Genomic DNA, 144,179 nt, shown 5'->3' on the forward strand with positions numbered 1-144,179 from the left:
ATAGATGCAGGGGGAAAAGTATATGTGAAATCCCCTTTTACTTAATAGACATTTGTTTTTAATGTGTTCTGTATAAAATCTCTCCTTCAGACCCAGCTCCGAATAGATTCATTCTTTCGGGTAGAACAGCATGAGGCGCATGCTCTAAAGAGTCAGCGACTGCGGAGGGCTGTGACTTGCATGAAGAGAAAGGAAAGAGATAATGAAACTATGGAGATAGAAGAGGCCTCGGCACTTATGGAGAAGGAATATGCTCATGGAGATCAAAAAGGTGCAAAGTCCAATAGAAAATCCCAGAAAGGGAGGAAGAAAAATGGGTCAAAACTTGACAGTGACAACTCTGTGGGTGTGGAAGGGGGATTTCTTGGTGCTGAAGTCAAGGCTTTGTCTCCTGCTAAGAATGAAGGCTTCCTCACTGACTCTGACACTGGCGCAGAAGACGCACACACTTGTACAAATATAAGTAAGGCTAGAAATGTTACAAAACCAGTAAAGACAGACAAGATGCAAACGAGCAGTTCAAGCGATGATGAAGAAAAGGTGCTGGTAAGCGCCAAGCCAGTGTTTCAGGGCAACAAGAAAAAGCCAAGAACGCAGAGAGGGAGAAAGAAATAAAAGTGGGAAACAAACCGCACTTACTAATATAATTATTATGTTGTATATGAATTTGATGTTTCTTTGATTTTTACATCAGCTTGCATAATGAACTGTAATAAGAATATTGGTGTCTGCTCTGTGTTCTTGTTGTATGCTGGATACGCACCTGACTGACCAGCAACAGATTTGGTAAGCTATGCACTCTCTATATGTCTGGCCAGACACCACATCTGGGAAGGCATTTAAGTTTGCCCTCCCAGTTGTGATGTCATTGTCGGCGGTTCCTGGAGCCAGCAATAGGTCAATTTGTTGGTGGCCACCCATACACACAGGTAAATGTGCCAATATATATCGGTATATACCATTCTGCAGGGCCGATCTGACGTTGTTCACGAAATATCGGCTGTACACAGGAGTGATATATCGCTAGTCAACTGTACGCACTCTGTATTGCATAGTGTGTACCCAGCCTTAGTTAGGAATACCCACAAAATATTTAACCACATCATGAATAGAACAGGCCTCCTTCTAACAACCTGTTACAGCCAAGCAGGTTTTTCTCTTACGTCCTAGAGTAGGGGTGGGCAACAGGCGGCCCGCGGACCGATCCTGCCTGGCCCGCTGTGCCCCACCAGAGTGCAATGACAAGAGGCCCGACAGGCCGCTTGTCATTGCACTGCTCTCAGACGCGGCGCCGCTGAGGAAATCCTGGTCACGTCACAGGGTCAACTGACCGGGATTTCCTCTATCATGCGCTGGGCGGGCACTGCTGTGGGGACTCGGAGCAGAAGCGGCCAGTGGGGAGCACTGCGGAGGCCAGTGGGGAGAAGAAACGGCGGCCAGCGGGGAGAAGAAGCGGCGGCCAGCGGGGAGAAGAAGCGGCGGGCAGTGAGGAGAAGCGGCGGCAGCAGCAGCAGCGCGGATCATTAGACAGCGGGGTCGTCTGCCACTGACAAATAGGTAAACCCCCTGTCCTGGATAAAGCTAAAGCTGCCATATAAGTTCAGGGGAGGGGTGTTAAAAACGGTTATATGGGTTTAGGGGAGGGTAAGGACTGCTATATAGGTTTAGGGGAGGGTGGGGAAAGGGGGGTAGGGACTGTCTGCCGTAATGTGTAAAAACGGGGGCCCTGTCTGCCGTAATGTGTAAAAACGGGGGTGCTGTCTGCCGTAATTATAAAAACGGGGGCCCTGTCTGCCGTAATGTGTAAAAACGGGGGCGCTGTCTGCCGTAATTATAAAAACGGGGGCACTGTCTGCCGTAATGTGTAAAAAGGGGATGCTGTCTGCCGCAATGTGTAAAAACGGGGGCGCTGTCTGCCGTAATGTGTAAAAACGGGGGGTGCTGTCTGCCGTAATGTGTAAAAACGGGGGCACTGTCTGCCGTAATGTATAAAAACGGGGACGCTGTCTGCCGTAATGTATAAAAACGGGGGCGCTGTCTGCCGTAATGTTTAAAAAGGGGATGCTGTCTGCCGTAATGTGTAAAAACGGGGGCGCTTGCTGCCGTAATGTGTAAAACCGGGGGTGCTGTCTGCCGTAATGTGTAAAAACGGGGGCACTGTCTGCCGTAATGTATAAAAACGGGGGCGCTGTCTGCCGTAATGTATAAAAACGGGGGCGCTGTCTGCCGTAATTATAAAAATGGGGGTGCTGTCTGTCGTAATCTGTAAAAAGGGGACGCTGTCTGCCGTAATGTGTAAAAAGGGGGACGCTGTCTGCCGTAATGTGTAAAAATGGCACGCTGTCTGCCGTAATGTGTAAAAAGGGATCTCTTTTTGAGTATTTTGTGTGTGGCCCTCGAATATTCGCTGGAAGTGTTAAGCGGCCCCCCAGCTGAAATAATTGCCCACCCCTGTCCTAGAGGATGCTGGGGACTCCGTAAGGACCATGGGGTATAAACGGGCTCTGCAGGAGACATTAGCACTATAAAGAACTTTAGAATGGGTGTGCACTGGCTCCTCCCTCTATGCCCCTCCTCCAGACCTCAGTTAGTTCCTGTGCCCAGAGGAGACAGGGTGCATTACAGGGAGCTCTCCTGAGTTTCTCTGAAAAAATAATTTTGTTAGGTTTTTTTATTTTCAGGGAGCACTGCTGGCAACAGGCTCCCTGCATCGTGGGACTGAGGAGAGAGAAGCAGACCTACTTAAGTGATAGGCCCTGCTTCTTAGGCTACTGGACACCATTAGCTCCAGAGGGAGTCGGAACGCAGGTCTCCCCTCACCGTTCGTCCCAGAGACGCGCCGCCGTCCTCCTCACAGAGCCGGAAGAAAGAAGCCGGGTGAGTATAAGAAGAAAGAAGACTTCAAAGGCGGCAGAAGACTTCAGATCTCCTCTGAGGTAACGCGCAGCGGTAACGCTGCGCGCCATTGCTCCCACACACACAACACACACTGCAGGCACGGATGGGTGCAGGGGGGGCGCCCTGGGCAGCAATATTACACCTCTAGGACTGGCTAGTACATATATAGGCTGCGGAGGCATTATATATATTAAAATCCCCCGCCAGTATTACAGAATTGAGCGGGACCGAAGCCCGCCGCTGGGAGGGGGGGGGGGGGGGGGGCGGAGCTTGATCACAGCACTAACCAGCGCTATTTTCTCCACAGAGCACTGCAGAGAAGCTGGCTCCCCGGACTCTCCCCTGCTAAACACGGTGACACAGGGCAGAAAAGAGGGGGGGGGGGGGGCATTTGTAAGGCGCAGTGAGTGTATTATATACAGATAATTATATATAAAAGCGCTATTTAACTTGGAATTTTGTTTCCAGTGTGAGTTGGCGCTGGGTGTGTGCTGGCATACTCTCTCTCTGTCTCTCCAAAGGGCCTTATTGGGGAACTGTCTCCATATAAATATATCCCTGTGTGTGTGGGGGTGTCGGTACGAGTGTGTCGGCATGTCTGAAGCGGAAGGCTCATCTAAGGAGGAGGTGGAGCAGATGATTGTGGTGTCTCCGTCGGCAACGCCGACACCTGATTGGTTGGACATGTGGAATATTTTAAATGCAAATGTGACTTTATTACATAAAAGGATGGACAAAGAGTCCAGGGAAAAAGCAGGGAATCAGTCCATGGCTTTGGCTGTGTCACAGGGCCCTTCAGGGTCCCAAAAACGTCCTCTATCCCAAATAGCAGACACTGATACCGACACGGATTCTGACTCCAGTGTCGACTACGAGGATGCAAGGTTACACCCAAGGGTGGCCAAAAGTATTCATTATATGATTATTGCAATAAAAGATGTTTTGGATATCACAGATGACCCCTCTGTCCCTGACACGAGGGTGCACATGTTTAAGGAAAAGAAACCTGAGGTAACCTTTCCCCCATCTCATGAGCTAAACGAGTTATTTGAAAAAGCTTGGGAAACTCCAGATAAAAAACTGCAGATTCCCAAGAGGATTCTTATGGCGTATCCTTTTCCTGCACGGGACAGGGTACGGTGGGAATCCTCTCCCAGGGTGGACAAGGCTTTAACGTGCTTGTCCAAGAAGGTGGCTCTACCAGACACGGCAGTCCTCAAGGATCCTGCTGATCGCAGACAGGAAACTACCTTCAAATCTATTTATACGCATACGGGTGCTTTACTCAGGCCGGCAATAGCATCGGCATGGGTATGTAGCGCAGTTGCAGCTTGGACAAGATACCTTGTCGGCTGACATTGATACCCTAGATAGGGATACCATTTTATAGACCTTAGGTCACATTAAAGACGCAGTCTTATACATGAGAGACGTTGGGCTGCTAGGTTCGAGAGCCAACGCCATGGCGATTTCGGCTAGGCGAGCCCTGTGGATCCGCCAATGGACAGGTGATGCCGACTCAAAGAGGCATATGGAGGTTTTACCTTACAAGGGTGAGGTTTTATTTGGGGAAGGTCTTGCGGACCTGGTTTCCACAGCTACCGCGGGTAAATCTACTTTTTTGCCTTTTGTTCCCCCACAGCAAAAGAAAACTCCACAATATCAGATGCAGTCCTTTCGGTCGCATAAGGCCAGAAGAGGTCGGGGCTCATCCTTCCTCGCAAGAGGTAAGGGTAGACTGAAAAGAACACCTGCTACGGCTAGTTCCCAGGAGCAGAAGTCCTCCCCGGCTTCCACTAAATCCACCGCATGACGCTGGGGCTCCACTGAGGGAGTCCGCACCGGTGGGGGCACGTCTTCGACTCTTCAGCCTGGTTCTGTCAGACGTGGATCCTTGGGCGCTGGAAATTGTGTCCCAAGGCTACAAACTGGAATTCGTAGAGGTGCCTCATCGCCGATTTTTCAAGTCGGCCTTGCCAGCTGCTCCCCCAGAGAGGGAAATAGTGTTAGCTGCAATTCAAAAGCTGTGTCAACAGCAAGTAATTATCAAGGTTCCCCTAGTCCAACAGGGGAAAGGGTACTATTCAACCCTGTTCGTGGTCCCGAAACCGGATGTCAGACCCATTTTAAACCTAAAATCCCTAAATCTGTACTTGAAGAAGTTCAAATTCAAGATGGAATCGCTCCGGGCAGTGATCTCCAGCCTGGAGGGGGGGGGATTTTATGGTGTCACTAGACATAAAGGATGCATACCTTCATGTCCCCATATATCCTCCTCATCAGGAGTACCTGAGATTCGCTGTACAGGACTGTCATTACCAGTTTCAGATGTTGCCGTTTGGGCTTTCCACGGCCCCGAGGATTTTCACCAAGGTGATGGCAGAGATGATGGTGCTCCTGCGCAGGCAGGGAGTCACAATTATCCCGTACTTGGACGATCTCCTGATAAAAGCAAGATCGAGAGATCAATTGCTGAAAAGCGTGTCGCTCTCCCTGAGAGTGCTACAATTGATTCCAACAACTCGTCTATCATTCCTAGACATCATTCTGGACACGGAACAGAAGAGGGTTTTTCTCCCAATGGAAAAAGCCCAGGACCTCCAGAACATGGTCAGAGACCCGCTAAAACCAAAAAGAGTGTCTGTTCATCAATGCACTCGAGTTCTGGGAAAAATGGTGGCAGCCTACGAGGCCATCCCCTTCGGCAGGTTCCATGCGAGGACATTTCAGTGGGACCTTCTGGACAAGTGGTCAGGTTCCCATCTACAAATACATCAGAAGATAAGCCTGTCCCCCAGGGCCAGGGTGTCTCTCCTGTGGTGGCTGCAGAGTGCTCACCTTCTAGAGGGTCGCAGGTTCGGCATTCAAGACTGTGTTCTGATAACCATGGACGCGAGCCTCTGAGGATGGGGAGCAGTCACACAAGGAAAACATTTTCAGGGACTATGGTCAAGCCAGGAGGCTTGTCTACACATCAACGTACTGGAATTGAGGGCCATATACGACGGCCTACGACAAGCGGAGAATCTTCTTCGCGACCTACCGGTTCTGATTCAATCAGACAACGTCACAGCCGTGGCTCATGTAAACCGCCAAGGCGGGACAAGGAGCAGAGTGGCAATGGCGGAAGCCACCAGGATTCTTCGCTGGGCGGAAAATCACGTAAGTGCTCTGTCAGCAGTCTTCATTCCGGGAGTGGACAACGGGGAAGCAGACTTCCTCAGCAGACACGATCTCCGTCCAGGAGAGTGGGGACTTCATCAAGAAGTTTTTGCAGAGATAAGTCATTGGGGACTTCCTCAAGTAGACATGATGGCGTCACGCCTCAACAAGAAGCTTCGGAGGTATTGTGCCAGGTCAAGGGACCCTCAGGCAGTAGCGGTGGACGCCCTGGTGACACCATGGGTGTTTCAGTCGGTCTATGTGTTCCCTCCTCTTCCTCTCATCTCAAAAATATTGAGAATCATAAGTCGAAAAAGAGTGCAGACAATACTCATTGTTCCAGATTGGCCTCGAAGGGCCTGGTATTCAGATCTTCAGGAGATGCTCACAGAAGATCCGTGGCCTCTTCCTCTCAGGGAGGACCTGTTGCAGCAGGGGCCCTGCGTGTTCCAAGACTTACTGCGGTCACGTTTGACGGCATGGCGGTTGAACACCGAATCCTAGCTGGGAAAGGTATTCCCGAAGAAGTCATCCCTACGCTGATAAAGGCTAGGAAGGAGGTGACGGCGAAACATTATCACCGTATCTGGAGGAAGTATGTATCTTGGTGTGAAGCCAAGAATGCTCCTACAGAAGATTTCCATCTGGGCCGTTTTCTCCACTTTCTACAGACAGGAGTGGATATGGGCCTGAAGTTAGGCTCCATTGAGGTAAAGATTTCGGCCCTATCTATTTTCTTTCAGAAGGAATTGCCTACTCTCCCAGAAGTCCAGACTTTTGTAAAGGGAGTGCTGCATATCCAGCCTCCTTTTGTGGCACCATGGGACCTTAACGTGGTGTTACGGTTCCTAAACTCTCACTGGTTTGAACCGCTTCAGACTGTTGAATTAAAATTTCTCACTTGGAAGGTGGTCATGTTGTTGGCCTTGGCATCTGCGAGGCGGGTGTCTGAATTTGGCGGCCTTGTCTCACAAGAGCCCCTATCTGATTTTCCATATGGATAGAGCAGAGTTGAGGACTCGTCCTCAATTTTTGCCCAAGGTGGTTTCATCATTTCATTTGAACCAGCCTATTGTGGTGCCTGTGGCTACGGGTGACTTGGAGGACTCCAAGTCCCTGGATGTAGTCAGGGCCTTAAAAATCTATGTAGCCAGGACGGCTCGGGTTAGGAAAACAGAGGCACTGTTTGTCCTGTATGCAGCCAACAAACTTGGCGCTCCTGCTTCAAAGCAGACTATTGCTCGCTGGATCTGTAACACGATTCAGCAGGCGCATTCTACGGCTGGATTGCCGTTACCAAATTCGGTAAAGGCCCATTCCACTAGGAAGGGGGGCTCTTCTTGGGCAGCTGCCCGAGGCGTCTCGGCTTTACAGCTTTGCCGAGCAGCTACCTGGTCGGGTTCAAACACTTTTGCAAAGTTCTGTAAGTTTGAAACCCTGGCTGATGAGGACCTTGCGTTTTCTCAGTTGGTGCTGCAGAGTCGTCCGCACTCTCCCGCCCGGTCTGGAGCTTTGGTATAAACCCCATGGTCCTTACGGAGTCCCCAGCATCCTCTAGGACGTAAGAGAAAATAAGATTTTAAACCTACCGATAAATCTTTTTCTCCTAGTCCATAGAGGATGCTGGGCGCCCGTCCCAGTGCGGATTAATTTCTGCAAGGCTTGTATATAGTTATTGCTTACATAAGGGTTATGTTACAGTTGAAATCAGTCTTTGCCTGATACTGTTTTGTTCATACTGTTAACTGGTTGCGTATATTCCAGGTTATATGGTGTGGGCTGGTATGAATCTTGCCCTTGGATTAACAAAAATCCTTTCCTCGTACTGTCCGTCTCCTCTGGGCACAGTTCTCTAACTGAGGTCTGGAGGAGGGGCATAGAGGGAGGAGCCAGTGCACACCCATTCTAAAGTTCTTTATAGTGCCCATGTCTCCTGCGGAGCCTGTCTATACCCCATGGTCCTTACGGAGTCCCCAGCATCCTCTACGGACTAGGAGAAAAAGATTTACCGGTAGGTTTAAAATCTTATTTTTTTTTTGTTTTTTAACATTGGGGGAGTATATGTTTCATGAAATTTATTTTTTTATAGTTACTAGTCCATTTTACTTTTGAACAGTTGAGTCAATATGTCCATTCCCCAAGCTTGCAGTGGGGATAGAAGAGTCTCACAATGCTGTACTACTCTTTTAACTGAACTATTCTTCAATGTTAGGATAAAATAAGCATCATCAAACCAAATAACATATAGTATATGAGGAGACAATAGATGAATTCACATAATGTGGATTTATTTGCTCATTCATGTGGTATATAAATACGCTTATAAATATATTTATATTAAACATATGTCATCAGTTGTAACAGCAGCCTTTTGGCTGGTGTGCTAGTACTCCTAATCCTGTTGACTTTAAGTGAAGGATGAGATGTGAGGGAACATACAGTACTTCTCCCTTTTGCCTGGCTCCCAAAACTGTGCAACAACTGCATAGCATTTTGCAATATTCTGGTGGTCACAGGAAGTTGGGTATAAAATGCTGGCGGTCAGCATCCTAATCGTCAGATTTCCGACAGCGGAATCATGACGGTCAGAATGCTGACCAATCCTGGGGAGTAGTCCAAAACTAGCCCTATCCCACTCCTCCCACAGCCCAAGCCTAATCATCCCTTTTTCTCTTACGTCCTAGAGGATGCTGGGGACTCCGTAAGGACCATGGGGATAGACTAGCTCCGCAGGAGACATGGGCACTTTAAGAAATACCTTAGGTATGGGTGTGCACTGGCTCCTCCCTCTATGCCCCTCCTCCAGATCTCAGTTTGATACTGTGCCCAGAGGAGACTGGGTGCATTACATGGAGCTCTCCTGAGTTTCCTGTCAGAAAGTATTTTAGTTAGGTTTTTTATTTTCAGGGAGTCTGCTGGCAACAGACTCCCTGCATCGAGGGACTGAGGAGAGAGAAACAGACCTACTTCTGTGAGTTTCAAGGCTCTGTTTCTTAGGCTACTGGACACCATTAGCTCCAGAGGGATTGGTACGCAGGTCTCACCCTCGCCGTCCGTCCCAGAGCCGCGCCGCCGCCGTCCTCGCAGAGCCGGAAGATAGAAGCCGGGTGAGTGTGAGAAGAAAAGAAGACTTCAGAGGCGGCAGAAGACTTCTTGATCTTCACAGAGGTAACGCACAGCAGTAAAGCTGTGCGCCATTGCTCCCATGCACCTCACACACGACAGTCACTGTAAGGGTGCAGGGCGGGCGCCCTGGGCAGCATATAAACCTCTCCTTTGGCAAAAATACATATATACATGTACAGCTGCTGGGCACTGTACATGTATATAAAGAGCCCCCGCCAGTTTTTTAAGATTTTTGAGCGGGACAGAAGCCCGCCGCCGAGGGGGCGGGGCTTCTCCCTCAGCACTCACCAGCGCCATTTTCTCCACAGCACAGCGCTGAGAGGAAGCTCCCCGGACTCTCCCCTGCTTACTCACGCTGACAGAGGGTTTTCAAGAGGGGGGGGTGGCACATAATTGGCGCATATACATATAAAAGGCGCTACTGGGTAAACATTTTGTGTTTCTTCCTGGGTCACATAGCGCTGGGGTGTGTGCTGGCATACTCTCTCTCTGTCTCTCCAAAGGGCCTGGTGGGGAAACTGGCTTCAGATAAGAGTTTCCCTGTGTGTGTGGTGTGTCGGTACGCGTGTGTCGACATGTCTGAGGTAGAAGGTTTGCCTAGGGAGGAGGGGGAGCGTATGAATGTGAGGTCTCCGTCGGCAGCGCCGACACCTGACTGGATGGATATGTGGAATGTTTTAAGTGCTAATGTAAATTTATTGCACAAAAGATTGGACAAAGCTGAAGCTAGGGAACAGTCAGGGAGTCAACCCATGTCTTTCCCTATGTCGCCGGGACCTTCGGGGTATCAAAAGCGCCCACTATCCCAAATAGGAGACACAGATACCACACGGATTCTGACTCCAGTGTCGACTACGATGATGCAAAGTTACAGCCAAAAGTGGCTAAATGTATTCGTTATATGATTATTGCAATAAAAGAGGTTTTGCATATCACAGAGGAACCCCCTGTCCCTGACACGAGGGTACACATGTATAAGGGAAAGAAACCTGAGGTAACTTTTCCCTCCTCCACATGAGTTGAACGAATTATGTGAAAAAGCTTGGGAATCTCCAGACAAAAAACTGCAGATTCCCAAAAGGATTCTTATGGCGTATCCTTTCCCGCCAATGGACAGTATACGGTGGGAATCCTTCCCTAGGGTAGACAAAGCATTGACACGCTTATCAAAAAAGATAGCGCTGCCATCCCAAGATACGGCTACCCTCAAGGATCCTGCTGACCGCAAGCAGGTGGTTACCTTGAAGTCCATTTACACACATTCTGGTACATTACTCAGACCGGCAATTGTGTCGGCCTGGGTTTGTAGCGCTGTAGCAGCATGGACAGATTCTTTATCACCGGAAATTGAGACCCTAGATAAGGATACCATTTTATTGACCCTAGGGCATATAAAAGATGCTGTCTTGTATATGAGAGATGCTCAGAGACATTAGTGTACTGGGTTCCAGAATAAACGCTATGTCTGTTTCTGCTAGGCGAGTCTTATGGACCCGGCAGTGGACAGGTGATGCCGACTCAAAGAGGCATATGGAGGTTTTGCCTTACAAGGGTGAGGAATTGTTTGGGGAAGGTCTCTCGGACCTCGTCTCCACAGCTACAGCAGGTAAATCGAATTTTTTGCCTTATGTTCCCTCACAGCCTAAGAAAGCGCCACATTATCAAATGCAGTCCTTTCGGTCAAATAAAAGCAAAAGAGTACGTGGATCGTCCTTTCTTGCCAGAGGTAAGGGCAGAGGAAAAAAGCTGCACAACACAGCTAGTTCCCAGGAACAGAAGTCCTCCCCGGCCTCTGCAAAATCTACCGCATGACGCTCCACTGAGGGAGTCCGCCCCAGTGGGGGCACGTCTTCGACTTTTCAGCCACATCTGGGTTCACTCACAGGTGGATCCCTTGGCAATGGAAATTGTTTCTCAGGGATACAAGCTGGAATTCGAAGAGGTGCCTCTTCGCCGGTTTTTCAAATCAGCTCTACCGACTTCTCCCCTAGAAAGGGAGATAGTGTTAAATGCTATTCACAAATTGTGTCTTCAACAAGTGGTGGTCGAGGTTCCCCTGCTTCAAAGAGGGAAGGGATACTACTCAACTCTGTTTGTAGTTCCGAAACCGGACGGTTCGGTCAGACCCATTTTGAATTTAAAATCCCTGAACCTATACTTAAAACGGTTCAAGTTCAAGATGGAATCGCTCAGAGCGGTCATCGCCAGCCTGGAAGGGGGGGATTTTATGGTATCTCTGGACATAAAGGATGCATACCTTCATGTTCCCATTTATCCACCTCACCAGGCGTACCTGAGATTTGCGGTACAGGATTGTCATTACCAATTTCAGACATTGCCGTTGGGCTTTCCACGGCCCCGAGGATTTTCACCAAGGTAATGGCGGAAATGATGGTGCTCTTGCGCAAGCAGGGTGTCACAATTATCCCATACTTGGACGATCTCATAAAAGCGAGATCACGAGAGAAGTTACTGAACAGCGTGTCACTTTCACTGAAGGTGTTACAGCAACACGGCTGGATTCTCAATATCCCGAAGTCGCAGCTGGTTCCTACGACTCGTCTGACCTTCTTGGGCATGATTCTGGACACAGACCAGAAAAGGGTTTTTCTTCCGATAGAAAAACCTCAGGAACTCATGACTCTAGTCAAGAACCTATTGAAGCCAAAACAAGTGTCAGTACATCATTGCACTCAAGTACTGGGAAAGATGGTGGCAACATACGAAGCCATTCCCTTCGGCAGGTTCCATGCAAGGACTTTCCAATGGGACTTATTGGACAAGTGGTCCGGGTCACATCTACAAATTCATCAGCTGATCACCCTGTCCCCCAGAGCCAGGGTATCTATCCTGTGGTGGCTGCAGAGTGCTCACCTTTTAGAAGGCCGCAGGTTCGGCATTCAGGACTGGATCCTGGTGACCATGGACGCGAGCCTCAGAGGGTGGGGAGCAGTCACACGGAAGAAACTTCCAAGGACTTTGGACAAGTCAAGAGACTTGTCTTCACATCAACATCCTGGAACTGAGGGCCATATACAACGCCCTACATCAAGCGGAGAACTTACTTCGCGACCAACCAGTTCTGATCCAGTCAGACAGCATCACCGCAGTGGCTAATGTAAACCGCCAAGGCGGCACAAGGAGCAGAGTGGCAATGGCGAAAGCCACCAGGATTCTTCGCTGGGCGGAAAATCATGTAAGCGCACTGTCAGCAGTGTTCATTCCGGGAGTGGACAACTGGGAAGCAGACTTCCTCAGCAGACACGACCTGCATCCAGGAGAGTGGGGACTTCATCAGGAAGTCTTCGCACAGATTGCAAGTAAGTAGGGACTGCCCCAGATAGACATGATGGCGTCCCGCCTCAACAAAAAGCTACAGAGGTCTTGCGCCAGATCAAAAGACCCTCAGGCGGTAGCAGTAGACGCCCTAGTGACACCGTGGGTGTTCCAGTCGGTCTATGTGTTTCCTCCTCTTCCTCTCATACCCAAGGTGTTGAGAATAATAAGAAAACGAGGAGTGAGAACAATTCTCATTGTTCCAGATTGGCCACGAAGGGCCTGGTATCTGGATCTGATGGAAATGCTCACGGGAGATCCGTGGCCTCTTCCTCTGCGACAGGACCTGTTGCAACAGGGGCCCTGTCTTCCAAGACTTACCGCGGCTGCGTTTGACGGCATGGCGGTTGAACGCCGGATCCTAGCGGAAAAGGGCATTCCGGATGAGGTCATTCCTACTCTGATAAAGGCTAGGAAAGACGTGACAGCGAAACATTATCACCGGATATGGCGAAAATATGTTTCTTGGTGTGAGGCCAGGAATGCTCCTACGGAAGAATTCCATCTGGGCCGTTTCCTTCACTTCCTACAGACTGGAGTGAATTTGGGCCTAAAATTAGGATCGATTAAGGTTCAGATTTCGGCTTTATCCATTTTCTTTCAAAAAGAATTGGCTTCTCTCCCAGAAGTACAGACTTTTGTGAAGGGAGTGCTGCATATTCAGCCTCCTTTTATACCTCCGGTGGCGCCTTGGGACCTTAATGTCTTGTTGAGTTTCCTTCAGTCGCACTGGTTTGAACCACTTCAAACGGTGGAGTTAAAATATCTCACTTGGAAGGTGGTCATGTTATTAGCCTTGGCTTCGGCTAGGCGAGTGTCGGAATTGGCGGCTTTGTCTTATAAAAGCCCCTATCTGGTTTTCCATATGGATAGGGCGGAATTGCGGACCCGTCCTCAGTTCTTGCCTAAGGTGGTGTCATCTTTTCATATGAACCAACCTATTGTGGTGCCTGTGGCTTCGCGAGACTTGGAGGATTCCGAGTCCCTTGATGTAGTCAGGGCTTTGAAAATGTACGTGGCTAGAACGGCTAGAGTCAGAAAAACAGAAGCACTGTTTGTCCTATATGCAGCCAACAATGTTGGCGCCCCTGCTTCAAAGCAGACTATTGCTCGCTGGATCTGTAACACGATTCAGCAGGCGCATTCTACGGCTGGATTGCCGTTACCAAAATCGATCAAGGCCCATTCCACTAGGAAGGTGGGCTCGTCTTGGGCGGCTGCCCGAGGGGTCTCGGCACTACAACTGTGCCGAGCTGCTACTTGGTTGGGTTCAAACACCTTTGCAAAGTTCTATAAGTTTGATACCCTGGCTGAGGAGGACCTCCTGTTTGCTCAATCGGTGCTGCAGAGTCATCTGCACTCTCCCGCCCGTTTGGGAGCTTTGGTATAATCCCCATGGTCCTTACGGAGTCCCCAGCATCCTCTAGGACGTTAGAGAAAATAAGATTTTAAACCTACCGGTAAATCTTTTTCTCGTAGTCCGTAGAGGATGCTGGGCGCCGTCCCAAGTGCGGACTACTTCTGCGAGACTTGTATATAGTTTTGCTTACATAAGGGTTATGTTATAGTTTCATCAGTTTTGGACTGATGCTAAGTTGTTTGTTCATACTGTTAACTGTTTAATTGGATACACAAGTTATACGGTGTGATTGGTGTGGCTGGTATGAATCTTGCCCTTGGATTAACAAAAATCATTTCCTCGTACTGTCCGTCTCCTCTGGGCACAGTTTCTCTAACTGAGGTCTGGAGGAGGGGCATAGAGGGAGGAGCCAGTGCACACCCATACCTAAAGTCTTTCTTAAAGTGTCCATGTCTCCTGCGGAGCCCGTCTATCCCCATGGTCCTTACAGAGTCCCCAGCATCGACTAACAAGGGAGAGAAAGAAGGCTCTTGTGTGGGCGCACTCTTGGTAAGGAAAGGAAAGTTCCTATGCTATAGATGGAATATTAGAGAGTGTTAATTTAGTCAGGAGCAGGTTCCAAACCCGGAAGTGAACAAGCCCTAGTGGGTGAAACGCGTCTTCCACACGGGGGTCCGCATATGGAGTGACTGTTCGGCGCCAGCTACCTGCTCCTGACTAAATGCACTGAGCCTCATCTTTGCTCACCAACTGAAGTACCGTAAGCCAGTGCCGCTCTGTGGACACACAGGCAGCAATCTTTCTCCCAGGCTTTATATTAATAGATATACATTCACTGTCAACTAGAGTTTCTGTATTTTTCCCTCTATATGAGCCCTGCTTTCTGTCCAAGGCTACAACTTCAATCTCCAACAGTTGTCAATACTTCTTTAAAAAAAAAATTAATTTTTTTATGTTATCATTTAACATCTTGCTGTGTGACATTTGCCAAATACCTCTTATCATTTGTACCCTAAAAATACTGAGAAGCCGTCTCTTCCTCTCTCTTCTCTTACTCTGCATTAGTAGTCCACGATTCACTGTTTTTGTTCAAATATAGGATAATTAATCAAACTGATTTGCTTATAAATATTGCCTGAGCATTGTTGTCTTTCTGTGCACAATATACATATGCCTGTGCTCAATATTATCAAGGTTTAATCCTTCCTACAATAAGACTGCATTTTGGGATAATTCTCATCCCTCAAGAGGATCTAAACTCCACTGCAATTCTTATTGGTGGGGATCATCTTATATAACAGACTTCATCAACAGCAATATTTCGCGTACCATATTAACACATTTCCTAACGAGCATCATAATCCCCACTCTGGGGAGATATTAACTAATAATCAATTCTATCGCCTATCTGTCTCGTGGACTCTCATCCTCGATTCACGGAGCACAGAACCACGCAAGTGGGTACTGTTGGACCGTGCCTAACGTGGAAAGCAGATCCACCTTATCCTATCTATTCCTTTATTTCCTTTTTCTCTCTCATTCTTTCTATCCCTTTTTCTTGAATTTTTCTTATATAGGTGCACTCTCATTGGCGGACTGATCCCACTACCCTCTACTATCATACCACTCTGCCAACGCCCGATCTAGTCTGATCTTGGAAGCTAAACAGCGTTGGGCCGGTTTAGTACCAGGGAAGGCGACTACCTGCGAATACCCGGTATTGTAGAGTAGGAATTGCTTCCTTTCAGTGTGTGACGAACACGCCAACAGCAGTATCACCACTATCTCTTTTATATATCTGCCCATGTTAGTCAGTGAATGTTCAGTGCAGGTTAATGCGTTCTTTATTTCACAATCTTGGTATTTATTATATAATTCAGGTGCTAGAGTCTGGCGACCTTGCAACAGTAATATATCCACTTGACACAAGTGATCATAGTTGGAGATAAATACATTTGTGCTCTGACCACTCCTCTGTCTTATCAACACAGTTATCTGTACTGGTCAGGGGAAATGGTGGTATGACAATTTCGTGTCTACAAACCTTTCCAATCACTCTTCAATCGAAGAGACCAGAACATTTTAATATTTCATCATATATATTTTTATATATATATCTTTTTAATTCTTGTTGGATCATTTAAGTGGGTAAATGTGATTATATGCATACTAATAAAAGTTACGTTTTAACACTCTCTAATATTCCATCTATAGCATAGGAACTTTCCTTTCCTTACCAAGAGTGCGCCCACACAAGAGCCTTCTTTCTCTCCCTTGTTAGTCTATGTACTTTCTGGCTCTGGGCGCACCACCATTGAGGACAACAGATAGGAGAAAAGCATAGATATTTTCTCGCTCCCATTATATATGGGTTACCAATAGTCCGTTTTTGTTTTTTTTCTCATATTTATTATAATTTTCTGACCGGTGCCCAATCACCCCTTGCTTTTGTCCAGAGTCCCCAGCATCCTCTACGGACTACGAGAAAAAGATTTACCGGTAGGTTTAAAATCTTATTATTACCTAACACTCGCCTTGGGATCCTGACTTCATCCCATCACAGAATGTTTTTACAAAGACCGTTACTCCACAGCGTACAGGATTATACAGAAGTGCATTCCTCACAAGATGGTCAGAGTATAAACATTATACAGAGCCACATTAACCCTTTATAAGAGGACACCATACAGCAAGGGGTAATTACCTCCTCATATCTCCAAGACTAGTACACAAATTAGGAGTCTGTTTCCCAAAAATAAATAGAACTTCAATTTTCCAGGATCTTGTTGCTCTGGCTAGTGCTTTGTGTATGGGTGTCAGTGTGTCCAGTGTCTGCATTGTTGCTTACGTATAGCAGAGGAGAGCTGTGGAGTACAGTATATACGAACTTACTGCCCAGATGGAGTTTGTGGGGTTTCTGGCTGGAGTGCCAGCTCTCTGTTCTCTGTGGAGATAGGACCCGAGGGGCGGTGGGCCCCCTGGAGCCGGGACAGGAGGTGCGGTGTCTCCGTGGGAATCTGGAAGTGCAGCAGTCCTCTGTAGGGACGGCCATCGGTGTGTTCGCCATCGATGGTGAAACTGTGAGTGGCCATTGATGGTCACCAATGATGCTATGGGAGATCATTCTTGGTTTCACTCATCGATGGTCCCTGTTACTTAAGTGAATGACCCAGGGGTGGGGCTTCATGGGTGTCGGGGGCAGAGCTATGCACCTTGCAAAAAGAAAAAATATATATATAAATATATATATATACCAGGTATGCCAGTCAGCATGCCAGTATGCTTGTAGCTGGCATGCTGACTGGATGTCTTCTTTGTCTGTCTTGAGAAAGACCCTATGGGTCGAAACGTCGACTACTTACCAAAGATTTTGATGTACCAATAAAAGTTTTTTACATTTATCTAGGACTGGTGAATGCCCTCTGCTGGGATTCTTTGATCTCGCATACCTGGTATAGTTGAAGCCTTTTGGGTTATCTTGAGGAGCACCCCTTAAATATGGATATACAGATGTGAGTGCGGACACTTATATATATTTGTTTATGCTGTGCCATCGACGGATGGAAACCACCTGGTTCTCTCCCATCGATGGCAAAAGCATTTGACATCGGCCATAAATCATTGATGATTAGGAATAATTGATGGTCTATGGCCATCCCTAGTCCTCTGTGAGTGCAGCGGGGGCCACCAAATGGAGAGGCAGCCGGAGTCTGTGGACATGGAATAGCCTGCAGTCGAAGTAATCGGTGAGGGGAGGTGAAGGTTGGAGGTGACAGGGCTGTAGCTTGGGCTCTTGGTGGTGAGAAGTTTGGAGGTGTAGTGGCTTCTGTCAGCCTTAGAAGGGAACACCTTTGGGGTAGGTGATCCGGTGTTCTGGTAAGGTGGAGACGGAAGGGGCACTGGTCTGCTCTTCCGGTGGTGCAGCTGTCGAATGTCCGCTCCCTGGCTAACAAGATGTACGAGCTGCTGTTGCTGTTGGAAGGGCAAGTGTGGGCATTTCTGGATCATCTGTTTTGTGCTTTACTGAGACTTGGCTTGGATTGCATATGTCTGATGAATCTGTATACTTTCCAGGCTTTTGTCTTCACAGGGTGGACCACATATTGAAGCTTTTGTGGGGAAGTTACAGGAGGGTTTTTTTTAATATATATATTAATGAAGGCTGGTGTATGGATGTTACAGTTTTACATAAATCGTGCAGTCCTCATTTGGAGACTTTTTGTCATTCATTTTAAACCATTTTTGGGAGTTCGCAGGGCCATTTTAAGAGAGAAGAGGGCTCGCGTGCAGCCTCCATTGCAGGGCCCCTCCTTTCTGCCAGTGAGTAGAGACTGGCATTATGCCAGTCTACTACGCATGCACAGGTCTTTAGGACAATGGTGCCCGTGACTTGCTTCTGGGGACATCTCCAATGCGTATGCACAAATCACTCAGAAATGGCTGGATGGGGTAAGTATAATATATGGGTGCAGGGTGTGCGGTGTGGTTCCTCCTGGACCCAGAGGCCCACGTGCACCGCACACCTTGCCATTATAGAAACACCTATGGGAGTTTGCATCATTTGTCTTGGTTGGGGTGTATATTTCCCCTCAGACTTGTGTTAATGAAGCATTTGTTAAAGCAGATTATTTATCTTATATAATATCCTTTATGAGGTCTAAGAACACTGTATGCTAACTACGTATGAAGTACCGTAAGGGTACGCACGTTGCGTAACAATCGCTTAGCCGTGGTCGAGACGCTCAAGCGTTACGTTCGCTCACGGCCAAGAGATCACTGGCAGGCACGCTATTGGCTGCCGACTACCGTAATGATTCGCTATAGCGATGTGACCGCTCGAGACCACGAGGAGATCACCAGCGGCGCATACGCTCACAATGTAAAACCTTTATATCTAAACCATAAACAGTGTACTATGCAGTAAACCCTTTGTGTAGTGATATGGTGTAAATGCAACACCGTATAACCTTACTAGCTTAAAAGCAGTTTGAGCGTCACCGACGCTCTGAGAATACTTAACTCTATAAGAAATACACAGATACCTGGGCTTAGGGTCCAACGCCTAATATATATATTTTGAATGATATACTTGTAAAAGAATTAATACAAATACAAATCATACACTACAATATAACATAGACTAACTAACCAGGTAACTACACAGTAAATACAATACACTTAAGTTTAAGAGATAAATGAGAGAAAGAGAAGAGAGAGAAAGATATGGCCCATAATAACAAGAGAGAAACAGTATGATTACGGAGAAAAACTTACGCACAAAGGAAACGATCGCATGCGCCTCTGGACATCCAGCTCCCGATTTTCAGCAATGATAACCGTTGAAGAGTGAGAGCTGGATGTGATCGGCCTTTCTATTTATGCCCCACACACAATGCAATTCAATGGTCCCTACAATCTCATTGTTCATTGGACACAGGAATTCCTCCTCGCATTATAACAAAAGGTCATAGGTTGATTCATACAGGTGGGCTGTGACTATTTCCAACAGCTCAGGTGGGAGGGAAACTGGGTTTCCCGCCGCATGGGTAATAAAGTGCAAATAAAGTAAATGTTCATAAACTTCTTATGTCCATAACTATTCGCACGAGCGATTGATCTGCTTCAAACCAACACCGGAATATTTCTAATTAAATATTCTTCCGATGGATACTAAACACCACTGTATTACTCCTGTCTGACCCTTCGTATCAAACAAAGAGGGATTTCTCTGTTCATGAACATTCTATATTAACCAAACTTTCAGAATCTATCAAAGGGACCATGATCTAAAAAATACATTATATAGTGAAAATATGTAATGATTGAGTCGCACGCTACGATCACATAAACTCTACCGTAAATACGCATACCGTGCGCCTGCGGGTGCCCGCGACTGTGAGTATGCGCACGTACGGGAGAGCGTACGCATGCGCAGCACGGACCTGTGTGAGGTGCAAATATGGTAGTGTGCATAGAGATATTTTTCTGACTTTGACAGTCCACCCTTTGGCAGTCAACAATAACTGCCACTTCCTGAAAACATTTCAAAAAGAGAAAAATATATGTTAGGGGTTAATACATTTACATGGTTGGGTAAGGGAGGAGAGGAGAAGGTAGGAAAAGGGTATGACCTAGTGAGATAGCAGAAGCATGTGTGTATGAATCCGTGCTTGGGGGTCATGTATCATCGTGCCGTACGTGTTTTAAATCAAGCTTCGAGGTATTGCGAAGTATACATTTGGATTCCTTCTTATCCCGTGGTACGGGTCTGTGGATGGGCTGTCAAACTTTACCGAGCTCTTTTCGGCTTTGGTTGTAACAAAATGGGGGAGCACATTGTAGTTGATGATACATGAATGGGGAAGATATGTGATTGCTGATATCTGTGCCTGTATTCCCTATCGACTATGTGTGTCATTACCTGAGGGTTGTAGAAATGAAGAAAAGACATAATTACGGTAAATGCGGTGGTATTCTATGTCAGGTAAATGTACATTCGTCGATTGAGGTCTTGTTTGGTGTCTGTTGAATGCAGTCTTCTTTGTGCTTTTGCTCATAAAGTGCGAGCAAAGCTGTCAATGTCCATAGATTTACAAAAGTGTTGGGCTAGCGTAATTTTAAAATTTCTAGGGAAACTGGGGATCCATGGCATAGTTCATCAAAAATCTGTGTATCAGGTTGTCAAAACTTCTTCTTTAATCTCTCTGTTGTCTGTATATCGGCTCATCAAATTCCTCGTCCAAGTGGGTCTTTTTACCTTGGAGGAAACGGAAAAACAGGTGAAAGAAACGGACCGTAGAAATCGCATTTTCATCACATTATTGTTTCTACATTTGGGTCATAAATCAAGTCCATTGGAATTACAGTTTCCTCACTCCTTAAACTCATTACCCTAGTACGATGATTGCACCTCATTAAAGCCTGACCGCATCTAAATATCAAACCAATCGTTATGATAACACCTAAGATACATAGGAGAAACTTCCCAACATCCATTATAACTCCTTAGGCCCATTCTCCTAAACCGGAGAACCAATTTCGCGGGTTCAACCATGACACCCAACCAGTCAGCTCATTACTCACAGCAGCAAGGGTGAGATTGTGTCTTCTGCGAAATTCCCACTTTAGTTGGAGAATATCGTCCATCTTTTGGTCTATGACCTCGACCGGGTCCTCGGTGCTATTCGTAATATATGTGCAACATTTCACGCCGTATTGTGTTGCCAGTGTGACACAATATCCGCCTGTTACTGCTGTGAGGTAATTAAGAACCATTCTATGCTGGACTAGTTCTGTTTTGTAAGCCTGAAGTTCCCTTCCAGTATACCTAAACGTGTCATCATACATTTCAGTGATATTATCTAACAAATTGGCGAGCGCAGAAATGTATTTATAATTCAACACTCCTCTAGCGGTGTGAGTGATATCTAACGCGATTAAGAATTGAATCCCGGTGGATTCACTGATCATGTCAGAGGCCGGGTGCTCTGTTCTTTCTATCAGGTGCCGTTTAACGATGTGCTCGTAATGAGTATGAGTATAAGGAGTTTGGGCAACACGGTGTATGTCTTTCATTTTGTCATGTGATACAGTCATTACTTCAGGCAGTACCTTTCCAATATAACACAATCCTTCAGAGTTTGGGGCAAGCCACTTATACGCCTTTCTCCCGCATATGAAATATGCATCATCGGGGAGAACATATGGGACGGAGTAGGACATAACCATATTACACACCTTCCATGTGAAATCTCCTAACCCTAATTCTTCCATCTGCTTAGTACACGTATCAGGTTGTACGATATGTGCACAGTATCCTGGTGATACCTCTCCAACTCTCGTAATCCTATTTCCTAAGGTATACCTATACCGGAAAGATTTTCCTCTACTGGCTATGTGGCGTATAAGCTCTGTATCTGTAGGCATTCTATCTGCTCTATGTGAAAAGGTCATGGTTTGATTACTCCATGACACTTCCCAATTTCCCGGCTTTCGGGGATTGGAGATGTTAAAACATAATAGGGACCTATCCACATGGTATTGGTGGAGCTTCAAACTAGGAGGGCTGGAGATATTAAACCTCCTGTCCACCGGTCTCCCACCACTTAACTCAAGTACCTCCCCTAACGTTAAAGGAAATGGTACTAGCCCTGATTTGCTATGACCTTGAGGTACTTGAGAGCATACCCAACAATCTGTTTTATTTAACACACTACCCACTAAAGAGTGATAGTCACTCAAGGGATGCCGGTCCATATGGATATTAAAACTGGATTGGCATTTCTTTATGCACCCATCCTCAATGACATTGTTACAGAGCCGACAGATACAGTTTTCTTCAGCTAACAATCCTTCACAATTCCTTCTATGGTCAATGCTATCAGATCGTTTTCTGATACTCGCCTTTACTTGTTGGTTAAGTTGTTCTTGGAAAACTACGCCTCCATCTCTGTCATCAGAACCCATTCCAGAACCTCTCTCGAACTCCATGGTACTCTCGCCGGAACAGACTGCTCTGGTCAACATCATAGTCAACAGGAAAATCCGGATCACAGTCTCTTGAGGCAAGTCCATCTTAGGAGGAGACGAAGAAGAATGAGAAGGGGGGAAAAATAATTTGAGGGAGAGGGGATGGGAAGTTGTAGAAAAACAATAAAAGGGAACAGGGGATCGACAACTGCTTTTGATCTTGTGGTTCTTGATGCTCAGGTGCCGCCTTAGTCCTCCTGGAACAGACACTCTAGTGATACAACCTCTACTGTCTGTTCCTTATCACAGGACTTCTCTGGATCAACGACCTTCTTACAGTGGGACGAATGAACCCAAGTCTCTCTCTCAGCAACCTTCAATGCTGTAGTGCTAGTCAGTAAGACCTGGTATGGTCCTTCCCATCTGTCAATAAGGCAACCTGAGCGTAGAAAATTCCGTATCATTACATAATCCCCAGGTTCAATGTCATGACAATTACTATCTGGTAAATCAGGAATCACTAACTTCAGATTATCATTTTGATTCCTCAACTGTTTACTCATGTTAATCAAGTATTTTACAGTCACTTCATTGTTACACTTCAAATCATCCTGAGGGTTAATCATAACATGCGGTTGTCGACCAAACAAGATTTCAAAGGGAGACAGATTAAGAGGGGACCTGGGAGTGGTTCTGATGCTGTACAGTACAATGGGTAAAGCTTCTGGCCATGTCAATCCTGTCTCTGCCATCACTTTACTCAGTTTATTTTTAATAGTGCTGTTCACTCTTTCCACTTTCGCACTCGCCTGTGGACGGTATGGAGTGTGCAGCTTGCTATCAATTCCCATCAATTTACACATTCCTTGAAAGACATCACCTGTAAAATGGGTACCCCTATCACTTTCGATAATTCTAGGGATACCATATCTACATACAAATTCCTGCACAATTTTCTTAGCAGTAAACATAGCGGTATTTGTGGCCGCCGGAAATGCTTCGACCCAATTTGAGAAAACATCTATACAAACAAGTACATATTTCAAATTTCGACAAGGGGGTAATTGAATAAAGTCAATCTGTATTACCTGGAAAGGGCCGCCGGCAGGTGGGATATGGGATGGTTCTGTTGGTATTGTTTTTCCGATGTTCTTTCTCAGACAGGTAAGGCATGACATTGCTCTTTTACTCGCATGAGATGAAAATCCTGGGGCACACCAATATGCTCTTACCAACTTGCACATCCCTTCCCTGCCCAGATGAGTCGGCCCGTGAGCTGCCTCAGCTAAACATGGAAGATATGCTCTGGGGGCCACCGGTTTACCTTGTCCATCCGTCCAGAGTCCTGAGGACTCCTGGCCATATCCCTTTGCCTTCCAGACTGCCTTTTCCTGTGTGGAACACAAATTTTGCATCTCACACAACTTCTGTGTGTTGATGGTATTAAATACCATCAGTTGTGTGGTGTCTGTCTGTCTGGGGGTACCAGCTGCTAATTTAGCCGCTTCGTCTGCTCGGCTGTTACCAAGTGATATTGGGTCTTGGCTATATGTGTGTGCTTTACATTTGATAACAGCCACTCTGTCGGGTTCCTGTATCGCTGTTAGAAGCCTTTTTATGTGAGCTGCATGCGCTACCGGTGTACCAGCTGCCGTCATGAAATTTCTGAGGCGCCATAGGGCTCCGAAATCATGGACTACCCCGAATGCGTATCTAGAATCGGTGTAGATATTGGCTGATTTGCCCTTAGCCAATTCACATGCTCTGGTTAGGGCGACCAGTTCAGCAACCTGGGCTGAGTGAGGTGGGCCTAGCGGTTCCGCTTCTATGGTGCCTTGGTCATCTACGACTGCGTATCCAGTACACAAGTCTCCCGAGTCTGACTGTCTATGACAACTACCGTCCGTGTAGAACGTAAGTTCTACATCTTCCAGTGGGTTGTCACTGATGTCAGGCCTTGCGGTAAAATTTTGGGTCAAATATTCCATACAATCATGAGTGTCTTCCTTTGTATTAAATCCTCCTTCCCCACCACTCTCATCTTCCACCCTTTGTGCCTGTCCAGGCACACCTGGGAGATATGTTGCAGGATTTAATGCACTGCATCTCCTTATGGTGATGTTTACGGGGGCCATTAGTGCCAATTCCCATCTTGTAAACCGCGCTGATGAGACGTGCCTGGTTTGGGCAGAATTTAACAAGGCTGACACTGCATGTGGTGTATGAATTGTGAGGTTGTGACCTAGCACGACGTCTTCGCTTTTCGTTACTAGCAATGCTATCGCAGCAACGCTTCGCAAGCATGTGGGGAGGGATCGCGCTACCGTGTCTAGCTGAGCGCTGTAATATGCTACTGGCCTGCTGGCATCACCGTGCTTTTGGGTTAGTACGCCTGCCGCGCAACCAGCACTTTCTGTTCCGTATAGTTCAAAGGGTTTCCCATAGTCCGGCATACCTAATGCTGGTGCCTGCGTTAGGCACTGTTTAAGTCTCTCAAATGCTGCCTCAGACTCGTCTGTATGCGAAATCCGATCAGGTTTGTTTGAGGAGACCATCTCCTGCAAAGGTAACGCTAAAATGGAAAACTCTGGGATCCAATTACGGCAATACCCACACATTCCTAAAAATGTTCTGATCTGTTGCTGGGTTTGTGGCAGAGTCATGTCTCTAATTGCTTGAATTCTATCAGCGGTCAGGTGTCTCAGTCCTTGTGTTAAACAGTGTCCCAAATATTTTACCTTAGTTTGGCATAATTGCAACTTGTCTTTGGAAACCTTGTGTCCTGTGTCTGAAAGATGAAACAGGAGCTGTTTCGTATCCTTCAGGGATGCTTCCAATGAATCAGAACACAGTAGTAGATCATCCACGTACTGTATTAATACTGATCCACTCACTGGTTGGAAAGACTGTAAACAATCATGCAAAGCCTGAGAAAATATACTTGGGCTATCTATGAATCCTTGTGGTAATCGAGTCCATGTGTATTGGACTCCTCTGTATGTAAATGCAAACAAATATTGACTGTCAGGGTGCAGAGGTACCGAAAAGAAAGCGGAGCAGAGGTCAATAACAGTGAAAAATTTCGCAGTGGGAGGGATTTGCATTAGGATGACAGCTGGATTTGGCACTACGGGGAACTGACTCTCAACTATTTTGTTAATCCCCCTTAGATCCTGCACTAGCCGGTAACCCCTCCCCCCACTCTTTTTAACAGGGAAGATGGGACTATTGGCAGTGCTGGACGTTCTTACCAGAATGCCCTGTTGTAGCAAGCGCTCTATTACGGGATACACTCCTAACTCCACCTCTGGCTTCAGAGGGTACTGTGGGATTTTTGGAGCTATCCTACCATCTTTTACTTGTACAACTACCGGAGTTACGTTTGCCATTAATCCAGTGTCCTGTCCATCTTTAGTCCAAAGTGACTCTGGTATCTGAGATGTCATTTCTTCTACTTGGGAGGGAGTCCTATTTGTCATAATGGTATGTGACATTAATTTTGACGGGGAGTCTAACATGTCTCGTACTTCCTGAGCGTGATTCTCAGGTATGTCCAAGAATACACCTTCAGGAGTACAATAAATGACGCACCCCATTTTACACAATAAGTCTCTACCCAGGAGATTGGTCGGTGCCGATGCAGCCAGCAAAAAGGAATGCTTGGTATGTAACGGCCCTACTGTAATCTCGGCTGGTTTGCTAACAGGGTAGTGCTGGACTACTCCCGTTACCCCTATGGCTGGAATTGTCTTACCAGTGGTTCTCATGCCCACTGTCGAATTTATCACTGATTTGGCCGCCCCTGTGTCTACAAGAAAGTTTAATGATTTACCAGCTACATTGATTGCAATTTCTGGTTCACTTCCAAGGCTTGCAATCAATTTTACTGGCTGCAGATTACAGGTATGGCCACACCCCTATTGGGTATGGTGACCTCCCTGAATCCCGCTGGCAGCAACTACTTGTGAGGGAGTTAGCTGGGAACTACCAGAGGTTTGCCAATCTCTGTTTGGGGGGTATCTTTTTGTTTCCCCTGCATGTGGCTCATAACTCCGTTTCTGCGGACCCTGCTCCCAATGTCGTGTGTCGTGTCGTTGTCTAGGGGGTTGATGAGATTTTTGTACATTTCTCGATCTACAGTCTCGTGCAAAGTGTCCCTGTTTGTGACAAAAATAACATGTTACCACATTTGACTTACCCACAGGGTTTGGTGATGTTAACACAGGCTGTTTTGTGGTCAGGGCCTGTATACTTACTGCCATTAACTTATCACTTTGTTGTTCCCTGTGTCTGGTGATGTTCCTATCGTGATCAATAGCAGCCTCTCTCAAAGTAGCCACAGACAGACCTCGCCAACATGGTTGTGTGGTCTGTACCCTAGTCTTTAATGATTCTTTTAAACCATCCATCAGTACCGATACTGCTACTTCTCGATGGTTTATGTTTGTTTTAATGTCCTCTATGCCTGTGTATTTTGCCATTTCTGATAATGCTCTGTGAAAATACTCTGCAGCTGTTTCTGACTCCTTCTGTTTAATGGAGAATATTTTGTTCCATTTAACTACGGCTGGGAAATACTCCTTTAACTGTAAGCTTATTCTTTTTACATTGTCTTTGTTGTACACATCTGTAAGAGGTACATCCTGATCTAATCCACAGTCAGCTAAAAATTGAGCTGCGTCAACATTGGAGGGTAAACATGCTCTCAGCAATATCTGCCAGTCTTTGTTGTTGGGCTCTACAGTGTTACCTAGGTCTCTGATGTATTTTTGGCTGGCAACTAAGTCTTTTCTAGGGTCAGGGAATTCAGACACTATGGTCCTTAATTCCATTCTGGAAAATGGGCTATACATGGCAATGTTCCTCACAGGGGTGACTCCTGATGTGTCAGTTTTCCCATTTGGAACAGCTATTACCCTAACAGGATTAACTCTAACAACATCACTCTGTGTGGGTTCTACAGCCTGTGGTGAAATGGCTTCAGCATAGTGTATGGTGCCGTACTTACCTGTAGATACGACCTCACCTATCCCTCCGCTAGGGGCCCTTGTTACTAATCTCGTGGGTGGAGCTGTGCCTACTGTGGTCTCTGCTATGGTGGCTGCTAGAGAGAGCGCTGAAATTGTTGCCGATTCGTCTTCTTGATCACACTCCTGAGGAAAGTTCAAAACAGGGTACAACTTGCACGGGTTAATACTTGCATTGGTTAATTGGTTAACATTATCTTTAACATTTACACAGTTGCTAAGTGTTTGTGTGTTACACCTTAGTGCGTCATTCTCCGCAACCAATTTCTCTCCTGATATGTATGGTGGCGGTGGGGCCGTGGCTATCAGTTTTCTGATTGAGCCAGATCCCGCCGCCTGAGCCAATCCTCTCTGTATGTCACCCTCCTGTTGCCACAACTGCAAATAATCATAATGCTTGATTCGTCTCTTTGCTGATTTAATGAGACATATCCTTCTCCTTAAATTCGTTAACACTTCTGTGCTGAAGCTACCTACTCTTGGGAATTTCTCCCCGTCATGTACCGTCATTCTCTCCCATTCATCACATAAAACCTCCGTGTGTGAACCGTATTTTTCACACATCACGTATCTTGCCGACCCGACTGGTCGGTTCACTGAATCAACCCGAACCGAGGTTGATCGCCCCCTACCTGAACAAGTGGCCCCCATAGTTCGAAGGTGTTGCTTTATTCAGCCAACCCTTACGCAAACCAAAATGTTCAAAATAGGCTGACGGTGGCGGTTTACCGAGTACCCCACTCACTCGCCCACGCCGACCAATACGACCTGATCACACCGATATGGTGCTGGCGTACTCGACCTAGGGCCCCTGCGACCTGAACCTCTATTTACTGGAACCTGTGAGGGTGATCCGAAGAACACTTACTCTTTCCAGTAACTATTGGTTGTTGGATAGTTCCTGAGTGAGCAGCGAACTTCCCTTAAAATAAAAAAAATTACACAAATCACGTTAGAATGTACAAATAGCGTTTATGACCTTCGTACACAAATAGTACCGGTCAGGTTTACTAATGTACACAATTACGTGCGGTACAATCGTTCAGCACATAAGCAACTAATCTTATGTACGGAGCGACCAGTGGAATCGAAAATTGCGGCTGCGAATTCCTTCAGCAAGAGCTTGTATGGCCTATATGGGTGTTGCACCAACCCTTTCTTGGTGTTGTGCCTGTGGACTGTATAGCGGACTTCCTTGTCTGCTGTACCTGAACCTGTTGGTCTGCTATGACCTCCTGGTCTGTTACAGTATGACCTCCTGGTCTGCTACACTCTAATGCTCAAATTGTATGTTTTAACCAGGGATGCCTCCCTAGCCACCATGTACGTCACTTACACGCATGTACCTCACGAGAACTCGACTTTTCTTGTGGTTCAACCTGTAAAATTGTATACAACACACTCACTCACCACATGTACACTTTTGTTTCTATTTCTATTTCTGCGCAGAAATTTCTCTTTAGACCAGATGTGTTACAAATTAGGAGAAGGATCTATTAATTTAAATTTCGAATTTAAAATAAATTTGTGCGATTTATCGCCTGGCATTATTTACCGCGTGGCGCTACTTATCGCGTTGAGAGGAGAGAAAAAAAACTTGTGATTTGAGTTACGTGGGCGTACCCGTACGCTCCGTTGCGTAATATACGCTGCGTGCGTCGGCCTTTGGTTTGCGTGCACAAATCTCAGTCCTTGTTAGAGACACGTGTACGCAAAATAAAGATCCACCGTAACACAATTTATGTTTATCAATGTAGATGATCCTTGATCATCTACCGCACACCACACTGACTTCGCCTTATCTCCCAGGCAAAACTGTGTGTTTGTCTATATTTTAACTATGTTATCTTTACTTTTACACTTTGAAATAGCGGCAAATCTCTCTTAGCACGTTTATCAACTATATAATAGCAAACAGGAGAGTGATATACGAAAATACACGAATGAAAAGAAATGCAGATATGCGTGCGTGTGTACGCAAGACAGAAATAAACAGTTTTAAAAGAGACTAGCGTGTTGTTCTTACCTCCGGTTCCCGGATTCCTTCAGCACCGTTTACTAAGAGAAGCAGACGCTTATCCAAACAGCACTACGAGGAATATGATCTCCCGCCCTTTGCTGCTGGATAATGTCTGCTGTAATTACCTAGTGCAGATATGTGAAGGACAGGACGAGCCCGCAATTGTTAAAGCAGATTATTTATCTTATATAATATCCTTTATGAGGTCTAAGAACACTGTACGCTAACTACGTATGAAGTACCGTAAGGGTACGCACGTTGCGTAACAATCGCTTAGCCGTGGTCGAGACGCTCAAGCGTTACGTTCGCTCACGGCCAAGAGATCACTGGCAGGCACGCTATTGGCTGCCGACTACCGTAATGATTCGCTATAGCGATGCGACCGCTCGAGACCACGAGGAGATCACCAGCGGCGCATACGCTCACAATGTAAAACCTTTATATCTAAACCATAAACAGTGTACTATGCAGTAAACCCTTTGTGTAGTGATATGGTGTAAATGCAACACAGTATAACCTTACTAGCTTAAAAGCAGTTTGAGCGTCACAGACGCTCTGAGAATACTTAACTCTATAAGAAATACACAGATACCTGGGCTTAGGGTCCAACGCCTAATATATATATTTTGAATGATATACTTGTAAAAGAATTAATACAAATACAAATCATACACTACAATATAACATAGACTAACTAACCAGGTAACTACACAGTAAATACAATACACTTAAGTTTAAGAGATAAATGAGAGAAAGAGAAGAGAGAGAAAGATATGGCCCATAATAACAAGAGAGAAACAGTATGATTACGGAGAAAAACTTACGCACAAAGGAAACGATCGCATGCGCCTCTGGACATCCAGCTCCCGATTTTCAGCAATGATAACCGTTGAAGAGTGAGAGCTGGATGTGATCGGCCTTTCTATTTATGCCCCACACACAATGCAATTCAATGGTCCCTACAATCTCATTGTTCATTGGACACAGGAATTCCTCCTCGCATTATAACAAAAGGTCATAGGTTGATTCATACAGGTGGGCTGTGACTATTTCCAACAGCTCAGGTGGGAGGAAAACTGGGTTTCCCGCCGCATGGGTAATAAAGTGCAAATAAAGTAAATGTTCATAAACTTCTTATGTCCATAACTATTCGCACGAGCGATTGATCTGCTTCAAACCAACACCGGAATATTTCTAATTAAATATTCTTCCGATGGATACTAAACACCACTGTATTACTCCTGTCTGACCCTTCGTATCAAACAAAGAGGGATTTCTCTGTTCATGAACATTCTATATTAACCAAACTTTCAGAATCTATCAAAGGGACCATGATCTAAAAAATACATTATATAGTGAAAATATGTAATGATTGAGTCGCACGCTACGATCACATAAACTCTACCGTAAAAATACGCATACCGTGCGCCTGCGGGTGCCCGCGACTGTGAGTATGCGCACGTACGGGAGAGCGTACGCATGCGCAGCACGGACCTGTGTGAGGTGCAAATATGGTAGTGTGCATAGAGATATTTTTCTGACTTTGACACATTACATCATTTGACTGCTTATATAACTGATATGGAGCTAAAACAACAAGACTCCGTGTACATTGCTCTGGATGACTTCAATACAGCGAATCAGGAGTTACCCAAGTACAGACAACATGTAAAGTGCCCAACAAGGGATGTACATAGGTGATCCAGTCTGAAGATCGACAGTTCCTATGTCGACAGTCACTAGGTCGACATGTTTTCAAGGTCGACATGTTCTAGATCGACAGGTCAGAAGGTCGACATGAGTTATAAAAATGTGAACTTTTTCATACTTAACGATCCACGCGGACTACGATTGGGAATGGTAACCTGTGCCGAGCGCAGCGAGGCACCTTGCCCGAAGCATGGCGAGCGAACACGATGCACTAATTAGGCTTCCTGGTCACTGTACAGAGAAAATGACACCAAAAAAACATGAAAAACTCATGTCAACCTTTTGACCTGTCGACCTAGAACATGTCGTCCTAGAAACCCTGTCGACCTTTGAACCCTGTTGATCTAGTGACTGTCTACCTAAATTTTGTCGACCTAGACACTGTCGATCTAATGACCCGCACATACATGTACATTGCATCATTGCTGCGCCACCTTCAACGATGCTTATCGGTCTATTCCTTGTGCAGCTTTGGGTCTTTCAGATAATTGCTTGGTAGATCTGCTCCCGCCCAGCAGTTGAGATCTGTAAGTGAAGTAATAAAGTGCCTACTAGTGTGATAAAAAATAGTGCAAAAACTGAGGTACTCAAGTTTCAACATGACAATCCCCATTTTTTTCACTATTTGTATCACACTAGTTGGCACTTTGTTACTGTCTGGCTTCATTTTGCTTTCTTTATTTCAACGTCAGTTATTTACTGTATTTTAGCAGCCTCTCATTTGACAGAAAGCCTTCTTTAGCTAATATTCACTAATATTTCATTGTTCATCTATCTGTAACTGTGCACCTATTTCTTAATTTTGGAAGAAGTTGAGATCTGTAAAGACCGTGAAGAGATGGACTGTGACAAATGAGGCAAAGTTGGGACTTCAGGCTTGGTTTGATTGTACTGATTGGGCTGTTTTTGAGGCTGCAGCCATTGATTTGGATGATTTTAGTGATAATGTGACATCGTATATTAGCTTTTGTGAGGATTTGTACATGCCATCAAAAACTCTTCATAGGGACTAGACTAGTGTGAGCTAAAGTTTCTGATAACCACTACAGACTCCTGGCAATGCCCCTTAACAATGCACATTAACTATTAATTTGCACATGGCCTTATGGCTTAATGCTTTTTCTTTTTTTCATTATTATTTACAAGTTCAAAGAGTACACATTTGAAAACTTTTAAATATTCACCATTGTTGTACCCTTCATAAACAACACATCCATAAAAGATTAACACTGTTAGATATTTGTGACAGGTTTGCCAGTAGCAAATAGTTTATCCTGATCAGTGCATGTAAAGGCTGAGTTAGCATTGCTTTGTAACACTACCTACAAATAGATCACTTTCAACAACATATCATTTCCACATGATTAATTATTATACAGCGCTAACAAATGAGACAGTAGCTTACAGAGAATGTTCAGTCATTCACACTTGTCCCTGCCTTGGTGGAGCTGTGAAATGATCAACCCCCTCCCCCACACACACAGCAAGTGTATATTTCATCATAAGATAACCTGCCAATGTGTTTTTTGGAGTGTGCTAGGAAACCTGGGCACAACCCACACAAACATAGTAGAAACATATAAAATCCAGAGTGGTGTTCTGATTATAATTGAACTCATGACCCTAGCATTGTGAGACATAAATGCAAGCAAACATCATGTTGTTTATACTTTCACAATGTTTAGCCATTAGCCAATTGAGTTGTAACTGATGTATAGGAACCGACAAATATGCTGAGATAAAATATATGTATATATATATATATTGTCATTTGTTATTTATAATGTTTGTAAACTCCTTGCTCATAATAGCCTCTGACTGGTCCATTCGGTTGGTGGATTTATACCGGGCAGTGGCGTAAGTACCCCCCAGCTGCCCGGAGGCAAGATTAATATTGGTTCTCTCCCCCCCCCCCCCCCCCCCCCCCATATATATAGATAAGTGTGTGTGTGTGTGTGTGTGTGTGTGTGTGTGTGTGTGTGTGTGTGTGTGTGTGTGTGTGTGTGTGTGTGTGTGTGTGTGTGTGTGTGTGTGTGTGTGTGGAGTGTTCTAAAAAAAAAAGTATATATATTTTTACATTTCATTGTCATTCATTTTAAATCACACATTTCTTAGCAGTCACACAGGATTAGAACCCATGACCTGTTACACGGAGGGCAGACATCTTGCTAATCAAGCTTTTTGCTTCTGCATAGCAATTCAAAACCACTGCATCTAGGCAGATCTATGTAGTGTGCAGCCACATACTACACAGATTAGGATTAGAACCCATGACCTGTTACACGGAAGGCAGACACCTTACTAATCAAGCGGTTTGATTATAATAATCTCCACCTTGAGCTCACACCTTTGTTAAGGTGAGGGGAGATTTATACCATCTATTGTACAATAACATATGGATTTGTTTGGTATTGCAATTTTATATGATCGTTTTATATTGTCAAACAAATAAAACATAATTGTTTGACATTGATCTCTTGGGTGATTTTTCTGGGATCCAGTCTCTAGGTCGACAGTAACTAGGTCAACAATGTTTAGGTCGACCCAAACATGGTCGACCTAGACACTGTTGCCCCTATGAACCACACCCAATTTTTCATGAGAGTGTTCTTATCCTAGGGTGCTATACATCAAAGGAAGACTCGTGGTACATCGAACATATGACTGGTCTGTTGATGTGGATCTGTTCACTACTCCACTGTATACTGAATCTACAGTTTTATATATATTAGCGCACTGGGATATCTTTTTATTGATATATACAGAGGTGTAGCTAGGTGCCATGGTGCCCGGAGCAAGGGTATGTTTTGGCGCTCCCCAACCCACCCTACTGAATTGGGGGCTTGGCCAACGTGTGGTGGCATGTTACATTTGAAAAGAAGAAATATTTAAAATCCTAAACTGATGACCGGGCTGGTTCTAGACCTTGTGGAGGTAAGGGTGGAAGTTTCCTTTGGTCGACCCCATGTTTAAAGTAGGGACAGTGCGCATTGAAGGTGCGCACCAAAATATGGGGGCGTGGCTTCCTGGGGAAGGGGTGTGGCCACATAATACCTATTCAGATCACACCACACAGTATTGTCCGTTATTCACATTACACTACTCAGTAATACCCCTTATACACTTTACACCACACAGTAGAGTCCATTATACACGTTACACCAGAGTAGAGCTGCTTATATACATTACACCACAGTAGAGCCACTTACAGATGTTATGCCTCAGTAGAGCCGCTTATACATGTTACTCTGCAGATTCTAATGCAGAGAGAGGTGCTGTAGCAGCTGGGGCAGAGAGTGGTATAGCAGGAGAGAAGCAACCCTGCTACACAACTACAAGCAGACAGTGAGACCTATAAATAGGGTGGGCAGAGCTCTGGCTGTCAGTGTCTCCTGCTGTCGCCTCTGGCCTATCCTGTTCCCTATCTAGCCTCCGAGTCAGTGTCCGTCTCCTCTGCTTCTCCTCCTACTCTGCGGCTTTCTGTACAGTGGCCCGCGGTATAGTGGACGGAGGGAGGTGGTCAGGCGGTTGTGTTCGCGCTGCACTGGAGCCACCCTCGCTACGCCCCTGGATATATATATATATATATATATATATATAAAAGCAACAAGCACATCTGTAAATATGCATAAAGTCGTGCCAAGTGGGAGGCTTGCAATAGTGGGGGAAGGGTTCAGTATAATCAGGCCAGGGACAAACACAGGGAAGATCAGAGTGACAAAGAGGGTGCTTCACTGATCAGCTGATAAATCATTTTTAAGCTAACGGTCCTGTGTTGGAGCAGAGAGGTCTGTGGGTTACTAATTATAAGAAACCATCCCACGCTGTTTATTCACTGCGAATAGGTGAGTAGGGGCCCTAGTGCAGTGCCTTTCCCAGGGTGTTTAATGCTGTTAAGACAGCCCTGCAAGTGGGGTTCTCAAAGCTAATTGAATCTGGCAGTGCATTCAATTAGCAGTGGGGTAAATCCCTCTCCTAATTGAATCTTCCCCCCAAAAGTCCGATGACTATTTTGGTGTGTTGTGTACACCTTTCTCAAGGGCTAATGACAGACTGACCAAGGGCAGAATATATACCTGAATGCCAATAACAAAAATTACACTAGCATGCTTCCCAACCAGCGTATAAGGCTGGCACAATGTGTACCTTTGTGTTATCCACAATCCTACTCATCCGCAAAGACTTTGTTTAAGGTAACAAGCACAGATCTTACACAGATCTTAAGGACCTCATAATTCTCTTTCTACATATAAAGGCGTAACATTGTAGATGCTGTGAATATATATGAAATTATGTAATTATAAGACTGGACTGGCTCACTGCAGCAACCTCTGCCAGATTATAGTGCGCTTACCTGTCCTGGAGGTGTCCGGTGGGGTGTCTGTAACAGCTGCCACCAGGGAGACGGGGAGAGAGAGAGAGATTACAGCCTCACCAATCGGTCTGGGATGGGATAAAAACCAAAATGGTTTGGACCATACAGGGAGTCTGTATTCTCTCCCTCCCCATCTTCCTGGTGACAGCTGTTACAGACACCTTCCCATACAGCAAACCCCACAGACGGGGACGCACACTACAAATTCCAGACTGGCAGAGTTTGTTGCAGAGAGGCAGTCCTGTCTGGCGTACCGAGGTCTGGGCCGTTCCGGATTTTACACAATCCTTGTGATTATTTTTCATACTGCTTTCTTAGACAATATTATGAGCGATTTGGCCTATTTACGAAGGATCGGAACTACAAATCGTTCATAATAGTGCAGATCGCTCAGTGTCTGTGAACGATCGTGATGCGCGGTCCCGCTGGTCGTTGGTCGGAGCTTCTGATCTTCCCTGCTGCAGGAAAGATCTGAAACTATTGTCAATGACAGCATGTTCCTGGATGTAGCCAATACCAGATCTTAAGATACATTATGTGCATTGTACTGTATCGTTTGCCCAGGACTGCCGGGGGAGTTCAAGGGAAATCGTTAACGAAAAATCATCATTTACAGGTCGTCTAGTGTATGGGAACCTTTACACATTATTTCAGGATAGAATGTACGAATCAAAGCTTATGCATAGAAGAAATTCTCTGTTGGAAATATCACAACAACTATTAGTATAAATTCCTTTATGTGCAGATAAAATAGAGCAGAGTAACGTGCAGTAACAGTAATGATCATTTTCCTCTGAACTGGTTACCCTAAGACATCTTCAGCATAGTTTCTCCCTCGGCCTTTTTTAGGAATGCTGTGATAGGACGTTCCCGGTGCAGCTGTCCGCATTCACTAATCCTTTTCCTTGTAGGGAAAACATCACCATGACACTATCAGCATGTAACATTCACTAGGAACTCAGTCCCCCTCTCTCTGGAAGCAACATCTAAGGAAAACATCCAAGTCCAAGTGTTTTCCAACAAGGAATGCAGTGAATATTATCATAGCCTGCTCCAGTGTAAGGTAATGTTCTACATTAGACACAATGTAGCTTTGTTTTGTCCTGCTCCAAGCTCGTTCTGGATTTACACAGCTGTGGATAAAATAAAGCAGTAATATTAATGTATAACTCTATTTGCAAAATCACACAAAAAGATTATATGATAATTGATACTGTACTAACATACTGAAAAAAGCAATCACACAAGCTGTCAGTTTTCAGCATAAACTAAATGATAATTCCAGAATGAAAATCCTTGGATGCATCCTTTGGGTTGATGAAAAAAAACAAAAAAACAGCTTCAGCTACAATAGCATTGTAATTAAGCCTAGAACAGTGATTATAATGAACAGGTAACGTGTACAGTCCTATCAGTTAGGTCTGTATAAATAGTGCTTATTAATATCAATTAGAAGAAGTCAGTGCTTAGTGATGATGTGTTTACTGCCTGCTGTAAATTATGGGGATAGTAAAAGCTGTTATAGGACCAGTAGAAAAGCATTCTGCTTTATATCACTTATGTATCCAGGAATTAATGGTGACTTCCAATAAACATATAATTTACAGCAGGGTATATTTCATCCAAAGCATGCAACCCTAATGGAAGCGTACCGCAGGAAATGACCATGCAATTTCATAGTTATATGGTAGCTTGTAAAATGTTCTGTCATATGTTTTTCTAAGGGCAAACAAAAGGTGAGCAACATGATTGGGCGTACAGGTATAAAAATCACAAACGCTACTCATAATGATTATAAGGCGACCTTGGATAGAGATAATATATGCATCTCATGAACAAATTAACAATTTTATGTAGAATATATAGCACTAAATGGTATTGGAAAGTTAATGTGAAAGGAAGTTGGATTTACTGGTTCAACTTTCAGTAAAGTAGATATACATTTTTGAGCTATTGTAAATCTGACGGTAAACCCTCTGATTAAAGTTTTCACAAAATATACATTTCACATAAATTAAGTATTCTTTCTGTGATGTCATTAAATGTCAACATGGTTGAAAACAAGCCCTAGTGTATAGGTGTTAGTGTTTAGGAACTAACAACACTATGTATTAATTAATTTCTTTATTTGGAAACAAATAAAAAAAAAAGGAGAAAAATGGTTTAAAACATAGGCACATACTCGCATGGAAGCAATGTTTATATATACTCTTTGGTGACTCAGTGTGGCAGCTGGGATTTGCACAGCATGTGAATCATCCAGTGCAAAAGGCAAGGATCAATGCAGGTATTGGATGATTCACATGTTATGTAAATCCTGACAGGGAGAGGCAGTGGATGGCAGGGGGAGGCAGCGGGTTACTGAAGTAGCAGGAGGAAGCAAACTGCCAGCATCGTAGCACCCGGTGCTCCATTATGGTCAGCCTTACCCAGTGTCCCAAATGCTGGTTGGAACCATTTGGAGGACTCTCCCCAGATGCCTTGCACAGTTCTGTGGGAGACGCAAAAACCGTTCCACGGAGGAGGAAACACAGCGCGATTCCCAACCCCAGACCATCCCGCCCAGTGCGGCCGCACCGCCCACATTACCCTCCTTATAGCCCTGCAAACTGGTCCCAGTAGTATGGGTTGAAGTAATTAAAATAGGGCTCATTCCACAGAGGAAGAGCAGATGATGGAGGTACCAGGTGGGCCTGGTCCCACACCAGAACTGCGTGGCTGGCAGGCCGGGGCACTAAGGCCGCAATGTATGATCCTCCGTTATGGGGGAGAAGTATCAGTGCACGTTGTGTGTACTGATCCCGATTCTCACCCATGTGTGACTTCGGTGGTGTGTGGCTCTGTGCTCCTGTCATTATCAGCGCTGCTATCTGTAAGATAATACGCCGATATGAAGGGCAATGTCAAAATCGATAGCTGCAGATGTCAGAACGGTCAGTGCCAGTGACCATTCTGACACCTGCAGCTATCGATTCCGGCAGGTGTTGTTGCCCATACACCACAGCAGGGACAGTGATGTCCCTGGCTGCAGACTCCAGAATTTGCGCATGCCCAGTGGAGCCGGATGGGGGAAGAGACACCGCGCATCAGCACTAGGAAATCTCCCCCTCTCCGTAGCCAAGATGTTAATACATCTCTGTGCTAGTGCTTCCCACTTCATCTCGGTAAAGAGGCATGCCAGGATCATATACCTCCCTCATCAGTTACACACTGTGTGGCTAAGCATATACTTACTGTTGGGTCCTGAGCCCATTCCAGAACAGTGTGGCTGGTTCATCTCAGGATGTAAGATTGCTGGCACTGCAAGCAGGGGCAGCACAGCTCTTTCTATCGGTATCGGATCTCTAGGTCGACCACACTTAGGTCGACCACTATTGGTCGACATGCACTAGGTCAACATGAGTTTTTCACAATTTCTTTAAATTTTTGGAACTTTTTCATACTTTGTGATCCAAGTGGACTATGATTGGGAACGGTAAACTGTGCCGAGTGCAGCGATCCATGCTGGGGGACATGGTGCACTAATTAGGGTTCCCGGTCACTCTGCAAAGAAAACAACACCAAAAATGTTTTTTTTTTTTAAATAATCATGTTGACATTGCTCATGTCAACCTAATGCTTGTGTCGACCTATTTTGGGTGTCGATTTGGTCACTGTCGACCAATAGTGGTCGACCGAGACACTGTCAACCTATGTATGGTCGACTCTATGAACCACACCCCTTTCTATCCACCCTGTTGAGATTTAACATCATCCTCGTGGTAAGAGCAGGATCATTTAACCCTCAACTTTCAGTCCCAGTCACTCAGGAGGCAAAGGAGGAGCCTCCTCTTCCTCCAGCCAGACTACATCCTCTTACGACCCACGGAGTGGTAGAGTGGTGAAGCGGTAGTCAGTCTGACTCATTATGAAAACCTAATATTGAAAAGTGCTGGTATAGAGCAACACAACAATTTATTATTTTGAATAATTTTAAGTTTATTCAAACAATCATAAAATAATATATATAAAATGACAATTCACTGGCCAGCGATAGCTAAATAAAATTACAACATATATCTTTCCATCAATATTTCTGTTTCAATATGTTATTGAATCCTTATAATGTAACAAAAGTTATTTTGTATCAAGCAACTGTTTCAGTATTCAATCATAATCAAATTCCAGACAGCTTATTTATGAATGAGCAGTAGTTAAAATCAATGCAGTTTATAGTACTTGCAGTGGCTCATAAATGTTTATCCTTTGTGTATTTATTAATAGGGTTGATGTTATTTACCCTCTATTTGAAGCTGCTCCAATGTCCTGTAGCTGTAAATGATTATCCTGTGGAGTGGTTTATATCCGGATTCCTAATTGGTATACTGAGGTGCTTTCCTCTGTCTATCCGAGGATGTCCGCCAATCCTCAGTTAGAGATATCCATAATGACCTCCGGTTCCTCAATATGCATCAGGCACCTTTGTGCTTCTAGAGAGGGCTCAGAGGAGCGTTCTCTCTGTCTGTGTCTCCCCACTCGTAGTGGGCTCTGTCACGGTAGCTCACCTCCTTCCTCTCCCCGTGTGGAGGACCTGCTCCGTTGAGCGCTTGATGTACGGCAAAAGGTCCTCACTTGCAGTGTGTGTGGCAGGCACCTGCCACTCTGTGTTGTACAGAATCACGCCTGTAGAGCAAACACTGACCGGCTTCCAAAAGTGCAGTGTGTTGATGACGCGTTTCCCCGCCTACACCATCGGCGGCTTCCTCAGATTGATACCCTATGTGCTCCTTCACTCTATTTATTCTCCCAGAGCTCCAAACACCTGTGTTGCTTAATTAAATACATTCAGCTTTTTCCTGGGTATTTTTAAAAAACACTCATTCACCTTTTGCTTATAATAACCATACATAAAACCACTTAATAAATTAAGTTTAAACCAATTACATTTATATTCCAAAGCTGCAATATTACTAAAAAACCAGCAGCTAATAAGGATAAAAAGTAATTGATATATGTAGAGAATAAATGTTGCCTCTTTTAGCCAACTCTCCTAAGGATCTAATAACATATCATTAATACTGTATATTACATAATCCTATAAGTATCAAGTCATTCCCAATTATTGCAAAAATAAATATTAAGGTGCGCTATCAATATCCGCCGGCAATGGGGTGGTAAGTTCCCCTATAAATTTTAGGCAAAAAGAAGAAATGGATTTTGCCAGCGCTGTCTGATCATGAACTATAAGAAATAAATTAAATTCCGATAGGCTTGTTAAGAATATTAACACATTTAATGTATATGTATATTACAATCACAATATATTCATATAAAATATGCCACAATATGCCTGTTTAAAAAATGGGAATAGTTCCACAGTGCTGGCTAGGATTCACTCATGGGGGACTGATGACACTGACATAGGCCAACATTTATCGCCTATTTAGCAATATGAGGCTTTTACCAGTGATCCAGTTGCAGATAATTTCCACCTTGTTAAGAGCTAGAAAGCTTGTCCTAGATTGTTGAAATAGGACCAGGTGATGTGGATATTGCAATGGAAAAGTCCCGATGTTGCATCAGAGTGACCAATATAGCCAGCAGTAATCGTGGAATCCAAACTCAGGCAGAGAAAAACGCTCAACGTGTTTCACTGGTGTATTAGATCCAGCTTCCTCAGGAGCATGTGGGTAGTGACTGGCATAAGTACCTTTTATACCCTACTGAGTGGCATAACTCATTACACATGACAGATATCATAAAATATAAGCCGTTCGGAAATTGATATTAAAAAGTATATTAAAAGAGTCCCAATTGATCCCAGAAATATCAGATACTGAAATATATTAAAAACGAGTATACCTAACACAAATCTAAATATTCAAACATGATTATTTATCGAAAGGGTTCCGATTACGTGACTATACCGGTCACGTGATCGGATCTCTGCCCAATAGCGTTATGCTCAAATGGTCATCTGGTGTGTCACATGTGACCAGGAAGAGCATCATAACCTGGCAACAGACCAAAAACAATGATGTTTTGGGTCCGGCCATGTGACACACTTAACATCCTTTATGTGTCACATGACTTCTCTGTGCATCACAGGTCTCAATACCCGGAAGTAGGCATATGTATTATTGTGCTTGCAAGCCATTTTTCATTATGTCAACAGCCCAATAGTACTAAGTCAAAAACAGTTACAGTCAAAACAATAGAACAAATTAGTAGTACTAATAGGGGAGGAGATAGGTTTAATAGATTATGTAAGAAGGAGGCGTTTTGGATTTACCGTTTAAATACTGTGGTTCCCCATGATCTGAATGACACAGTAAAATTAAATCCTATATAGAGCGTAAAATCCTGATGCCCACACCGATGTTATGTACACAATTGATTCTTGTGATGTAAGTTGAATAGATACAGTAACCTTTTTTTGTGGTTTTGTGCAATCTATTATTGTCAGTTGTGGTGTAGATCCCCATTTGTTTTAAAATGAAATGTGTCTATGTCCTATTAGAATCTAGTTTGATTTGATCAATCTAGTAGTTTGTTGCCAATAATAATTGGGAATGACTTGGTACTTATAGGATTATGTAATATATTAATGATATGTTATTAGATCCTTAGGAGAGTTGGCTAAAAGAGGCAAAATTTATCCTCTACAGATATCCATTCCTTTTTATCCTTATTAGCTGCTGGTTTGTTTACTAATATTGCAGCTTTGGAATATAAATGTAATTTGTTTAAACTTAATTTATTAAGTGGTTTTATGTATGGTTATTATAAGCAAAAGGTTAATATGAGTGTTTTTAAAATACCCAGGAAAAAGCTGAAAGTATTTAATTAAGCAACACAGGTATTTGGAGCTCTGGGAGAATAAATAGAGTGAAGGAGCACATAGGGTATTGATCTGAAGAAGCTGCCGATGGTGTAGGCGGGGAAACGCGTCATCAACACACTGCACTTTTGGAAGCCGGTCAGTGTTTACTCTATAGGCATGATTCTGTACAACACAGAGCGGCAGGTACCTGCCACACACGCTGCAAGTGGGTACCTTTTGAGGTACATCAAGCGCTCAACAGAGCGGGTCCTCCACACGGGGAGAGAAAGGAGGTGAGCTACTGTGACAGAGCCCACTATGAGTGGGGAGACACGGACAGAGAGAACGCTCCTCCGAGCCCTCTCTAGAAGCACAAAGGTGCCTGATGCATATTGAGAAACCGGAGGTCATTACGGATATCTCTTACTGAGGGTTGGCGGGCATCCTCGGATAGACAGAGGAAAGCACCTCAGTATACCAATTGGGAATCCGGATATAAACCACTCCACAGGATAATCATTTACAGCTACAGGACATTGGAGCAGCTTCAAATAGAGGGTAAATAATATCAACCTATTAATAAATACACAAAGCATAAACATGTATGAGCCTCTGCAAGTACTATAAACTGCATTGATTTTATCTACTGCTCATTCATAAATAAGCTGTCTGGAATTTGATTATGATAGAATACTGAAACAGTTGCTTGATACAAAATAACTTTTGTTACATTATAAGGATTCAGTAACATATTGAAACATAAATATTGATGGGAAGATATATGTTGTAATTTTATTTAACTATCACTGGCCAGTGAATTGTCATTTTATATATATTATTTTATGATTGTTTGAATAAATTTAAAATAATTCAAAATAATACATTGTTGTGTTGCTCTATGCCAGCGCTTTTCAATATTAGGTTTTGTTTTTTTTCTCTTTTTGGGTGGATTATACCCACTGAAAAGCCGCAGGTATATAGCTACTAATAGGCGCTGGGTGTTTCTTTGTTGTTGTTTCTGACTCATTATGAAGCCATCTGCTGTGGGCCCCTTCATAGCATTGGCCCCTGGTGCAATGCATCGGTTGCACTGTCACTAGTTCTGCTCCTGCATCTGGTGCTTTACAAATAGTAATATTCAGAAGAAGAGGGGGATCAAAATAAAACAAATACTGTACATTCTTCAGTATACAGATCTGTAGCTGCACATATTTGTTACCTAAAACATTTTTTTTTTTTTAGTTACTCCAAAATAATTGCTTGCTTCCTGTAATTTAGAGGTTTGTGGAATATAGTCTATATATTTAATAATTTTTTGCTCTGTGTTTTATAATGCTGAAATTCTGTACATGAAGTTAAATTAAAGTTTTGCAGGACAAAGTAAACTTGAAAATAATGTTATTCCTAAAGTTGGTCATACCTGGACAAAACCTTGAGGCATGTGTGAACAAAGAAAGAAAGCAGTGCAGACCTGGACTCCCCAGCGGACAGTCTGTACAATAAAATGTGTTGCTCCACCAGTTGTGAAGCATTCTCCACTGCTCACCACTGCTCCCCAGTGCTCTTATTAATGTATGGGGAGCCACATCATAGGTCTGTCAGTAACAAATCTTCTGTAATGCCTTACAGTCACCACTACATGCTCTGCTTCTAGCCGGATCCATCACCTTCCCCACACATGATGACCTAGGTCCTGTACTGATATCCTCATTTGACATCTTTCTGATCCGATCCCTAAAACCAGCCCTACTTGTTATGTATGATCATTCCAGGTCTTACTAAGATGAATATATCATCTAAATTAGCCTGGGTGTACTCTCTAAACCCCACCAGAAAGTGGTTCACTAAGCGCAGTCTTCTTTGCTTGATCCTAAACTCATGTAACTTAAATAGGGCAATGAATGTGACCGAAATTCAAATAGAGGAGCCCCACCAACTGCCAGTGAGTTCCATTCAGAGATCTTTGGCAGTGTTTGAGGGGGCAATATGAGGCAGAAGATAGGCTTTATCAGAGGCAGATTGGCCATAGGGCTTACAGGGAAGTTTCCCGGTGGGCCGACGCACCCGCGGAGCCTGTTTTGTTTGAGGACATGTGGTCCTATTTATAGACATAATGAATAAGATGCTAAATAATTTGCATATATGAAAATGACTTTGCCACTTAGCCTGTGATTGCAGATGATCTAGTGTATGCTCTGTCTGCCTGCTTGGCTGACATATAAGATTGAGTGAATAGTGATTGGGATACGGTTGGTGTAATAAGCAAGAAAATATCTCTTTCTAAAGAATTATATAGTTTCCTAAATTCTAAAGGTGTATCATATAATGTGCTCATAATATTTGATTTTATTTCCTTTCAACTTCCCCCTTGATGTTAGCCATGCCCATTATCTGGAAAGTCTGGGGGGGGGGGGGGTTGTTGCTGCCATGGCTAGACCTTACACCTCTGGTGCTGCCCATGTGAGGCCACTAGTACAAATTTTTCCAGGGCCGCTTTTTGTTCCCAATCCGCCCCTGGGCTTCATACACTGTGAAATCATTCAAAAAGCACAAGTCTACATAGAAGGTATTGATTTGTCCTTTTTGGGGACAAACAGCAGATGCTACCTATGGACTGTGACATGCCTGCATAAAAAATAACTAGCATTTCCTGTTTCTCCGGTGCAAATGCTTACCCAATCTCTGGTTTCGTGGATTGCCTAATTGCCATATTGTCCTCAGTTTCAGAATGGTGTTACACCAAAGAGGCTCTGCCTTGTTTCCTGCTGAACAGCTCTACAAAGAACTGCAGCACTGCCTCCCAGCATGCTACTTCTACAACACCCTCACATTTGGCATCTGTGAGCAGAGAGCTCTTGGAAACCTTGTTCGGGATACTCATTTGGACAATAGTAAAGGATATTTGAGTCATTCCCAGCAGGGAGATCAGAATGAGTAGCAGACTGGAATCCAATCAACACCAAATGTAAAGGCAAGATAGATGGTAACTACATTGACCCAAGGTCCCTTCACACAGAGAGTCAATGATCTACTCAAGTGTGCAGGAGGTCTAAATCCTTCATTATACTTTCCAAACATTGGTAAATTGTTTCCAAACTCTTCTACAGGGATATAGCAGCCCTTCCTGGAAAATAGGCAAAGTGTAGTTTTCTATCATTATTCATAAAGCCCACGTGATGTAAATGATTTAGTGGAAAGCAATAGTGCTCCCCAGTTTTTCTCCACCATAAATGACCTGTTTGTCATTGGTGCAGATTCTGCTGTGGATATTTGTAGTTTCAATGTTAATGGAATATGTTTTATGTTTTCCGTTTCCCAACAGAAGAGCATCAACTAAGTACTTTACTATCTTCAGGACTATCACAATGGCAGATGAACAAGGTAACATGTATTGCCTTAGCTGGGGCTATGAAAGTAATTATATGGTTTTATTATGTGAATAATGAAGTACTGCGCTATTACACATTCAGTGTGCAGGCGAGTAAGTTATACCTCTGTGCTGAATGGAGAGCAGTATTATGATGAACAATAGTTTTCCGCAGTAATAATAGAATTTTAATTACCTACCGGTAAATCATTTTCTCGTAGTCCGTAGAGGATTCTGGGGTCCACATTAGTACCATGGGGTACAGACGGGTCCACTAGGAGCCACTGGCACTTTAAGAGTTTGAGAGTGTGGGCTGGCTCCTCCCTCTATGCCCCTTCCACCAGACTCAGTCCAGAAACTGTGCTCGAGGAGACGGACAACTTCGAGAGAAGGATTTTACACAGATAGTGGCGAGATTCACACCAGCTCACACATACAAGGCAAACCAAGTTAATCAGCTTGAAAACTCAGCAACGGCTGAACAACATTACTTAACCAAGTAACAAAACAGTACTTAACCAAGAACTAAGCAGTACTGAACTATGTAAACAGTGCAGGATCACTAAGCAATGGGCGGGTGCCCAGCATCCTCTACGGACTACGAGAAAAGGATTTACCGGTAGGTAATTAAAATCCTATTTTCTCTTACGTCCTAGAGGATGCTGGGGTCCACATTAGTACCATGGGGATGTACCAAAGCTCCCAGAATGGGAGAGAGAGCGTGGAGGCTCCTGCAGAGCTAATTGACCAAACTTCAGGTCCTCAGAGGCCAAAGTATCGAACCTGTAAAACTTAGCAAACGTGTACGACCCAGACCAAGTAGCCGCTTGGCAAAGCTGTAAAGCCGAGACACCCCGGGCAGCCGCCCAGGTAGAACCCACCTTACGAGTAGAGTGGGCCTTAACAGACGTAGGACACGGCAATCCTGCCGTAGAATACGCATGCTGGATAGTAAACCTGATCCAATGAGAGATAGTCTGCTTAGAAGCAGGACACCCAAGTTTCTTGGGATCATACAGGACAATCCGAGAGTCCGATTTCCTGTGACGAGCAGTCCTCTTCACATAGAGTTTCAGAACTCTTACAACATCCAAGGACTTTGACGAAACTGAGGAGTCAGTAGCCACTGGCACCACAATAAGTTGGTTGATATGAAATGCCGACACAACCTTCAGAAGGAACTGCTGACGTGTCCGGAGCTCAGCTCTATCTTCATGGGAGACCAAGTAGGGGCTTTTACAAGACAAAGCCCCCAACTCCGACAAACGTCTAGCAGAAGCTAAGGCCAACAAAGTAACAGCCTTCCACTTGAGAAACTTGACCTCAACCTCCGGTAGAGGCTCGAACCAATCCGATTGGAGGAACTGTAACACACGTTAAGATCCCAGGGCACCATAGGTGGCACAAAGGGAGGCTGTATATGCAGTACCCCTTTCAAGAAAGTCTGAATCTCAGGGAGGGAAGCCAGCTGTTTCTGGAAGAAAATGGATAAGGCTGAAATCTGGACCTTCACGGATCCCAACCTCTGGCCCATATCCACAACTGCTTGCAGGAAGAGGAGAAACCGTCCCAGTTGAAACTCCACCGTAGGAAACTTCTTGGATTCACACCAAGAGACATACTTTTTCCAAATGTGATGGTAATGTTTAGACGTTACTCCTTTCCTAGCCTGTATCAGGGTAGGAATAACCTTGTTCGGAATGCCCTCACGAGCTAATATCTGGCGTTCAACTTCCATGCCGTCAAACGTAGCCACGGTAAGTCTTGATAAGCGAATGGCCCCTGTTGCAGAAGGTCCTCCCGAAGAGGAAGAGGCCTTGGATTTTCCAGCAGAAGACCCAGAAGATACGCGTACCAAGCCCTTCTGGGCTAGTCCGGAGCAATGAGGATTGCCTGAACTCTCCTTATGAGTTTTAGAACTCTTGGAGTGAGTGGAAGTGGAGGAAACACATACACCGACTGGAACACCCATGGAGTCACTAGGGCGTCCACCGCCACGGCTTGCGGGTCCCTTGACCTGGAACAATACCTCCGAAGCTTCTTGTTGAGACGGGAGGCCATCATGTCTATTTGAGGTACACCCCAAAGATCTGTTACCTCCATGAACACCTCTGGATAGAGTCCCCACTCTCCTGGATGGAGATTGCGTCTGCTGAGGAAGTCCGCTTCCCAGTTGTCTACTCCCGGAATGAAGATTGCTGACAGCGCCACCGCGTGCTTTTCCGCCCAGAGGATGATTCTTGTGACCTCTGACATTGCAGCTCTGCTCTTCGTTCTGCCCTGTCGGTTTATGTAGGCCACCGTCGTTACATTGTCCGACTGCACTTGAATGGCTCGATCTCACAGAAGATGAGCCGCTTGGAGAAGACTGTTGTAGATAGCTCTTAGTTCCATAATGTTTATTTGAAGACTGAATTTCAGGCTTGACCACCTTCCTTGGAAGGTTTCCCCCTGAGTGACTGCGCCCCAGCCCAGGAGACTTGCATCCATGGTAAGAAGGACCCGGTCCAGAATCCCGAACCTGCGGCCCTCCAGAAGATGAGGCATTTGCAGCCACCAGAGGAGTGAAATCCTGGCTTTCAGCGACAGACGTATCCTCTGGTGCATGCGTAGGTGAGACCACGACCATTTGTCTAGGAGATCCAGTTGGAAGGACCGAGCATGAAACCTTCCATACTGCAGAGCCTCGTAGGCGGCAACCATCTTTCCCAGAAGGCAAATGCACTGATGAACCGATACTCGGGTTGGCTTCAGGACATCCCAGACCATTGTTTGAATCACCAACGCTTTCTCCTCCGGCAGAAACACCCTCTGCACTTCCGTGTCGAGAATCATTCCCAGAAAAGACAATCTCCTTGTCGGCTCCAAATGTGACTTTGGAAGGTTCAGGATTCAACTGTGTTCCCTGAGCAGATGAATTGTGAGAACAATGGACTGCAACAACATCTCCCGGGATGATGCCTTTATCAGCAGATGGTCCAGATATGGGATTATGTTCACCTCCTGTCTGCAGAGGAGAACCATCATCTCGGCCATCACCTTGGTGAACACCCTCTGTTCTGTGGAAAGGCCGAATGGCAGTGCCTCAAATTGATAGTGACTGTCTAACAGTGCAAATCTGAGATAAGCCTGGTGTGGCGGCTAAATCGGAATGTGGAGGTACGCATCCTTGATATCCAGGGATACTAGAAACTCTCCCTCCTCTAGACCTGAAATCACTGCTTCGGGAGACTCCATTTTGAATTTGAACACCCTCAGGTAAGGGTTCAACGATTTAAAGTTCAAAATTGGTCTGAATGAACCATCCGGTTTTGGTACCACAAAAAGGTTTGAATAGTAACCCTTGTTTTGCATAAGAGGTGGAACTGGGACAATGACCTGTGACTTTTCCAATTTTAGGATGGCTTCCCGTAGGATAGCCCTGTCTGTCAGCAAAGCTGGCAAGCCTGATTTGAAGAATCGGTGAGGCGGGAGATTTTGAAACTCCAGTCTGTACACCTGGGACACAATATCATGTACCCAGGGATCCAGGTCGGACGACACCCAGACGTGACTGAAACGTCTGAGTCTCGCACCCACCAGCCCGTCCTCCAGGCTGTGCGGTCCACAGTCATGCTGAGGATTTTGAGGAACCAAAAGCAGGTTTCTGGTCCTGGGAGCCTGCGGGTGCAGGCTTTTTGGATTTTGCACGACCACCTCTAAAGAAAGTGGTAGGAGGCTTGGACTTTTTTGTCTTAGCGGTCTGAAAGGACTGCAACACAGCTGAAGAAAATGGTTTCTTCGTAGAAGGTGTAGCAGACGGAAGAAAAGGTGACTTACCTGTGGTTGCCGTGGAAATCCATGCATCCAACACTTCCCCAAAAAGAGCCTGACCTGTGTAGGGTAGGTTCTCCACACTTCTCCTGGATTCCGCGTCTGCAGACCATTGGCGTAGACAGAGTCCCCTGAGAGCTGAGACCGACATGGAAGATATTCGTACAGTCAGCGTACCCAGGTCCTTCATGGATTCCACCATGAACCCCGCAGAATCCTGTATGTTACGTAGAAACAATTCAGTGTCCCTTCTATCCATTGTATCCAAATCCTCTAGTAATGTGCCTGACCACTTTACTATGGCTTTAGAAATCCATGCACAGGCAATAGTGGGCCTTAACGCCACTCCTGATGTAGTGTATATGGATTTGAGCGTAGTGTCAATCTTACGATCAGCCGGTTCTTTTAACGCGGTAGATCCAGGGACAGGTAAAACCACCTTTTTAAACAGTCTGGAGACCGATGCGTCAACTATGGGTGGGTTTTCCATTTTTTCCTATCCTCCTCAGGGAAGGGAAAAGCAACCAGAACCCTTTTTGGGATCTGGATTTTTTTTCTCCGGATTTTCCCAGGATTTTTCAAATATAGCGTTTAATTTTTTTGATGCAGGGAAGGTTAGCGAGTCTTTCTTATTGTCAGTGATGTAAGCCTCCTCAACCTGCTCAGGTGTGGTGTCATTAATGTTTAACACATCTCTAATGACCTCAATCATGAGCTGACCCCCTTTGCAAGGCATGCCGCCCCCCTCAGCACGTCCCCATCACCGTCTGCTGTATCAGAGTCGGTATCCGAGTCATTTTGCATAATCTGGGAAATTGCACGTTTCTGTGGGAACATACTAGGGGATTTTGCAGGAATAGGAACAGAACCTGACCAAATTGCCTTACAGTTCTTTAACACCTGAGTTTCAGTCTCAGTATGAGCTACCCTGGTAGAGATCTGAGAGATCATCCCCTTAATAGAGGACAACCACTCAGGCTCATTAATTGGGATATAAGACAAGACAATACATTCCTGTGTACATGGAATGGATTCCTCCTGAGAGTAAACATCCTCTGCAGCATATGACACAGAGTCCCTAGACATGGCTATGTGAGACAACAAACACCCACACACACACACACACACACACACACACACACACACACACACACAGGGAAATGTCAGACACAGTTTCCCCCCAAGCATGCCACAGAGAGACACAGAGATTGGAGCCAACCCACACACAGCGCTTTCTGAGGTAGATATAAAACAACTACCTAGCACTTACTGTGTACCTTAATAACTACACAGTATTTACACAGCCCCCCCCCCCCCTTCTACAACACCCTGGTACCGCACAGGATAGCTGGAGTTGCTTGGAGGGACAGCTCTCCCTGTCAGCATCTCTGTATAGGATCTGCAGGCAGGAAAATGGCGCTGAACGCTACTGGGTCTGCCCTGAAGAGAAGCTCCGCCCCCTGAACATGGCGCTGCTTCCCGCTCTTCAATCCTTTGTACTGGCCTGAGGATTTCTGCTGGCAGAGTAACCAAGGTCTGACCAGTGTGGGGTATAGGCGCTGGCTCAGGGCGCCCCTTACAGCACCAAACTATGTACCGCTGAGCCTCCGGAGCACAGTTAATACTGCGCTCCCACCCTGTTGCCGCCATCTTCACACCGGCTCCCTGCTTGCTGAGGGGGCCGGTGTCTCACTCGCCACCGGAATCTTCTGGCTCTGTTAGGGGGTGGCGGCATGCTGCGGGAGTGAGCGGTCGCCTGGGGCGGCTAACGATCATCACCCTCAGGAGCTAATGTCCTGCCAGCAGAGATAGTGGCTCAAAACCCCTCAGGGCGGACACTACTCCCGACCTAAATCCCACGAAGCAGGGAGGCTGTTGCCAGCTGCCTCCCTGTGCCTAACTTAACTCTTAGAAAAATATTAAAACTAAAGAAGCTCTAGGAGCTCCCCTAGCTGTGACCGGCTCCTCCGGGCACATTTTCTAAACTGAGTCTGGTGGGAGGGGCATAGAATGAGGAGCCAGCCCACACTCTCAAACTCTTAAAGTGCAAATTGGTCCTAGTGGACCCGTCTGTACCCCATGGTACTAATGTGGACCCCAACACCCTCTAGGACGTAAGAGAAATTGCAGTAATGTTAAACCATGCAGTAACAAAGCTTGGTGTGGAGATGAAAGCAAATTAGGCACAGGTGCTACCGCATTGCCTGCATGGGAAAAAAGGCATATACAGTATCTGCCTGTATGCTGGTTGTATGTATCTTAAGTTTGCAGTGCTCCCTCTTCCTATCCATGTGCTTGGTTCAGAGGCGGATTGGCCATAGGGCTTACAGGGAAGATTCCCGGTGGACTGACGCACCCGTGGGGCCTGTTTTGTTTGAGGACATGTGGTCCTTTTTATAGACATAATGAATAAGATGCAAAATAATTTGCATATATGAAAATGTCTTTGCCACTTAGCCTGTGATTGCAGATGATCTAGTGTATGCTCTGTCTGCCTGCTTGGCTGACATATAAGATTGAATAGTGATTGGGATACGGTTGGTGTAATAATTCTAAAGAATTATATAGTTTCCTAAATTCTGAAGCTGTATCATATAATGTGCTCATAACATTTAATTTTATTTCTTTTGAACTTCCCCTTGATGCTGGACATCCCCACTATCTGGAAAGTCGGGTGGAGGGTGCTGCTGCCATGGCCCATGGCTAGACCTTACACCTCTGGTGCTGCCTATGTGGGGCCACTAAAAACAAATTTTTCCAGGGCCGCTTTTTGTTCCCAATCCGCCCCTGGCTTGGTTTGATACCTGTCGTTATCAGAGCCAACTTGCCCCAGCCTACACAAATTCAGTATAGCATGCTGTGCCAGGAATATGAACTGGGTTATACCAGGAGCACCAGACTGGATACATGCAGCAACATCTGCCACTTTGGAGCTTGTAGTGTGCATCCCCGTCTGTGGAGTGTCCCGCCCTAGATGGTGTCTGTGACATCTGTCACCAGGGAGATGGGGAGGGAGAGATTACAGTCTCCCCATATGGTCCAGGAATGGAGTAAAAACTGGAACAGTCCGGACCATGCAGAGAGGGTGTAGTCTCTCCCTTCCTGTCTCCCCGGTAACAGCTGTCACAGACATCAGCCGGATAGGACACCTCCTGGATGGTGATGCGCACTACTCAGTGTTCAGGAAAAGGTATTGCCCCACATCTTTTGATTCCCAGTTGAAACCCCAGTGAGCATGCACAGAGAAGACTTGATAAAGTAGCTGTGAGGGGATAGCCTCATCACATGAATCCAATCTACCTAGAGAGCAATCTTAAGGGTGTTACAGTCACTATTGTTCTCTTTTCCCTTAATGACATACATCCAATAATTTACATATAGCTAATAAATACAAGTTAGTAATACAAAACATTTAATTAGCACAATTAGATAGCACAATTAACACCACATGTTATATGTTATATTCAAAGTATTATGGGGGAGATGTATCAAACCTTGGAGAGAGCTAAAGTTTCTGTAATTTTTTAACACAGTCTTTGAAATGACAGTTAAAGCAGATTGGTTGCTTTTGGCAACTACTCCACTTATTTCTCTCCAAGGCTTGATACATCTCCTGCTATGTGTTTGATGCAATAAGTGGACATAGTCCCTCATTCAGCTCGGATCGTAGTTTAGCAAAAATCACGAACGAGCGAATTTTGCTAGACTGCGCATGCACAGCAGCCGCTGTGTGCGTGCGCAACTATACACATTGGGGGTGATTCCGAGTTGTTCGCTCGCTAGCTGCTTTTAGCAGCATTGCACACGCTAAGCCGCCGCCCTCTGGGAGTGTTTCTTAGCTTAGCAGAATAGCGAACGAAAGATTAGCAGAATTGCGAATAGAAATTACTTAGCAGTTTCTGAGTAGCTCGAGACTTACTCACAAATAACGATCAGTTCAGTCAGTTTCGTTCCTGGTTTGACATCACAAACACGCCCAGCGTTCGGCCAGCCACTCCCCCGTTTCTCCAGACACTCACGCGTTTTTTTCCCTGGCACGCCTGTGTTTTTCCGTACACTCCCAGAAAACTGCCAGTTTCCGCCCAGAAACACCCACTTCCTGTCAATCACACTACGATCACTTCAACGATGAAAAATCTTCGTTCGAGCGTGAGTAAATCTACTAAATTTTGAGTTAAAATACTAACCGCATGCGCACTGCGAACCATGCGCATGCGCATTTTTGCCTTAATCGCTCCGTTGCGAAAATCGGCAACGAGCGAACAACTCGGAATGACCCCCATTGTGGTCACATTCTGGAAGGATGCGACCGCATCGAATTGAGAGGGGCGTAGTCCCATAAACAGGGGCAGGTTCGGAGCATTTTCAGTGCAGCCGCGTCACGTCACACTCGGTCGCTCCGATTAAAAAGATGAAAGGTGCCGGTGCAGCTGCGGGAGCATCTGCTATTCCCTGGTCAGAGTTGCAATCGCAATGCTGGGCGGGACTTGGCATGCTGGGCGGCCTTCAGCATGTGATCACAGGCAGTAGCAGATTCTGCTATTTAGCAAAATCTGCTAATGATACTGAATAGGGTCCTTATACGGGTGTAGTATGGTATGCCGGCGCTCGGCCTCCCGGCGACCAGCATACCGGCGCAGGGAGCCCGACCGCCTGCATACCGACAGTGTGGCGAGCGCAAATGAGCCCCGCCACGCTATTTTATTCTCCCCCCATGGGGGTCGTGGACCCCCACGAGGGAAAATAGATGTCGGTATGCCGGGTGTCGGGATCCCGGCGCCGGTATACTGTGCGCCGGGATCCCGACAGCCGGCATACTGAAGACCACCCCCTTATACATGTTAAGTTTCACACTTTCTCCATCCTATTACTCCCACAGAAGTCACAGCATTCGTTTTATTTTGTTCTTGAATCAAGCCCTGACCTTTATCTAGTAGTAAGTGTTCTGTATTTGGAAATGAGCTCACACGTTGGCTACACATGCTGAAGTAGATAGTTTATATTGTTCTTCTTAGAATAATCATACTTGAATATAAAATGGTTTTATTAGTACATATACTGTAAAATACAGTGGTCACCTTGTAAGATACACCTGTTTGTTAATGCAAATATTTTATCAGCCAATCTTGTGGCATCATCTCAGTTCATAAAAAACATAGTCAAGAGGTTCAGTTGTTGTTCAGACCAGGGGGTAAATTTACTAAGATGGGAGTTCTATTTAAGATGGGATGTTGCCCATAGCAACCAATCAGATTCTACTTCTCATTTATCTAGAACCTTCTTGAAGATAATACCTGGAATCTGATTAGTTGCTATGGGCAACATCACATCTTAAATAGAACTCCCATCTTAGTAAATTTACCCCCAGAAAGGAGAACAAATGTGACTTTGACCATGGAATGATTGCTATTGCTGGACAAGGTAGTTTGAGTGGGCGGGATGTACTAAGCGGAAAATGCGGTAAACCCCCTGTTTACCGCATTTTCCTGATGTACCATCCCCCGGCCGGCAGGTCAGCGCCGCGGCGGGGTTCGCCAGCTTTAGCTGGCGATAGTCCATAAAGCCTATGGGCTTCTCTCTGCGGCGCTGTGTGAGGGATCCGATCGGATCCCTCCCAGCATGCCTTGCGGCCACCCCCGTCACCCTGCGCATGCGCAGACTGACTCCTGGGACCGAATCCCGGAAGTCAGGCTGCCGCTGTGCATCGCGGAGGACAGCTCTTATCGGAAGAGAATAAATCTGAGAATAACACTTAATGAAAAATGCACTATAATAAAAGGGGTGAAAAATTTGCAATGATCCAACAAAACTCATATAAATGTTGTCCATTCCTACACAGCAGGGGCGACTTTTATGAATCACTCATTCTAAGACAAGTGCTATATTTAGCAAACAACTGTGATCTATGTTGTTTTTTCCCAGAAGGTCTTAACAAGAATGATGGTATGGTGACAGACATCCTGAATCGCCGTTATGTGCCAGCTTATCTCAAAAGTGTGGCCTGGGAAGGTTTTGACTTTGCTGGACATGATATAAAAATAGTAGAAGCCACAGATCTGTATGGTGCTACGGTTTGGCCTTCGGTGAGTAAACAGCTATACATTAACACTGGATACTCATAGAAGTTGTACATGTGTGTTTGGAATGTGTTGCTTGACACTGAAGAATAGTCTGAGCCACCAACATTTTTCGGTGCCGCCTAATATTAATCTAGGCCATACTTGCCTACATTCAGGCTGGGGAGCAGCCTGGTCACATAGGAGGGACGTGGAGGAGGTGGTACGGGGGCGTGGAGGAGGCGGTATGGGGCATGATGACGTGATCACGTCATCATAGTCCCGCCCCCCACTTTACAATGCCCACATTACCGGCATTGTAAAGCGGTGGGGTGGAGGGGAGGGGCTACGGTGACGGTATTCGCACCATCGACCCACCCCTTCTGTGTGATGGGATGCCGAAGTGAGCAGGGGGGATGCGATAAGCGGTGGGAAGCGGCGGGGAGCAGTGGGGATTGAGCAGCATACGGGAGACTTGCCTACTTCCACGGGGGGCCGGGAGTGCCACCTGATTTTCGGGAGCCTCCCGGGAGAGTAGGCAAGTATGCTCTAGACATGTCTCCCAACTTTCATGAAGAAAAATGCGGGACCACTGCAAAGGGGGCGTGATCTCAGCAAAAGGGGGCATGACTTTGTGGTAATGCCACAATTGAGAGCCACGACCCCATTTTACATCATTGTAGGGGCATGCGCAGCGCTCTGTGAGCTGCTGGCATGCCCCCAGTCCCACTTGTCTTTGTGAATAGATGCTGTGTGCGCATTATCTATTCACCACTGCTCTATAGCAGAGCAGTGAGTGACAGGAGACTCCCAACTGCCCCCCCCCCCCCCCGCCCCACCACCAGCACTTTGGGACACTGTGGCCTGCGGACGAAACAGTGGGACAGTCCAAAAAAAAAGGGAACTGTCCTGCAAGAATCAGGACAGTTGGGAGGTATGCTTTAGGAAAATAAGACCACATTGTCAACTGTTAGAGTAACAAGCAAGATCATTAAGGAACAAGCTGTGGAGTCAGATGCATACCTCCCAACTGTCCCGCATTAATTAGGACAATCCCATTTTCCGTGGACTACACCGCTGTCCCACTTGTGCCCAACAGTGTCCCACGGCTGAAGGGGAGGGGGGGGGGGGGTTGGGCGTAGCAGGAATTGAGGATAATAGAGGCCGTGCACATGCGCACAGCATCTATTCACAGTGCTGGGGGGGAGCCGGGGCGGGGGGAGCCTGGGGTAGCTCAGCATCTCGGAGAGTGCTGTGCATGTCCCCAGAATGACTCGATTGGGGCTTTATTTTGTGAAGTGAGCTCTGAGATTAACTGATGAATCCAATTGGCAACAGGGCTAATCACCCATGCCAGTTTACTCAATTTGTGGGGATTACCACAGAGTTGCTTTTCCTCACAGCTTGAGGAGCTGCGCGGAAAAGTCTGCGATAAAAGAAAGCACTGATCTGTATTTTATGCAGAATCAATGGGTTTACTGCAGAGGTTCTCAAACACGGTCCTCAAGGCACCCCAGCGGTCCAGGTTTTAGGTTTATCCACTGTCAAAGTCGAAAAATATCGTAATACATATGCCTTGTACTAACCCATGCACATGCCCGCTGCGCGTGCACTCGCTCTGCCGTGCGTGCGCATATCCGCAGTTTGCGTAACGGAGCTTTCACAGACATGCGCCTTGGCGCGTGGTATGCGCATTTACGGTAGAGTTTGTGAGCGTGTAGCGTGTTATTAGAACATTACATATTTAACCCATATAGCGTACATTTTAGATATAGTTCCCCTAGACCATGTCAGCGAGTATTATTAGTTTAAACAGTTCCTGGACAGAGAGATTCGCCTTTGCATGATAGGAAGGGTCAGATAAAGGTTGGAAGGTGATGTCTAGTATCCAGCTGTAGGGTATTTTGAGGGTAACATTCCGGTGTTAGTTAGAGAAAGATCGCTTGTTCCTGCATATAGTTATGTACAAAAGTAGATTATGAACTGATAAAGCTAACTATTTATCTTATAACATTCACTATATGTGGGTAAGAGACTCAGTAGACAATTGGCGTATGGGGTACCGTAAGGGTACGCACTTAGCGTAGCAGACGCTTAGCCGTGGTCGAGACGCACATGCGACACGCTCGCTCACAACTTAACGCGTGGTGTCGAGCACGCTATAGGCGGCCGACTACCGTAATGCTACGCTACTAGCGTAGCGTACGCTCGTGACCACGAGGAGAACACGAGCGGCACAGACGCTCACGGGATGACACTCAGTAAACCTTGTATGCAACACAGTGAAAGATTGAGTTTGTACTGTAAACCTTGGTTTTGTAATGTGAGCACACTGCAATGCTAATTAACCTCTATTGTATGAAAGCCTCTTGAGCGATTGAGACACTCTGAATACTCTCAGCAATGTAATAAACACAAAATACCTTGCTAAGGTTCCAACACCTTTACTAACAATATCTAGCTATGTAAAAGTTAAAAACAGTTAACAGTTCATACACTACAGGCTAACATCAATATCTAAGCAGAATAACTACACATAAATATACAATAGCGTCACAATCTTATACAATAATAGAGAGAGAGAATATGGCAAATACAAACAGAGATTTAGAATGGTCACAGAGAATAACTTACACACACTGGGGAAATGATTGCTGCGCAGTCCTGGTACCAGCTCCGAGTTAGTCAAGATGAAAACCGTTTGTGGAGAGAAGAGACTGAGCTGGCCAGGCTGGCTGTCCTTATATACACTGCGTACAGTATACTACAAAGGGACCTACAATCTCATTGTTCATTGGACACAGGAATGTCTCCTCGCATCATAACAAAAGGTCATAGGTTAGTTTGAACAGGTGGGCTGTGACTATATCAAACTGCTCAGGTGGGAGGGAATCTGAGAATTCCCGCCGCATGGATAATGAACCGCAAATATAGTAAATGTCCAGAAACTACTAATAGACATAACTATACGCAGGAGCGATTAATCTTTACCTAACCAGCACCGGACTGTTTCTAATAAAATGTTCTTTAGTTAGGTACCAAACACCACTGCTCAAACCCTGTCTGACCCTTCGTACCATGAAAAGAGGAATTCCTCTGTCCAGCGACCAGTTACATTAAACAAACTTACAGTCATTATTAAGGGGAACATTATCTATAAAACATACTATTTGGTTTTATTATTTAACGATTGAGTCGCCCGCTAGACGCACACAAACTCTACCGTAAATGCACATACCACGCGCTCGAGCGCATGGCCAAGGAGGCGCCATCATGCAGCTGCGAGTATCCGCACGCACGGGAGAGAATGTGCACGTGCAGCAGGCACGCGCATGAGGTGAATATATGGCAACGTGTAGCATGATATTTTTCCGACTTTGACAGAACATTAACTGTATTTACTGTAAATTACATATGCGGCGGGAATCCAGAGGATACCACCCACTAGAGCAGTTGAGGAAAGACATTGCCTACCTTTTCAAATCCACCTATGACCTTTGCTGTAATGTGGAGACTTATCTCTGTGTCCAATGAACAATGAGATTACAGTGACCATTGTATTGTGTATGCATGTTGTGTATAAAAGGACCATTGTTGCCTGGCCGGTCAGAAGACTCTAAACGCTATCTGTATGACCAGCGGAGGACCGAGCTCGGGTTGCGCTTGCGAATATTCTCACGTACGTACATTCTCTGTAGCCATTATTCTGTTTAGATTTACTTGTTAGACTGTAGTGTATAAATTGTATTGTTTTATCTTTTGGAATCAATCCACGGTGGCCTTAGAACCCTGTGGTTTCAACTACAGAAACAGTGTTGTGTTTTCACTTTCCTGCATGGGCTTTAAAGTAGATTTATCTGTATAAGGTGTATAGCATTGATAAGGTGTATGCACTGCGGGTACTTTGTATCGCCAGCGCTACTTAAGGTTTAAAGGTATAACAGTACTTTACTGTTAAGGGTTTAAAGTGTAAGCATATCATTACATTGTATCATTAACAAGGTTTAAAAGGTTATCAATTGTGCGTGCGCTCGCTGTGTGTACTCCGTACACTCAGCACAGCGTGTGTACGTCAAGTACGTACCACGTACGGGACTCTGTACGCAAATAGCGTACGGAGTGCGTAGCACGTGCACGTAATCTAGCGGCCATTAACGGCTCCACGGTAATAGTGTATTTAAAGGTATAGCTTTGCGGTCTAAGATAATATCAACATTATCAATTGGGAGCTCGTCCGGTTCCTTCTCATACCCGCAGCCTAGCAGAGTTTTCGCAGACTTTATCTATCAGCAAAGGGCGGAGTATCCCCTGTAAACCTTCTCTTGGTCAGGGGATATAATAAGTACTGATTAGATAAGCGTCTGCGCTGCATGGTTTGAAGGGATGCTGGAGGGATCCGTAAGGTAAGAACGCAAAAGCTATTTTTCTTTTTAAAATCTGTAAATTTCTGTTTTGGCGCCAAATGCGCACGCAACACACGCATACATCTGTATTTTGTACTTGCATATCTGCTCACACCATTGCCATAATCACTGATTACTAGATTTATTTTGATCTGTACTGGAAAATTTGTTGCTATTTAGTTAACATATAGAGTTAATATTTAAGGGAGTAAGTGTAAGACGCACACGCAGCCTGGCCTAGTTGTAAAGGTTGATATAGTGGAAACTGTGTGTAGCGTTAAGTGAGCGATTATAGTTAAATATCGCTTACATTTATAGAAGTGTGGGATTTGTAGTACTGCGGACGTACGGCCTTTGTACACGTGTCTCGGACAGCGTTCGGGACTGCGTACGCAACGTAAAGGCCTACACACGTGGCGTGTTTACGAAACATGCGTACAGGTACGCCCACTTAATACAAATCACACAATAGCATTGTTTTAGTTTAGGCGATACGGTAGCCACGCGATAATAGCACGAATTTGTTCAGTTTCCAATATTTAGTCTAAAAGAACCTTCTCTTACTGTGTCACCTCTGGGACTAGGCTGTTTTATCTGAATGAAAGTTAATTTTCTGTACAGAAAAACCAAAGTGTATATGAGTGAACGAGCGTGAGTGTGCAAACAATAAAGGTTTTGTGAACCCAGAATTCGGGATCCCGTAGGAGACCACATCAGGTGAGTGGACACTTGGTGGCGTGGGAGTGGCTTTCTCACGTTAACATTGATTAGAGTACAAAGGAGCAATTAGTATAACAGCAGACCAAGAGGTCAGCGAAGTCAGAAATCCGCTGACTAAGTCAAGCGAAGCTCTGAATACCGTGGCCTTAAAGGTCAGCGGTGAGAGCGCAGCCCCGGGGGTTAGCGTAGTACCCATATAGGCCTGTTCTAAAAAGCTCCGGCTGAGGTTTCGCAGCCTGAAAAACGACTCCATTGGTCGTACAGCGGATAAGTAACAGTTACTTATACGCCGTGCGATTGTACCGCGCGTTAGTTTGTGCAATAGTTAGTTCAACTTGATACCCATTACGCCATTTGCGTAAAATCGCGGAATCATAGACGCTAATTGTACACGCAACGTGATTTGTGTAACAGTTTTTTATTTTAAGGGAGTTTCGCTGGTCACTCAGGAAATCTCCAACGACCAATATTTACTGGGAATGGTAAGTCACTCCCACACACTCTCAGTAAATAGAGGTTACATAGGGCCCTAGGTTGGGTACGACCAGTGCTGCGGACAGTGCTCAGGTGTATTGGCCAACGTGGGCGTGAGTGGGTGAAAGCGCTCTGAGAACTTTCACCGTCGCCTTACCACTGAGTAATTTGGTTTTTGTAGGAATTAGCTGAGAAGGCAATACCTGCAAAGAATGGGGGCCAGTTGCTCAAGTAAGGGACGATCAACCAGGGTTCAGGTTGATATTCCGCGGCCCAAAGGGTCGTCGAGGTACATAATGTGTGAGAAATATGGATCACACGCAAAGGTCTTATGCAATGAATGGGAACGTATGACTGCGGAAGATAGGGAACCATTCCCTAAGGTAGGCAACTTTGGTCCTGAGGTGTTGCAAAATTTAAGGAGAAGGATATGTCTAATAAAATCCAGAAAACAAAGGATTAGACATACAGATTGTTTACATTTATGGCAACAGGAGGGTGATATGCAAAGGGGATTAGCTCTAACAGCTGGTTCCAACCCTAGCAGGAAACTGATAGCAACTGCACCACCACCACCGTACATTACAGGAGAGAAAATGGCTACAGAGAATGGCATACTAATATATGATAAGAGTGAACTTAATAAATGTGTTAATGCTAACCCGTGCAAGTTGTATCCCATCTTAAACTTCCCTCAGGACTGCGACCAAGAAGATGAGCCCAGCACGATATCGGCACTCTCTCTAGCAGCCACCATGCAAGACACACAAGTGGGCACGGCCTAACCAGTAAGAGCAGTAGCAAAGGCCCCTAGCGGAGGGACAGGTGAGGTCGTGTCCACAGGTAAGTACGGTACAGTACATTATGCAGAGACAATTGCACCTCACATTGTAGAAGCAACCCAGAATGATGTAATTGAACTAAATCCTGTCAGGGTGATCGCAGTCCCCAATGGGAAGACTGACACTCAGGGAATCACTCCCGTCAGGAACATTGCTATGCATTGTCCCTGGTCCCGGACAGAATTGAGGACAATTATGTCTGAATTTCCCGATCCCAGAAAAGATCTAGCCGCATGTCAGAGGTTTATTAGAGAACAAGGGTACAAACCACTCAACCAAATTGGAGAGGTATCTCAGTGGCTGCATTAAGAGAGTCCGCTATTGAGCATGATCGGAACATCATTAGGCACAGGGAGTCACAGGGGGATAAGCTGATGACAGTAAGTATAAAAGCCCTGACAACAAAGCCACATCAGCCTAAACCCCCCAGACCCCTGATGGTAAGTCATATGTGGTAAAATGTTTTAAATGTCAGAGGGAAGGACATTACGCACGGAACTGTAATTTTAAAGACCCACATAAGGTATATCGACCCCCTAGACCAGAACATGACACACAGTATGACGCACATAATTGGGATCAGGGATCACATAGGGAAAATTTTGGCCCGCACCCGTAGTCTGCAGCCAGTGAAGTTAATTGCTAGCCTTGGAAATGAACCCAAGGTTACAGTTGACGTAGCTGGTAGATCATTCCTTGTAGATGCAGGGGTGGCCAGGTAAACTCTGTGATTTATCTTTAAAGTTTCCTCTTCATCTCTGACGTTCACCGACAGATTTACAGCTCAAACGTCACATGTCTACTCGGTCTTTTCAGAGGTCTACCCAACCACAGTATATCTCACCAGCATCATTGTGCCTGGCCATGCACAGAGGGTGGAGAGTGGAAATACTGGTGAAGGGAGAATGTGCAGAGATACCAATAGACATGATGGTGTGACAGCCTGAAGGTGAACGCAAATCTGACAAATTTTCTTTTATTATTCTCTCTCTCTTTTTTAATTTTCTATGGATGGTTTATTGCACACAACAGTTAAACACATGGTAATGCAAGATTTAAGTTCCCTACAGAAAGGTCGCTGACTCGGAGAGAACATCGTATCACTGGAGTGTCTGTTCCAGGAAGGTTGAGAGGCAGCACTGTTGAGACGGCACCTGAGCACGGAGAACACCCAAGGAGAGGCGGTTGTCGTACCAGTTTTTCTTTTTCCTATTTATTATTTTCTCCATTACCCTCCTTTCCTCCCCCTTCCTTGCTCCTTTTTCTCTCTCCTTAGCAATATGGACTTACCCCAAGAGACTGCATTCCGGGTTTTCCTGTTGACCCTGTTGTTGACCAGAGCAGTCTGTTTTGGTGAGAGTACCAGAGAGGTCGAGAAAGGATCTGGAATGGGTTCTGATGGCAAGGACGGATTTGTAGAATTCCAAGAGCAACACATTCACTGAGCAAAGGCGAGTATCAGAAAACGATCTGGTAGTCAAGAAACTAGGAGACACTGTGAAGGGTTATTGGCTGAGGAAAATAGTATCTGTAGAAACTGTGAAAACATAGTTGAGGACGGGTGCATCCAGAGATGTCAGTCCAGCCTTAATATCAACATGGACCGTCATCCATTGAGTGATTATCACTCATTAGTGGGTAAGGTTTTAAACCAAACAGAATGCTGGGTGTGCTCACAAGTACCTCAAGGTCAGAGCAAGTCAGGACTAGTACCGTATCCCTTAACAATAGATGAGGTACTTGAACTAAGGGGTGGGAGACCGGTGGACAAGAAATTTTTATATTTCTAGGCCCCCTAGTTTGAAGCTCCACCAATATCATGTGGATAGGTCCTTAGTATGTTTCAACATTTCCAATCCCCGAAAGCCGGGAAATTGGGAAGTAACATGGAATAACCAAACCATGGCATTTTCACACAGAGCCGACAGAATGCCCGTAGACACTGAACTTATACGCCAGATAGCCGACGGTGGGAGGTATTTTCGGTATAGGTATACTCTAGGAAGTAGGACCATGCGGGTTGGAGAAGTATCTCCAGGGTACTGTGCGCATATCATACAGCCTGATACGTGTACTGAACAGATGAGAGAGTTAGGGGTAGGATTTTCACCTGGAAGGTTTGCAATATGGTAATGTCATATTCTGTACCATATGTTCTCCCCGATGATGCATATTTCATATGCGGGAGGAAGGCGTATAAGTGGCTTGCCCCAAACTCAGAGGGATTGTGTTACATTGGAAGAGTGTTGCCAGAAGTAATGACCATAACCCATAATAAGATGAAAGACGTTCACCGCAATGCTCAAGCTCCTTACACCCACACTCACTACGAACACATCGTTAAGAGACACCTTATAGATAGGACAGAGCACACAGCCTCTGATTTGATCCACGAATCCACCGGGATTCAATTCCTACTCGCGTTAGATATCACCCGTACTGCCAGAGGAATTATAAATTTTAGGTATATTCATGCGCTAGTGAACCAGATAGATAATATCACCGAGATGTATGATGACACCTTCAGGTATACTGGGAGGGAGTTGCAAGCTTACAAAACGGAACTGATCCAGCACAGGATGGTTCTCAATTACATCACAGCGGTGACAGGCAGGTATTGTGTCACCCTAGCAACTCAGTATGGTGTGAACGTACATTACAAACAGCACTGATGACCCAACCGAGGTCATAGATCAAAAGATGGACGATATCTTGCAATTGAAATGGGAGTTCCGAAGGAGACACAACCTTACCCTTACTGCTGTGAGTAATGAACTGACCGGCTGGGTATCATGGTTGAATCCACGCAATTGGTTCTCAGGTTTAGGAGAATGGGCTCAAAATGTTATCGTGAGTGTAGGAAAGTTTCTCCTTTGTATCCTGGGAGTCGTCGTAATGATTGGTTTGATATTTAGATGTGTTCGATTTTTTTTTTCCCCAATAAATTTTTATTGTTTTATGGTGTAATAACAAGGCAAAGGAGACAGCATTCTTAGTTCAATCAGTAATACAAGGAAACACAATCCATGAGGTGTAGACATTAACAGTTAAGCCTAGACAATATGGCCAGTTGTGAATATACTCCAATGTCCAGGTTAATAACTCTCGTCCGAGGTCAAATCCGGCCTCCCTGGATTAAGGCTGTCTAAACCGAGGAATTTCTTAGCACTAAAACTAATAAGGAAGGGACAGAAAAGAGTACAGGGTGGAAAAAGAGACTCAGAAACAGAGAGGGGGGGCGGGGACAGTGTGGACTATCTCAGATCCAGTCGGGTCAAAAAGCAGAAATACCAACGTGTGACCTCAAGTGACAGTATGGCAACTGAAAGTCGGAAATAGAGACCCTTGTGGGAGACCCGAGTCAAAGTATCACCAACGTGTAAGCTTGTGAGGATTTAAATTCCAGCCAAAGGGACCAAGTAGTCGTGAATCTCCGTTGAGACTCCGGAGTCACCCGCAGTTCCTCCATAGTCATATACCAGTCCACTCTGGCCACCCACTCCCTCACAGTAGGGGGCTCAGTGGACCGCCATCGAACCGGGATAACTGCTTTGGCTGCGCTATTAAGGAACTTTAATAGGGAATGTTTGTAGGTCGACAGGGGCCATGTAACACAGTTGAGAAGCCAGAAGGCAGGCTCAGCAGGAACCCCCGAACCCACTATCCTCCTTGAGTTGGCAATAACTTTATCCCAAAATGGACGAAGTGCGGGGCAGTCCCACCAGATATGCATCGGTGAGCCCGTTGCAGTATTACATCGCCAGCACGTGTCGGGTACATCAGGGAACATTTTAGCCAGGGTTAGGGGACACCTGTACCACCTGGACAAGACTTTGAAGTGCGTTTCGAGGACTGAATAACTTGGGGAACTCACAAAGGTAGCTTGAAAACACTTCTCCCAGTCCTCCTCTGACAGGTCCATCTGTGTGTCACGGCCCCAATCTTTGGCATATTTAGGGAGATCTGGAAATTTATTCACAATCAAAGATCTATAGCATTTTGAGAGGAAGTGTAGAGGGCGGGATGGGTCTAAGCATAAATTCTCAAAAACCGTCAGAGGCCTAGTCAGGTTTGGGCGGATAGCACTCCCCAGGGCAAAATGTTTCAGTTGAAGGTACCTCCAAATCTCCGAAGGTGGGAGATTCCACTTTGATTGCATCAAGGGGAAGGGGATTATCTCCCCACGTTCCAGCAGCTGGCCAGCACGCACCACCCCCACTAGTTTCCAGGGGTCAAATCCCCGGCCTGAGACAGCCGGCGGGAAATCTGGGTTATAGAACAGTGGGGTCAGAGGGGAGTATTTTGAGGAAATATACGTGAGAATCCTAAGTCTATTCCAGCGCGAAAGCGTAGGGCCTAAGGTAGGATGGTCTATACGTGGTATCTTTGAACACCAGGGGAAGTAAGCAATTGGGGTGGGTAGCACAGTTCCCTCAATATGGACCCATTGTTTCGTATCGTGTGGGCGTGTCCATTCTAAGATTCGGTGGAGAATAACAGCTTCATAATACAGTGTGAAGTGCGGTAGTTGAGGACCGCCTTTATGTTTAGGACGAAAAAGAATGGAATGTTGGAAACGAGGTCGCTTGCCCCCCCATACAAAATCCCGGACCAAATTGTGTAGATCTCTGAACCAAGCTTTGGGAATGGAGACCGGGAGCGTCTGGAGGAGATAGAGGACTCGCGGCAAAACGTTCATTTTAATGACACTGAGCCTCCCCAACCAGGATAACCTCCCGTTGCCCCATTCCCGGAACTCGGAGCGAAGTGAGGCAAGCAATTTTTTGAAATTTTCGTCAAAAAGGCGCGATAGATCTTTATGTAGGGTGACCCCCAGGTATTTAAAGCTAGAAGGATACCAATGGAAGGGGAAGGATCGTTTGAGGCCATCAAGAGCTCGGGAGGGCTGTGAAACAGTCACTGCCACTGACTTAGAGAAGTTAATCTTAAAATTTGACAGGGAACTATATCTATCAAGTTCGGACATCAGGTTGGGGACTGAGACCACCGGATTCGACATAATAGCTTACAGGTCATCTGCGAACAGCGCTAGTTTATATTCCCTGCCCCCCACCATGAGTCCCGAGATGTTGGGATTCAGTCTAATGGATCCCGCCAGAGCCTCCATACAAAGAACGAAGATTAGGGGCGAAAGGGGACATCCTTGTCTAGTACCGTTCCTGATCGGAACTGGATGGGATAGGTCTCCATTTATTTTTATCCTCGCAGTTGGGAAATTATATAGTGCTAAAACGCGGCTCAAGCTGACAGGTCCCAGCCCTATGTGTCGCAGGACCCCCTCCATAAAAACCCAATCGACTCGGTCGAATGCCTTCTCGGCATCGGTTGAAAGCACCACTATCGGTTTATGGCTATTCGAGGCTAAATGTATCAAATCAATGATTTTGGTCGTATTATCACGGGCTTCCCTCCCGGGTATAAAACCCACCTGATCCGAATGTACAATATTGGGGAGTAGTAGCTTCAATCTGTTAGCTATAAGTTTAGCGAACAGCTTGATGTCTGTGTTAAGGAGGGATATCGGGCGGTAACTTGCGCATTGGGTCGGGTCTTTCCCTTCCTTTGGTATGACCGTGATGAAAGCCTCTAGTGATTGAAGGGAGAAACCGCGATTATCGGAAACCTCGTTGAACGCCAATAGCATTTTAGGTAAGAGGGAATTTTTAAAAAGCTTATAATAAGAGACAGTATAGCCATCAGGGCCCGGGCTCTTCCCAGAAGGGGTCTCCTTAAGAGCTTGTTCCAATTCTGGGAGAGAAAAGGGGGCGTCTAGCCAAGCGCTATCTTCCTCTGATATTTTAGGAAGTCCCGCGGCACTAAGGTATCTCTCCACCAAGTCTCGAGTAACCGATAGTGATCCAGAGGCTCCAGACTCCTGAAGATTGTACAATTTAGTGTAGTAAGAGTGGAAGGCTCCAGCAATATCTTTTGTAAAGGTGCGGTGGGTCCCTGCCGCATCCTGTATTGACTGGATAAACAGCGTGGCCCTCTGCGCGCGGAGCGCCCTAGCCAGAAGCTTCCCCGGTCTATTACCCCATTGATAAAAGTGGTTCCTGCACAGCCTATAATCCCTCTTAATGTCTGCGAACAGCAGGGTGTTGAGAGCTGCTCTCGTCTCGGTCAGTGCGGTCAGCACCGATGAAGACGGGCTTGTCTTATGCGTTGTCTCCAAGTCCCTCAACCGTTGGAGTAAAGTAGCCTTTTCTCCCAGCCTTTCTTTCTTCAGCATGGAACCTAACTGGATGAGCTTCCCCCGCAAAACACACTTGTGAGCTTCCCACACCGTGACCCGGGAGACATCTGGCGTCTCGTTAGCTAGGAAATAATTCTCTAATGTCTCGAGTAGCTGGGGTTGGAACCTCGTATCCGTTAGAAGTTGTTCATTCAACCGCCAAGTGCATTGTTTCGAGTGTGGATAGGACGTCTCCAGGGTCAGGGAGACGGGAGCATGGTCCGACCAGGTAATTAGACCAATATCAGTTTCCCTGACTAGGTGCAAAAATCTATGGGGCAGGAGAAAATAATCCAACCTAGAGTAGGTGTCGTGGGGTCTGGAATAGAATGTGTAATCCCTGTCCCCGGGATGTTGGAGTCTCCAAGTGTCGGCCAGCTGGTGGTCATGAAGGGATCGACGCACTCTACGGTGCGATGCTAGGGAGGGCCTTGTCGGGTTCCCAGAGATGTCCACCTCCGGCTGGAGGGCCCAATTAAGATCACCTCCAATAACTGGGATACCCACAACTAAGGGGGCAATACGGTTGAGAGCCTTCACTAAGAAGCTAGGTTGTGATTGATTGGGAACATACAGATTAATAAACGTATACAGCTGGTCAAACAGTTTACATTTCACTAGAAGCGTTCTACCCTCCTCCAAAGACTCAAACGTAATGTCACAAAAGGGCAAGCGTTTGGATATCAAAATAGCGACACCCAAAGATTTACCTTTGCTGTTGTTGTTATAAAAGGAGTGTGGGTAATTACGGTCTTTGAGAACTGGGGCCGTTCCCATTTTAAAGTGCGTTTCCTGTAGAAAAGCAACATCAGCCCTAAATGCAAAGAGGTCTCTGAGCACCCTTGAGCGTTTCTCCGGGACATTGAGGCCCTTCACATTAAGAGAAACCAATTTTATAGTTGTCACTTTGGGGTCAACCGCCATCGTCTGGGTACCAAGGAAGGGTGCTGAGTCCGACAAGGAGGGCAGAACCGCTCACTAGACAGAGAACCACACATTGGGGAGAGGGGGAGAAAAGACAAAGAGAATGAAACAGAGGCAAAGAAAACATGAAGAAGGAAGTTCAAAGAACTTAACTCTAACAAAAATCAACCGATGAAATCAGTGACTATAGAATAGAACACACTACCGCCTCTCGGGAGCTCGGATGCGTTAATCGCATCGAAGACCGAGAATATTCGGGCGGTGCAGGGGCGATCTGGGGGTCCGTGTCAGCCCCAGCCCCGACAGGAAAATTGGCATCACAATCAGGGATATATCTAACAGTTCAATCACACAACTATAAAAGGGGGAGGGGGAAACATTTTAGATAAATAGCATTTAACTGAGAACAAATACCTCCAACCTATACAGGTCAGATGGGTGCTCGTCGAGTCGAGTGCGATCCCTATGCCCCGACCACGCCTCCCGAGGGAAAGTGCGCCGAACGGCAAGGAAATCCCCCGAGTCGTCAGTAAACATGTTAAACTAAATAAGGGTCACTTAAAATTGCTGAAGTAAATGTCCCGAACCAAGTAGAGACCCTCATTTCTTCGCTGACTGCGTGAGGGAACGCTGCTCCCTAGGAGGTTTTGGGTTACAGTGGACAAGGTGCCAGTCATTATCAAGGTGAGAGAGTTCCGGTGGAACACCATGATTCAGGGGTTCCTGCCATTCCGGAAGAGAGACCTGTGGCACACCCAAAGCTTGGCAGAAAAGGGGCAAGTCGGAGGGGTCTTTAAAGGAGTACAGTTTCCCATTTTGCGAGACCTGGAGGCCAAAAGGGAAGCCCCATCTATATTTAATGCCCAGCTTCCGGAGCTCCGCAGTAAGTGGGTGTAGAGCTCTTCGCTTTTGAAGGGTTGTCCACGATAAATCTTGGAAGATCTGAATCCTATAAGAAGCAGTCTCTATCACATCCATACGACGGGTCTTGCGGAGGATCTCCTCTTTTTCTGCGTAGTAATGTAAGCGGCAGATGATGTCGCGGGGGCGTTCGGACGGTGCTCCCCTAGGTCTCAGGGCTTGGTGGGCCCTATCGAACTCGATCGTTGAAGCAGGGTCACGTCCCAAGAGTTCGTTGAAAACTGTCGTAAGGAAGTCAATAAGGCGGTCTGGCGAGATGTCCTCCGAGACCCCACGAATCCTCAGGTTATTTCTCCTTCCGCGGTTATCTAAATCTTCTACACGGTCTTGTAGCTGTTGGAGGCTAGTCGCCTGCTTAAGAACTGTGGCCCTAAGGGCGTTGTGTGCTGCTGCCGTGTCTGAAGAGAAGCCTTCCAACGAAGACAGACGGGAACCAATATGTGTTATTTCTGCCTGAACCACGGCAATCTCCGAGCGGACAGTTTCTCTGACCCTGCCTTCCAGATGTTCAAAGTCCTGCTTCGTTGGGAGGGCCTGGAGAAGGTTCAGAATCTGGGAGAGGCTTCCCGGATCCGTCGTGGGGTGCAAGCCTGCCCCATGGGACCCCACTTGAGAAGCCGAGTCCGAAACAGGCGAGAGACGTGGGGTTGGGGGCGAGGATTCATCCATCGTGGGGGCAGAACCCTGGGGAAGGAGAAATTGCCTCATACCGACCGAAGTTGGAGAATCCATTGCGCACGTCGGAGTGAGTTTATGCGACTTCCTTCCTCTCCCTTGCGATCCCTTCTTACCTCTCACCATGGGGCACCTCAGTCGCGTCAGTAAGTCAGCAGAAGTTTCATTGTGTGATTAGAGCAACCTCCCATCAGGGCCAGCGCCGGCACGTCACCCCAGAAACGAAGTGGCTAGCCGGCCATCAATATGGAAGTATTGCAGTAAGGAAACAGTGAGTTTGTGTAGTCATAAGGCTCCGACACTGCAACTCACTCCATAGGCAGTATGTGAAAAATCTAGGCTCCACTGTAACATAGATGTGTCAGTGGGATGGTGCAGGGGGAGCCGAACGTGGAGGTAATACAGAGGGAGAAAGCAGTGTCTGCCGCATCCATCTAGACCCCACTCAGGTGTCAGTGGGGATAGGCTGCATACACAAGAACTGTGAGCCAGCAGGGTCAGGGGGGGATGCTGCAGGAGGTTCTGTGTGTCAGCTCTCTGGATGCTGTCCCTCCTGGAGAATAGTGAGGGCGATGCCAATCCCAAGATGGCCGCCGTCCAGCCCTCAAGCCTGGGACTTCCCGCGGCCCGTGCCGTCGTCCACCGCTGCCAGGCAGGTTAGGCAGCCCGGTGGGAGCGCTGGGGGTGTGGGTGAGGGTGTTCAGGGCCCAGGAGCTTCGGAGGGCCGCCGCGGGCTGTGCTGCAGGGCCCGGACGCCGAGCGGCGCCAACCGCAAGATGGCCGCCGCCCGACACACGCGCCCCGGGCCTTACCTTAAGCAAGCTCCGCACCACTTGGTCTTCGGTCGGGATCCCGGCCCGACAGGCGGAGCGTCCAGCGGCGAGAGGTGGTGTCCTAACAGGGGAGGCGGTCAGCGACACGGCAGCCCCGGGTCCAGCAGGCAGCACCGCCCGGCGGCTCGTCTCCGGAATCGAGGCCCCGGCTCCTGCAGCAGAGGTAGGCCGCAATCCGCAGGGGGCAATGGAGGGCCCCCCCGACTCCGCAGCACCGACCTCCGGGCACAAGGAAGCACAGCTAGCTCGTGAGGGAGGAAATGAGCTGTGGGCCTATATTAGTCAGGGCAGGGCACAGCTTTAAGGGGACACAGGCCGGAGCTCCACCTGATTACGACCTTCCCTGATGCCGGCCAGGCCACGCCCCTCAGATGTGTTCGATTTTTAACGCGGCGCAAGCGCAGTACCAAAGTGATGAGTTTGAGGAGCAGGGGCATTGTTACAACAACTGATTTAATTTATGACCCATCAATCGAGACAATGTTGTGATAAGACGTGATTCCACGGTCCGTTTCTTTCACCCGTTTCTCCTTTGTTTTCCCCTCAAGCAAAAATACATCCATTCGGAAGAAGACTTTGATGGACATTCTGAAGACTTTGATGGACATTCTAAAGACTTTGATGGACACACTAAAGACTTTGATGGACACTCTAAAGACTTTTTAAGACTTTGATTATCACCCACAGCAAGGATACACCCATCCGGACAAGACTTCAACCAACACCCAAGGATGATTGCACAATTGTTATGTGAATGTATTTGTGATACGTGTCTTATCTTCATCTCTACAACCTTCAGGTAGTATCACACATAGTCGACAGGTGATATCCACATATTAGCATTCACATATGTTCCCCCTCCATGTATCATCAACTAAATGTGCACCCCATTTGTTGGAACAAGAAGCCGAAAAGAGCTCGGTAGTGTTTGTTGGCCCACTTACAGACCCTTAATACGGGATAAGAAGGATTTAATGTATACTTCGCAATACCTCGAAGCTTATCTAGAACATATACGGCACGATGATACATGCCCCTCAGACATGGATTTCATACATACATGCTTTTACTATCCCACTAGGCCATACATTTCCCGCCTACTCCTCTCCTCCTACCATCCAATTATTTTATAGATATTGTATTGTATATTTTTCTGTTTAATGTTTAGATAGTGGCAGTTATTGTTGACTGCCAAAGGGTGGACTGTCAAAGTAAAAAATATCGTAATACATATGCCTTGTACTAACCCCATGCACATGCCGCTGCGCGTGCACTCGCTCTGCCGTGCGTGCACATATCCGCACTTTGCGTAATGGAGCTTTCACGGTCATGCGCCTTGGCGCGTGGTATGCGCATTTACGGTAGAGTTTGTGAGCGTGTAGCGTGTTATTAGAACATTACATATTTAACCCATATAGCGTACATTTTAGATATAGTTCCCCTAGACCATGTCAGCGAGTATTATTAGTTTAAACAGTTCCTGGACAGAGAGATTCGCCTTTGCATGATAGGAAGGGTCAGATAAAGGTTGGAAGGTGATGTCTAGTATCCAGCTGTAGGGTTTTATGAGGGTAACATTCCGGTGTTAGTTAGAGAAAGATCGCTTGTTCCTGCGTATAGTTATGTACAAAAGTAGATTATGAACATTAACTGTATTTACTGTAAATTACATATGCGGCGGGAATCCAGAGGATACCACCCACTAGAGCAGTTGAGGAAAGACATCGCCTACCTTTTCAAATCCACCTATGACCTTTGCTGTAATGTGGAGACTTATCTCTGTGTCCAATGAACAATGAGATTACAGTGACCATTGTATGTGTATGCATGTTGTGTATAAAAGGACCATTGTTGCCTGGCCGGTCAGAAGACTCTAAACGCTATCTGTATGACCAGCGAAGGACTGAGCTCGGGTTGCGCTTGCGAATATTCTCACGTACGTACATTCTCTGTAGCCATTATTCTGTTTAGATTTACTTGTTAGCCTGTAGTGTATAAATTGTATTGTTTTATCTTTTGGAATCAATCCACGGTGGCCTTAGAACCCTGTGGTTTCAACTACAGAAACAGTGTTGTGTTTTCACTTTCCTGCATGGGCTTTAAAGTAGATTTATCGGTATAAGGTGTATAGCATTGATAAGGTGTACGCACTGCGGGTACTTTGTATCGCCAGCGCTACTTAAGGTTTAAAGGTATAACATCGTTGCAGTACTTTACTGTTAAGGGTTTAAAGTGTAAGCATATCATTACATTGTATCATTAACAAGATTTAAAAGGTTATCAATTGTGCGTGCGCTCGCTGTGTGTACTCCGTACACTCAGCGCGGCGTGTGTACATCAAGTACGTACCACGTACGGGACTCTGTACGCAAATAGCGTACGGAGTGCGTAGCACGTGCACGTAATCTAGCGGCCATTAACGGCTCCACGGTAATAGTGTATTTAAAGGTATAGCTTTGCGGTCTAAGATAATATCAACATTATCACCATGTTTGTCCACGGTGACTTAATTAGCACCTCGGTGAATTTGATTGAACTATCTTTTCTGAGCCATGGATATACCTAAAACCTGGACTGTTGGGGTGCCTTGAGGACCACATTTGAGAACCTCTAGTTTACTGCTTGGGGGAAGAGACAGATTATTTTATGGCTCTGGGCATGAACCCACAGCTATTCCCTGCAAGGCAAATTCGGCAGCTAATTGGATAACCCAGGACTGTCCTAGAAAGGGACAATGTAATGAAATATATAAGCTCTCAGCTCAAAATAAATCTCCTGCAATAGGGAGTATCCCCCTCAGGCAGGAATGGTTGGTCCCAGTCTCCTCCTCCTCTGTTTTTATACTTATAATAAACTGCAGTCTGTTCAGCCCAGAAGGCCTCCAAATGTGAGGCTGCCATTCAAAAACAGTAATAGAGCATTTGGAGCAGTGACATGTGCTGGGGTGAGGCAGGTAAGGCAGAGCCTTTCCTGTCATACTAACGTATAAAATAGAGTTTTGACTTTATAAAATATATGAAAAATACAAAGAATATATTAGAAATATCTGTTTTGTATTAGTCTAATCATTTTTATAGCCAAAACTCTGGAGTAAAAAGTCTATGGCAGGTGAGGTAGTGCCTATCGTCTGCACATCTCTGATCAAAACTCACCAAATTTCCAGCAGTATATACTGCCACACCTGTGTATAATGCCCACATGAACCCTTGGGCTCATATATTGTGTGTTAATCTGGGTCTGGTACTAGCCAGTGCCTCCCCAGCCATTTACCTCACCACACGTTCCTGATTTGGAGTCTCCATTGGCAAAAAGGGTGAGATAAGAGGTCAATGGGATATATGGCCTTATTTAGAAGTTGATGCTTATCCAGTCACGACTGCATCTTTGTATGCACTGGTACTGTAAAAATATGCTAATGCCACAGCCGCTAGGGTCTGTATAGAGACGCCCACCACCAGCCCCTCTAATCTGCCGCTTCTGTACAGAGACGCAACATCAGTCACACACTGATCGCCTCTATATACACTCGGCGGTCACGGGACCACTGGTTGGGTGTGGGACAACATTCAACCTATAGAGTATGCTGGGACAGTGCTTTGACCTATAATGTCTGATTTGCGATGAACATTTCACACATACATGTACCTACGTCTTTGTACACTGATGTTTGGATTTAATTGAGGTTCTGCTGGGTAGATGAAGAAGACACAAACAAATCGTGAAAGTGACATATAAAATTTTCATGATCTACATATTCCTATCATTTTCTGAACATTGTTTCCATTTCTGGAACGTATGCTAGGTCTGTTTAATAATTGAACAAGGGTTATAAGTAGTGTCCTTCCTAAATAACATAAACCTTCGGAGTTTGGGGAGAGCCACTCATAAACCTTTCTTCCACATATATTAATGAGCTCTTTATCTGCAATGTGTGAATAGCCATTGTCTGATTGTTCCTGATTACCTCCGAACTCCATAACTACTAGACTTTGATTTTTCTCTGGCTTTAACAAACTGATCGGCTAATCCTGGGATCCTATAAGGAAATCACTCCTTTCTCCAGAACCAGTTCCAGTCCCACATTCGACTCCTCATAAAAAAAAACCTCGCAAAAATAGAATATCCTGAAAAAAAATGCTTGTCAGCGGGAAACAGAGAAAAGAGAAATAGAACAAAACAACTCTTGTTCATAACAAATCAATTACAATGACTGGTCTTTCTGCAATCCTTTAGTACGCTCAGGTAGTGTTCAACAGTGCCGCCTCTCAGTCTTCACGGAACAGAGTCTCTGGTGATACTTTTGCGATCTCACTCCATTTACAAGTTCCTTCTGGACTACCGACTTTCCTGCAATGGGAATCGTGGAGCCAAGTCTCTCTCTCTCGGCTACTTTCACTGGGATAGTGCTGTCAACAAAACTTGGTATGGTCCTTCCCACCTGTCTATTAGGCAACCTGAGCGTAAGAACAATCACACAGTCTCTTGGTTCACAATCAAGACAGTTAGTATTTGGCATACCAGCAATCAACAGTTTCAAGTTCTTTTGTCAAGTTCTCAAATGCTGGCTCATCTCAATAAGGTACTGTACTGTCACCTCATTGGTGTATTTCTGATCATTGTGCGGATCAATCATGACATGAGGTTGTCTTCCAAAAACAACCCAAAAAGACACAAATACCAAAAACAAAAACAAATTTCGAAGAGGATGATTCGTCAAGTGAAGATCTGGGAGTTGTTCTGATGCTACATAATACTATTGGCAGTATCTATGATCACAATGGTACAATTTCAAGCTTTGCTCCTACTTCTAGGGGTACCATTATCTACACACAAATTTCTGCGCAATTTTTCTTTGCGGTAAACACCGCAGCATCCGTGGCGGCAGGAAATGCCTCTACCCAGTTTGAGAAAAAATCAGTGCACACCAATACATAACAATAATTCCTAAAGAGTGTTAACTGTACGAAGTCGATTTGTATTTCCTGAAAAGATCCGTCTGCAGGAGGGATATGGGATGGCTCTGTTGGTATTGCCTTACCAATATTCTTTCTCAAGCAATTAAGACAGGTCATTGCTCTCTTACCTGCATGAGAATAGAATCCTGGCGCACACCAGTAGGCTCTCATCAGCCTGCACATACCCTCTTTGCCTAGATGAGTCAGACCGTGTGCCACCTCATCTAGACTTGGAAGGTATCCTCTGGGGGCTACTGGCTTACCGTGTCCACCTGTCCACAGTCCTGAGGACTCCTGGCCATACCCCTTTGTCCTCCAGACTGCCTTTTCCTGTAGGGAACATACATTTTTTCATTTTAATTTACTATCGTGTGTTTGCAATGTAGAGTACCATGAGCATAACCCAAAAAAAGAAAAGAAAAAAGAAACATCTCTAGAGGAGAGAAGGAAGAAGAAAATGAAAAAGAAAATGTCAGGTTTGCCATTCGCCAACAGGCATATCAGTGTCTATACAAAATTTCCCTTCACCAGTATTCCCATTCTCCACCCTTTGTGCATGACAAGGCACACTGCAGTAATACTGGTGTTATCGTGCTGTTGAGATATACTGGGTTGGGGCAGAACTCTGAAGGACATGTGGAGTTTGAACTGTACTTGGGTCCATGTATTGTACCACCCTGTGTGAACGCAAAAGATGAAGAGGAAACTGAAGAGAAACAGAATAGAGGTTGGTGACAGATGAGTTTGTAGAGGTGAAGATTTTATAAAAATTTGACAACTGGATTGGGCACTACGGGGAAGTGATTCTCTACTTGGTCTACTCCCCTTAAAAAAATTCTGTCTTTATCGTATCGCTATTGGGACTATCCCAGCCATCAATCCAGTGTCCTGTCCATCCTAAGTTCATAGGGAACCTGGTATCTGTGAGATAATTTCCTCTACCTGTGATGGACATGCATCTAGAACAGTGAAATGTAACATTAGTCTTCGTGGGTGTCTAACATACTTTGTACTTCCTGAGCGGGAGCACAGTATATGTATATCATATCTAACAAAATTAAGTTAATCAGGGGCCATTTCTGCTAGGAAAAAAAAAGCAAAAGTTTAGAGGCCCCATCTTAACTCCAGCAAGTTTTGTCAAAGGGTAATGTTGCATTTATTTTGTTCTTCCCATTAGCCGAATCTGTGTTTTCTATATGGCTTATGATTCCTTACTATATGTCCCTTGGTCCCGTCTATGTGTTTAATAATGTGGCTTGTGTTTTCTGTCTAGGGGGTCTATATTGACGATGTGTTCTACTACTCCTACAATCTCTGGCAAAATGTCCTTCCTTCCTACAAGTGTAACATATTATTGACCATTAGGGATCTGGGGTTTGGACTGATGGGTCTTTCCTGTATGTGCTAGTATACCTACCGTCCTCAACCTCTCCACCTGTTGTTCTCTGCGCCTAGCACTATTCTTGTGATGTTCAATAGCACAATCTCTAAGATTAGCTACTGTGACCCCTTTCCAATTTTGCAAAGAAGTCTGCACCCTGACCCTCAATGCCTTATTGAGCCCGTCCATTAGCACAGAGACAGCCACCTCCCATTTGCCGAATTAGTGTTTACCAGTGGTCTTATCCAGATGGAGAGTTTTCTATTACTGCAAAAGACAAAAAAAAAAAAAGTTTAACAAGCTTCTAGGTCATGCGAAGTATTCATTCAATCCTTCTCATCCCGTATTAAGGGTCTGTACATGGTTCAACAAACATTTCTGAGCTCATCTTGACTAGGGGCATTACTAGGAATGAATACTTCTTATATGATAACTGAAAGAAATACCCTGGTGTTACCTTGTCTCTGTCCGCTTTCCTACTGGCAAATACTAATGTGCGGACAGGTTTTTCTCCATTTCTGACGTTACTTTCTTGATTTTTTTGTTTTATTTTTGGGTTTTACTATATATGTACACGAATGATACCATACTTACCTGTTCCACTGGTCTCAGCCACTTCCCCCACAGGCTACTGCTCTTCTTTTACTGGTTGGATACTCCTCTGGGTACATGAGAAATGGCTGAAAACAATCAGGTCACCTTCTCCTCCTAAATAAAACTTCAACATTCATTAGTACATATATAGGTTACAGTCATATTTTTCATATTTTTATTATTTTCTATAATTTATATGTTGGCCGTAACTGCTTCCACATCTACATATGGCCGTGTACTTGCATTCTATTTTTTTTTCTTTCTACTTGTTTATTGTTGCTACAAGTTCAAACAGTCCTTATATTTCCATTCTTGTCTTATATGACTTTGGTTAGACATACCACCTGCACTACCTTAGGATTAAACTCACCAACCCCTCTTGACAATTTGTATGTCTGACCCTTTGTTTTCGGGATTTTATCAGACATATCCTTATCCTTAAGTTCTGCAATACCTCTGGTTCAAAGCTGCCCACCCTAGGGAATGGTACCCTATCTTTGTCAGTCAAACGTAACCATTCATTGCAAAAAACTTCAGCATGTGGACCATATTTTCCACACATAATACCTTCTTGGTTTTTAGTCTGACCTTCTCGGTCCCAACTCTTCTGCCTGAACCCTGCCTACCATACGTCCCTTAGTTGAGCAACTGGCTCCCATTATTTGTGGGTCTTGCCTTCTCGGCTATTCCCACAAATACCAAAATACTCAATATAAGGCGACGGTGAAAGTTCTCCGAGCGCTTCCACCCCCTCTCGCCCACGTTGGCCGGTACTACCATACACTGTCGATAGCGAAGGCGATGTACCCAACTTAGGGCTCCTATCAGACCTTACAGCACCGTAATTTCTTTCGGTGGAAGTTCTGTTGGAATATTTTCCTGTGAGAGGCAGCGAAAAATTCCTTTTCGGTATCTTTCAACTGGAATTGTTTGTAGGGTTAAAAACAGAGAAATTAGATAACTATCCTTCACCCTTTCCAATGAAGCCCACCAGGGAGATTTCCCGATGTTATCACAGGAAAACCCCTTTGTCTATACAATCACGTCTGTGTATGCTCTTCCACAGCGCATATGACACAATGGTATCACGTTGTGCTGTGCAGAACACACGGACATGCGATGCAATAGCACAACCTATAGATACTAGTTATCTATATGCCCTACGATTGCTGTAGACCACTTAGCCTAGACCACTCCAGACCACTTAGTTCTATGGGATTACTAAGACCACTTAGACCACTTAGTTCTAATCATGCAAGGTAGCGAACCATACGCCACCGGGCCTCTACTAACCCAGTGTTACCACTCCAGCCACTTAGACCACTTAGACCACTTAGTTCCTGGGTTCAGCTCCACTCACTCCGCTTTCACTCACTCAAATATGCTTTGTTTTTTTCTGTACAGAAAATTTTCACTCGTTCTGATTGGCAGCTTTACCCCCAGAGGCAATACAGTTTTTAAACTAAAGTTTTATACTAATCTGCTTTAGAAACCGGGTAGTTATGTGCTATTGTATTAAATGTCTACTATCCCACCTTAATTGAACAAATATAATGTGCTTTTATTATGCGCACACAACCCTACGCAAGCTTGCGTAATTACACAACCGTGCGTACCCCTATGCCACGTGTGCGGCCTTGCACCATGTGCATCTTTTTTTGTACGCTGTCCTCACGTTCCGTACCACGTGTACCAATGTGCGTACGCAATTCAACAAACCACACAGTCTCTATAAATGTGAGCAATACTAACTATAATCGCTCACTTAACACAACACCCAGTTTTTTCTTAACAACCATGCCAGAACTGTGTTTGTGTCTTTACACTTACTTCCTTAAATACTGTTATTTCAAATTTACCTATACAGCAACAAATGTATCCGGTTTCACACAGATCTAAATGAATCTAGCAATAATCTATAATTTAAATGATATGATTCAGATTGGATAGCTATCCTGCAGAACATACACTGATATAAATATACACATAATTATAATAATATTATATATATATGTACCATTCACTGGTCTCCTATGAGACACCTTACCTCTTATTTGCATATCAAAGCTATTTGCTTTTCACTGCTAAAAAAAAAGCAGTTACACAGGTTAATTTGCATTTCAATGGCTATCCTCCCTAGTAAGCAGATTCTACAAGTCTTGGAAGGAAAAGAAAAAAACCAAAACCATTTCTTTCCTTTTTCTATCTGTTTGCAACCCCCCACTTGATGTCAAGTAATTACGCACAGACAAGAAGGAAAGAAAAAAAAACCTTATCTCACCATTTACTCTCACTAGGGCCAACTGAAACCATTTGAAATTGACTATGGCATGGGTTAAATAAATGCATTGGTAACTCATAAATGGTGCTTGATGTTACAAAGGAAACTGATTGTTCTGAGCAGACTGAAAATCAGCTATTTAGAAAGTGACCTTCCTAAAATGGCCACTGCTCCTCCCCCTTCCACATCCATGAGGTTTACACAAGATGGTGGACAGGCCATGTGGTTAGTCCAAAATGGAGGACAGACCATGCGGTTTCCTTTGTCACAAAGAAATCACACATTATACAAGCACCAGAAGTTATTTTAGGCCTGAGTTTAAAAAAAAACTATATCAAGGCTATGCAGCAACTTTTAAATGTACTTTTAAATCTACTTAACAGATAAACAATCCAATCTGAATCAAACACATTGTGACTTATTTGAACTTTGTTTTGCAACAATAAAAATACATTTTAGCATCTTAAATATTATGAGAAACACATTGTCCCTTGAATTTTCATATCATTGGCTTACTGATAACACAACAGAACACACGGATATGATTTTCTCAGCTTCACGATGCGTCCACCACATGCTGATCGACCATAGCGTCACATTTATAATGTACAGTGCATCATTAAGACCATGATATCCCGAAAGAGCCCTCATCTGTAAATACCAAATTGCTTTCTAACAAATATTTAAAATGCCCACTCTAATATATATTGTAAACGCCTGCACCTCTTATTACCATGTGCCATGAATGTGCACTATACATAGCAAAACACTGCATCCCATAAGAGAAATCAATACACCCACACATTATCTGAGTTCCAAAGCTCATTGATGTATATATTTGTTATTAAAAGGATATGGATTCAATATATTACAATGTACAGTATACCTATAGTTACATGGTTACAACTCATACAGTAAGCAGTTAATACATAATACATACAGATACAGGCCAGCGATACAATTACCATATCTTTCTCTTAATATATACGTCCCTCCATATCACTCTCTCTCTCTGTGTAAAATTATGCAGGCACTCCATCATCGTCTGGGACAAAAACAGCAACTGCCTCCTGTGTGATCAGCAATGTGCTATCTAGTTTTGGGGGAGGGAACTTTCTCATTCATGATGAGTCACTAGTCTATTTGTATATGCTAAACAGGTTCAGCTTTGAAGACATCAAAAGGGGCTGGCCTGAGCTTCCTGTCCACCATCCTAATAAGAGTGATTTTAGCTTTCATACATTTAATCATAACTCCTTGTTGCAATGTCCTACAACTTAATAACAAGTATCAAATGAATCTACACATTAATCTGGTTGCTTTAATAGTAAATATGACAGGTATATCTTGCTTCGTTCAAATAATACACATACATGACATTACTTCATTATATAATATTAAATCATTATGATGTCTGACGCTTGATATTATTATAATTATGTACTGTATGAAATAAGTGTCGAATCCATCTCTGTGGCATGTCCGTGTAAATGCATGTGTTACCATATATTGCTGTGCTCGCTGCGCGTATTTGCAAGTATAGCGACATATGTGTGTAGAGTTTGTATGTTCTTTCTATGTAATATTTTTGACTTCGACACTGCTGATAATGTTTCTTGGAACTAATATGTCGGGGTCAGCACAGCGCTGAATGAACACCCAGTTATTGACTGCGACACTCCTTTGTTTGACAAGCCACCAGTGTTACCTCCTAGAAACATTGAAATTCTCACTGTGATTGCATCGCTAACCAATCCCCACACTTGTGCAGTGCGACTCATACGTGTCAGCATTGCAAAAAAATATGGCTCAACTCAACAAACATCAGCGTTAACTCCACCTCTGAATCAACCCATAATCTTCTACTAGTCTACTATGTAGGATAATGCTGCCTACTGGGGTAGTGTATGTTATAATGTATTGGGGGCATTATAGTGTGGCATAATCAAAACTGGGGGCATTATAATGTGACATAATATGATCTGGAGGGCACTCTAATGTTACATAATGTGAACTGGAGGACACTATAATGTTACATAATATGATCTGGAGAGCACTGTAATGTTACATAATATGATCTGGAGGGCACTAGAATGTTACATAGCATGAACTGGAGGACACTATAATGAACCATAACGTGAACTGGAGGACAATATAATGTTACATAATATGAACTGGAGCACTGTAATGTTACATAATATGAACTGGAGGGCACTGTAATGTTACATAACATGAACTGGAGGACACTATAATACATAATATGATCCGGAGAGCACTGTAATGTTACATAATATGAACTGGAGGGCACTGTAATGTTACATAACATGAACTGGAGGACACTATAATGTTACATAATATGATCCGGAGAGCACTGTAATGTTACATAATATGAACTGGAGCACTGTAATGTTACATAACATGAACTGGAGGGCACTGTAATGTTACATATCATGAACTGGAGGACACTATAATGTTACATAATATGATCTGGAGAGCACTGTAATGTTACATAATATGATCTGGAGGACACTGTAATGTTACATAATATGATCTGGAGGGCACTATAATGTTACATAATATGATCTGGAGAGCACTGTAATGTTACATACCATGAACTGGAGGGCACTGTAATGTTGCATAACATGAACTGTAAGACACTATAATGTGACATAATATGAACTGGAGCACTGTAATGTTACATAATATGATCTGGAGGGCACTATAATGTTACATAACATGAACTGGAGGACATTATAATGTTACATAATATGAACTGAAGCACTGTAATGTGGCACAATATAAATTGGAGGCACTGTAGTGTGGCATAATAATGTGGCATGCAGATGGTACATCGACAGTACTTAGGTCGACCACTATTGGTCAACATAGACAGGGTCAACATGGAAAAAAGGTCAACACAGTAAAACGGTAGACCCCAGACAGGTTGACACATGAAAAGGTTGACATGGCTTCCCCCCCAAAAAAAAATAATAAACAAATATATTTTTACCTTTTTCATACTTTACCATCTACATGGACTGTGATTGGGAATAGTAACCTGTGCCAAGTGCAGCGGTAGTGGAGCAAGGCACCTGGCAGCAGTATGCAATGGGACGTGGTGCACTAATTAGGGATCCTGGTTATTTTGCGCAGAAAACGACACCAAAACTGTTAAAAAATCTCATGTCGCCCATTTCACTGTGTCAACATTTTCCCCATGTCAACCATGTCCATGTCGACCAATAGTGGTCGACCTATTGACTGTCGTGCCATAGGCACGAAACCAAAATATAAGGGCGTGGCCACAAAATAATACCAATTCATATTACGCTGCACAGTAGTCTCCATTATTCAAATTACACCACACTGTAGCACCACTTACACATTACTCCAGGTAGAGCCCCTATCACAGTTTATGCCAAGTAGAGCCCTATTTTACACATTGCAGCAGGTAGAGCTCTCTTTTACACATTGCAGCAGGCAGAGCTCTCTTTTACACATTACAGCAGGTAGAGCCCTATTTTACACATTACGCCAGGCAGAGCTCCCTTTTACACATTACGTCAGGTAGAGTCCCCTTTTACACATTATGGCAGGTAGAGTCCCCTTTTACACATTATGGCAGGTGGAGTTCCCTTTTACACAGTACGGCAAGTAGAGTCCCCTTTTACACATTATGGCAGGTAGAGTTCTCTTTTACACAATACTGCAAGTAGAGTCCCCTTTTACACATTATGGTATATATAAGTATTTTTGGAATAGCTTCACTTAAAATTGTCTTCAGGGAGAGGATCAGATAATGGGCCTGCAGTTATAGCACTGGCTTATCTATAATGGGTGCAGTGTGTGCGTTGCACACATGCCCCCCGCCTCCAGGGTGGACCACACAGCACACCCTGCAACCATTATGTTTAATACTCACCCTCCGGAGTCCCACGGTGCAGCAGCAGCGCTGCAGAAATCACTGGGAAAATGGCGCCACACCATTTTCCTGGTGTTTCCCGCAAGCGCAGTAGGAATATCACTGTGAAAATGGCCATTACGTCATTTTCCCAGAGATCTGCGCATGCGCCCTAGGCTCTAGGACATCACTAGGGACCCTAGTGGTCAGAGTCTCTGTGTCTCCGGCTAGAGGGGAGGGGCCGGGACAAAGCCTGCACACGGGCCTCCTCCTCTCTAGAATGCCCCTGAGTTATAGGATGCAGCAGCCAGTGGAGGAACTGAGGTAGTCGGAGGTTACAGCAGCTGCCAAGTACCAAGACACACACAGCACAAGTGCACAACCCGTGATTTGTGGGTCTTTGAAGGGGCGGAGCCAAAGTCTAGAGGGGGCAGTGCTTAATTAGCGGCCTGCGGCTTCGGCTTCTTTACATGTAAAAAATTATTAGAACCCCCCCCAGCGAGGGCAGCGATGCAACGGTAGTCGGCGGGAGGCAGTGAGAGAAAGCGGGCAGCAGCCGTGCGGGAGCCAGATGGTGTGCCCAAAGTGCCGTTGCACTGTGTGCAAGGCACAACTGGCACACACCTAGTTACGGCCCTGCTGTATGGTAGATTGTGAACTATGGCACTACTCTGGTGCATGATATGAACTATGGCACTACTATGGAATAATAAAGTTAACTAGAAACGAAATAAGGCATAAAATGAACAACCAATGCGGAGAGAGGATTCTTTCTAGAATCTCTGGGGTTGTGACCATTGAAACTATTGCTATGGGGCCCACAAAGTTCGGGCTATGGACTGCCATTTATTTAACTAAATGGTGATATTATGTTAGACTGAAACGTTTATTCATTTATATTGCAGTTGCTATATTGTTCCTACAATGGAATAGAATGATGGCCTCACTTTGGACAATTTTGGGGCCTATGTAACTAACTGCGAACTACAGGTAACGATGAATGCTACTGTACTTTAAAACATCAGGCAGGCTCATCAGGCAATACCTGCAGTCGGAGGTTATTATATTGTCAAAGTCAGAAAAATATCATGCTACACGTTGCCATATATTCACCTCATGCGCGTGCCTGCTGCACGTGCACATTCTCTCCCGTGCGTGCGGATACTCGCAGCCGCGTGATGGCGCCTCGGCCATGCGCTCGAGCGCGTGGTATGTGCATTTACGGTAGAGTTTGTGTGCGTCTAGCGGGCGACTCAATCGTTAAATAATAACACCAAATAGTATGTTTTATAGATAATGTTCCCCTTAATAATGACTGTAAGTTTGTTTAATGTAAATGGTCGCTGGACAGAGGAATTCCTCTTTGTATGGTACGAAGGGTCAGACAGGGTTTGAACAGCTGTGTCTGGTACCTAACTAAAGAACATTTTAATAGCAACAATCCGGTGTTGGTTAGGTAAAGATTAATCGCTCCTGCGTATAGTTATGGCCATTAGTAGATTCTGGACATTTCATATATTTGCGATTCATTACCCATGCGGCGGGAATCTTCAGATTCCCTCCCACCTGAGCAGTTTGATATAGTCACAGCCCACCTGTTCAAACTAACCTATGACCTTTTGTTATGATACGAGGAGACATTCCTGTGTCCAACGAACAATGAGATTATAGGTCCCTTTGTAGTATACTGTACTCAGTGTATATAAGATCAGCCAGCCTGGAAAGCTCTCTCACTCCACAAACGGTTTTCATATTGACTAACTCGGAGCTGGTACCAGGCTGCACAGCGATCGTTCCCAGTGTGTGTAAGTAATTCTCTGCAAACCAACTTATTCTCTGTTTGTATTGGCCATTCCCTCTCTCTGTTATAGTATAGGATTGTGACGCTATTGTATATTTCTGTCTAGATATTCTGTTAGAATTATATGTTAGCTTGTAGTGTATGACTTGTAACTGTTTCCCCTTTTCAATATAACTAATAGCTTGTTAGTAAAGGTGTTGGAACCTTAGCACGGTATTGTGTGTTCATTACATTGCAGAGGGTAATAGGAGCGTCTCGATCGTTCAAACAGCTTTAGTGTTAATCAGGTTAAGCAGCGTTATATCGCTACAGTGTTTCAGAACAAGGTTTACAGCATAAGAGTATCCTTTCTGTGTGTTACATTCAAGGTTTACTGATTATCATCTTGTGAGCGTCTGCGCCGCTCGTGATCTCCTCGTGGTCTCGAGCGTCCGCTACGCTGGTAGCGTAGCATTACGGTAGTCGCTCGCCTATAGCGTGCTCGACACCACTCATTAAGCTGTGAGCGAGCGTGCCGCATGTGCGTCTCGATCACGGCCGAGCGTATGCTACGCTAAGTGCGTACCCTTACGGTACCCCATACGCCAATTGCGTACTGTCTCTTACCCATTATTGTGAAGGTTATAACGTAATCAAATCAGCATTATCAATATTTACCTCAATATCTCCAACAGTCTGACGAGACAGTCCTATAAACTCTGTCAATGTTCTACGTTCCATATGCCAAATCCAGGCTGTATTCTCTCCAGCATGTCTCTACCTTCACTTACAAGAAAAAAAAGATTGTTTATTTCACACCCATCACAGTCTATACTTTGCACTAACAGTCCTTACTCAAAGAAGATCTGTTGAGGGGGTACACATGGAGAGATGTGTCCCAGAGATGTGTCCTGAGCAATCTAGCACAGATCGCTCAGCACACACCTATGGACGCTCAGCACACACTCAGGGGGAAAAAAAAACAAAAAACGCTCGCTTCACCCAGCAGTGAAGTGAGCGATCTGACTAGATTTGGCATGCATAGAGTCAACGATAGCGACGCGCGGGGCCGTGCATCGCTATCGCTATGGGCATACACACGGATCGATGTGTGCTTAACTTCTAAGCAATCTAGTCAGATTGCTTAGAATTTAAGCACACACCTCTACGTGTGTACCCCTGTTTATGCTCTCTGAAGTTTTCAAACATATAAATGTACAGTAGCAGATACAGTCAATTAAATCAGTTTTCTCTGATATTGGGATGTCAGTTCCACTCATTACTGTATAATAAAAACATCAATAAACAGTTACATAAAAAAAATAATGAATGTAGTATTGTACCTGTTGCAGGAACAGCGAAGATACCTTTAGCAATCACATCAGAAAGAGGCATGAGGCCTCATATAATTGAGTAGCACATTGCTGGAATTCCCTTCTATGGTTACCAGCTGTAGCTGGAATTAGTTTAAATTGTTGACAAGTTCACATTTTATAGGCAGAGAGGATGAGTTATATATTATACATTTGCGTTGCCCCCATTCCGAACACATTTAAATTCTCACATCATACTATATATTCACCAGTACACATAGTAGTGCCCCCTGGTGGCTGCATGCAAATCTACAGTATATACAACAACAACAAATTTTGACATTGAAAAAAATCTATATTTATTTATTTTCATGTTAAGAATAACAATAAAAAAAATGATTTAAGAATTATGTAGTAATCTGCTGGGTTCCTCTCCCTTTCACCTTTCTCTCTGCCCCTCTCTTATCCCCGGTCTCCCCTCACCTTGTCTATCTCGTGTTTGTCTCATGTCTGTTTCTCTCCCACCACCCCCTCTTTTTGACCCATTATCTCCTCTTCTTTTCTCTCTCACTCCCTCCTCCAGCCTTCATATTTACAATACTGCACCTGCCCAGGTTTAACCCATTAGGTTTCAAGTGAGGCCTCTGCCTATGTATACAGGCCTTGTGGAGTTGTGGAAGCCAGTCAGGTTAGCTTGTGGAGACAGGGGATGCAGTCAATTTACCTACAATCAAAATCCCGACAACCATTGACCAACGGTCAAAATCCCGACAAGGTCAAAATCCTGACATGGTCAAAATACCGACATTTAAAATACAGACAAGGTCAAAATACCGACATTTAAAATACAGACAAGGTCAAAATACCGACATTTAAATGTCGGTCAGTTGTTGTCGGGATTTTAAGTAAAGCAGAATGGAGGCTCCGCTCTAATATATCAAGACAATAGTGGCTCTTAACAAGATTTTTTTTTTTTTTAAAGAATAACAATTTAATAAAAAACACAAAATATATTATGCATATAAAACACAGGAAATAACATGAATTGATGTACAGCATCAGACAAAATTAGTCCAAAAATAATACTGCGTAGGAGACCACAAATATGTTGAACTCGATGGACAAATTGTCTTTTTTCAACCTCAGATACTATGTTACTATGTTACTACTATATTAAAAAGAGGTATAAATGACCCTGAATATTGGGTCGGGAGCAGGGCCGACGTGGTCCTACTGAGGGCACTTGAGAAAGTCAAGATGATAGATAGAGACATGTTACTGTCCAAAATGAAAGAGATGGATAAAAACTCTGAGACCAAATAATGAACAACAATTGGCATTTATTACTACATACAATGATTATTGTCCAAAAATCAAACGTATTGTTTAGAAAAATTATAATATACTCAAACAAGATAATATACTAACAGACATACTCCCAGTAGAGCCGGTGTTTGTTTTCCGAAAATGTCGGTCCTTGAGGAATACATTTGCACCTAGCTTTTTAAGACCTGAAAAGAAACAAATGTCTGATAAAGATTCATGGCTTTCATGTAAAATAAAAGGCTTTCATAAATGTGGAGGAAACAAATGCATCACTTGTAATTACATAGAAAATAAGACACAATATGTTAAGACCGATAGAGGGGGAAAACAGTATGAAAGTAAAAGTCATATCAACTGCAACTAGATCCATGTGATTTATATTTTATCTTGCGACTGTGGCCTTAGATATGTAGGCTGCACTTCGAGGAAGCTCAAAATTATATTTCTCGAACACCGTACAAATATTTTTGAAGAGACTCACCCATAGTGTCTCTCAGCATTTCAATTACTTTCATAATGGTGACCCCAAAAGTCTCAAATTAATAGGAAGAGTACATATCCCACTAAGAAACAGGGGATGTGACTGTTTCAAAAGATTATGTCAACAAGAAGTGTACTGGATGTTCAGAATGGGGTCTATCTACTGAGAAGGCTTAAATGAAGCAGTAGAGCTGAATATGATCATCTGACAGCCCCTGCACCTACAGTATATCCATTCAACAAGTACATCAATTTTAATATTACCTTCCTCTGTACATATCCTGTTTACTGAACCATATTTTGCATAATGCATTTGAGGTGAGAATGATTTCTTGCACTTCTAGCGTGATGAGAGCACTTTATCACTCTCTCTCTCTCTCTCTCTTCGTCCTTAGCCTCTGTTCCTGCTTTAGACCACTACATATGGCTTAAGCCAAATGTGATGTAATATTTGACGATGTCAATGAAAATTTATGTTCTGCTGTTCGACACTAATCCTTTTCTAAATACGTTATTCCACGATGCTTTAATATCTCAGTATTTATTATCTAATCTTGTCCACCTTGATAATATGCCCACTATACTTTAGTGGTTTTACAAAACCAACAGGTTAATGGGAAGACTGTGGCTGTGCTGGCGTCTGACGTTTCCATGGCAGCGGTTCCCCCCGCATCTGTCGGGACGTCAGTACTGATGATGCGGTGGGGCATACTTGCCTACCTGACCCTCTCCATGAGGGAGAAAATGCTCTGTTCCTGGACTTTCCTGGTAATGTATGATTGCCATCACCTGTGGTGAAACACCTTTCTTATCAATTAACTAGCTCACCACAGGTGATGGCAATCATACATTACCAGGAAAGTCCAGGAACAGAGCATTTTCTCCCTCATGGAGAGGGTCAGGTAGGCAAGTATGCGGTGGGGGCGATGGCCATCGCCATCACTAGTGACTTCCAGGGAGCCGAAGTGCTGGGGCACTTCAGTCACGTGACCGGCTATCAAATGTGTTTCAGATGCATCACATGATGCGCATTTGACCTATTGAGACACACCAGGAACTGTTCCCTGGGTGATATCAGGGTAAACAAAACTAATGATTGGCTGGAACTATATCTTTCTCTATGTAAAACATAAATGAAATATAGAACTATCAATTTGTTTATGTGAAATGTCCCCCTACAGGGATTAGTCTGTCTCCTTTTTATTTGCATATTGTTTTTATGCATATTAGATTTGATTGTTTGAACTAATCATCCAGGTGCCAATTAAGCCACCATATTGGATAGGGTATATAAACCCCAAACAGAGACAGCACATTGTGGCCAGATGCATCATCGCTTGGAAAGTTATAAAATGGAAAGTGGAAAAAGTACCAGCCAATCAGCTTCTAACTGCCATTTTTCAGCATTTGACATGGCAGTTAGGAGCCGATTGGTTGGTAGATTTTCACTCTCCATTTGATCACTTTCCAAGCGATGATGCATCTAGCCCTATACCTTTGAAAAAGCTGCAGGCTATGTGCAGCGAAACGCATCAGTGCTGCTTATCTGGTCAGGACGTTTTACAAGTTTGGAGCCAAACAAGCCTTTGGTAATTATCATCTCATCAAAAGAGACTCATAGGGGTCTCCGGTTTACTACGAATACTGCACTGCGTGAGGAACTTATCCCTAAAGCGGGACATGCCAAAGCTGCAAATACCTCTAATAGTGAATCGACCACTGTATTATCTACTAGACTTTCTCCACATGTAAGAGACTCTTGCTACAATCTAACTTAATACCAAACAAGGGTATACCTTTGGAACAGACTCCTGCAATGAAATACTGATCTATCTCCTGACCAAATATTCAGTGTAATTTATACCTCTTTTAAATATAGTACATGAATTCATGTTATTCCAAGTGTTTTATATGCATAATATATTTTGTATTTTTTATTAAATTGTTATTCTTTTAAAAACAAATGTTCTTGTTAACAGCCACAATTGTCTAGATATATTAGAGCGCAGCCTCCATTCTGCTTTACTTTGTATTACTGTGGGAGTGACTTTCTTTTCATATATTTCTGGCTGCAGCTTAGTAAAGAATCTCATACACCCATCGCCTGAATATGCCTTGTTTAACCTTTTTCGCGTTGTCGGGATTTTGACAGCTGGGATTTTGATTGTTGGTATTTCATACTAAACCCGGAGACAGTCCAAATGGGACTGTAGCAGACAAAAGGGTAGATATGTTAAGCCTGGAGAAGTGATAAATCAGGCATTAAGCAGTGATAAGTGGAAGGTGATAACGCACCAGCCAATCAGCTCCTAACTATCATTTTTCAAATCTATAATGATTGGCAGGTGTGTTATCCCCTTCCACTTATCACTGCTTTATCACTTCTCCAGTGAATCTGGAAAGTATTCACAGCGCTTCACTTTTTTCCACATTTTGTTATGTTACAGCCTTATTCCAAAATGGAATACATTCATTTTTTCCCTCCCCTGTGGGGATGTTTTTCAGTGGCAGGAACTGGGAGACTAGTCAGGATAAAGGGAAAGATGAATGCAGCAATGTACATAGACATCCTGGATGAAAACCTGCTCCAGAGCGCTCTTGATCTTAGACTGGGGCAACGGTTCATATCTCAGCAGGGCAACGACCCTTAGCACACAACCAGTACATCAAAGGAGTGGCTTCAGGACAACTCTATGAATGTCTTGAGTGGCCCAGCCAGAGCCCAGACTTGAATTTGATTGAACATCTCTGGAGAGATATGAAAATGGCTGTGCACTGACGCTTCCCAACCAACCTGATGGAGCTTGAGAGGTGCTGGAAAGGGGAATGGGTGAAACTGGCCAAAGATAGGTGTGCCAAGCTTGTGGCATCATATTCAAAAAAACTTGAGTCTGTAATTGCTGCCAAAGGTGCATCAACAAAGTATTGAGCAAAGGCTGTGAATACTTATGTACATGTGATTTCTTAGTTTTCTTTATTTTTAATAAATTTGCAAAAATATAAAAAAAAAAATAGTTTTCACGTTGCTATTATGGGGTATTGTGTGTAGAATTTTGAGGGGAAAAAATGAAATTATTCAATTTTGGAATAAGACTGTAACATAACAAAATAAGGAAAAAGTGAAGCGCTGTGAATAATTTCTGGATGCACTGAACATTTGCCCCAAAGAACTCAGAGAGCCAGGAGGCCAGTATCTAAATCTGCAGGAGGCAGAGGGGACCATTAAATTCTGTGACTGTGCATGTAAAGTTTTGGAAGCTAGGCCAGGCCTTTATTTGTGGCCAAACCTGCAAGACACAGACAGGTCTGAGCAGTGTCAGACTGAGGCATGTAGGGCCCACCGGGAAAATGCAGCTGTAGGGGCCCATGTTAGGGGTGTGGCCAGTCTGCAGAGGGGGGGTGGCCTGCCAGCTCATTGGCTTAACTAACCATTAGAGAGTGCAACTTTTGGGCCCCTTCATAAATATATATAGTAAATTCAGCTGCTGCATGCATGATAATGTACCTGATTAATAACAGATTAATAACAGCAATGCACTGTAGGAAATACACCATTGTCCAGTATAAGGTAACATATGTATAATGTATAATGCAAGTGCACAGTCTGGAACCTGATCCTTAGAGCAGGAGGTTGGCCCCCCAGGCTGTGGAGCCCACCGGTGGTTTCCCCTGTACCCCTGTGGGCCAGTCCAAGCCTGGGTCTGAGACTCTGAGTTGAAGGATAGCTGTTAGATAGGGGGCAAGAAGTGAGTTAGTGTCCCGAGTGAGAGCTAGGATATTATTTTTATTTTCATTTATGTATGTTATCAATAAAAGCTTAATTTTATTTGGTGAACCTAAAAATAACTGCTTATTGACGCAATACTGTACCTAAACGCTGCACCGCTATATATTTATAGAGAGAGAGGTAAGTACAGAATAAATGGGTGCAGCATGTGCTGGGTGGATACCCTGAACATACTGGACCCATTATGGATACGCAACTGCAAACGAGACAGGAAGGTTCATTGAATGCTTTATATTTTTATGTTTATAGGTTATTTTCCAGTTTTCAGCTCACAACAGTACCTGTTATTTTGAAAGAGGTATCCATGAATATCAGATTCTGTTTGCACATAATTAATTTTTACTAGGTGCAATTGCTTAGATAAAAATTGTTCCAGTGCCAGTATACTACTGTACCTTGTTGACAGAATGAATCTGCATATCAGTTCCATCTTAGCATAGGCGTGCGCAGGGGGGGGTGCCTGGTGCGCACAGGCATCCCCTAATGTCCGACAACCCGATCTCAGATGCCTGATGCAGCGATCGCTGAGCAGGCTGATTAATGTCCCCTCTGCGTTGCACTCTGTCAGGACTGCATTACTGAACGGATGCCTGGGTTAATCAAGGATGCCACTGCCACCGGCTTTCAAACTCCAACTCTACCTCAATGTACAAAAACAGCGTGATGTGATGACATCATGCTGCTCGCACGCCCACCCGTCACACGCCCACCTCTCTCCTTCTATTCTATGCCAACGCCAGCCACTGATGAGGATCAGCATGCAGCTAGCGTTCCTTTTAGGAAGACAAATTCAATTCTGGCAGGCGGTCGGCAGCAGCATTGACACGTAACGCGTTTTTCCAGTAGCAGCAGTAACTAGTCTGCGACTGTCCGTGTCAGTGAGTGACTACAGCTTGGTGCACACCACAACATTTGACAATGCATCTGCATTATTAGGATTGGTACAAGGGTGGATATTTTATATTGCGTTGACTGTCAATAGAGGGTGCAGGACACGCCCAAAAGGCGGTGCTAGGCACACCCCTCCAAGAGAGCACCCCCTAATAAAATGTGCTGCGCACGCCTATGCATCTTAGTCTAAATGAAAATAAGTCTGTCCTGTAATCATACAGTACTTGCCCCTCCTGTAGAGGTTCTATTAAGAGTAAATACAAAGTTAATGCATTTTCCAGCTCTATTTAATCAGTATGACAGTACCAGAGTACTGACCAAGGCAGGATTATAGGAGGGGTGACAGGGGTGATCGTCCCGGGGCCCCCACACACTGTCTCCCCAGAATTGACAACATCTATTCTAACCAGAGCACAACATATAGCTGTGTGTCCTTTCCCTACCGTGGCACAGCTGTTCATTAACAGTAGTCACTGAGGTGCTCCTCACTATGCAGTCTCATGGGACATTAAAACCCACGAGACACTGTCCTGGAACTGCCCGTGTCCGCTGCAATGATAGAGGAGTTGCCAAGATGTCAGGACTCAGTGCGCTGTCCTGGCTCCCTGCTCTCCCGGCCCCTGCTCAGGCTGCTGCTCTGTGTGTCCGGTGTGTGTCCGCATCCAGTGTGTGTGTTTTCTATTGACAGCTGCTGTTATTAGGGACTCGGGGATAAGGGGGAATGGCATCAACTGTATTAGTTGGTGCCCCCACAACTTAGCTGTACCTTGACCCCCACAAGCCTTAAACCAGCCCTTGTACTGGCTGTTCTACAGGGGATGTAGTCCACGACTCCCATAGAGTGAAAATAGAACCTGTAGCGAGTGCAGTGAGCCACCAAGCCCCCAGCATGGTGAGCATAGCGAGCCTGCAAGGGGCTTCATTGCACTCACCTTCTGCCGGTATTCTGGAGGATGGGCTCCCGGCATCAGTATGCTAGCCGCCGGGATCCCGTGCCCAATGCATTCTGCAGTGCCGTTGTTCTATCCTGTGTTTCTCAAGCAGTTACTGTATGCATTTGATAAAAGGAATTCCGGCTATTTATCTGTACTTTGATCAATAGATGAGTATACTACTATATACACACCTTTTACTGTAAGTCCACAGAAGAAGCAGAATTGTTATGTGCAAAAGAATGCCTGAAGGAGGCCAGTATTTTATGACAGTGTAACACCCTGACTATGCTGATTGTAATAATATATATAGATATAAATGCATAAAATGCCCTGTATGTTAATCCCCTTATACATGGGTGACAGTAGGGTATATCTTCAGCCATCCTGTTCATGACGCCAAATGTGATCCTCCCTTGGGGATTATAATATAAGTCCCTTTGTAAGTGTGATGGTGTGCACTTTGTGTATTCTGATGCCGTACCCAGAGGCGGATTGGCCATAGGGTTTACAGGGAAGATTCCCGGTGGGTCGACGCACCTGAGGGGCCTGTTTTGTTTGAGGACATGTGGTCCTTTCTATAGACATAATGAATAAGATGCAAAATAATTTGCATATATGACAGTTACTTTGCCACTTAGCCTGTGATTGCAGATGATCTAGTGTATGCTCTGTCTGCCTGCTTGGCTGACATATAAGATTGAGTGAATAGTGATTGGGATACGGTTGGTGTAATAAGCAAGAAAATATATCTTTCTAAATAATTATATAGTTTCCTAAATTCTGAAGGTGTATCATATAATGTGCTCATAATATTTAATATTTAATTTTATTTCTTTTTAACTTCCCCCTTGATGCTGGTCATGCCCACTATCTGGAAAGACTTGGGGAGAGGGTGCTGCTGCCATGGCCCATGGCTAGACCTTACACCTCTGGTGCTGCCCATGTGGGGGCACTAGTACAAATTTTTCCAGGGCCGCTTTTTGTTCCCAATCCGCCCCTGGCCGTACCTGTTTACTTTCAGTCCTCTTGATCTTCACAGAGAGGTAAGTATTATTAATGCACTCCAGACAATCGTTAGGTTGTGAAAGGGGTTCACCCCTTTCTACTTGCTGTTTGGCCGACAGGGCAAGTTGCCCAAAGATTTGGAACTTTCCCCAGAGTTACACAAGTCCATTGATTTGCAAACTGGTTGGGTGCGAGAGCTCAGGAGATTGTTAAGTCTAGAATAGAAATTGTGCACCAGTATCAAGAAAAATATTACAATGCTCACATCCGACCTACCACCTTGAAAGTTGTCAATAAAGTGTGGAAGAAGAAGAACCATCGCAACAGTAAATTAGATGCGATGTGGGAGGATATCCCATATACAATAGTCAGTGTACCGCATGATGGTCTTTACATCTATCGTGTCCAGAGAGAACGAGATGGACGAATCAGTAATGTGTCTAGAGACCAACTAAAGGTCTGTACTGCTGAAGTATCTGCTCCCCAGGAAGAGGGTGTACCAGGGGCAGAAGGTGGGGGATTATCGGAACATATCCCACTTGAGGATCCCATTGAGCTCCTAATGTTCATGGGTAGTTCAGTCACAACCCATTCCATCAGGAGCATAGCTCCAGAGCCATCATTAGGAAGGTCTACCAAGCTCAGACTTGACCCCCCCCAACAGTAACTAACAACTCAGAGTGTGATTCACCTATGGTTGAGGTCAGAAGGTCAGAATGCAGTACTAAAGGCATTCTGCCCTTACGATACAGAAAGTAACCTACTTGTTGTGTAAATTGTATAAATTAAATGTTATCATAAACTCGTTAGGAATTACTTGTTTATGTATGCCTCCTGATTACATTGTAGCAAGCGAGGACTGTGTTAGGGGTTCTGTAAACGAGAAATATGTTCTGAAATACAGACACTAGGGACCTAGTGCTGTTGGATAGCAACATGGTCAGATAAAATTGTTGTGCGTGAGGACACGCACTCTTTTAGAGGGGGGATGTGTAACACCTTGACTATGCTGATTGTAATAGTATATATAGATATAAATGCATAAGATGCCCTGTATGTTAATCCCCTTATACATTGGTGACAGTAGGGTATATCTTAAGCCATCCTGTGGCCACAACATGCATTGGTGGCAGCAGTGTACAATCAGGGACTTAGCACCCAGTGAAGCCAACATGTGTGAAAAATGTGGCACCCCATGAACTGTAGTGTGACTTTTGTGTCACTTCCCCTACTGAATGCAGCCCTGGCTGGACACTATTAATACTACAGCAAGGAAAGGGTTAACTGTGCCCTGAGTGCTGTTCCTGGCACTAGGACACTGACCAATCAGCAAGAGATGTATGGATCCCAGGGAGAGAGCCGGTTTGTGCTGTGGCAGTTACAGCCAGGTGCTGGGACAGTTGGCAGTTGGGAAGCAGAGGGAGTTGTGAAGGGCTGTTCCTGAAAACCTAGTGATTTTCCTGGTTTCTGTCAGGCGACTGGGGACAGAAACATGAGCAGCTGTGAGAAGTACAGTCATCGGTGAAGCTGTATTTCAGTGCTGCTGATCACTCCCCAGAGACCTTCCCCCAGAGATGCCCTCAGCGAGACGACATTGGAGTGCTCGACCAACCTGAACGGAGCTTGGAGGATGCTGGAGAAGTGAGTGTACTAATAGGGGAGAGCGGGAAGTGGCTCTGGACAGCCCATACAAGGCTATAGGTGGGCCCGCAGAGACAGTGACATAGGGTGGCCTCTCACTGAAGGGGATTTAACGAATCACCTCACAATTCCGCATTTACTCAGCCTAAAGTGACATTTATTGAACACACCTAGCTAAATAAGCTGCCTGGGCTGAATGAAGCAGTAAAATACCGTGCCGAGGAGAAAGATTTAGTCGACACAATATACTGTACTACCTTTGCCTTCCACATAGACAGACTTACCACCGCAACAGCACAGAGACTGTAATTGTTTGTTATCTTCCAGCTGTGGATTTGTAGTTATCCAACGCTGTTGTCGCCTCTTACTTTCAAGTAAAGGAAACTTTTCATGCAAAATATAGCAAGCTAGATTGGATGCAAATAATTGATGTTAGGTAACCATTAGCATCTAAGGAGTGATAGCACAGTACAGCCTAGCCAGATTACTTGCTGTTATCGACAGTTGCATACAATTCACCTCAGGATAGATCCCTGCTACCAAGTGCCTCGGTTAGTGCTCCGTTATCTGGATTTTGTCAGTAACAGTTAATATTGTGTAATACGGAGTTTGATTTTACCACACTTGCTTGATAGAGAGCTGCATAGAGGATTTAACCAGGATTATCCTTCACAATATACAAAAAGTTGACACTGACTGTGTATCACATGGGATACTATTAATTAACAAAAACTTCATGTGCACCAACGTTATGGCCATTAGAAACTGCACAGTATAGACTATAAGGGGAGGTAATATTGATTGGTACCATTTCTAATATAGATATAAAGGTATCTATTGCCAGTGCCTGCTTCATATAGCATTGTTTATGTAAAGTTGCCAATAGCAAGTGTATCTACCTATTCCTGCTCTAAGCTAATTATTTCGTTGCATTTAACGTAAAAGCATTTTGCTCCTTCAGGAAAGAAAACTACTGAGACTACCAGTGGCTGTGAAATAAAATCCCTTTGTTTCTTTGTTGTGTAATTAACTGTTAAGATGTACTATCGAACTGATCGCTATTAGTATTGATGTGACAAATAGTAGCTGTTCATGAAGGGTATCTTTGAACCCTATTATTAGAAAATAAATTGAAGTGTTCATTTAAAGCAACCTAACGTTTGCCTGGAGTGCAATCAGAATACTCAGTGTACACACAATCACACTTACAAAGGGATTTATATTATAATCCCCAAGGGAGGACCACAACAGCACAGCCAAACTTGATTTTGGAGGTTCATTCAATGGCTTTAATCCTAATTACTAGAATACTTTTTATACTCCTCATTTAGGGGGAGATGTATCCAACCTTTAAGAGAGATAAAGTGGAGAAATTGCCTATAATATCAACCAATCAGGTTCAGCAATTTTATAGACTGTGCTATATAAATGACTAGTTACCAGCCTGTCAAAATGACGGAACAACATAACAGTAATGTCAGCCCCGGCGGCTGTGTGCGGCCGAACCATGCAACACTTGAATTGCTCTGTCAGGCACCATCTAGTGGCTTCAGTGTGCAAAACACTTGCAATCCCCCCGTAGAGGTGAGGAGCAGCATTGGAATTTTCTTATATAGGATAACTAGAAGCTGATTGGTTGGTATGGGCAATTACACCAGTTTATCTCTCTTAACCACTTGCCTGGCATGGTCGCATCAGATGCGACCATGCCTGCAAGTGCTTTATTTGACCTGGTCGCACAGGATGCGACCTGGTCGCAATGTTTCCAATGTTCCGATGGTCGCGATGTTTTTGATCGATGTTCCGATGTTTGAATTATTTTTACAAAATAATTAAATAATATATTTTTTCTCTTTTTTTAACTAAAATCATTTTACATAGAGTTAAACTCATGTTCTTCACCTAATTCACTTATAACCCCCCCTCCCCCCCCCCCCCCCCCGATAATTTCTGAGCATTTTTTTTTGGGGGGGGGAATAATCTGTTAAGATTGGATCTCCCCTTTAGTTAATGCTAAATATTTTTTTTCATCCATTAAAATTCAGTAGGCTGATCCTCTTTCACCTATGCGTCATATTTTCGCCATTACCTATGAAGATGTATGCAATGTATGTGACCCAATGCTTCATTCCCACAGGCACTAGTATTGTGTTATTTTTTGGAAAAGCACGGAAAACACTTATGTATCGAGGACAAATGCATAATCGAGATAGGATCTGGAACGGGCTTGGTTTCAATCGTAGCTTGTCTACTTGGTAAGTGTTTCTAAATACAAAGTATTCCCACTTGTATTGGGTGTGAACAAGCAACTATTTTAAGTTTATGCACTGCATCCCACAGCACCCTTCATCTACCTTTTTATTAATTTATTAATTTATAACTTATTAACAGTTATTTATCACCCTTCATCTACCTTATTATTCATTTATTTATTACTACACACTAGGGTTCTTTTTTTAATAGAAAATCCTCCTAAAAACCTTGTCTGGTTGGTGGCACAACTGAAGCTGGGTACACAGGATTGCACCCAGGATTGCACATTCCCACGGACTGGGGAGGCATTGGTTGACAGGGAGAGTGCGAAAGGGAGACAGTGGTGTGCAAGGGAGATAGTGGGTGACAGGGAAAAAAAGGGTTTATGGGTGACAGAGAGCTAGTGGGTGACAGAGACATTGTGTGACTGGGAGAGGGTAACATGGAGATAGTGGGTGACAGTGAGAGGTTTGTTAGCAAATCAAAAAAGTTAGCAATTGGGCAAAACTATGTTGCACTGCAAGTGGAACAGATGTAACATGTGCAGAGAGAGTAAGATTTGAGTTGATTATATTGTTTCTGTGCATGGTAAATACTGGCTGCTTAATTTCTACACTGCAATTTAGATTTCAGTTGAACACACCCCACCCAACATCTTAAATCTGCCCCATCTGCAGTGCAAAATGGCTTTGCCCAATTGCTAACATTTTTGGTTTGCTAACAAACCTGAATAAGGCCCTAAGTACTTTAAAATATTTTCTGATCTGCTGGTCCTCAAGCTTTTGGCAACTCATTCATTGGTGGTGGCCCAGTGGTGCACACAGAAGGGGTTTCTGAGTACCCAGAAAGCCTCACACAAAAAAGAGTGCAGGTGCACTTGAGTAAGCAGAGATTACTAATCAGAATCATTGTAATAAATTCTGCAATTTAATATAGCGTAAAAGTGAGGTTCTTGGCATAATTTCGGCCAAAAGTATGGGCTTACCCACCACGTCCAGGTTACCTCACCATCAGGTAGGTGCCTAACATTCTAAAGGTTAAAGTCCAGGGACATGCTGTCTGTCCTGCATCATCAGGACTTTTCATGAAATTGTGGTTAAACTGGGTTCTTTAGATACATTTTGTGGAACTGCCATAAGAAATTCAGGGATTGATCTTGAGTTAAGCGCAGACTTATACCCAGTGGTGCAAGTAGAAAAAATGTCTTACGGGTACTGTGTGCGCGCTCCCAAAAATGGGTGTGGACAAATGCTACATGGGGCGTGGCCAATGAAAATGGGGGCGTGGTACACATATGGGGGGAGGGGCAGATACACATATGGCTCCAATAGTGCCAGATACAAGTTGCCCCACAGTGCCAGATATACATTGCCCCACAGTGCCAGATATACATTGCCCCACAGTGCCAGATACACATTGCTTCACAGTGCCAGATACACATTGCCCCACAGTGCCAGATATACATTGCCCCACAGTGCCAGATATACATTGCTTCACTGTGCCAGATACACTAATGCCCCCAGAGTGCCAGATACACATTGCTTCACAGTGCCAGATACACATTGCCCCACAGTGCCAGATAAACAAATGCCCCCACTGTGTCAGATATACATTGCCCCCCAGTGCCAGATACAGAAATGCACCCACAGTGCCAGATATGCCCCCAGTGCCAGATACACATGTCCCCCCAGTGCCAGATACACATGTCCCCCCAGTGCCAGATACACATGTCCCCCCAGTGCCAGATATGCCCTCAGTGTCAGATATGCCCCAGTGCCAGATACACATGTCCCCCCATTGCTAGATATGCCCCCAGTGCCAGATATGCCCTCAGTGTCAGATATGCCCCAGTGCCAGATACACATGTCCCCCCATTGCCATATATTCCCCCAGTGCTAGATATACATGCCCCCCAGTGCCAGATACACATATTCCCGCAGTGCCACATATGCCCAGAGTGCCAGATACACATGTCCCCCCTTTGCCAGATATGCCCCCATTGCCAGATATGCCACCAGTGCCGGTATACATGCCCCAGTGCCAGATATGCCCCCAGTGCCAGATACACATGTCCCCCTTTGCCATATATGCCCCCAGTGCCAGATATGTCCCCCAGTGCCAGGTATACATGCCCCCATTGCCAGATATGCCCCATGTGCCAGATATGCCCCCAGTGCCAGGTATACATTCCCCATTGCCAGATATGCCCCCAGTGCCAGGTATGCCCCCAGTGCCAGGTATACATGCCCCCAGTGCCAGGTATACATGCCCCCAGTGCCAGGTATACATGCCCCCAGTGCCAGATACACATGTCGCCCCTTTGCCAGATATGCCCCCAGTGCCGGATATGCCCCCAGTGCCAGGTATACATGCCCCCATTGCCAGGTATACATGCCCCCATTGCCAGATATACATGCCCCCAGTGCCAGGTATGCGCTCCCCTGCTCACCGCTGCTGTCTTGTGTGTGAGGGGAGGAGAGCGCAGCCTGCGCCTCTCCTTCCCCTCAGTGTCCGGCGGGTGGCGGGTGCGGGTGTGTCTGTTCAAATCAGCACCGATCCGTGAGCCAATCAAAGCTCACGGTCCGGCAGCCTTGGCTGCCGGTCCGCGAGCTCTGATTGGCTCACGGGCGGCGCTGAATTAAACGAAGACACTGAGGGGCAGGAGAGGCGCAGGCTGCGCTCTCCTCCCCTCACATCAGCGGCGGTGCGGTGGTGAGCGGCGGGAAGCGGCGGTGAGCAGCAGAGGGAGGGACGGGGAGCGGCGAGGTGCGGCGGCCCGTCGGTGTGGGTACGGCGTACCCACGGCTAAATTCTTAAGGGTACGCCGTACCCACCCGTACCCGCACACTTGCACCACTGCTTATACCTACCCATACTAATACAAATGATATGTATGGAAACATACATTTTTAAGCTTCCATACAACCCAACATGTCCTTTGTGGTTGATTTGACACACCCTCAATGAACTTTGCCTAAATAAGAATGCTGTGCAGCGCTGGCCTGACCAATTTGATGTCCTAGGCAAGAGTCTGTCTGGTGCCCCCCTTTCCCCTGCACAGGGAGATAGTGGATAACTGGGAGAGGGTGACAGGGAAATAGTGGGTGACTGGGGAAGCAGGGATGACTGGGAGATAGTGGGTGACATAGAAATAGTGGGCGACTGGGGAGGCAGTGGTGATAGGGATTGATAGGGAGAGGGCAGCAGGAAGATAAAGGTTGACTGAGGAGGCATATTGTGACAGGGAGATAGTGGGTAACAGGGAAACATTAGATGACAGGGAGTTGGTGACAGAGAGGGTGACAGGGAGAGGTGACAGGTAAATGGTGACAGGGAGATAGTGGGTGGCAGGGAGAGGGTGACAGGAAGATAGTGGGTGACTGGGGAGGCAGTGTTTGACAGGTAGAGGGCGAAAGGGAGACAGTGGGGTGAAAGGGAGATAGAGTGTTACAGGGAGTGGGTGACAGGGAGTGGGTAACAGGGAAATAGTGGGTGACAGGGAGATAGTGGGTGACAGGGAAAAAGAGGGTGACAGGGTGATTATGGATGACAGAGCTAGTGGGTGACAGAGAGACATTGTGTGACAGGGACTTAGTGAGTGACAGTGAGAGAGTGACAAGGAGATAGTGGGTGACAGGAAGAGGGTGACAAGAGATAGTGGGTGGTAGGAAGAGGATAACAAGAGGGTGGCAGAGAATAGTGGGAGAAAGGGAGAGGGTAACAGGGAGACAGTGGATGAAAGCTACAGGCAGAGACAATCATAAGTTAATTACTTCTGGGGCCAGGTGTGAGATGGGCTGGCTCTCTCTGCAGGTAGGGGCAAGGCTGTTCCTCCTATCCGCCTAGCCTCCCCATCATCATCAGCCAGCCAGTCCCAGGAGGCAGACGGGAGGAGTTAGGGCCCTCCTCCTGACCTCCATCTGGAATGAAACTGTTTCACTCATTATAAAGCTGCCGGTAGGTAGTGACTCCTCCTCAGCTGTGGTGACAGTGGCTCTGACAGAAAAGGGGGGCCAGCGATTTGTCAGCAGTTATGGATTCCTGTATGCACAGGACAGATGGAGCTGATCTAGGCCTGTACATATGTTGTAGCCTGTTCAGCAGCCCAAGTGCCCTAAGCCTATCCAGCCTGCCCAGATGCCCTAGGAATTTCCAGATGCACTAGGCAATTGCCTGTTCTGCCTATGCCTAGGGTCAGCTCTGATGTCGTGGTTCAGCTCAATTCCACCTTTTCAGTTGGAAGTTTAGATGAACGTGAAATGCGGATAGCTCTGCATCACCCGTACTTGCGTGTGCTTGGTTTCTGGCGCATGTGTAGTGCGCAAACATGTAAGATATACTCCACACACAGGATTACATTCAACCCAGTATCAGTCCTTTCATTTTCAATCTGCTTACTATCTGAATCCCACACACCTCTGAACTTTATTTATTCCCTCTTTTCACTTAGATATTCCAAAATGTGCAAATACATTGATAAAACACATTTGTTTGGCTATTACTTGTCTTATTGCTCCCAAATGGAATCCTCACTCACCTGAGCCATCTTCTTTAACTATGAATATGAAAGAATACACTCGCCCATGCATGTGGTTGCGGGGGGGTTGTGGTAGTGGTGAGTGTGTGATGAGTGGGTGGGTAAGTGTAGTGGTGTGTACACAGTGAGGATGGTGAGGGGTGTGATGTGATTCGGTAACTTCAATTATAGTTGTGTCTGTTGGAGGTGTTGGGATGTATGTGAGTGGATGTGGGGTTGTGGAGTATGTATGGTTTTAGTGATTGTAGGTATATTATGGTGACTGGAGTGTTGCCCAAGTGTGGAATGTGGTGTGAAAGAAAGGATAATACACAAATAATGGGTTGGAAAATAAACTGTTTATTTGTCAATAGACACAATGCCCTCTACTATATGGACCCTGGACACAGGGCCGTCTTTTCATATGGGCTCTTGCCCAAGGGCCCCAGGAGTATAAGGGCCATAGGCTGATAGCTGAGGGTCCCCTCTTTCCAGGGGTACCAGATTTTTGAAAATCTGCCCTAGGGAACCAGAGATATCTGACCTCAAAGCAGTGGTCCCCATCCAAGCCTGTTAATTGCTCTTCCCAGCCAGATATCTTGGGCTCTGTATGACTTAGAGTTGTTCTGAGGGTACATTTCAAAAGCTGAGACTCTCCACTTTTGGTGGACAATGACAGCTTGTCTCTATTATGCCCAGAACCAGAGATATCAGCCTTCATGCAGCTGGTCCCTGCTCAAGCTCCACACGCCTAATATGCAGTTTTATATATTTGTTGGTGGATTGCTCTGGCTCCTGAACTCTGATCTCCAAGTCCCCAGTACCTCCTGACAAGTGAGACACTCTAATATTTTACCCCAATGAAAGCTAAGAAATCTTTTTCCAGGAACTGGAGATATCTGCAGTCAAGCACGCTGCTCTCTCACCAGAAAATGATGAAAATTAAGCCCACTCCACTATTGACCCCTCCCTTACGTAATTTAACACCCCATACCACCCTGGAAGTCATGTACTGGGGCACCTTCATTCATCCCAATGCCCCCTTCTACAGTTTAGAGTTCTCGCTCCTGCCCCATCTCCCACCATCTGTGTAGTAAAGGAAAAATTAGCAGAAATTACTGCTCCAGGTCCTACATGCTAAGCGGAAGATAGAACACCCCCCACCGCCCGCGGGACATCAAAGCTGCCGCTGATAGCCCCCCCGCCCATGGAGGATGGGTAGGGGCCCCAGTGTATTGCTGAGCCCAGGGGCCCACAGCTGTTAAGATGGCCCTGCCTGGACAGATGGACGGATTCCATAGATTACTTGAGCAAAGTCTTCAAAAACACAACATGTTGCAACAAAATTGAAAATGTGTTTTATAACATACTCCAGGATTGTAATATTGGAATGCTTTCTGTCACAGATATAACAAACAACATTTGTAAAAAATGCAATAACTCTTGCCAACACATTCCATCACCTTCTTCCCAGTCCTGCCCTTCCCCTATGTCAATCGCCAACCACTCACTGCAGGAGCAATGTGCAAGAAGTTGTGGTAAATTAATTTAATAACATGTCTAATTGTATTCTCTTCTATTATTTACAACATTTTCCTGTTGCAGGTGCACAAGTTATAGCTACAGACCTAAAAGAACTCATTGGAAACCTGCAGTATAATGTTATTCGAAATACTAAACTAAAATGTAAACATGTTCCACAAGTTAAAGAACTGACTTGGGGATCTTATCTGGAAGAAACGTTTCCTAAATCTTCCTCAGACTTTGATTACATCCTAGCAGCAGATGTTGTGTATAACCACCCATACCTGGAGGAACTTTTAGAGACATTTCAGCATTTGTGCAAGGAGAAGACCACTATTCTGTGGGCTATGAGATTTCGGAAAGAAAATACTCTTATAGAAAATGCATTCATTAACAACTTCCAGAAATCATTCGACCTGGAGGTTGTCTATGATCTGCCAAGTCTGAACATAAAACTCTACAGAGCTAGAAGAAGATGCAAACTCACTGCATAATATTTATTAATTGTCTAAAAATTCCAATTAAGTTATTCCATGTTTAAAACTAATAATTAGTATGAACAAATATTCACAAACTAAGAGATAAATGGTGTGTTTTATATATTGGCTCACTGGTTAAAATGAAATATGCTCTTCAAATAAATGTATACCAGTGAGGTTTCATGTAAGTGTAAGCGGATCAGTATATGGTACGAAGTCTGCGCCCGTGCAAGTAAATCCCTGCTTACCTCTGTATACGTCTTATGCACTGCCCTCAACCTGGGCTTCTGGGGTCGCTTCTTCGGAGCCCTCCCCGCCGTGGCCCAGCCGGAACTCGACGGCTAGAAAAGGACAAGAAACAGTCTTACTGCGGGGCCACTGGTTCCCTCCAGGGAATAGGTGGCACACCGGGGCAGCTGCGACGTTCACCGATTAGGTGAATGTCATCATCGGCCCGTGGGCCTCAGCTACCCAATCATCACCTATTGGCACTTGCGCACCGAGGTGTGAGCGGGTCCGCTAGGCCTAGCGGGATCCTGCAACCGGTGCTCGACACGGACAAATACACAACTCACAATTAGTACTTACGCAGGCAATCTTGTCAGCTTGCTTGAAGCGCCCCTCCGCTCCTGGGGAAAAAGGACGACAGCAACCTCCCTACAACTAAACAACGGCTAACAACAAACTGAGCCTAATTGTTAGAAACTACAACTTATTGGGCCGGCTACGTCTCCTAATCACTAACAGGTCAAGCAAGTGCAAGTTCAAATGCGAATACATTTATTATGAGGAGTACCTTGTCATCCGGTCCGTCACAGGTTCTGCTGCCCCTCCTGGTGAGGCCCCACTCCCCACGGTCCTTACCCACCTGGGAGCGTACACCCGACGCGAGGGTCAGCCGACCCTCCGCGCCTCACCTACAGCGCACCCCGCCGAGCGGCCGCACAGCACACTCGTCGAGGTACGCAAGGCACGGGGTTCCACCTATTAGGTCAACAGCCCGATGGTGTTCTCCTCCCCTGGTGGGTCTGTTACCGGGTCACCTTGTAATACCCTAATGCCCCACAGGCCTAGTGCCTGGCTTGCGCCCCGGGCCTAGTGCCCGCCTAACTGGCGCCCGTTGGGTGACCTGGGCCTAATACCCAGGGTCACCTTATTCGTCCCACTTGGCCACAAGGACTCAACAGTATGCCCCACGGGCCAGGAGGACCCGACTCGGTGCCCACGGGCCGGAGGGGCCCGACTAACTACCCACAGGCCGAGAGGGCCTGACCATGCCCACGGGCCTAGTGCCCGAACACCCGGTGGTCTAGTGGTAGGAGGCTCGGCGCGAGGCCGCTTACCGGGCCGTTGGGAGAGGCCGCGGTGGGGAGCTTCGTTAGCTCTTTCGCTTCCCACACACCGCGGCACTCTCCGCCGGGACTTCCGGTGGGCTCCTCTGTCCTGGCCGTTCCGACGTCTTCGTCCTCTTCCCGGGCGTAGACAGGTTCTTCCAGCTGTGACCTCTTCTGTCTTCTTTTGCCGCTTCCGGGCCGCTCTCGTCGTCGTCGCCGCCGCCGCTTCTGTCGCTTCCCGGGCACCGCCGCCGTCTTCTTTCTTCTTTTTCTTCTGGAGCTCTTCTCTGCTCCGTCCCCGGCGCCGACTGCCTGCTCCCGCTCCGCCGCGTCTGTTATAAGACGCTGGGAGGGGGCGGAGCTATGACGCGACGAGCCTCGATTGGCTCGTCGCGGCATGTCCTGATTGGCTGACCGGGCGCGAGCCCTGATTGGCTCCCGCCCGGCGCCGCTCCGTGCCGCGATTGGAGGGGCCTGAATCCCAACGGATGCAAGCCCCTCCGCACTCGGGACCCGCCGCAATGCCGCCGCCGACCGAGGGAGTGGGGGCAAGCAACTGCCCCCGTCCCCCGCAACCCGCTGCCCTCTCACATTTCCCCCCCCTGTTTCCTTTGTAGTCCCTACAAAAATGCGAGCTGCGGCCCACTCAAAATCTGGGTCCGCAAAACGGGGGGACGGCACCCCAAGGGTAGTTCGCGTCGACCGCCTGGGCAGGGTTGCGGAGGCGGGGACGGGAACTTCTGACACCGAAGTCACCAGTTCTTCACTCCCGGCCGACTCTCCCGATGGTGGAGGCCCCGGGACCCCTTCCGGCGGCGGCATCCACCAATCATCCTCCTCCGGGTCCGGAGTGTTCCCTGAGACCGTCTCCAGGGGAAGCAGATCCTCAAATAGGCAGGGACGCAGCATGTTCCTATGTAAGGTGCGGGCACGCCCACTCCCGTCTTCGGCCTTTACTTCGTAGACGGGGTTGTCAGGAGACACTCGCCGCTGCACAACGTAGGGCATCACCTCCCACCGTTCGCTCAACTTGTTCCCAGGACGTTTCTCGCGGACTAGCACTCTTTGCCCCTCCGCGAACGGTCCTCCTAGTGACCTCCCGGGGCTGGGGTGCAGGTTGGACCCGATGTTCCCCGCTGCCACCTCCTGGGCGAACGTCAGGCGGCGTTTCTGTTCCTCAATCCACCCACTGTGTGTCCACTCTTCCTCCTCCGCCGGTAGAGACAGATCGAGGTCCTGCAGGTCCTTCTCAGGTCGGCCGAACAACAGGAAATACGGCGAGAACCCAGTGGTCCGATGCACTCTGTTATTGTAGACCCACACCAATTCTGGAACGAAGTCGGGCCAACGTCGCTTCTTGTCAGCCTCCAGGACCCTCAGCATTTGTAGCAACGTCCGGTTGAATCGTTCGCAGGCCCCATTCCCCTGGGGGTGGTACGGGGTGGTCCTTGATTTATTCATGCCATAGGTGCGACACAACCGCTCCATCACCCGCCCCTGGAAGCACGCACCTTGATCCGAATGGAGGCGCTCCGGGCAGCCGTACCGCCGGATGAAATGCTCCACAATGGCCCTAGCCGCCGTGTCGGCCGTCTGGTCCCTGGTAGGGACAACCACTGTGAATTTGGTGAAGTGGTCGGTCATGACAATGGCATACTGGCACCCACGCACCGACTCTCCGATCAAAACATAGTCCACCATGAGGAGCTCCAGGGGTCTGGTGGTCCGGATGGTCTGCACCGGTGCCCGTTGTTCGCCACCTTTGGTGACTGCACACCTCCTACAGGTCTGACACACGCTTTCTACCAGGGTCTGCAACCCCGGGAAGAAATACTGTCGGCGGACCCATTGCAGGGTCTTCTCTGTACCAAAATGGGCGCCTTCTTCGTGGGCCTCTGTCACCAGGCCACGGGCCGACTCGCGGGGTAGAACCACCTGCCATACTTTCCGGAGCTCATGCTCGAGGTAAGCTTGGCGGCACAACACCCCTCCTCGTACGGCCAGTCGTTCCCACTGACGTACCAGCCTCCTGCCCCACGGGCTAAGCCGCAGCCTCTCCGCGGAGGTCGGCCAGTGGTCCCGCTCCTTCCACCCCCGTACATACCGCACCTCCGGGTCTTGCCCTTGGGCCGTAGCCCAGTCCGGCAAGGTCTGCTGTAGAAGAATCCCGCGTGCTGCCTTGGGCCCGTCCGGGCTGGGGGTCATCCGGGTAAGGTCAGGCATCTCCTGACCCTCTCTCTCTTCATCCGTGGGCCCCATAGGTAGCCCTACCGGATAGCGGGACAGGGCGTCTGCGTTGGCATTCGCCTTACCCGGCCGGTATCGAATCTTAAAGGAGAACTTGGCCAAGCGGGCTACCCAACGCTGCTCCAGGGCGCCCAACTTGGCCGTATGCAGATGTGACAGGGGGCTGTTATCCGTGACCACTTCGAAGTCGGTGGCGGTCAAGTACTCTGCAAACTTCTCGGTGACCGCCCAAACAACTGCCAGCAACTCCAGCTTAAACGAGCTGTAGTTGTCAGGGTTCCGCTCCGACTCCCGGAGACTCCGACTCCCATACGCGATGACTCGCTCCTGGCCCTCCTGTAACTGGGAGAGGACGGCCCCCAGGCCTTGGTGACTTCCGTCGGTGTATAATATGAATGGCTTATCGAAGTCCGCATAAGCCAGCACGGGTGCCTGGGTGAGGGCTTGTTTAAGCCCCGTGAAGGCAACCTCCTGTGCTTGGTCCCACGCCACTGCCCGATTCCGCACATCCGTGGCAACACCTCGCAACAGTCCATGCAGAGGGCCGGCAATTTTGGCAAAATCCCGAATGAACCGCCGATAATAGCCCACCAACCCCAGAAACGCCCTCACCTCCGTCACGTTGCCCGGGGTCTTCCATTCCTGGACTGCGGCAATTTTATCGGGGGTGGGCCGCACCCCTTCCTCTGAGACTACATGGCCCAGGTACTCCAGGCTGGACTTCAGGAGGTGGCACTTCCTTGGCTTCAATTTGAGGCCGTATTGCTCCAATCGCTGGAGCACTTGTTCCAGCCTCTGCAAGTGTTCCTCCAGGGTGGGGGCGAACACTATGATATCATCCAGGTAAATGAGGATTGCCTCGAAGTTCAAGTCCCCGAGACAGCGCTCCATAAGGCGCTGGAACGTGGCCGGTGCATTGGAGAGCCCGAAGGGCATTCGACAAAAATCAAAAAGCCCCATGGGCGTCACGAACGCCGTCTTCGCCTGATCCTTCTCCGCAACGGGCACCTGCCAGTACCCACTGGCCAGATCCAAGGTGGAGAAGAAGCGCGACTTCCCCAGGGCCGCCAACGACTCCTCAATGCGGGGCAAGGGATAAGCGTCCCGGACGGTGCAGCTGTTTAACCTCCGGTAGTCCACGCAGAATCGGATCGTCCCGTCCTTCTTCTTGACCAGCACGATGGGGGCAGCCCATGGGCTCTTACTCTCCCTGATGACGCCGTTGGCCAACATCTGCTGGATCATGGTCTTAACCTCTTGGTACAGCTTCGGGGGAATCTGCCGATAGCGCTCCCGAGCGGGCAGGCTGTCACCGGTGTTTATCTCATGCTCTATCTCGGTCGTGTGCCCAAAATCTTCCTCGCTGCGGGAGAACGACTTCTGTCGTGCCCACAACATGCGCTTTACCCGGTCCACCTCGGCGGTACTAAGGCCCTCCAGTGATACGTCCATCTGGTTCAGTATCACGTCCCCGTTCCACTCCGCGGTGGGTTCCTGTTTTTCCTCGAGGGCGACGGCCAACGTCCAAGGCTCGCATGCGTCTGGCTTTAAAGTAACCCTAGGGCCGGGTTCAATACCACCCTCGGGGATAGCCTCTAGATGGGCCAGCACTGACCTGCCCGGGATCTTAATTGGAGAGTTTCCCAGGTTGCACACCCGTAGGGGTACGGTACCATTCCGTACGACCGCTACGGTTCGGGCCAGCAGCAACCCGGCCTCCACTTGTCGGAACCAACAAGGCTCTATCACAACCTCCTTCCCTTCTAACCGCTGCTGTGCACGGACGGGTACTTCCAGGACCACCTCCTGTCTCGCCGGAACCCTCACCCTTTGATTATATCGCGTCTTGATCAAGCCGAGAGGATGCAGGGTTTCTATAGAGGCGGTCTCCTCCTTCTGCTGGACGACCCTCTGGAAAGCCTGCTGCACCGGCCTCTGTACACCCAGGTACTTCCAGTACTGGGGGCCCTTATCGTGTACAAGTACTCGATCTAGACTCCGTAGGATGTTCATCCCCAGAATCACCGGCCCATGGTGAAACTCCTCGCCACTCACCACTACGAACCCTTTTCTCCCAAGGGACTGCCCATACACCTCCACCTCAACCCACACGACACCTGTCACGGGAATGGGGAGGTTGTTTGCGGCCACTAGGGTTACCCAATTTCCGACGCTGGTGGTCGTGAGATGGGCATAATCTTCCCTAAACCGTTTCTCGGACATGGTGGACACTTGGGATCCGGTATCCAAAAGGCAACGTTGATCCCTCCCTCCTAGCTTTGCCACTACCGTGGGACACTCACCGAACAAGTCCGATGAGTTGACGACGTCTACTTGCGCGCCGCCTTCCCCCGCGGATTGTCCCGTTACCGCGAGGGACCTTAGTTTAAAGGTCTCCTACGCCCCTCCCGTCCGGAGCGGCGTCCTGGGCAATCCCGAGCGAAGTGTCCAGGCTCCTCACATTCCCAACACACCAGCTCGCGGGGTCCTCTCGAGCGCCCCTCGCCTCCTCGACGTCCGGCGGTCTCCGTTTCCTTTTTTTTTCGAGGGTTCCTTTCCTTGGGCCGGTCCTCGTCATCCCAGCTCCTCCTTTCAGGGTCGGCGTCACGGTTTTCGGCCCGTTCCACCCGCTGCCTCAACTGGGACACTTCGTCCTGGACGAGAAGGAGCGTGGTGGTTAACTCCTTGATACATCCTTCCAGGGGACTAACCTCCGGTGTTCGGACCCTATCTACCGGTTGGGTGGGTGGTGCGGCCACGGCGCTGGAACTAAGCTCCGCATTTTCCTCCTTCTTCAGCGCCATCCCTAATACTTCGAAGAAGGTGAGTTCGCCATCCCCGTCGATCTTATCCTGGAGGTAGTTCCGCAGGGACCTGCTCCTCAGTCCACCAATTAAAATACCTCGCAAGGTGGAATCCGGGTCCCCTGTCATCAAGTCCTCATCTTCTCTCGTCTGGATCTCGCTCATGTACTCCTGGATCGCGTTCGCGAACTGGGAGATCGTCTCATCTTCCCGTTGAACCCGTGCGAACACACGCTTCTTCAGGGTGGTGGTGGTGGCCTTCTCCCCATACACGCCTTTCAGGATGGTGAAGACATCGGCCAGGTTCTTCCGTAGCCGCTCGGGGCGTACTCGCACGGTCTTGCGGGCATCGCCAGTCAGAACCTTCAAAGCCAAATTCACCTGGATCCGCCTCGGAATTTGGTAGAGGTCGATCGTAGTTTCCAACTGCTCGATCCACTCTGTCAAGGGCATATTCCGTCCATCGAACTTATCGAGGTGGTTAAGGGCCGCCCCAATGGGTACCCTGTCTCGAGGCGCGTCCTTCGTCTCCTCGGGGGACTCGTTATCCTCATCCTCCGGACGTTCCACTTCCTGATCCATCTTTTCTCAGGATCCTGCCGACTACGCCAAATGTAAGCGGATCAGTATATGGTACGAAGTCTGCGCCCGTGCAAGTAAATCCCTGCTTACCTCTGTATACGTCTTATGCACTGCCCTCAACCTGGGCTTCTGGGGTCGCTTCTTCGGAGCCCTCCCCGCCGTGGCCCAGCCGGAACTCGACGGCTAGAAAAGGACAAGAAACAGTCTTACTGCGGGGCCACTGGTTCCCTCCAGGGAATAGGTGGCACACCGGGGCAGCTGCGACGTTCACCGATTAGGTGAATGTCATCATCGGCCCGTGGGCCTCAGCTACCCAATCATCACCTATTGGCACTTGCGCACCGAGGTGTGAGCGGGTCCGCTAGGCCTAGCGGGATCCTGCAACCGGTGCTCGACACGGACAAATACACAACTCACAATTAGTACTTACGCAGGCAATCTTGTCAGCTTGCTTGAAGCGCCCCTCCGCTCCTGGGGAAAAAGGACGACAGCAACCTCCCTACAACTAAACAACGGCTAACAACAAACTGAGCCTAATTGTTAGAAACTACAACTTATTGGGCCGGCTACGTCTCCTAATCACTAACAGGTCAAGCAAGTGCAAGTTCAAATGCGAATACATTTATTATGAGGAGTACCTTGTCATCCGGTCCGTCACAGGTTCTGCTGCCCCTCCTGGTGAGGCCCCACTCCCCACGGTCCTTACCCACCTGGGAGCGTACACCCGACGCGAGGGTCAGCCGACCCTCCGCGCCTCACCTACAGCGCACCCCGCCGAGCGGCCGCACAGCACACTCGTCGAGGTACGCAAGGCACAGGGTTCCACCTATTAGGTCAACAGCCCGATGGTGTTCTCCTCCCCTGGTGGGTCTGTTACCGGGTCACCTTGTAATACCCTAATGCCCCACAGGCCTAGTGCCTGGCTTGCGCCCCGGGCCTAGTGCCCGCCTAACTGGCGCCCGTTGGGTGACCTGGGCCTAATACCCAGGGTCACCTTATTCGTCCCACTTGGCCACAAGGACTCAACAGTATGCCCCACGGGCCAGGAGGACCCGACTCGGTGCCCACGGGCCGGAGGGGCCCGACTAACTACCCACAGGCCGAGAGGGCCTGACCATGCCCACGGGCCTAGTGCCCGAACACCCGGTGGTCTAGTGGTAGGAGGCTCGGCGCGAGGCCGCTTACCGGGCCGTTGGGAGAGGCCGCGGTGGGGAGCTTCGTTAGCTCTTTCGCTTCCCACACACCGCGGCACTCTCCGCCGGGACTTCCGGTGGGCTCCTCTGTCCTGGCCGTTCCGACGTCTTCGTCCTCTTCCCGGGCGTAGACAGGTTCTTCCAGCTGTGACCTCTTCTGTCTTCTTTTGCCGCTTCCGGGCCGCTCTCGTCGTCGTCGCCGCCGCCGCTTCTGCCGCTTCCCGGGCACCGCCGCCGTCTTCTTTCTTCTTTTTCTTCTGGAGCTCTTCTCTGCTCCGTCCCCGGCGCCGACTGCCTGCTCCCGCTCCGCCGCGTCTGTTATAAGACGCTGGGAGGGGGCGGAGCTATGACGCGACGAGCCTCGATTGGCTCGTCGCGGCATGTCCTGATTGGCTGACCGGGCGCGAGCCCTGATTGGCTCCCGCCCGGCGCCGCTCCGTGCCGCGATTGGAGGGGCCTGAATCCCAACGGATGCAAGCCCCTCAGCACTCGGGACCCGCCGCAATGCCGCCGCCGACCGAGGGAGTGGGGGCAAGCAACTGCCCCCGTCCCCCGCAACCCGCTGCCCTCTCACATAAGGATGACAAGACAATGGGCGTAATACAGAGTTGATCGCAGCAGCAAATTTGTTAGCAGTTGGGCAAAATCATGTGCACTGCAGGTGTGGCAGATATAACATTTGCAGAGAGAGTTAGATTTGGGTGGGTTATTTTGTTTCTGTGCAGGGTAAATACTGGCTGCTTTATTTTTACACTGCAATTTAGATTTCAGTTTGAACACACCCCGCCCAAATCTAACTCTGCACATGTTATATCTGTCCCCCCTGCAATGCACATGGTTTTGCCCAACTGCTAACAAATTGGCTGCTGCGATCAATTCTGAATTAGACCCAAGTGGGGTGATTCAGACCTGATCGCATGCAGGCGTTTTTTTTGCAGTGCTGCGATCAGGTAGTTGCTGCCTACAGGGGGAGGGGTTAAAAAGTTTGTGCAGTCTCTGCACAGTTCAGGACTTACTCAGCCGCTGCGATGATCCGGCCTGCAGTTGACGTCAGGAACCCTCCCTTAAAATGGCTGCATTCCCGGACACTCCTCAAAAACGGTCCGTTGACACCCACATATGTCCTCTTCCTGTCAATCTTCTTGCGATCGCCGGTGCGATCGCTTTCTTTGTTATCCATCGCTGTCCAGCGATCCCCGTCGCCGGTGGCCAACGCGCCTGCGCATTGCGGAGCATACGCATGCGCAGTTCAGACCCAATCGCACCACTGCAAAAAAAGCTAGCATGCGATCGGGTCTGAATGACCCCCAAGTTCAATATTAAATGAAAGCTGAATATGTCCTACTCACACCTTTTCTTATCCTTTTGGGTAGTATGGTTCAATTACTAACATTGCTTTAGGCACATACTGGGGCTAATTGCATCCTGATGCACATTGTACCATTGTTCGGTACTTTGCTCATGCGCAGGACACGTTCTGCACATGTGCAAATGGATCCTGCGACACAGGACGCAGTACAGCATCAGACTGCCAGGAATTGACAGTTTGATGCCATTTGGGGGCAGGGAAGGGTGGAGACAGATTCCATTTGTTAAAAAAAAATGGAACAGTCATGTTCAGATCAACTACAGCTAGTCATGAAAGTGCAGCTACAGCTACAGTCATGTTCAGTTTAATTACAGCTACAATCATATACAGGTGGAGCCTTGTAATCTATAGTAAGATACTATCACATTCAATAGAAGTGTGCACACAGATTTTACATAAATCAAGAAGAAGCTGCAAGAGCGTGACATAGAGGTTCCGTAGAATGAGCAATAATAAAAATAATATTTTTTTTCTGACAATTAATTATAATTTTTTTTTGGTCATCTATTGTAATAGTACCTTTGCATACAATAGAAACATGCACACAGAATTTATATAAATCAGGGCAAAGCTTCATGAGCATCTAATTCTGCTATCTAAAATACTGTATACCCGTAGACATCAATAAATATAAAAATACAGTAGTGTATGCAGACGCAACTACAGTAAGTGTTCGAGCAATACTGTAATTCATTGACGTTAGAGAATCTGTGCTGTACTGTATGAGAAGGGACACAAGAGCTCGTGTCTGCACTTCTTATCAGCTCTTCATTTACATACTGTATAGTACTGTGTTGTCAATTTATTGTAACCTGACCTCCCTCCCTGTCTGTGAAATGAGCAGGGGGAAGCGGGATGGGGGTGGGGGAGGTGTTGGCTAAATACCGTGTTACTGTATGCAGATAATATTTACTCTCGTCATCTGAAGCATCCAATATGAGCGTCCAAGTCCCCTAAACAAAAACCAATGGGAAGGGATCACTGCTTACAGTATAATTTACACATGAGCTTGTGCATCTATCATGAGCCATCGTGTCCAAGGGATGAGGTGCGCTGCTTCCCATGCTAAGAGTCCTGGGTTTGATTCCCAAAGTGCGAATACATGTTTATTTTTTTTTGACACTCAAACATTTTTTTGGGGTAATCTATAGTAATATACCTTCACATTGAATAGAAGTGTGCACACAGATTTTACATAAATCAAGAAAAAGCAGCAAGAGCGTGACATTCCGCTATTTAAAATACACAGCGGCTATGGGGATAAGCGAGCTCCATGCGCCGTACGGTACACATACAATACAGTAGCAGGCCAGACTCAATCACAGACCGAGTTCACAAAATGGATGCCACTCGTGACTCAGCGCCTCATGGAAGCCCACAGCAACTGTATGGAGCGAGCGACAGTATCGATATTGCAAGAATCAGGGCAATGCTGAAGAAGCATCTCTATACACTAGTTAAAATATACTGTACTGTATACACAGCGGCAATGAGGTTCCGTAGAATGAGCAATAATAAAAATAATATTTTTTCTGACAATTAATTATTATTATTTTTTGGTCATCTATTGTAATAGTACCTTTGCATACAATAGAAACATGCACACAGACTTTATATAAATCAGGGCAAAGCTTCATGAGGATCTAATTCTGCTATCAAAAATACTGTATACCCGTAGACATATCAATAAATATAAAAATACAGTAGTGTATGCAGACACAACTACAGTAAGTGTTCGAGCAATACTGTAATTCATTGACGTTAGAGACTCTGTGCTGTACTGTATGAGAAGGGACACAAGAGCTCGTGTCTGCACTTCTTATCAGCTCTTCATTTACATACTGTGTTGTCAATTTATTGTAATCTGACCTCCTTTCCTGTCTGTGAAATGAGCAGGGGGAAGGGGGAAGCGGGATGGGGGTGGGGGGAGGTGTTGGCTAAATACCATGTTACTGTATGCAGATAATATTTACTCTCTCGTCATCTGAAGCATCAAATATGAGCGTCCAAGTCCCCTAAACAAAAACCAATGGGAAGGGATCACTGCTTTCAGTATCATTTACACATGAGCTTGTGCATCTATCATGGGCCATCGTGCCCAAGGGATGAGGTGCGCTGCTTCCCATGCTAAGAGTCCCGGGTTTGATTCCCAAAGTGCGAATGCATGTTTATTTTTTTATGACACTAAAAAAAATTTTTTTTTGTAATCTATAGTAATATACCTTCACATTGAATAGAAGTGTGCACACAGATTTTACATAAATCAAGAAAAAGCTGCAAGAGCGTCACATACCGCTATTTAAAATACACAGCGGCTATGGGGATAAGCGAGCTCCATGCGCCGTACGGTACACATACAATACAGTAGCAGGCCAGACTCAATCACAGACCGAGTTCACAAAATGGATGCCACTTGTGACTCAGCACCTCATGGAAGCCCACAGCAACTGTATGGAGCGAGCGACAGTATCAATATTGCAAGAATCAGGGCAGTGCTGAAGGAGCGTCTCTATTCACTAGTTAAAATATACTGTACTGTATACACAGCGGCAATGAGGTTCCGTAGAATGAGCAATAATAAAAATAATATTTTTTCTGACAATTAATTATTATTATTTTTTGGTCATCTATTGTAATAGTACCTTTGCATACAATAGAAACATGCACACAGAATTTATATAAATCAGGGCAAAGCTTCATGAGCATCTAATTCTGCTATCTAAGATACTGTATACCCGTAGACATATCAATAAATATAAAAATACAGTAGTGTATGCAGACGAAACTACAGTAAGTGTTCGAGCAATACTGTAATTAATTGACGTTAGAGACTCTGTGCTGTACTGTATGAGAAGGGACACAAGAGCTCGTGTCTGCACTTCTTATCAGCTCTTCATTTACATACTGTATAGTACTGTGTTGTCAATTTATTGTAATCTGACCTCCTTCCCTGTCTGTGAAATGAGCAGGGGGAAGGGGGAAGCGGTATGGGGGTGGGGGGAGGTGTTGGCTAAATACCATGTTACTGTATGCAGAAAGTATTTACTCTTTCGTCTGCTGAAGCATCCAATATGAGCGTCCAAGTCCCCTAAACAAAAACCAATGGGAGGGATCACTGCTTACAGTATCATTTACACATTAGCTTGTGCATCTATCATGAGCCGTCGTGTCCGAGGGGTGAGGTTTGCCGCTTCCCATGCTAAGAGTCCCGGGTTCGATTCCCAAAGTTCGAATGCATGTTTATTTTTTTATGACATTTTAATTTATTTATTTTTTGTAATCTATAGTAATATACTCTCACATTCAATAGAAGTGTGCACACAGATTTTACATAAATCAAGACAAAGCTTCAGGGGCGTCACATACCGCTATTTAAAATACACAGTGGCTATGGGGATAAGCGAGCTCCATGCGCCATATGATACACATACAGTACAGTAGCAGGCCAGACTTAATCACAGAGCGGGTTCACAAAATGGATGGCGCTCATGACCCAGCTCCTCATGGAAGCCCACAGTAACTATATAGAGCATGCGACAGTATCGATATTGCAAGAATCAGGGCAATGCTGAAGGAGCATCTCTATACATTAGTTAAAATATACTGTACTGTATACACAGCAGCAATGAGGTCCTGTAGAATGAGCAATAATAAAATAATATTTTTTTTTACACTATTAATTTTATTTTTTTTGGTCATCTATTGTAATAGTACCTTCACATTCAATAGAAACATGCACACAGAATTTACATAAATCAGGGCAAAGCTTCATGAGCATCTAATTCCGCTATCTAAAATGTACCCGTAGACATCAATAAATATAAAAATATCTATGCAGACGCATCTACAGTAAGTGTTCGAGCAATACTGTAATTCATTTACGTTAGAGAATCTGTGCTGTACTGTATGAGAAGGGACACAAGAACTTGTGTCTGCACTTCTTATCAGCTCTTCATTCACATACTGTATAGTACTGTGTTGTCAATTTATTGTAACCTGACCTCCCTCCCTGTCTGTGAAATGAGCAGGGGGAAGCGGGATGGGGGTGGGGGGAGGTGTTGGCTAAATACCGTGTTACTGTATGCAGATAATATTTACTCTCTCGTCATCTGAAGCATCCAATATGAGCGTCCAAGTCCCCTAATCAAAAACCAATGGGAGGGATCACTGCTTTCAGTATCATTTACACATGAGCTTGTGCATCTATCATGAGCCATCGTGTCCAAGGGATGAGGTGCGCTGCTTCCCATGCTAAGAGTACCGGGTTTGATTCCCAAAGTGCGAATACATATATTTTTTTTAATGACACTCAAAAAAATTTTTTGGGGGTAATCTATAGTAATATACCTTCACATTGAATAGAAGTGTGCACACAGATTTTACATAAATCAAGACAAAGCTGCAGGATATTATCTAGGGTATTGAGATGCTCCATCAGCATTGCCTTCTAACTTGCAAAACCTATGCTGTCGCTGGCTCCATAGCTGATGGCTTCCACGGGACAAGGGGTCACGGGCGGCAGCCATTTTGTCAACTTGCAAAGCGATCGAGTTCGGTGTATCGTAATGTGCATAGAGCTCACTTATCCCTATCAACTCTGTGTATTTTAGCTAGGGTATCGAGATGCTCTTTCAGCATTGCCCTGTAACTTGCAAAAGCTATGCTGTCGCTGGCTCCATAGCTGATGGCCAGGGTCGTATCTATCCATTGACCAGGATGGCACTTGCCAGGGGCGTCAGCCGAGGAGGTGCCACCCTCAGCCAGTGGGTGGACTCACTTAGTAATGGCATCGCCTGGGCTGGAGGATCGCTCAGTAGGCAGGAACAGTCGCCGGTGTTCGTCACCGCAATGCAGAAGTGAAAATAAAGTACAGCTCCCAGCAGCCCTTGCTGTTGGGAGCTCCTGGCAGCAAGGGTTGCTGGGAGCTGTAGTTTACTTTCACTTTCTTCACAGAGTGTGGTGACATCTGCGCACAGAGCGTCGGTTTCCGAGTACCTGGAACCCCCCCTGCGCTCCGATCTATCAGTGCAGTTGACAGACGGAAAAGCTTCAGTCCGGACGGCAAGACATACTGTGTGTGTGTAGATTGCAGCCTCTTTAGACTTACGTGGAGGCTGGCTAAATGTAGGGGGAGCTGCAGAGTCACTTCCTCACCCAGCCAGCTCCTCTCAGGCAGTTCCCATGGGCCTTTGAGACAGAGATAGAGCTGGCCGGATGAGCAAGCAGGAAGTGACTCTGCAACAGCTTTGTGGCTCGCATGCTGGAGGGGAGCTGGCTGATCGGGTGAGTACTGACAATATTACCAACCCATGTCTCTCTCTGTCTCCATCTCTCTCCCTGTGTCTCTCTCTCACCCTGTCTATCTGTCTCTCTACCTCTCTCCCTGTGTCTCTCTCTCCATCTCTCTCCCTGTGTCTCTCTTTCCATCTCTCCCCATGTGTCTATCTCTCTCCCTGTGTCCGACTCTCTTCATGTGTCCATTTCTCTGAGTCACTTCAAATGTCAGTCCCTCTCCCTCCGCATGTCACTCTCTCCATGTCATCTCCCTCTCTCTCTACATATCTGTCTCTCCCTGTTTCTGCCTGTCTGTCTCTCTCCCTGTGTCTGTCTTCCTCCATCTCTCTCCCTGTGTCTCTCTCATCTTGTCTATCTGTTTCTCTCTCCATCTATCTCCCTGTGTCTCTCTCTCACCCTCTCTGTTTCTCTCACTGTGTCTGTCTCCCTCCATCTCTCTCCCTGTGTCTCTCTCACCCTATCTGCCTCTCTCCCTGTGTCTCTCTCTCTCCATCTCTCTCCCTGTGTCTCTCACCCTGTCTATCTGTCTCTCTCACTACATCTATCTCCCTGTGTGTCTCTCTCTCACCCTATCTGTCTCTCCCCCTGTGTCTCTTTCTCACCCTATCTGTCTCTCTCCCTGTGTCTGTCTCCTCCATCTCTCTCTGTGTCTCTCTCACCTTGTCTATCTGTCTCTCCATCTCTCTCCCTGTGTCTCTCTCTCCATCTCTCTCCTGGTGTCTCTTTCACCCTGTCTATCTGTCTCTCTGCATCTCTCTCCCTGTGTCAATCTCTCTCCTTGTCTGTCTCTTTCCCTTTGTATCTCTCTCTCTCTCTCTCTCTGTATGTGTCCCTCTCTCTGAGTCCCTTCTCATGCCAGTCTCTATCTCTCCCCATGCCACTCTTTATTTCCATCTCTCTCTCTCTCTCTCTCTGCATGTCTGTCTGTCACTGTGTCTCTCCATGTGTCTCTCCCTCCATATGTCTTTCCCTCCCTGTGTCTGTCTCTCTCCATCTCTTTCCCTGTGTCTAGCTCTCACCCAGTCTGTCTCTCTCCCTGTGTGTGTTCCTCTCTGAGTCCCTTCTCATGTCAGTCTCTCTCTCCCTCACCACCACATCACTCTCTTTATTTCCATCTCTCTCTCTCTGCATGTCTGTCTGTCACTGTCTCTCCATGTGTCTCTCCCTCCATATGTCTTTCTGTGCCTGTATCTGTCTCTCTCTATCTCTCTCCGTGTGTGTGTGTGTGTGTGTGTGTGTGTGTGTGTGTGTGTGTGTGTGTGTGTGTCTATCTCTTTCTCTCACCATGTCTCCTCCTCCCTGCCCATGTCTGTGTGTCTAATATCTGTGTGTCTCACTCTCTCTTCCTGTATCTGTCTCTCCCCATGTCTGTCTCACTCTCTCCCTGTCTCTCTCTGTATCTTTCCCTCCACATTTCATTCTCTCCACGTCTGTCTCTCTCTCTCTCTCCACATCTCTTTCGTTCCCTACACATGTCACACTCTCTCCCCATAACTGTCTCTCTCTCTCTCTCTCTGTCCCTGTCTCTCTCCACATGTCTGTCTCTTTCTCTCTGCATGTCTGTCGCTCTCTCTGTCCCTGTCTCTCTCCACATGTTTGTCTGTCTCTCAGCCTCTCTGCATGTCTGCCGCTCTCTCTGTCTCTATCCTTTCCCATGTCTCTCTCTCTCTCCCTCCCTCCTCATGTTCCCCTCTTACCCCATTTCTGTCTCTATGTCTCTCCATGTCTCCTTGGCTTTGTGTGTACAGAATATCTCTGACACACACACACACACACACACACACACACACACACACACACACAAACACACACACACACACACACTTGAATTGGGTTGGAGGTTTCCAGATATGTGTGCTCTATTTAATTTTCTCTCTCTCTCTCTCCCTCTTCTCTCATATCTGGAAACTCCTCTAAAAATCCTGCGTTTGCCCCTGTGGTGCGGTACGGAAGTATGGTGTATATGTGCCTTCCCTATTTCAAATATGGGGGAGAAGAGGGTGCCAGTACCTTACTTTGCCTGGGGCACCAGGACCCCTAGATACACCTCTGCTGATGGCTTCCATGGGGCAAGGGGTCACAGGCATCAGTCATTTTGTCAACTTGCAAAGCGATCGAGTTCGGTGTATCATAATGTGCATAGAGCTCACTTATGCACATATATATTGGCAAGCTGCTCAATCAGATTGTGATGTTACTCAGGTGCTAAAAGGGAGGGATTATTCTGTGCAAGAAATTTTTTTTTTTTTTGCTATCCCTAATGCACACTGAATGAAAAATAATACTACATAATAATCAGATAATACGGAGATCTTAGGTGCATATATCTGCAGATATAGGGTTAAGCTCCCAGGCCGATCAGCAAGTCGTCTCCATCACTGGGGGTCCCTAATACTAGGTATGGGTCCGGGGCGCAGGACCCCATCAAAAAATTTTTTTTCTTACACAGAATTACCCCTCCCTTTTAGCACCTGAGTGACATCACAATCTGATTGAGCAGCTTGCCAATATATGTGCATTGTAGTTAGAGAGGCATGGATGGGTCAGCATTAGGAGGGATTGCTGACACAAGAGTGCCATTGGAGAAGCTAGGGGTGTCTCCAGGTAAGCTGGCTCTCATGCTGTAGGAGCCATTATCATGTGGCCTTACACTGGGCATTCAGACCCAGACATATGTGTAATTATTTATGGGGTGGGTGTGGGGTGCGGTGGCCCCTATGTAGGTATGGCTGGGCGGCTTCAGGTCGGCACACCCTAACACTTTATTAACACTTCTGATTTTCCCTATCACTTTGTATATATTTTTGTATTATTTTAATCATACTTCACCTACATAGCACTTATGTGCTTCTTATTAACCCTTATTAATTTTCACCTGTGTGCTGACCTGGGGTAGCCGACCTGTGCCGATGTGATGGGGTCCTGTGCCCCGGACCCATACCTAGTATTAGGGACCCCCAGTGATGGAGACGCCTTGCCGATCGGCCTGGGGGTTAACCCTATATCTGCAGATATACGCAACTAAGATCTCCGTATTATCTGATTATTATGTAGTTTTTTTTCCACTCAGTGTGCATTAGGGATAACAATTTTTTTTTTCTTACATAGAGTTATCCCTGTCAACTGTGTATTTTAGCTAGGGAATTGAGACGCTCCTTCAGCAATGCCCTGTAACTTGCAAAACCTATGTCATCGCTGGCTCCATGGCTGACGGCTTCCACGGGGCAAGGGGTCATGGGCGGCAGCCATTTTGTCAACTTGCTATGCGATCGAGTCCGGTGTATCGTAATGTGCATAGAGCTCACTTATCCCTATCAACCCTGTGTATTTTAGCTAGGGGATTCAGACGGTCCTTCACCATTGCCCTGTAACTTGCAAAACCTATGCCGTCGCTCACTCCATAGCTGAGGGATTCCACGAGGCAAGGGGTCACGGGTGGTAGCCATTTCAATCGACTCTGGCCTGCTACAGTATTGTATGTGTACCATACAGTGAATAGAACCTTATCTTCATAGTGTATTTTAAATATGCTTCTGCAGCTTTGCCCAGCTTTATGTAAAACTTGTGTGCACACTTCTATTAAATGTGAAGGTATAGCACAATATATACAAAAATAAAAAATGAATACAGTGTCAGGAAAAATTAACATGCATTCGCACTTTCGAAATCGAACCCAGTACTCTAAGCATGGGAAGCGGCACACTTCACCACTCAGACACATTGCCGCATGACAGATGCATAAGCCCATTGGTTTTGATTATGCTGTAATGGCTACGGGATTTGGATGCTCACATATCTCTAACATCAATAGACCATACTGTACTTGTAACATGTTCGTTTGCATCTGTATACAGTACTGTACACTACTATTTTTATTGTGATGATTTTGGGACTTGGACACTCACATCTCCCTAACGTCAAAGGACTATACTGTGGCTTTATAACATTCATTTGCATCTGCATATACTGTACTACTGTATTTGCATCTGTACACTGTAATATACTGTATGACATATTGTAGCATAATGAGACGCACCGGTAAAGTAGTTCTTGCGCTGTAGTTCAGTATTGTATTTTAATGGAGACCACATGCATGTGTAATGGTGATTTTAAAAAGCGACATCTGGTGGATGATCGCAGGTATTACACTTAAAGGTAAAGACAAGTTCTGGAATGCAATACATCACAGAAACTGTAATGTATGCAGTGTCAGACATGAAGTTTATTTAGTCAAATTGTAAACATTCACAATGTCAACATGGTAATGGCGAATGTTCCAGTTGTCATCAGGTTTGTTAATAAAATCAACAAGCAACATATCGACATGTTCATAATGTCCATTTTGTGCATGTCAACATTATGAACATATCAGTGGGAGACACAGAAGGGGATCTAGCTGCAGAAACAAAAGGGGGCTGGCTGGAGAAACAGAAGGTGGGCTGGTTGGCAGTGCCAGTCCTAGGCATAGGCACACTAGACAAATGCCTAGGGTATTTGCAATGCCTAGGGGCACAAGCAGCTTATGCGGGATACTGGCCGAACTCTGACTTTTTTTAAAGGGGCAATCACTTACAAGGCAAAACCATGCCTTGTAAGTGATTGCCCCTTTAAAAATAACATCTGAGTTTGGCCGGCATCCCGCACAGCCACCGGACTCAGGTGGCATTATACACCACCGATTATGTGTATAAGGGCATTAATAAAGGTTGGAAAATGTGTAAGGCGCATTGTGTTTATAAGGACATTATTAATGTGTATCATGTGTGTAAAGGGCATTATTATGTGGTATTAGGTGTATAAAGGCATTACTAATGTATGGCATTGTGTGTATAAGTGCTCTACTGTATGGCATAACATATAGGAAGGGCACTACTGTGTGTCTAATGTGAATAAAGAGCAATGTGGTGTGGTCTAATGTGAATAAGGGTCAATTCAGTGTGATGTAATGTGAATAAGGAGCACTACTGTGAGGAGTAATGTACTGTATATAAGGTAAAGTGGTACTACAGTGTGATGCATGTAACGTGAATAAGGGACACTACAGTATCTCATGATATAATGTGAATAAAGTTGCACTACTGTTGCACTACTACTAAGTTGCACTACTACTAAAGTTGCATACCCCTTCCCAGCAAAAGCACGCCCCTTTTGGGTGCACGTTCCTATTTAAAAGTCTCAGTGTGAGCGCGATCACAGCAGCACCTTGGCATGTACGCAGTGCGACCGCGGCACATGCGCAGTCTTCAATAATTTCTCCATTGAACATCGGCATTGCATACTAAAATTAGGCCCTCTGAGTCATGTGACATTCACTTGTATTATTTGCATAACAGTAAAGTGTTAAAACTCAGAACGGAGTTGGTATTGAAATTCTTTTCAGGGATGTTAGTGGCAACAACCGTGTTGAAGTATTCTAGTTAAGATATTGCATTGCTACCCATAATGGGTCCAAGCATTCTGTTTTGTATTGCATTGTATTTGATGTTAACCTTTTATTTGAAACAAAAAGGGATGGAGTGATCCTGTTTAATAAAACTGACATCACTTCCCTCTTTGCTCTCGTCATTGCATTGGGGAACCGGGAGAGTTTCCTATCTCTCTGCCATGGCAAGGGGGTCCTGAAGATAGGTATTGCCTACGCTGACACACAACAACACCACTAGGGGTGTCACACATCTGCCTACTCTAGTATGCAAGACCTACACTGGCTCCCCTTCCTCTTCAAGACCCAATTTAAACTTCTCACACTCACTTACAAAGACGTCACCCAATCCTCCAAGATTTTGCTTGAGCTGCTACCTACCACTGGAAGACCCACTTCTTCATCACACCCCAGAGCCGGATTAAGGGGGGGGTCCCGGGGATACGTACCCCGGGCCCCCCTTTCCAAAAGGGCCCCCTGCCACACCATAGATCGGATCTTTCTTCAATCCGATCTGCGGTGCAGCGCTCACGAGCCCCGGCTCCCCGCTGCCCTGTCCCTCCTCCTCCTTCAGTACAGCGTGCGGCCAGTGCCGTTTAGCGGCGGGCGAGCCGTGCAACCGCACGGGCCGCCCGCCGCGGCACTTTGTGACTACTTATCTCCTCCCTCTCTCCCCCCCCGAGCGCTCCTGCTCGGGGGGCGGGGCTTCGCGGAATGACGCGTTTGCGTCGTGACGTCACGACGCAAACGCGTCATTCCACGAAGCCCCGCCCCCCGAGCAGGAGCGCTCGGGGGGAGAGAGAGGGAGGAGAGGAGATAAGCATCGAAGGAGGAGGCGGCTGGCGCGAGGGACGTGAGTTGGCGGTACCCGAAGAGCGGGAAGATGTAAGTATTTTTTTTTCTTTTTTCTCTCTTTCTCTCTCTCTCTTCCTTTCTTCCTCCCCCCCACTTGACACCTGCCTGCCGCACTATGTAAAATGAGGATACCTTCCGCACTGTGTAAAATGGGGATACCTGCCGCACTGTGTAAAATGGGGGCACCTGCCGCACTGTGTAAAATGGGGATACCTTCCGCACTGTGTAAAATGGGGACATCTGTCGCACTGTGTAAAATGGGGACACCTGCCTGCGTACTGTGTAAAATGGGGACACCTGCCTGCGTACTGTGTAAAATGGGGACACCTGCCTGTGTACTGTGTAAAATGGGGACACCTGCCTGCGTACTGTGTAAAATGGGGATATCTGCCTGCGTACTGTGTAAAATGGGGATATCTGCCTGCGTACTGTGTAAAATGGGGATATCTGCCTACCGTACTGTGTAAAATGTGAACACCTGCCTGCGTACTGTGTAATATGGGGACACTTGCCTGGTGTAATGTGTAAAAAGGGGACTTTTTTATTTTTATTTTTTCCCCCTGTGGTGGGTGTGATGATATCAGACGAGGCCATGCCCACTTTAATGAGACCACGCCCATTTTAGTCAGGCCACACACCCTTGTCGGAAGCGCGCGCGCATGCTTTTTCTTTTTCTGGCTATATGGGGGGGGGCCACGCAAATTTTTTTTATAGCAAGGGGGGGGGGGCACATTTTGAAATCTCGCACTGGGAGCCATATTGTCTAGAAACGGCCCTGCGTGCGGCGCACTAATGACGGAGCCGCAGGCTTGCTGAGCCGGACAGCAATTGGACAACTGAGCCGTCGCTCAGCTGCGCTGACTACAGCTCTAAGAAGAGTGCTCTAACAGCTGTAGTCAGGGCAGCTGAGCGACGGCTCAGCTGTCCAATTGCTGTCCGGCTCAGCAAGCCTGCGGCTCAGTCATTGGCGCGCTGCACGCTGAACTGAAGGAGGAGGGATTCTTAGATAAATTATTTATATATATATATATATATATAAATCCCTCCTTCAGTGGACTAAAAAACTAATAAAAAAAAAATATATATATATATATATTTTTTTTTTTTTTTATTAGTTTTTTAGTCCATGGGGGCCCCCTGCAATTTAGTACCCCAGGCCTCCCGGGGCCTTAATCCGGCTCTGTCACACCCTTCCAACTTTCATCCTAACCCAATTCTCCACGCTCCTTGCTCACTTTAAGCTTGGTACACACTAGACGATGTGCAAATGACGCAATGGTCATCCCGAATTCCCTTCATCCCCAGAAAAAACAATATTTGTCCCCACTCAGGTCCGGGCGTTGCTGTGGTACATGTCACAAAGTACCGATGCTTGGTACCTAGCGCATGCGCATGATCTGATCTGCGCATGCACAAACAGATCCTGCAATGTAGGAAGTAGACAGGCATCAGACAGTCAGTGACGTCTGCCATTTATGGAGAGGGAAAAGGCCACGGATCCCTGTCATTGGATGGAGATTTCCTTGCCTCTGAACATCCAATTAGAGAATTAAGGCATACAGAATTTTTTGTTTATTTTCTATAAAACCAATACAATGTTGTTGTTTTTTTAACCTTTCAGAACAAAGGCAGTAGTAATCCAACATATGACAGAGAGAATGAATATTACATTAAAAATAACAAATTAAAAATAATAAAACACGATCAAAATAACAAATCCCATTTGATGTGGGAGAATTTTAACCATCATTTGGATGAAGTATCCCATTAGTTCCTATTAATCGGTTTATCTTGATATCTAATCAATTACCCCACATCAAGTTGGGTTTGTTATTTTTATTGTGTAAAAGTCTATGTCTGATGTGAGAATCATATATCCTTACACTGTTTGCTTCATCTACCTCTGAGGAAGTCAGATTGGATGAAACGGGTAGGTTTTGGTACGCAGTACCCACAAATCCAGGAGATTGTCACTCACCTGAAAATTAATTCTGTAATCTTAAAGTTACTCATGTGAATGTGATATGCATTCTCTCTGTCATATGTTAGATTACTGCTGCCTTTGTTCTGAAAGTTTATTAGAAAATAAACAAAACATTCTGCATGCCTTGATTCTCCAATTGGATGTCCTACTGGGTAGACATTAATCTAGTTTTGTATATAATCTATTGAAAGGGAATTGGCTAACCCTACCCCCATTAGCGCCCTCTAAAACACTATTGCTCTCTCTCTCTCTCTCTCTCTCTCTCTCTCTCTCTCTCTCTCTCTCTATATATATATATATATATACACTGCTCAAAAAAATAAAGGGAACACTAAAATAACACATCCTACATCTGAATGAATGATATATTCTTATTAAATACTTTGTTCTTTACATAGTTGAATGTGCTGACAACAAAATCACACAAAAATGATTAATGGAAATCAAATTTATTAACCCATGGAGGTCTGGATTTGGAGTCACACTCAAAATTAAAGTGGAAAAACACACTACAGGCTGATTCAACTTTGATGTAATGTCCTTAAAACAAGTCAAAATGAGGCTCAGTAGTGTGTGTGGCCTCCACATGCCTGTATGACCTCCCTACAATGCCTGGGCATGCTCCTGATGAGGTGGCGGATGGTCTCCTGAGGGATCTCCTCCCAGACCTGGACTAAAGCATCCGACAACTCCTGGACAGTCTGTGGATGGATGGAGCGAGACATGTCCCAGATGTGATCAATTGTATTCAGGTCTGGGGAATGGGCAGGCCAATTTATAGCATCAATGCCTTCGTCTTGCAGGAACTGCTGACACACTCCAGCCACATGAGGTCTAGCATTGTCTTGCATTAGGAGGAACCCAGGGCCAACCGCACCAGCATATGGTCTCACAAGGGGTCTGAGGATCTCATCTCGGTACCTAATGGCAGTCAGGCTACCTCTGGCGAGCACATGGAGGGCTGTGCGGCCCCCCAAAACAATGCCACCCCACACCATTACTGACCCACTGCCAAACCGGTCATGCTGGAGGATGTTGCAGGCAGCAGAACGTTCTCCTTGGCGTCTCCAGACTCTGTCATGTCTGTCACATGTGCTCAGTGAGAACCTGCTTTCATCTGTGAAGAGCACAGGGCGCCAATGGCGAATTTGCCAATCTTGGTGTTCTCTGGCAAATGCCAAACGTCCTGCACGGTGTTGGGCTGTAAGCACAACCCCCACCTGTGGACATTGGGACCTCATACCACCCTCATGGAGTCTGTTTCTGATCGTTTGAGTAGACACATGCACATTTGTGGCTTGCTTGAGGTCATTTTGCAGGGCTCTGGCAGTGCTCCTCCTGTTCCTCCTTGCACAAAGGCGGAGGTAGCAGTCCTGCTGCTGGGTTGTTGCCCTCCTACGGCCTCATCCACATCTCCTGATGTACTGGCCTGTCTCCTTTTAGCGCCTCCATGCTCTGGACACTACGCTGACAGACACAGCAAACCTTCTTGCCACAACTCGCATTGATGTGCCATCCTGGATGAGCTGCACTACCTGAGCCACTTGTGTGGGTTGTAGGGTGGTCATACAGGCACGTGGAGGCCACACACACTACTGAGCCTCATTTTGACTTGTTTTAAGGACATTACATCAAAGTTGGATCAGCCTGTAGTGTGTTTTTCCACTTTAATTTTGAGGGTGACTCCAAATCCAGACCTCCATGGGTTAACAAGTTTGATTTCCATTGATAATTTTTGTGTGATTTTGTTATCAGCACATTCAACTATGTAAAGAACAAAGTATTTAATAAGAATATTTCATTCATTCAGATCTAGGATGTGTTATTTTAGTGTTCCCTTTATTTTTTTGAGCAGTGTATATATATATATATATATATATATATATAATTTAGTGATGTGCACCGGACATTTTTCGGGTTTTGTGTTTTGGTTTTGGATTCGGTTCCGCGGCCGTGTTTTGGATTCGGACGCGTTTTGGCAAAACCTCCCTGAAATTTTTTTGTCGGATTCGGGTGTGTTTTGGATTCGTTTTTTTTTTTTTACAAAAAACCCTAAAAAACAACTTAAATCATAGAATTTGGGGGTCATTTTGATCCCATAGTATTATTAACCTCAATAACCATAATTTACACTCATTTTCAGCCTATTCTGAACACCTCACACCTCACAATATTATTTTTAGTCCTAAAATTTGCACCGAGGTCGCTGGATGGCTAAGCTAAGCGACACAAGTAGCCGACACAAACACCTGGCCCATTCTGGAGTGGCACTGCAGTGTCAGGCAGGATGGCACTTCAAAAAAATTGTCCCCAAACAGCACATGATGCAAAGAAAAAAAGAGGCGCACCAAGGTCGCTGTGTAACTAAGCTAAGCGACCCAAGTGGCCGACACAAACACCTGGCCCATCTAGGAGTGGCACTGCAGTGTCAGGCAGGATGGCACTTCAAAAAAATTGTCCCCAAACAGCACATGATGCAAAGAAAAAAAGAGGCGCAATGAGGTAGCTGTGTGACTAAGCTAAGCGACCCAAGTGGCCGACACAAACACCTGGCCCATCTAGGAGTGGCACTGCAGTGTCAGACATGATGGCAGATTAAAAAAATTGTCCCCAAACAGCACATGATGCAAAGAAAAAAAGAGGCGCACCAAGGTCGCTGTGTGACTAAGCTAAGCGACACAAGTGGCCGACACAAACACCTGGCCCATCTAGGAGTGGCACTGCAGTGTCAGGCAGGATGGCACTTCAAATAAATTGTCCCCAAACAGCACATGATGCAAAGAAAAAAAGAGGCGCACCAAGGTCGCTGTGTGACTAAGCTAAGCGACACAAGTGGCCGACACAAACACCTGGCCCATCTAGGAGTGGCACTGCAGTGTCAGGCAGGATGGCACTTCAAAAACATTGTCCCCAAACAGCACATGATGCAAAGAAAAAAAGAGGCGCACCAAGGTCGCTGTATATATACTGGTGGTCACTGTCAGCAAACTGCAAAACTAAAATGCACCACAGGTATAGAATGTAGATGGATAGTATACTTGACGACACAGAGGTAGGTACAGCAGTGGCTGCTATATATACTGGTGGTCACTGTGTCAGCAAACTGCAAAACTAAAATGCACCACAGGTATAGAATGTAGATGGATAGTATACTTAATGATGACACAGAGGTAGGTACAGCAGTGGCCTTCTGTACCGTACTGCTATATATACTGGTGGTCACTGTGTCAGCAAACTGCAAAACTAAAATGCACCACAGGTATAGAATGTAGATGGATAGTATACTTAATGACGACACAGAGGTAGGTACAGCAGTGGCCTTCCGTACCGTACTGCTATATATACTGGTGGTCACTGTGTCAGCAAACTGCAAAACTAAAATGCACCACAGGTATAGAATGTAGATGGATAGTATACTTAATGACGACACAGAGGTAGGTACAGCAGTGACCTTCCGTACCGCACTGCTATATATACTGGTGGTCACTGTGTCAGCAAGCTGCAAAACTAAAATGCACCACAGGTATAGAATGTAGATGGATAGTATACTTAATGACGACACAGAGGTAGGTACAGCAGTGGCCTTCCGTACCGTACTGCTATATATACTGGTGGTCACTGTGTCAGCAAACTGCAAAACTAAAATGCACCACAGGTATAGAATGTAGATGGATAGTATACTTAATGACGACACAGAGGTAGGTACAGCAGTGGCCTTCCGTACCGTACTGCTATATATACTGGTGGTCACTGTGTCAGCAAACTGCAAAACTAAAATGCACCACAGGTATAGAATGTAGATGGATAGTATACTTAATGACGACACAGAGGTAGGTACAGCAGTGGCCTTCCGTACCGTACTGCTATATATACTGGTGGTCACTGTGTCAGCAAACTGCAAAACTAAAATGCACCACAGGTATAGAATGTAGATGGATAGTATACTTAATGACGACACAGAGGTAGGTACAGCAGTGGCCTTCCGTACCGTACTGCTATATATACTGGTGGTCACTGTGTCAGCAAACTGCAAAACTAAAATGCACCACAGGTATAGAATGTAGATGGATAGTATACTTAATGACGACACAGAGGTAGGTACAGCAGTGGCCTTCCATACCGTACTGCTATATATACTGGTGGTCACTGTGTCAGCAAACTGCAAAACTAAAATGCACCACAGGTATAGAATGTAGATGGATAGTATACTTAATGACGACACAGAGGTAGGTACAGCAGTGGCCTTCCGTACCGTACTGCTATATATACTGGTGGTCACTGTGTCAGCAAACTGCAAAACTAAAATGCACCACAGGTATAGAATGTAGATGGATAGTATACTTAATGATGACACAGAGGTAGGTACAGCAGTGGCCTTCCGTACCGTACTGCTATATATACTGGTGGTCACTGTGTCAGCAAACTGCAAAACTAAAATGCACCACAGGTATAGAATGTAGATGGATAGTATACTTAATGACGACACAGAGGTAGGTACAGCAGTGGCCTTCCGTACCGTACTGCTATATATACGAGTGGTCACTGTGTCAGCAAACTGCAAAACTAAAATGCACCACAGGTATAGAATTAGAATGTAGATGGATAGTATATTTAATGACGATACAGAGGTAGGTACAGCAGTGGCCTTCCGTACCGTACTGCTATATATACTGGTGGTCACTGTGTCAGCAAACTGCAAAACTAAAATGCACCACAGGTATAGAATTAGAATGTAGATGGATAGTATACTTAATGACGACACAGAGGTAGGTACAGCAGTGGCCTTCCGTACCGTACTGCTATATATACTGGTGGTCACTGTGTCAGCAAACTGCAAAACTAAAATGCACCACAGGTATAGAATTAGAATGTAGATGGATAGTATACTTAATGACGACACAGAGGTAGGTACAGCAGTGGCCTTCCGTACCGTACTGCTATATATACTGGTGGTCACTGTGTCAGCAAAACTCTGCACTGTACTTCTCCTATATATATATTATACTGGTGTTCCCCAGTCCCCACAATAAAGCAGCACACTGAGCACAGATATGGAGTGTTTTTCAGGCAGACAACGTATACTGGCGGTCACTGGTCAGCAAAACTCTGCACTGTACTCCTGCTATATAATACAGCTGCTCCCCAGTCCCCACAATTAAGCAGTGTGAGCACAGATATATGCAGCACACTGAGCACAGATATGGAGCGTTTTTTTCAGGCAGAGAACGGATAAAACTGGTGGTCACTGATCAGCAAAACTCTGCACTGTACTCCTCCTATATTAATATAAAGCTGCTCCCCAGTCCCCACAATTATATAAGCAAGCACAAATATTTGCATCAACTCAACAATGAATAAACGGAGAGGACGCCAGCCACGTCCTCTCCCTAACATTTCCAATGCACGAGTGAAAATGGCGGCGACGCGCGGCTGCTTATATAGAATCCGAATCTCGCGAGAATCCGACAGCGGGATGATGACGTTCGGGCGCGCTCGGGTTAACCGAGCCATACGGGAGAATCCGAGTATGGCTCGGACCCGTGTAAAAAGGGTGAAGTTCGGGGGGGATATATATATATATATATCAAATGTCCGGTAGTGTGTACACACTTAATGATGTGAACAAAATTGTTAAAGATAACTTCAGATCTTTATTGTCTATTATTGGACCATAGCCCAGAGTATTTTTCTATTTTGAGTATACCGGACAGTGGTTGCATGTATTTATGTTTTTAAATACAATTACCTTTTCATCAGCACTGTCTTTTGTACATATGTATATCTTCAGATCTGCCTGCTCTGCAGGTAGATCTGAGGATGTGATAAATGACACTCGCGAGTGTGCAATAGTGCGGAAACACTGGACATTCAGCTCAAAATGACAATTGTTTGATTTATCATCTAGTGTGTACCCGGCTTTTCCCATAGTCTTCCACAAGACCTATTCCTTGGGTTCTTTTGCCCTACTGCTTTTTTTTCTTGTTTTTGTTCACATACTGTTTCTGTTTATGTACTTTGTAAGCAGAGTGCTCCATAAGCTGCTTGTAGCACCATATAAGTAAAAGCTAATAATAATAATAATAATAATAATAATACATTGTAGGAGAATAATGGCCATGTGCAGTGTAGCTCATTCGTTCTGTTGGAAAATATTAAGGTAAAATGCACTTTGATAAGCTGCCTCTTACGTGTCTTCTTTCCTTTGACAATATATTAAAACAAACAAAGCCACGCTCTTGAGACCTGTACATTACGCACATTTATTACATGTTCTGGATGGCATTTTACATCCATGTCCTTATGGGAATATTTCTTTATAAAAATGGGGGTTTGTGAGGACTGCGCTTTCACCTGGTGGTATAAAGTGAGTAGCTGCTATGGAGAAAAATTAAGGTTACCACAGACCTTCGTTGTATAAATGCAGAAAATGTATTACTCCCAGCGCTTGCTCAATATCACACATACAGCTTAAAGATTGTTAAATTAATTTTTATTTATAGACATGTAAATAAATAATGGATAAAAAATAATAAGAAGAATAATTTAAAAACTAGATAGGTATACCGTATATGTTTGTTATATAACAATTAAATTTCTAGAGCTCTAAAAGTCGGTATAAACATGTAACAAACAAAGACAAATGGTGAAAATAAAGATGAAAACTTAGGGTTTTGGTGAATAGGAAAAAGTACCAGATGAAAAAAGTATGAATAGTTGTGGAGATGGGTAGATACGCTAGTGTGCGTTTTACTCTATCCACCGGTATAAGTATATATAGTTTGTTGATATTATTCTAAAGATGCCAGGTTAATTTATGAAACAAAAAGATTACGGTCCTGGGAAAGTAACAATATTGTTACAGTGTCTCCGTCCAAGAGGGATTTTTGTGCAGGTGGATACAATTTCTCAGTTTCTGTATCGTTACTCACAGTCTTTGTAGTCAGAGACAGTGCTGTATCCGCACTCGTCCAGGGGATCCTCTGTGTCCTGTTGGATGCCGCTGTTCGTAGCGTGCTGGGGATATCTTGCCCGCACTCGTCCAGGTGTTAGTCTTTATGGTCGGAACAGTGCTGTATCTGCACTTGTCCCGGGGACCCTCTGTGTCCTGTTAGGTGCCGCTGGATAGCTGCCAAGTTCTTTTGCTCCTGGGACGGTGCTTCATGGACGAAGCGTAACCAATTGGAATGGCGTGGATTTGTGGCATCTAAGACATACAGTACTTCTCCTTTGTTTCCACGAACTGCTGATGAACTGTGGCTGGAGTCTGGAACACGCAGAAGAAATGCAGAATGATGAATGGAATGAAATGATGAGAGGAACCACGGGGAACCACTGGAGACTTGACACACCAATTGTGACTCATTGTCCAATTGTATCCACCTGCACAAAAATCCCTCTTGGACGGAGACACTGTAACAATATTGTTACTTTCCCAGGACCGTAATCTTTTTGTTTCATAAATTAACCTGGCATCTTTAGAATAATATCAACAAACTATATATACTTATACCGGTGGATAGAGTAAAACGCACTCTAGCGTATCTACCCATCTCCACAACTATTCATACTTTTTTCATCTGGTACTTTTTCCTATTCACCAAAACCCTAAGTTTTCATCTTTATTTTCACCATTTGTCTTTGTTTGTTACATGTTTATACCGACTTTTAGAGCTCTAGAATTTTAATTGTTATATAACAAACATATACGGTATACCTATCTAGTTTTTAAATTATTCTTCTTATTATATTTTATCCATTATTTATTCACATGTCTATAAATAAAAATTAATTCAAGAATCTTTAAGCTGTATGTGTGATATTGAGCAAGCGCTGGGAGTAATATTTCTTTATACCAATATTATGTAGCCTGTTAATAGTGGTGCTATTAATAACATCACTATCACTAAGTAATTGTCCAGCCAGCAGAAGTTTTCATATAGAGTCTATTCCAGTTGACTGCATGAGGACTGTCATTTCTGGCACTTTTTTTTTTTTTAAATTGAGAGCAGCAGCACTGTATTGGAACTAGTGGTGGTGCAGCCGGTGCAGTGGACCGGAGCCCACCACAATGATGATGCCCTCAGAGGCATTGAAAGCAATGCTATTAATCAGTCACACTGAGGGCGGGATATACTAAGCCTTGAAAAGTGATAATTTCACTGTGATAAAGTGCCAGCCAAACAGCTCCTAACTGCCATTTTTCAAACACAGCCTATGACATGGCATTTAGGAGCTGATTGGTTGGTACTGTATTACAGTGAAATTATCACTTTTCAAGGCTTAGTACATCCTGCCCTGACTCATTTCAGTACAGTGCTGCTACGGCCGGCCGTGGGACGTGACAAAATAGGAGGAGGCAGTCTGGCCGAAGTAGCGGAGGGGGTTTCCTCCCTTTACCACCCTTCCCATTTCCTACCCTTCCCTCCATTTCCTCCTATCCTCTTACCTCCTACTCTCTCTGAGACTGCTTGTTGCTGGGGCTCCAACATCACGATCTACTGACCACACTACTGTGATTGCAAGACAAAAAAAATAAGTAATTAAATGAAAAATAGGATCCTGATAATATGTATTTTTCTGTAGTACTGTATGTATATCAGCAAAGTTACAGCTCATGAAGTAAGTTGTAGGTAAAATACACTTGCTATATTCATTCTGTTGTCCAATTAGCAACTCAGCCAGTCACAATGTTGACAGCACATTGTCAAAGGGGTTGGGTACGGGATCCCGGCGGTCAGAATACCGACGCTAGGATCCTGACCGCCACAATGCCTTGTGGGCTCGGTGGCTTGCTGCACTTGCCACAGGTTCTATTCCCACTCCATGGGTGTCGTGGACACCCAGGAGTGGGAACAGCTGTGGCGGCACTGCCGGCATTCTGACCGCCGATACCCTGACTGCTGGGATCCTGATTACATCCCTGTCAAAAGTTATGATGTTGCTATTGTTAAAATGTCAACAGGCAAGTTGGGATTTCACATGTCGACATACTCAGAATGTCTGCATGTCATTAGGCTCCACCCCCATAGTGACAAAATACCATGATTTGTGGGTCAGCGAGGAAGTGGCATAGCTAAATTACGTGATGTTGCATCATTTAACACTGCCCCCCCCCCTTCCCCCCAAAATCGGAGCTGTGATTCCCAGTATTTTCTCCACATCCTGCCCGCATCCCAGGAGATCTGTCCACTCTTCTGGGAGGTTGGGGGACTACAAAAAAATTGTGAATCTAATGCAACTTCTGGGAGAGTAGCTAAGTATGGGTTAGTGTTAGGCACCAGGGGAAGGTTTGGATTAGGCTATACCAGTGGTTCTAAAACGGTGTGCCGTGGCACCCTGAGGTGCCATGGGACACTTGCAGGGGTGCCTCAGGTTGGTGGTCCAGGACCAATTCAAACTATTTATTGTCAATGTAATAGGCAAAACCAGTGCTTGTAGCTGCCAATCATAACATATGTGGACAAACAGAAACAAATCTTGTTTCTCACTACACAATTAAGCCTATGGATGACATATAAACATAATTTACTTAATGTAATATTTTTTTCAAAATTTCTCAATAAGAAACTTTTGGCTTTAGGGGTGCCTTGAAAAAAATTTTGATACTGTAGGACGCCGTCAGTGGCGTATCTATAATGGGTGCAGTGTGTGTGGTGTACACAGGCCCCTTGGTCCAGAGGGGGCCCACACCGCACACACTGCACCCTCCGTGTGTGGGCCCCAGGGGTGTATATAGGGGTCCGGGCGTCCCTGGCTAAGTAAGGGACTGGTGCCCCCATATTTGAAATAGGGAAGGTGCATGTGCAAAAATAGGATTTTGGTTACCTACCGGTAAATCCTTTTCTCGTAGTCCGTAGAGGATGCTGGGGTCCATATTAGTACCATGGGGTATAGACGGGTCCACCATGAGCCATTGGCACTTTAAGAGTTTAATAGTGTGGGCTGGCTCCTCCCTCTATGCCCCTCCTACCAGACTCAGTCTAGAAACTGTGCCCAAGGAGACAACATACTTCGAGAGAAGGAATTACACAGATAGTGGCGAAATTCATATCAGCTCACACAACAGGCAAATCCGGCTAACATGCCGGAACAACTCAGCAACAGCTGAAACATCAAATAATGCAGAACTTACCTGGGAACCAGGTAACACTGAACTATAACCAATGCAGGAAAACGAAGAGCTGGGCGGGCGCCCAGCATCCTCTACGGACTACGAGAAAAGGATTTACCGGTAGGAAACCAAAATCCTATTTTCTCTTACTTCCTAGAGGATGCTGGGGTCCATATTAGTACCATGGGGATGTACCAAAGCTCCCAGTATGGGAGGGAGAACGCGGAGGCTCCTGCAACACTGCTTGACCAAACTGGAGGTCATCAGAGGCCATAGTATCGAACTTGTAAAACTTGGCAAACGTGTTCGACCCAGACAAAGTAGCTGCTTGGCAGAGTTGTATTGTCGAGACACCCCGGGCAGCCGCCCAGGAAGAGCCCACTTTACGAGTAGAGTGGGCCTTTACGGATTTCGGAAACGGCAATCCTGCCATGGAATAAGCATGCTGGATAGTGAACCTGATCCAGCGTGAAATCGACTGCTTAGAAGCAGGACATCCAATTTTCTTTGGATCATAGAGGACAAACAGGGAGTCCTGAATATTACGTAAAAATAAATCAACGTCACCTTTGTCCAGCGTAGACGATTCCTCCTGCAGAGTTATTGACCACCTGGCAATAGCTTTAGCAATCCAATCACAGGCTATAGCAGGCCGCAATATAGCCCCTGAAGCCGTGTAAATGGATTTCAGCGTAGCATCCACCTTGCGATCTGCAAACCTTTAATGCAGTAGAACCCGGGACCGGTAATACCACCTGCTTGGACAGCCTGTATACAGAGGCGTCGACTATCGGCGGGGACTCCCATCTCTTCCTATCCTCCTCTGGGAAGGGAAAAGCAACCAAGACTCTCTTGGGAATCTGGAATTTATTTTCCGGAGTTGCCCATGCCTTTTCAAAGATAGCATTCAATTCCTTGGATGCCGGGAAGGTGAGGGGAGGCTTCTTATTATCCGTAAAGAAGGCCTCCTCCACCTGTTCCGGAGCTGTGTCCGAAATGTGTAAAACATCCCTAACAGCCTCAATCATCAACTGCACCCCCCTAGCAAGTGATGCCGTTCCCCTCAACACATCCCCATCACTGTCTGCAGCGTCAGAATCGGTGTCCGTGTCATCCTGCATAATTGCAAGCGCACACTTATGAGAGTGTACCGCAGGGGGCCCCGAGAAGGCAGAATCAGACCATACGACCATAGAAGACTGAAGGACCTGAGTGGCATGCTCAGTCCTAGCAACCCTATCAGAAATCTGAGAAATAGTCCCCCCTCAGAGAGACTAACCATTCTGGCTCTCTAACTGGGATCTGCGCTAAAACAGTGCAATACTGATTACATGGAATGGAGTCTTCCTGGGAAGACAAATCCTCTGCAGCATATGAAACAGTGTCCCTAGACATGTTGACATACACACTCAAACACCCCACAAACACACAGGGTATTATGCAGACAGGGTTCCCCCCCCCCCAAAGAATGGCAGAGAGACACAGAGATTGGAGCCAACCCACACACAGCGCTCTTGAGGCAAAGGGAGTCCCTTCCCAGCACTGACTGTGTCCCTTAATAGGTGACACAGCCTTTAAGCAGCCCCCCCCCCCCCTTCTACAGCCCCCTGGTACCGTACAGACTGCTGGAGAAAGCTCTGGAGGGACCTGGATCTAGTGAACCGTGACTGCAGGAAGGAAAAATGGCGCTGAACGCTGCTGGGTCAGCTCTGAGGAGAAGCTCCGCCCCCCTTCAATGGCACTGTCTTCCCGCTCACAAGATGATTATACTGGCCGGAGGAATATGCTGACCTGGGTCCGCAGACCCCGACATGCTGAAGACAACCAGTGCAGGGTCCGGAGCTGGCTCAGGGCGCTCCTTCCCAAGCGCCGCACCAAGGTACCGCTGAGCCTTCCAGGAGCGCGGGAACAACTGCACTCCTGACCCATAGCCGCCCTCTTCACACTGTCCCCCCGCTTGCAAGGGGGGACAGTGCCTGACTCGCCACACTTCAGCTTCTGAGGGGGTGGCGGCCTGCTGCCGGGGCGAGCGTTCCCCTGCGGCGGGGCGCGATCAGACCCCTCTGGAGCCACCGTCCAGTCAGTGGGAGCAGTGGCTCAAGACCCCGCGGGGCGGACACTGCTCCCCCCCCCCCTCAGTCCCACGCTGCAGGGAGGCTGCCGCCAACAGCCTCCCTGTAAAATAAAAAAGCCTGAAAGAAAATATTACTCTTTACCAGAAGAACTCTATAGAGCTCCCCTAGCTGTGACCGGCTCCTCCGGGCACATTTTCTAAACTGAGTCTGGCAGGAGGGGCATAGAGGGAAGAGCCAGCCCACACTATTAAACTCTTAAAGTGCCAATGGCTCCTGGTGGACCCGTCTATACCCCATGGTACTAATATGGACCCCAGCATCCTCTAGGACTTAAGAGAAAAAAGGATTTTAATACCTACTGGTAAATCCTTTTCTCTTAGTCCGTAGAGGATGATGGGGTCACTTCAAGAACCATGGGGTATAGACGGGATCCGCAGGAGACATGGGCACTTTAAGACTTTCAAATGGTGTGACCTGGCTCCTCCCTCTATACCCCTCCTCCAGACTCCAGTTTAAGGAACTGTGCCCAGGGAGACGAACATTTCGAGGAAAGGATTTATTGTTAAACCACGGTGAGCATCTTACCAGCTCACACCTCAAGCATGCCGCAGAACGTGGCATTCAACAGAACACAAGGCAACGGCATGAAGAATTTTCAGCAATATGCTGACAAAAAAACGTAACACAACCTATGTGTAACCACAACCAATAACTGCAGATAGAGTACGCACTGGGACGGGCGCCCAGCATCCTCTACGGACTAAAAGGATTTACTGGTAGGTATTAAAATCCTATTTTCTCATATGTCCTAGAGGATGCTGGGGTCACTTCAAGAACCATGGGGTTATACCAAAGCTCTAGAATGGGCGGGAGAGGGCGGACAACTCTACAGTACCGAATGACCAAACGTGAGGTCAACCTCGGCCAAGGCATTAAAAGTGTAAAACTTAGCCCAATTGTTCGCTAAATAGCTGCTCGGCAAAGTTGCAATGCCCAGACTCCCCGGTCAACCGCCCCGGACGAGCCCACCTTTCTAGTAGAATGGGCCTTCACCTATTTCGGTAACGGCAATCCTGCTGTGAGATGAGCATGCTGAATCGTCCCACAGATCCAGCGCGCAACGGTCTGCTTGGAAGCAGGACACCCAATCTTGTTAGGAGCAAACAGAACAACAGAGCCTGTGTTCTTAAACGGAGCCGTCCTGGCGACATAAATTTTCAAAACTCTGACCACATACAGAGACTTCGACTCAGCGAAGGCGCCGGTAGTCACCGACACCACAATAGGTTGGTACATGTGGAAAGAAGAAACCACCTTCGGTAGAAATTGTTGACGAGTTTCCAACTCTGCTCTATCTTCATGGATGATCAAATAAGGTCCCTTGTGAGACCAGGCCGCTAACTCAGACACTCGCCTTGCGTATGCCAAGGCCAACCTGACGACCACTTCAAGTGATGAATGTCAACTCCACCTTCTGTAAAGGTTCAAATCAATATGAGTGAAGGAACTGCAACACCACGTTAAGATCCCATGGTGCCACTGGGGCACAAATGGAGGTTGGATGTGCAACACGCCCTTCACGACAGTCAGAACTTCTGGAAGGGAGTCCAATTTATTCTGAAAGAAACCCGATAAGGCCGATTATAATTGAGCCCCAAGGTTAGGCCCTCATCCACACAGGCTTGTAGGAAATGGAAAAAAACGTCCTAGCTGACAAGTCTGCCGTAGGAGTCTTCTTGGATTCACACCAAGAAATTTATTTTCTCCAACTACGGTAATAATGTTTAGACGTTACCCTTTTTTACAGCCCAAATAAGCGTGGAGAGCAAATACCGTGGGCATACCCTTATGGACCAGGATTTGGCGGTCAACCGCCTTGTCGTCCAATGTAGCCGCGGTAAGTCCTAATACACGCACGGCCCCTACCACAACAGGTCCTCACACAAAGGAAAAAAACAGGGATCTCCTATGAGTAATTCCTGAGATCTGGATACCAAGCTCTCCTTGGCCAGTCTGAGACCATGAGGCTCGCTCGAATTTCGTTTTTATGATCCCAGAACTTTTGGAACGAGAGAAAACGTATGGAATACATATACCGACTGAAAACACCCATGGTGTCACCAGTGCATTCCCTGTTCCTGTTTGAGGGTCCCTTGACCTGGAACTATGAAGCTTCTTGTTGAGACGAGATGTCATCATTCCTACTGAAATCCACCGACATGCCACTTCTCCGAAGATTACTTGGACGAGGTTTCCCCTCTCCTGGATGGAGATCAGATCTGCTGAGGAAGTCTGTTTCC

The 144,179-nt window shown here is 45.9% G+C and overlaps 2 protein-coding genes and 1 pseudogene across 6 annotated transcripts in view; all 3 read left to right on the forward strand.

Moving 5' to 3' along the window:
- ERCC5 (ERCC excision repair 5, endonuclease) overlaps positions 1-719 on the forward strand; it is a 188,708-nt gene extending 187,989 nt beyond the window's left edge. Inside the window, exon 15 of the mRNA XM_063950764.1 lies at positions 91-719. Coding sequence (XP_063806834.1) covers positions 91-615 — 525 coding nt within the window. The 3' untranslated portion in view covers positions 616-719. The remainder of the gene's footprint in view (positions 1-90) is intronic.
- A 14,773-nt stretch (positions 720-15,492) lies between these two features.
- On the forward strand, positions 15,493-15,611 carry LOC135051576 (5S ribosomal RNA; annotated as a pseudogene).
- A 20,846-nt stretch (positions 15,612-36,457) lies between these two features.
- On the forward strand, positions 36,458-106,791 carry LOC135020940 (protein-lysine methyltransferase METTL21E-like). Of its 5 annotated transcripts, none has more exons than XM_063953219.1 (6): positions 36,458-36,546; positions 45,007-45,268; positions 45,608-45,666; positions 55,388-55,548; positions 99,974-100,091; positions 106,211-106,791. In XM_063953219.1, exons 3-6 carry the CDS (start codon positions 45,651-45,653, stop codon positions 106,621-106,623), a joined length of 708 nt encoding a protein of 235 aa, XP_063809289.1. In that variant the 5' UTR covers positions 36,458-36,546; positions 45,007-45,268; positions 45,608-45,650; the 3' UTR covers positions 106,624-106,791. The 5 variants fall into 5 exon arrangements, with proteins under 5 accessions (XP_063809289.1, XP_063809291.1, XP_063809292.1 ...); XM_063953221.1 differs by having other exon boundaries at positions 55,391-55,548; XM_063953217.1 differs by lacking the exon at positions 45,007-45,268 and having other exon boundaries at positions 36,463-36,546.
- The last annotated feature ends 37,388 nt before the right edge of the window (positions 106,792-144,179 follow it).

This window comes from Pseudophryne corroboree, chromosome 2, assembly GCF_028390025.1.
Source record: "Pseudophryne corroboree isolate aPseCor3 chromosome 2, aPseCor3.hap2, whole genome shotgun sequence".
Lineage (NCBI taxonomy): Eukaryota > Metazoa > Chordata > Amphibia > Anura > Myobatrachidae > Pseudophryne > Pseudophryne corroboree.

Bases quoted from the DNA above. Each gene is read 5' to 3' on its own strand.
- LOC135020940 (XM_063953219.1), top strand. The intron at 55,549-99,973 runs GTGAGTAAACAG...TCATTCCCACAG, and splicing joins GTGCTACGGTTTGGCCTTCG to GCACTAGTATTGTGTTATTT. The intron at 100,092-106,210 runs GTAAGTGTTTCT...TTCCTGTTGCAG, and splicing joins AATCGTAGCTTGTCTACTTG to GTGCACAAGTTATAGCTACA.